The sequence below is a fragment of the Caloenas nicobarica genome, chromosome 2, assembly GCF_036013445.1.
Source record: "Caloenas nicobarica isolate bCalNic1 chromosome 2, bCalNic1.hap1, whole genome shotgun sequence".
Lineage (NCBI taxonomy): Eukaryota > Metazoa > Chordata > Aves > Columbiformes > Columbidae > Caloenas > Caloenas nicobarica.
The window spans coordinates 92,423,655-92,567,833 of NC_088246.1; the positions used below are offsets into that span (position 1 = coordinate 92,423,655).

At 40.5% G+C, this 144,179-nt stretch overlaps 1 protein-coding gene across 2 annotated transcripts; it reads right to left on the reverse strand.

Moving 5' to 3' along the window:
• Nucleotides 1-792: 792 nt before the first annotated feature.
• On the reverse strand, nucleotides 793-120,173 carry LOC135985291 (protein cordon-bleu-like). 2 transcript variants are annotated; one of them, XM_065628431.1, is made up of 11 exons: nucleotides 120,004-120,173; nucleotides 119,660-119,725; nucleotides 76,522-76,728; nucleotides 63,782-63,992; nucleotides 62,795-63,023; nucleotides 60,680-60,724; nucleotides 58,205-58,299; nucleotides 55,083-55,166; nucleotides 31,395-31,589; nucleotides 8,424-8,562; nucleotides 793-1,321 (listed from the first exon to the last, which is right to left on the reverse strand). In XM_065628431.1, exons 2-11 carry the CDS (start codon nucleotides 119,701-119,703, stop codon nucleotides 1,278-1,280), a joined length of 1,293 nt encoding a protein of 430 aa, XP_065484503.1. In that variant the 5' UTR covers nucleotides 119,704-119,725; nucleotides 120,004-120,173; the 3' UTR covers nucleotides 793-1,277. The 2 variants fall into 2 exon arrangements, with proteins under 2 accessions (XP_065484503.1, XP_065484505.1); XM_065628433.1 differs by lacking the exons at nucleotides 55,083-55,166; nucleotides 120,004-120,173 and having other exon boundaries at nucleotides 119,660-119,861.
• Nucleotides 120,174-144,179: the final 24,006 nt, after the last annotated feature.

A 144,179-nucleotide genomic window follows, 5' to 3' on the forward strand; every position in this document is an offset into this window, starting at 1 on the left:
CACTTAAAACTTATTAACTGCATGTCATATTTGTATTAAAAATTGTCAAAACCCTTTTTAGTCATGTCTCACATTATCTGTAGGAATGCTTTGCTTTCTTGTTCTCCATTTTGCCTACCTGGAAGGGATCCAAGATGAGCATGATTATTTGCTTGAGGGTAAAACAATAATTTTTCGTCATTTAAATTAGAGTTATGTATTGCAACTCACTCATTTAAATAACACAAATGTCTTAAATCACTGTACATGTAAGGTCAGAATAGTTCTGGGTGTGTGCACCATTGCAACTCATAAAACCTATGTTCATAGTCCAGAATGATTAAAAATACATGCCTTATGGGCCGTTCACATATAGAACTTTCTTCAGCGCGAAGAAGTTTTTGGTAAGTACAATCCTATAGCTGATATTTTAATTATAACTCACTGAACATTCCTAGTACGACTGTAAAAAGGAGACTTGTGGAACGAGATTTATCTTGAGCAAACAGTGCTTGCATCTTTTGTTACAGAAATAGAACACACACCTTGATTTCCATAGGATCTCTCCAGCATAAAGATAAAATTTCTCATACTAAGCATCAGAATGATAGGCCGAAGTAAAGCCTATGAATCAGTGTATTTGGTACTTGTTCTTATAATTCCTTTTATGACCCTTATAGATCCAACAGATCTTTGTTTCTTTTTTTCTCAGCAGCTTGATTGATAGATAAGATATAGGAAGAATCTTCCACTTCAACTTGACTTGGCCATGCCCAGTTCTAGTTTTGTTCCAAAGGAAGAGAACATACACAATGAAGGAAAAATATAATATATTAGAGAATGTAAAATGTTATACCTAGGATAACAGGAAAAAAAAAAGTTTTCAGGAATTTTTCATTAAATCTTTAGACAGTATTGAAAGTAAGACACCCTGCTCCAAAAACACACTCTTTGAAACACCAAATCAAACTAAGCCATGGATCAAAACAAAGAGAATCTTTTGAAAAAGAACAAACGAATGTATGAATAATCTTTCTGAGGCTGATATATAAATTTATATAACACAGCATTCAGTTCTGGAGCATACATCTCACAAATGAATATGAACCACAGCCAAAAATAATCGATTGTAATTAAAAGAGAATGTGTAAGTTCAAAGAGAAAGGAAGCCAAAATCTCAATCAGAAAAAAAAGGGTTCTTTTCCAGCAGGGGAGGAAGGAAGGCAACAGAAGAATCAGGGCAGCAGAGGCAACAGGAGGTTCAGAGGTATGAAGGTCACAGGAAGAGGCAAAGTCTGTCAGACGCGCTTGGTATATGAAGGGAATGATGCACAACAGTAAACTGTTGGGGGAAAAGAGTAAAAGACAGAATTATAAATACTGTGTAGGTCAGACAGCAGAATGGCTAGCATGCTCGCTGATGTTCAAAATCAGACGCCCAAAGGAGGTGCAGTTACGCGGGCACACGTATTAAAATTCAGAACCCCACATGCTCTGAGACTGACCCCCTGGGTTCGTGTACAAGATAACTCAATTCCAACAGCACAACACCTACTGATATGCAGCATGTCTATGAATTCTGCTTTATTTGGCCTGAATTTTAATTATTCAGAAGGTGCAAGATAGATGATGTTGGAGATTCAACTTCATTCTTTAGCCTCAGATCAGGCCAGATGAGTAAGGAGTGATGGTGGTATAAGCCTCCTAAGTCACACTTGCAACTTTTCTTGCTTTAAAGACCATGTCTGAGAAAGAAAAGGCTGGGTCAGTTGGCAGATGCCCTCTGCGGCAGTGCACTACGACAGGTCAGCAAAATCCCCTACTCAGCAGCCTGCAGTTCTCAATTAATTTAGAATCGCATGTAAGAAAATGTAGTTTCCTCTCTGTGAGCATCTCTACCAATTTTTGCTTGAAGTTAACAAAGTCCTTAGAGACTATCCCTAATGACTGTGAAAGACTAGCTATGGATCTATGGAGACTAAAGAAATATGACCAAATCGCTTGTGAAATTGTCACAGCTTTTGTCAAGTGGCTTATATTACCTGTTACTTTATTAATGATATAATGAAAAACATTAAAACTTTGATATGGAGACAAGGCTCCTTTCTGTTCTCCTTATTCCTTAAGATTAGCCTGGTATTATCCACCGACTAGTAGTTTACATGTCAGCTATACAAAATAACTGGGAAATGCTTACACCCGCTCTTACTTTCAAACTTTTTGGTTAAGTGATGACTGATTATTTTGATCTATAGTTAAAAACAAAGACAGGTTCAAATAATTATTTCAATTCTTTAAAGACAGAACACTTCCCAAAATTTAAAAATCCATCAGTTGTCAAGCCTTAACCCAGTGCAAACCTTGAGTTCACTGGTGCTTTATCCAGTGTCAAGAGCGAAGAATTTAACTTTAGGATTTGACTCTACAGGAAGGCAAATTGTTTACTCTTTTGCAAACAGCTTTTATTTTCTTACTGCATTTTTTAATGATAGCTCATAACAAACCAAATAAAGTGCTAACCATGGAGGTTCACAGAAATATGTCATTTATTCTAAGCAACTACTTGAAAACATTTCCAGAGCGCACATTTTAGCTGCTCGTCTAAGTGCAGCAATTTTTCAATATGCGTATTCTTTACCTGAGGTAAGCAGGACAGAGCTTACTACTGACTCATTTATTGGCACCTTCACAAGCTACATGACACAACCAAACTCCATGCACAAAAGGTGACAATCTCCATTTCTGCATTTCCAAAGTGCAGTCAATCTCAGAATCAGAGGCCATGAACAATCAGATTAGTAAGATAAGGACAGAGAAAGTATCTCAGAAACATATCATTTTAGACATGCACACAACATGCAGCTAAGGGTCTACCAGGCCAAAAGTTAAGAGGAAAGGTCATGTAATGAGAATAAAAAGATTAAAGAGCAAAAACTGTTGGGTACAATTGTACTTGTTTGTGGAAGAGATTCTTACCATTAGAGCCAGAAAAGCCCAAGTATCTCACTAAAGGCCCTATTCATTAATGACTTACACTCCACATAAGTTTGGAAAACTCCATGAAGAGCGATTACCACCATCCTCGATGAAATGGAAATTCCTCAACATGGGTTTCCCAGGGTGCAATGGGACAATTGCCTGCTTGCTGGGAAGGAATGAGAGGTGAGGCATGGTGTCCCACAGACAGTGGCAGATCATAAGGAACAAGAATTTCAACTGCACACGATCACAGAGTTTTAATTTCTGAATGGAAATCTCATCTTGTGAAAGACAAACTGCTGCTAACAGTCACCCACTCAGCAAACAAGACCACAATCCTCAGAGAAAGTTGTTTTGAGAGTGATTTCAGAACAAATATGCCTTTCATCAATAACTGGCATCAGTAGCTTATCCTCCTTCCCACCTTGTTCTATGAGAAAACACATTTACTGAGGTTAGAGTGAGGAAGATTGAAAATTTTGTTCTTTGAATCTACCGCCAAGGTCCTATTTGCACTGCTTGAGGCATTCTCAGGCAATAAAAAACATTGCAAAACTCTGTTCTTAAACTGCTCAATCGGTGCAGTATCTAAGCACCTTTTAGAATGCCATTGGGCAATATAATTAGCATCTGTCATACGTGCTACTTTCTCTCATGGGTACATCTATATACATTTCTCTTGTGTAAGTCTGTGCACGTATCTTTAGGCAGAGCACAGCATAATTATAAAGCTAAACTTGTCCCTCTCCAACACTGATGCTTTAAGTCTAAAATAAGCACCCACTAAGCACTATTCTTTTGCTCTTGGTAAACTAAGGATAATAAAAGCTCATGTTATGTTTCCATGTACAAGCTTAATCAAATCCTTTTGGCTGGGATATTATGTTTGTTTAAGAGCAAATGATCAGACTGATAAAATCAGAGCTGCATTGATTAAAGGGTATTTGATCACCAAGGTAGATCAGGAAAGCATTGCAAAATCATAGTGGTAGAAACTCAAATGAAGCACAAATATTAATGCAAAGAAGGCCACAAGGGATTTTTAATAAAGAAAGCATTGTAGGCAAGCTGATGGTATCTAGGAAAAAAAAAAGGGGGGGGGGGAAGAAAACTGTAAGTATTATATAATTTCTGTGTATATGCTGGTAAAAATGAATTAGGGTTAATTCTCAATAAGATTCAGGATTTATGTAAGTATGGATCTCCTTAATTTCCTTCTCTCCCCCCCAATAAAATTTGTCCATCTATATTTCCTCAGCACATATTTGAAAAATAATGCTTTAGATTTAGCTAGTATCCAAGAGCAAACACACCAACTTTAGTGTATCAGAGCAACAGCTACCTGCAGAATAATGTTGGTAAGAAATTGTCCTGGAAAAAGACCTTTTGTCAAGTTAGCAGCTAATGGAAACATTTCTCTATCACATGGTTAGGAGACATCCTCCTAACCTCCACAGGAAGTGTGTCCATGAGGTGCCATAACATGCAGAGCTTTGATGTCTTTACAGGACCTACATGGGTGTGCAGGGCAAGCCCACAGGCAGCATGATACATGATCAAAGACTTGGATTGTGTACAAAGACGGTCGATGGATAAGCATGAAAAAGTAGCATGAAAACATGCTTTTCACAAATACACAAGGATGTGGAAAATATTGTGTTTCTTTGTCTGCTGTTATGCCACAAGGGGAAGAACACACAAAGGACTATCCAGAGATGTCAAGGAAGATGTACCCATTAGGACAGGAAGGCCCTCAACAACACATGGCTCCTGTAAATGGTTTAATTTTCCTCAGGGAGACACCCTGTAGTTTTCAACTGAGACTGACAGACCTATCGAGTCTCAAAGGAACTCGTCTCTGGAGAGACAGAAAAAAATGTTACTATAGAAAAACAAACATGGAGAATCAATACCAAACAACAGGTTTTTGCTTCCAGCGGCACAAAGGTTTGATGGCTGTTTTTAAATGCTTCCATACGATGGCCAGGTATCGTCTGCAAAACTGTCTCCAAACGAGTGTTTTGTTTACTTTATATTAATCAGTTATACTGCATTGGGCATTTTAAAAGACAACAGGCTGGAAAAAACAGACGCGTATGTTTAAAGAGCAGAGAGGAAAGTCTGGAAAAGCTAACCCTGGGAGTAGCCATCAGAAGAATGGAAATGTAAATACATGTAGTTTCGAACATACGTTTAGGTACCAGCTCTGTTGGTGGTGTAACATCTGCTTCTCTGTAACAGACTGTTGGATCCACAATGTCAGGAGGAGGGTAAGGTGGGGGTGGGGGGATCACTAACTGGGGTGGACCACGAGTGGTGCCTCTAGGAGGCTTTTGTGGCACTTGCCGTCCATCACCTACAGGGGGATCAATCGACTTGTTATTTCATTGCAAGAAAATGATCACTCTGCTTACTGTTATTTTTTAAACACACATTGATTTTCCCTTACCCACACCCAAAGTCTCTCTGGATCTAATTCTGCCCATGTTTACCCCAAAATAATTCAAGAAGAAGGAAAATGTAGGTCTCTCCTAAACCAACAGCAACGGGACCAGAACTGGGCCCAGCACATAAATATATATAACAACTAACAGTTAAAATCACTATTTTGGCAGACAGAAGGAAGGAAAAAAAAAGTTTAATTTAAAAAAAAATGAAAAAAGCTATGCAAGTAAATGTGAAAAATGTGTTTTATTTTTATCTTCTTAAGTGCCAAACTGCCTGAATTTGTTGACCTCTAGAATACTTTACGTGACTATTTTCCTGACTCTCTGAGAGAAAGAGAAAGATGCCTCAGGTCAGTATTTTGAAGTAGGTATCTTGACAGGTTTTTATTTTCTGAGTAGGTTTTTTATTATTTTGACATTATGGAGAAGCAGATGATTAAGTTGTTTTTTGCAAAACAGTGTTTTAAGCTACCAAAGAAAATGCTCGTAACTTTGGCTGGGGGCTTATTTCAATCCCATGTGCAATAGCTAAATAAATACATGTACCTTTGCACTATATACTATTAACCATTTGCAATGTTAAAAAGCTGCTGCCAGTTTGTAGCGTACAAACCTAGAGCTTGGAAAAACCTTCAGACCTTGCAATCTGGAAAGTCCTTAGAGGCTAAAAGTGCACTGAGGAACAATGACTACCTGCTGGTTCGGCACTCAAACCCTGCCTTAAGCATCTGCTGTGCTCATTGCTGAAGACGGGTGCTGGCAGAGATGAACCCTGGTCTGATCTATTCTGATCATTCCCATATTCTTTGTCTCATGCTCTGGTGCTGCTAAAAAGGAAAGTAGCACCAAGAGGGAGGAAAAAAGATTAAACTATTACGATTTTCTTCTTAGAAGTCACTAGCTTCCAGAGATTCGAGACACAATCTAAGGCTGGCAAATGTGCAGACCCTTTGTTACTGTTTTGAGAAAACTGGGCACAATACTTTGGAGTCAGAATAAGTGATTCAGTATTGAGTACTGAAGTGAATTTACCAGTTTGAGAATCTTCTTGATAGGATCTTTTGCTTTGATTCTTGTGGCTAACTTTGGAGATACACAGAATCATAGAAATAGTCTGGGTTGTAAGGGACCTTCAAAGGTCATCTAGTCCAAACCCCCTGCAATGAGCAGGGGCATCTTCAACTAGATCAGGTTGCTCAGAGCCTCGTCCAGCCTGGCCTGGAATGCTTCCAGGGATGGGCATCTACATAGGCGGCTTTAATGTTTTTTCTATCACATGGCTGCCTACTTCTTGCAGTACGTTTTTCCCCTCACTACAGTCTTGCTTTTTTCACAGCTTTTCTCTCTTGCTTTCAGAGCCATCTGTGCTTTCTCATCATTTTCTTGCAAGGGCCCTGAAGAGAGGCTGTTTTACCAACCTTTCTGTAACATTTTTTCTTGTTAATGAACATGTTCATTCAAGAAAGTAGCAGAAAATGAAAAGCACTGAAGATAGGGCTACTGTGGGACGAGTTCTTTGTCAGTGTAAATTAATAAGGCTCCATTAAAGTAAACGACACCACAGAATCCTACATCAGTAGGGTCTGGCCAGCAAGCACTTATGTACACAGTACAGAGCGGCCTAGAAGTGGCTCTGCTCTGCTTTATATCATCTGTAACATTACGAGCACTGATAGAAAATAAAACGAACACTTACAAAAAGTTAAAGCACCAAATGTCATCGATAAGTGACCAGCAGCAGGGCAAAGTATGAGGAGCGACAGACTGTGACACCTGCAATGGTTAAAAGCAAGCCCATTTGCTGAAAACTCCTGTGTTATATGGCACAGCGATAACGTTCCCCTTAGAGGGTTTAAATAAGAAATGTCAATGGAGTCGAACGTGTCACAAGATAATGGACTCCTGCTGCTACATAAATGCTGAGGCATTAAATGTGAAGCATTTACTGAAAATAAATGTTGGAACAAAGCCAAGAGGTTTCTTTCTAAACTGTGAGGCATTTGTAATGTAAGCAATTATGTATGACAGGATGTCATATCTGTATGTCTTAGGCACTTTATGAAACATGAGGTCAAAGGCACGAACTGAAGTGCACTGCGTGCATTATGGCACTTGAAGAATGATTCTCTTAATGTACTCAAAAATGAGTTTCAATATGTGGGGTTATTATCTCATATCTTACCCACCATATTATAAAACCACTTTTTTTGTTAAAAGCGTAATTTTGGGGTCCTCATTCAGGCAAAGCTCCCACTGATCTGAATAAGTGAGTAGTCAGATAACAACAGAGGTCCAGAAGAACATTTTTCAGTCTTTCTGTATGAAAGTAGATGGGGTGCCATACACAGCTGAACGCTGGAGTTGCTTTTGTTGTCTCCAGCTACGTAGGGCATTCCTTTGAGAGCATCAGTCCTTTTCTTCCATTGATTAGCTAAAGACTCAGCAGAGATTGATTTATAATAAAACTGAGGACTGAACTCAAAAGAAAAGCTTAACTGAAACTGGCCAGTTGATGTCACGCTGTTGGAGGACCACAGAAAATGGATTCAGGTTTTAGGAACACAAGGAGATACTGAACCAGCTTGATTGTACTTCAGTTCTAGCAGAACCCCACAGCTACAGATTCATTCAGTATTGCCTGGCCTATCTCCATTTACTAGCATTTCCATTTACTATTTCTGTACTTATATTTACTAGCAAAACCAGCATGACCTTAAAGGCATAGAATAGGCCCAGGGCTAGTGCTTTTGGATATCCATTTTGTAGCAAGCATTAAATCATCTGATGAGTGTTATCTACCTTTTACTACCCTATGTTAGTCTGAATGGTGTCATTAAAAAAAATGAGGTAATATACAAACTTTTCTTTCCAGACTTTCATTCTGCAAAGAAATGCATTTTTTTCGCGGAAGTTACAAAAGTTTTCAAGCTCACAGCATAACAGAATTAAGGAAACTTCAAATAATGAGCACTAAAAGCACATGCATGGGATTACACAGAAGAGAAGAACACCTCTCACCCATTGTGCTCTTCCTCTTGTCTTCCCTCTCTTCTGTCCTGTTTGGCATGGCAGGAGTGGCTGGAGCAGATGCAGCTGGTGGAAGAGGGGCACGCCTCTTCTTTTTGTGTAAATCGTTCAGGGATGCTCCTTGTGAAATCTAGCAAAGTTGAAAAATAGGCACAGTAAACAACATGTTTTGTCAGCGCTGTAAGTTATCAGTAACAAAAAAAAAAAAGTGATTGCCATATGACCTAATTTCTCAGCACAGTATACTTATAATGAGCATTTATAGTGACAACAGGAGATCAAAAAGACAGATCAGAAGAGCTGCAGTAGTATTGCACTCAGAGAAGGAAAGGGACAAGAACTGCAGATGAATGTCACGGCAGAAGTATCAGTCTGGTAGACATTTGATGTTTTTGGCAAAAGAGAACTAGAAAGCCCAACACTCAGCAATGCACAGTACGACACTACATGTATTGTTAAGCTTGAGCCATAGCATGATCTTCTTTTTCCATTGGTTTCTTCAGACCTTTTATTATGGTTAAATACTCCCATCGGTATGTGTAGGGAGTAAACTCACTCTCATTTCTTTGATTTTCCTCTCAAATTCTTGTTTAAGGACTTCTGAGAGAAGAATCAGAGTTAAAAGGTTGCTTGCATGATGATATGAGATTATACTGTACTCTATTGTATTTATGTCTACTAGACTTCACAGGCATACTTTTGAAGATCTGTAACACCTCGGCTTCCAATAATTGCAACATGCTGGTTGGCAAGCCAAGACTTCATTACAGTTTACACTGCTTTTAAAAATATGAAAAAAATTATTACAAGTGACTCGGGTTTCACTGGGTTGCGTAATATTTTCTGTAATTTGTTGGAACTTAGCTGTATTTCCTTTTTCCAGAAAAAAACCTACCCAAACCATTAAAAATAAAAACATGTAGGAAAATATACTGAATTTTTATATTTGAAAAGTACTGACAACACTAGACAGAACCAGGCTTAGCCGAGGCAGAGGGTAATGGGAGCTGCCCACACATGGCATGCTGTTGGCATTCTTCAGTCTTCACATGCATCACTTCACTGCTCTGTCCATCCTCATACTCCCCATAGCTCAAGATATCTAATATACAAAACTGCCTGGTGGTTTTCTAATATTTCAAAGGCCTAAACAATAATAATAATCTCTCCTTTAATCCAGAGGATTAATGAACCCTTAAAATACATTTGTTGTGGGAGATTTCATTAAACAAATAGTAGCTTCGCACTGCTCAAAGCTATTATCAGAGTTCAGAGGAAAGACACTCATTTAGATGCGTCCTTTCTACGTTGAGTGAAAACTCTGAGAATAAATTAATTTTACAAAGAGTAGGACATGAGTAGAGCCTTCTTCACTTAGCCTTCCTTTTTAAAAGCACTCAGGAGGGTCTTAGGTTATAAAAGACGAATGTTCCGTTCCCATCCATCAGACTAATGTTTTAACCACGTGCCACATGACAATTGGACACTCTCCACCCCTTCCTGGTGAACCTGCATACGGAGAAACTTGGTAGTAACTGCACTGGGCATAGAGCATGTTAACCAGGACGAGCTGCAGCTTTCATAGCAAACAGCTTCTATAAGGTGGAGGGGTCAGAGGGTGGGAAAAATATTCTGGTCTTGCTTCCTACTACCATGGATTATTTCTGCATTGCAAACTGAATGTCCACTGGCGACAGCGCACAACTAAAGCCAGTGAGGCCAATCTAGATAAAGTTAGGCATAGTAAATGGGCAAGAATGTTAACAGTAACTAGTGATTTTGCAGACTTCAGTTTTGGTCACCAAACTTCATGGCATTTGAGAAATTAGACTTCTATCAAGAAAAGAGCACCAGGCCAAATGTACAGGCATGGATACAGCAAAATTCTGGAGCGCCTTTGAAAACTTTTGCCCAAGGTTATGATGTTACTCCATATTAAGATGGAGCACCTCTCCTGATGAAAAAAACTGCCTGCCAGTGGTTAGGAATTGACTGCAACTGACTGAAGTTGAATCCCATGCCCCTCAGTTCTTACAGAAACAGAATACCCAATACTGAGCTGGCAACAGTCAAATAGGCACCTGGAAAAAAAATCAAATTCTTCTGCACCGCATTTTAAATAACTAAAGTACATGTGAGCACTTAATACTGTATCTTGATTCTTCAGGATACAAAAAGGAGAAAGTTATCGAAGTGGAGGCTTCGATTAATCTGACTACGAAGTCTCCAAAATTCAGTAGCTTTGGAGAAATCGGATGATCTGGGAGACAGGCAGCATCTGAACTTCCCCAACACTTCACAAGCACAAGTCATGACTTTTGAGGTTACTTAATGGCATTTTGCAGCTTCCATATTCACTCCCGTCTCTCCAGACAGAAAGGTCATTTTACTTGAGGACAAAAAAATGGATGGACTGGTGATTTAAAAGATAAATCTAAGAAATCTTGAGAATCAAGGTAGAAAGTAAATGTGTGTTTCTACTTGAAATAATGAAGATCTATGATCACCCTTCCCCAAGTGCCAGATGAGTGAAGGGTGTCAGTTTGGTATATTTGAATTCCTCAAATATATGTTACTGCTTTACTAAGAAGAAAGGATCCTCGTTAGAAGCCAGCTTATCTTTTCCAGCTCTATGTATTCTTATTTAGTTGAATCTTCTGAAAAACATTAGATAGATGTATGGATGGACACATTGCTACTGCTAAAGAAAAGGGTAGAAAATAGCTAATGCTCAGCTGCAATATACACACACAAAAATGCTTTTATTATACTGTCAGCTAAGTGCAGGATACTTCACAAACACCATAAAGAAGATGAAAAGTTTGTTTAAAGCCAGCCACACTACAATGTATATAAGAAGTGTCTAGTTCAAGAACAGGTCATAAAAATTGTTAAAGTAGGTCTTTAATGCCAACCTCGGTAAACCTATGAGGCTAAACATAAATGGAAAAAACACAAAGAACATTCTGTTTCTTTCTTGCAATTGTATATATCAAAACAATAGAACTTGAAAATAATTAGTTACAGCTGGCTGCTTCTTTTGTAAAGAAATCAAGCCTTAACAACAGTATCTGAAGTAATTTCCCATCCAAACTTTGTTATAGGAGCCTGTCTCTGAGCGTAACAGAATATTTCCTAGTCTTAGCATTTGTGCTTCACCTAAGTATCATTTCTAACCAGAAGAAATGATTACGTCAGCTTCTGTTATGCAACTAATACATAATGTTTCAATATGTTAGTAAGTGTTCTCTGACTAGAATTAGTATCATCAACTGAACCAGAGACAAATAAAGTGGGCCAAAAGGACCTAAGACTGACAACTACTGTCACTTCTGTTCCCATGTTGATGAGACCACATACAATGCAAAAAACCAATTTTCCATTAAATTCATGTCATGGCTCATACCCTGTTTGAAAAAATACTTCCAATATTGCAGACAAAATATCTGAGGAATGTGCTGAATGGGTTTTCTTTTTGTTGCTTCCTTCAATGTCTTCATTAAATTTGAGGACTTCAGATGAGATTTAAGAATATATTTAGAGCATAATAACAACGTCATGAGGAGGTTATGTGTCAAATTTGTGTAGAAAAGAATCCCAAGGCTAATCCTTGAAATTTTCAATCAGTAGCATTTGACAGCCACCTTACTTCCAAAAAGTCTGTGGATACACTAAAAGTGGATGTGTAAATTGAGTTTGAGTTTCCTCATGTGTAAGAGTTCAGTATTTTCTTTGGGTTATGTTGCACTGAATATGAATTCATAAAAAACATTAATGGAGGCCCAAGGAAACAAAGGCCACCACCACTACAAATCCATCAGCATCCAAAGACAAGGAGATTCCTAGATAGATTTCCAACATGAGCTCCACTCCTTGCCTGTCTTCTGCTTAAGGTCAAGACACTCGTTTTGTATTTATCAACCCTTCACTACTAATCTTTCTAACAGAAATGTTTATCTGTGTAAGTACTTGCTAAGTCATCTGGCAAATCCCACCTTTCTTTTATTCACAGACCAAACTAGGCCTAAATTTACTGCAGGTTTACTTCTCCCGAAACTGAGCGTCCTTCTGTAAGCCAGAAACTATATCACTAATTTGTGCTCTCTGTCCCTCTACCGACATTTGCAACCCACTGGATGACACTGACTATGTACCTCAGTCGCCCGAGTCAACTCTGACCAAGAAGGAAATCTCACTCTACTGTCTCCAAAGATAGATTTAAAGACACTACTATAGCATACTTGGAAAGCCACACGTAGCAAGTCTGCTCCGTTAAGGACAGCCTGCACGCTCTTGCCGTAGATGGTAGAGGCGAAGGGCCTGGGCTTAATGCAACCTTGGAAAGTGCACATTGTGCAAACAGCAAAGCACTCTAATGTTGTAATTACTGCAATTATATCTCGACCAGTAAAGAACCCAGCAACTAGCAAGGTGTTCCAATATGGTGATACGGCCAGGTAAAAATCCTTAAGCTAACACTAGAAGCCCAGTTGGATTTTGTGGGCTTGAGGGAAAAATATCACGTAACCTCTAAATTGGACGTCGAAGGCCATTTGAGTGCCTTGTGGCAACTACTGCCTTTCAAGCAACACATTTTGCCCATCCATTGGATAGCTGAGGGGGACTTAATAGTCTTCAACGACTACCGTGTTGGGACACAGAGACCAGGGGAACAAACCACGTCTTCTTCCTTCTCCCAAGACTGATGTCTACGGAGAAGAGCGGACATATGAGAGACACAAACTTTCTGCAGGACTAGGAAGGAACTTGTTTTTTCAAGCTGGGTGATCTCACTTCAGAAGCATAACTAAGAACACAAGCAGGGAAGAACAGCTTAAAAACTGCCATGGAAAGACTTTCTTGGACGTGCACACTAAAAGCAAACGGCACCTTCTTGAGTTACCTGGAACAGATTTTCCCTGAACAACTGCAGGTTTCTGTTGTAGTTGGCATCCACACCTACTGGAGAAAGCCTGGATAACTGACAGACAGATCTAAGCAGCTTTAAATGTGTCTTAATAGAAAACCCCTCAGTGGATGTACTCAATATGTGACTGAGATGTTAAAACTTTGTGTTTTGAAATCCAAACCAAACTTCTTCAATATTTTCATAAACATGACAAGAAACATTTGCCTTACAGAAACATCATAGCTACAGGTAATACACACATATTCTACCAGCAACAGGATTATGTCTGGAATAAGGATTTTTTTTTCAGGGATGTCCCATGGTGGTTTAGCATCTACAAATAAAAAAAAATTGTACAGCATTTGATATAAACTGTGTGAAAAAAGCTCATATACTCTTTTGCTGCTTTCTCCTTTTTATGCAACATTACATGTCAGGATGTTTTATTGTTTTATAGAATGATAGTATTGTTGTGACTTCTGTCTAATTTGTATACAAAATGTCTGTTTGGAGAAACAGTGAGTGATTGTTTGTAGAAATTATTTTTAGAAGTAAATAAAAAGGACTGGAAAAAGAACACATGGATTCAATCACTGGCATGCCCTGACTACAAACTGGTTTCTATCATCCAACACTGACTAGACACACACTCCGATTTAAGCAAGCCAGATTCTGATACACCTGCTGGTGATGATATTTTGTGGGGTCAGAATACCTGTCGAATTAGAAGAGTGTTTAAATATGATCCACAGAAAAATTCACAGCTAGCTTACAACTGAACGAACGACAGGATCACCCCAAACTACATGTGTGACCATCTCAAGCCTCTTCCTTTCACAAAGCATTTTGAGCAATCTTGAACTAATTAAGAGCCATTTTACAAGAAGTACTAGAAGTAAAAAGACACAGATTTTATTAACACTTGATATAACCAGAACTGCACTGATGCTTCTATAGCATTGTGTGAAAGACAAGTGGTAGGTTGGCACGTAAGTTTTATTATTTGGGAGTTTTCAAAAGTATTTTGCTATGATTTTGTGCATGATTTAAACCAGTTGAGAAGAAAACCTTTGGATCCAAGCAGAGCCATTCTAGGAAAATCAGAGATAAATCTTTCAGCTGCAGAAGAGAGACATGAATCTGTCCACTAAACTTGAAGATATAAAAGCTACTCTATCGAGCTGATTCTGCATTTTCACAGGGCAACAGATGCTTCAACATGCCTAGCACTATAAACCACAAGAAGTCCCAACTGAACATTAATGTGTCTTAAAAAACATTTATTCACATGTCTAATATTCCCTGGACAGGTCATACATCATTAGGCTTTTCCCTGGCATACACTGACAAAGGAAAATTCAGGGAGCTCTCAAAGAAACTGGGTGTATGAGCAATTCATGAGGCTGACCACTGTAAGTTACATTCTATTGTCTATTCAGCACTGAACTTTTCTAATTTGTTTCCTTATTAGGTAGCACCCCATTTCATTTGATTAAAAACTGAATGTTTAATCCACAAGTACATTACAAATGACATTCAAAGACAGTAGTCTGATGTTTCCCAAAAACATGTCCTTATGCTGCAGAATGCATTTGTGTGGGTTATTTAAAATGCTTACTAGGATCCCATGCAATGCAACAACACATTACAAAACCAACATACACAGAGATACTAAAAAACTGAGCACATGGAAACAGTTCTAAAGAGGACATTATTTTGAAAACTTGTCCTTTTGATGAAATGCATAGAAATAACTACACTTCAGAAACTAGCAAGCAAGTTTTCTGGGTCAGTCATTTCAGTTCTGTAAATCTTGATTTTCCAGTGTCGGATGTCACAAACCTGACGGTAAAATGAATAATAATAAAGGGAGATTTTAGAATAAGCCATACAAAGTTAAGAAATGCATGCTGTGACAGCAAGACTGACATTTGGACCAGCAAGACCCAACAGCTCATGTTACTCTGAACATGCCGCTCTCACACAGAACAAGTGCAGACGGGAGATTCCAAAGCTACTGACAACATGAGTTCAAGTCCACAACGTGCCACCAATGGCCTCTACGAACAGGACAACCATGTTTGTGCCGTGGCACGATGTCGCTCTGTATCAGCGTGTTTCCTCCTGACTTTGAGGCTCTGCACCAGGCTTCCTTGGCCTGGGTTTGGCCCACGTGATGGTTGCACACAAGCCACGCTCATGGCCTCAGCTTCTGAGCTGCTCTGCTGCTGGAAGTGGTTCAGGCGCTGTCTTAAAGTGGGAAGTCTGGCTTATAACTAGACTGCAAACTGCACTGCTTACCTGAAAACACCCTTACCATTAATATTTTAATCAGATGGCAAAAAACATTGTATTGTTTTGCCTACTTCTATGCTGCTGGATTTCAAATTTTTTTTTCTCATTACATAACTCTGGTATTAAACAGGGTTTTTAAATGAAATTTAGTATTCATTACCAAAAACAAAGCTGTGACTACAAAACCATCTCAGTCTTAGTAAGAGAGAAAAAGCTTAGCAATACTGGATTTTAAAGAAATTGCTGTGCTCTTGTGCTATTTTATTCATACGATGAAGAAGACGAAAGCCAAGGATGTCCTTGAATATTCAGCTGACTGGTGACAGAAAGCTAAATCAGTTGACACAAGAAAGCCACCACAAGGTGAAGGGCCAAGCTCATTTTTCCATCTGTTTTTACTGAACACACCCTTTGTGAAATGTCATGGTCAAGGGCAGTTAAAAATTAATGTCATTCTAATCTTCTTTAAACACTTTAACTTGCTCAGTTAAATGTGTCAGACAGGAAACTATCCATAAACAAATTCGAAATGTTAAATTACTAAGATAGCTGTGATTTCCTTCTTTTGCAAAATCTCATTACTAGCTGCAATATTATTTCCACCCAAGGAAGTCACTCTACAACACCAAATATTTTCACATGCATTGAAACATGTAGACTACACAAGTCTGCGGATGTTTGCTTTGGCATGGAATTGAACTTCCTCTGTTTCTCTGAATACAATGTAATCCTCCTCATTGATGTCTTCATTTAAAGTGGGAAAAAACAAAAACCTTAAAACACTTAAAAATCACATTCTAAACCCACCGGAAACTGATTTTCTACTAAGATTCCTTTCTCTAGAAAAGTTAAACAAAAATGACAAAAGCCACCTCCAAATTTTCATTTAATATTTGTGCTTATCTTTTCAGTTAGAACAATACAATAAATAGAACAAATGAACATTAATATAAGTTTAAAATACATAATAGGACCTCAGCTCAGTATTTTGTCTGACAGCTTTGTCAATGAGTTCGACATGATCAATGTATCTCCTTGAGTCATTGCCTTTGGGAAAGGATTTTATACATCACCTATTCCTCCCCAGTCTCACATCCAGGATCACAGGCTGGCTGACTGGTTGGTCTGCCTTTCTGTCCTTAAAAATCTGAGAGATGTTATGAGCCTTCACTGAAGATGTGCAAAATTTATTTCACATCTTTGTCCAATTTTCTACCAAAAGGGTGGGCTGTGGCCTCAAATCTGTTAGGGTTAGAAAGTGGAAGGCAATCACACAGATGTTTGACCAGTAACAAAGAGAATCATACCCTTTCTACTGCCACTAAGCAACATACCTCCCTGGAGCTTAAGTTTCCCTTCACATTTACAATTTTCTTCTGTAGAGACAGCCAAATTGAATTTCTACTGCGTAGTCTTAAGTCCTAGGCAATCACCTCAGAAGTCTTCTCAATTAAGAGAAAAACATACCTGACTTATTTCAGCCTAGTTCCTTCCAGCACTCACAAAGGGCTGCCGGAAGCCCCGACTTCCACTGTCTTCATAAATCAAGAAGAGGGAGGAATAGCAAAGTGGTACCAGAGTGGCAATTAGATTTATTACTAGAGACTGTAGCATAACATAGACCTACATGAAGCTGCTCCCCACAAGTATATTATTTTTATAATCCAAAATTACAAACAGACTCCGCTGCAAAGACTTGTTAGAGAAACCCACCGTGGCACTTTGCTTGCTATCCATGCCTGGAAGTGTCAGCAACATATGGCTGAGCAAGACTCAGGGGTGTCTGTTTAGCTGTGATGTTCTGATCAAGGTGAGCACACTGCAAACAAAATGAGGTGCCCCTGGGGACCTGCACCATCCATCCTCTAAAGAGCTGAAAAACTGAAGCGATGTGCAGTCAGAGGAACCGGATTTGCACTCCCCTCTCCCCACTTCTACTACTTTTGGGATATAACTGAATTAACTCAAACAAAACATAGTTTTAAGTAGCAGAGAACCGTTTTTACTAGATTGTACTTATTTGTGATGTATTTTCTTGCTTTCTTATTTGGCTAAACAACGACCAGAATGCAATGCCATTGAGCCATTAAATTAAACCTGATCTTCAAAGATGTATTTACTTAGTTATTTTTTCTATTCTATAAATTTTTACCTTTTTCATTTGGGAACTAAGAAATGTGGAGTTACAAGCAAAATCTGAAAAGCAACACAAATCCCGTTTCCAAATTAAGTCCAGTGTTAGGGTAATTTTTCATTGCTTACTGAATGCCAGTTCTTCAGAAGCCTTGCTGCTTAAAATGACCTTTGTCTATTAACTTCCCTTAAATACTTTGCCCAGCAAAGCCTAATAATTACTTGACAAATACTTTCTCTTTAATGAGAGTTAAAGCTTACGATGACATCAGCCTGTCCTATTTGTCTGTGACTTGCAAGCCAGATGAATTTTACTTACTAAATGTTGCAACCCCGCCAAAATTCAAGGCTGCACAGAACAGCATGTTCAGGCCCTGATGTCTTGCCAGTTTTCAATGAAGTGCTTGACAGAGACCACATGTGGAGGTCAAGTGATCTCACCAGATGGTAAGTCGTGGTATTATTCCCAAGACAGGTAGTATAGTCTGTTCAGAAACAGTTGGCAGGTGATCCATGAACTCACAGCCAGAAGCAACTGGATTATTGCAAAAGACCAAGAACATTATTGATGTTAGCAAAAAGACTATTCCAAGAATTTTTCTTGCACTTTATTCAAGTACTCAACTCTCAAGACGTATGTTTTCTTGAAAAAAAAAAGAAAAAAAAAGGGATCTATTTTATTAGCTGCTATCTCAAATCAGAAGTTCCCCAGTCAAAGAAATCTCATACTCTTGCATGATTATTACGTAATGTATGTTAAATGGTAAAATAAAGACACTGCAAGCTCAGTTTACTTTAGTTCTTGTAACATATTAAGGATCACCAGGTCACTCTGACTTTTATGTCAATTCAGAGACTGTATCTACACAGGTTAGAGGGCAGGACTGGACTGCTTTGCAGAGAGCAACAGGAAATCAGACCATGAAGGAACCTTACAAAATTTTGTAGAGTACCTTCCTCACCCCTCTACAGTAACAGCCTATCCAAGTCACAGCGTGGAACACTCAGCACTTCACACAGTCCAGCCTTCAGTTAAAGCAGGTAAAGCAATTTAAATCGCTGGGGAGCTGACATTGCTACTATTTCGTACACAAAATTGCAAAACATAACTATTTCTCCAATGCAATAAAGCCACACAGTGGACTCCTTTTATGCAGCAACAGGTTTTTCCCCAAGCTAAAGCAGCAATAATCCCCCTTCAGAAAAAGACATCATTTTAAAGTAGACTTTAAAATTTCAAGTTCCTCTGGTGCAAAACCTATTAAATGACTGTGAACTTTATCTGAGTAAAGACAGATTCTCAAAGGGCCGGTGTAAAGGCAGTCTGACATCCCCTTGCACTTTTGAGAGCCTGCACCTTCTGGCTAACATCAAAATCTCCAGTGAAATTCTACACTGACATCCTCGTTCATACTTGCCAAACTTCAGAAAAAAAAATATAATCAACTGCACTTGATCACTTCATGACTGAGAAAGCTAAGACTCCTTTTAAATAATTCATCACACAGGGATACATTATTTAAAATTATGAGACAAAATAGTCAGAAAATAAGTATATTAATTACATTTTTTTTAAAAGGGCACGGACACAAAAAGTCCTGGAAAATAAGTTGGTTGCCTAAAAGACATTGCCTAAAGTTATTAAAATGCTTTCTGAAATTTTGTTTTTAAAATGGGACACATGCTGCTAGTAAATAAATGCGTAGCAACACAAAGTTGAGCATCAGGAGTTCTGAAGAGGATGGGTGGCAATTTGGACTGAAACTACGAAATTTCTTTAGATGTATAAAAAAGAGAATTCTGTAATACAATATAATATTAAAACATAAAATATCCTTAACTTACACTCTTTGAAGATACTGAGAAAGTAGCCACTACAGTACCTGTATCTTCTAGCTGTCACCTTTGATAAGCATTGTAAAAGAATTAATGTTTGATTAAATGTGCATATACCAGAATTAATTTTTAGAGCTGTTTTTCTCACAAAAAGAGGTACAAATTACTCCCTTTCACTAGCAGCTTTTTTTGAGCTTTCCTAAATTTGATAATTTACATGGCAGCAAGATAAGCCTTCACCCATCATTGCACTCTTCTCTCTTTTAATTTGGGCCTGCATCATTTATAAAAACTAGAGTGTACTTGTCTGGCTGGATTAAGCATCCAGACTGCACAGTAAACATCTGATGTTCTGTCGACTGGTTTCACGTTTGCCACCTAAGCACTGTTTTGTTAGACATGACAAGAACAAGTCTGGATACTTCTCAATCAGCTAACTGAATGTCATGTCTAAAAGCTCGTTAGGGAAACATTAACAAATCACCTTCAAATTGGAAATTATTGTTCTGTGTTCTAATTTCTCAGTCATTTACTGTGGTATAGGGCATTTTAAGGACCACAGACCTCTTTTAGTACTCACTCTTGTTTCTACTAATTAGTGCCAGTACATCTTGATAATGGACTCTCCAATAGGATAGCACCGGCCAAGGCCAGCTCCAGTGGAAATACTAAATAGATAAAACTTTTCAGGTTTATGACCAGTTACAAAGACCATTGTTTCTATAAAACTTAATATATGTCACCACATAATTTCATGTCTGTGAAGGGCAACAGTTTGCACGTCTTTTTCAACACAGGGCACTTAACTGGAAGTCATTAAGAAAAACTCCACCCTTATATACTTTTCTTAAAGAGATACTGCCCGATCCTTCGGGCAAAACTGGATAGATCCAGGAACGCAGCACACTGTAAGAGATCATTTTGTCCTGCTATCTCCTGAAAGGCAGAAATCATCATTTGCTAAGCCTGATCACTGCACAAGACCTACAATCTAGAGAATATCTGGCATGGACCTGGATCTGATATTGATTCCAAACGGAATGGGATCGAGTCTTTCATGCTGCTTTTTTTTTTTTTGTCAACGGAAGGCACATGTCCAGTGGAGCGCACTGGACACCACCCATACAGCTCCCAGCTGCCTGTGATTTTAGCTACACACCGGCATCTCAAAATACTGAGATGCAGCCCAGGGGGCTGCAAATATGATCCTCAGAGTCTTGTAGGGCTCTTAGATACTGCAGTTACAACACTAAGTTGTAATGCGTATACCAGGCAAGTTGCTTTAGGTTTCATGCTGGAAAATTCTTATTGCTGATATGATTTACTGGCAAAACTTATGGCCTCATTCTGCAAATGCAAATTTTCGCACTTATGAGCACAAAACAAAGAGAGCAATGATTTGGAATAGCAATCAAAGACAGCTGTTTCTGTTTCTAATGAGAGACACGTTGCCTGTTCATCTCATTACCAGTGATAAGAAGACCTAGTGAAGTCACTGAGAATGCTGCCAGTGACTTTCCTGGACTGGTATCAGATCATATGAGGCAAATATTTAGGTAGGAATCTCTTCAATTATTCTCCAAAAATAGCTACACTGGGTTACATCAAGGGTTCTGCTCAGGCTTCTGCATCAGACTGTGGCAAGCACCTAGAGGAGGACAGAAGAAAAGGAAAACTATGTTCAATACTACCTTCTAAGACTTTTGCAGCCACCAACCATCTTCATGTTGGGGACTTCCTGGTGTGGTTTACATTTTAAAATTTGCAATGGATTTTTCATCCTTGCAGAATTTGTTCAGTCTCCCCTTGAGCCCATGTAAACTTTTAGCATTCACATCAACCCTTGGCATATAGTTCACACATCTACTGCTTGCATGGAGAACCATACTCTTTGGTTTTGTGTGGTTTGCCTGTTTCCTACTAGCTTAAAATGTTATTTTAAGGGCTGGCTGAGCAGTCAAATCCCTATCCATAGTCTTCATGCCACTTTTTTCAAGACGAAGAATCACGGTTTATTGAAATTGCACAGTTGTCCCTGTATTAAGCTACTCCACTCTTGATCACCTTTGATGTCCTCCATGAGTCTCTTCCCCTTCCGAAACAAGTGGAACACTACTGTAGTATTTAAGATGGCATAAGAAAGCTCACAATACAGCGGTGTAATAAAGCTGTCTTTTTACCCTCTTTTCCTCTCCTAAATTGTTCTGCATCTGATTTTCTTTTCTCGTTGCTGTTGAGCTTTGAGCTGACTTTTTTCAAAGAACTATGCCTTATGATCCTAAGATCTTCCTAATTGGTTACTGAGAGCTGAGAGACCAGTATTTTACAAGGTATTAGGGAAAATGAAGAGTGGTGTTTTCTCATGCACATAATTTCACACTTGCCTACACAGAATGTTACATGCTTTCACCTGCAAGTGCTTCCAGCACTCAATCTCATAAGGTCTTTCAGCAGTTGTTCTTCATACTTAGCCTTCATCCTTACTATCCAGATGACTCAAGTACCAGCAACAAACTTTGTCACTTTACTGCTTTTTTCCAGATCACTTCTTAATAAGGTGAACATGGATCCCCAAATACTCTACAGCCCTTGCAACATTCCACCACTAGATGAGCAGATCATTTACTCCTAACCTGTGATTCCTCTTTTCTGTACATTATTTAAAAGTAAGGTGACCATCCTGCTTATGGAATGGAGACTTGGTTTCCTTAAGAAATCCCTGGTGAGGGACCTCGGTGAAAGCTCTGCGGAAAGCCAGACAGACTGTTATCAATCGGATCTCAAAGATCCAACTGTTTGCTGAATGTGTCAAGGGCACTCTAAGAGAGTTGTAAGGCAAAGTTTCTGGTTTACTAAAGCTAAATTTACCCTATTCATTATCTTCGTAGAGATATCAATTAATTTAATTCTCTGTTGTATTTCTAGTAATTTTCCCAGTACATATGCCACATTAGGAGGCTTATATTTTTCTTGATTTCCCTCATACTTTCCAAACATCAACTCCATTTCCACCTTTTTTCTCTGAATTTCTTTATGAAAATCCAAAGTGTGCCATCGGTAGCATTCAGCTATAGTATTCAGTAATATTTTCTCTATTTCTTTGTTCCACACAGTAGAAAGAGAATTAATAAAGATACAGTTATTTTACACAATCTTTTCCACTTCAGATAGCGCTGTGGCCTCCGGTGCATCATCTTGAAAATACTTTGCACAGCTACTACTCAGACAAAGGAACTAGAGCGCACTCCTTTGACAAAGGAACTAAAGTGCATTTCTTATCTATGTTATTAGACAAGCTTCATGTTCCTTACCTGCCTATGTGGGCAACCTTAACCTAAGAAAAATGTAAAGCAAAGTAGAACTGTTTAACCATCCTAGGAGAATAGTAGGCAATTCCCCAGCCAAGGAGTAAGGTAGTCTTTATGGCAGCGTGGCAAAATAAATTAATTTTATATGTCTATATGAGAAAAGGAAAAAGATCCCATCTTATCCATAAACTCTCAACATCTAACTCTCAACGTTTTTCTATAGAAATGCATAAATTAAGTAAATAAGCTTTGAAACAAGATTTCAGGCAGAATGGCTGGAATAAAAGCCCCAAAGAGAGATGGATACTAAAAGCCTAATGGAAAGTTTCATAATAACCATATGGTATTTACAGTCTTGTACATCCAAAATAAGCCATTGCTGTATGAATTTGATGTGAAATACAGAGAAATAGATACAATCTCCATTTTAATGGGTTTATCTATTAATAATCTTTTTGTATTAACAAGCAGAGATAGACTCGGCTACTCTCTGACATTATAAAAATACCGCCTTGTGCCACTTGTGTAAAAAGTCCTCAGCCTCTTGATCTGGCATTGTACAGCAGTACAGTGTGCACTCCAGCACATAATATCCAAACTCTAATTAAAAAAATAGGAAGACAGCGTGACTTAACAAGTTTTCTTAGCAGCTCTACTATCCCTCTATTGTCTCAAGAACCCTGGAAATCATTCTTAAATCATGAAAGGACATCTTGTACATTCTTGACTACCTGCTGACTTTTTTTTTTTAAAAAGCAGCTTATAAAATCGGTAAATTTTATGCTTATTTTATGTAAACATAATTCCTTTTCTTTTGCTTATACAACTTGGGCACCTGAACAGTATTCTGGAGAAGGAGCATCTTTAATAAAGATTCCATATCCCTGCCTTCATCACAAAAATGCTGTTGAGAGAAATCACACAATGCCTGAAAGTTCTAACAAGTCTGCCCCCAAAACTGGAGAAGATCATAGCTAACACTCCTCATATCCTCAGTTAATGAAGAATGACAAAGGAACTTTTAAAAACAGCATGCCATGTTCATATTTCAGGCCTTCTCGCACAAAAAGAAAACCAAACCAGAACAAACTAAAAAGGTGCACAAGCCCAGTCATTCATTTCCTTTTAATCAACATTTTGAAAAACTTAAGTCAGTCAAGTGTTCTCCCTCCTCCTTCGGTTCAAATCTTGCTTTCATATCCTCAAGGAACTTATAAAACCCTGAGAAACAACCTAGAAGATGCAATATTTTGCAAAAGCAAAAGACACATTTCATTTTAAAAAACAGTTTTTTCCTACAGCAGAAACCGATTCATTGCATCCTTCCTCAGAACATGAAAAAAGTATCTGTTATTCTCAAAGGAGGCTTCTGGATGCTCCAGATTAAAAAAAAAAAAAAAAAAAAAAGAAGGGCAAACCAAAAACACGGAACACTTCAGGGAGAAAGGAAATGTGTCATAAGAGAAGGGTTGAGAAGACCTCACCCAGAAGACCTCTGAGTCAAAAGAAACCTCCCTTCCTCTCAGAAAGATGGTAAAAAAACATGCACTCATATCTTGTTGACTTCTACTAGACATTTCTGGCTTAGGTGTAACCTGTGAAATGGAGATAACTAATCTGAGTCCATCCACCCTTTCGCTGAATTCTAGGCTCCTTATTAGAACAGAATACAACTGTCAGGTGGTCTCCACCATGAACTTCTCATTTCCTTTCACCTTATGCAGAAGTACAGAAAAAAATATAACGTACAAAGGAAGAAAATACTAACAGCACAAAGCTGTTCTGCTGCAGGATGAGAAACAACCAACTATCCCCCAGTACAACTCTAATAATTTGTACAAAAGTAGCATCAACCAAGTAGGTAAATCTAAAGCAATTTGAAACTCTTCCTCTCACAACACAGGACTGATCAGAGTGGAGTTTTCACAGTAATAAATTGCAGCAGATGCACAAAGGAACAGGTAGAGGACAGTGAACTGGTAAGAGTATGGTGCTTACAGAGGTGGATCAAGCAGATGTTAATCAAGCAGGTTCTAGACACCTGCCTAAGATAAACCTCAGTTCCGTAGGTAATAGTGGTAGACGTTCTCATCCAGTTGTGATATTTTTGCCAGCTGGTATCACGCCTCTCCCATAAAATGATGCTTTTGATAGTCCAAGAAGATTTGTGAGGAAAAAAGTCTGCCATCCACACAAACACAGGTTCTTTCTAAGCACTCAGCTGTTTCTCAGAAGGAAAATCAACTGCAGGAGTATTATTATTTGAAACACCAGATTTGTATGTAATCCTCAGGGACAAAGCAGATTCAAGAAACTCCAAATCACAGGGCACACAGAGCTCTACTGATGGCATCTTTACTGACACAACTGTGCATACAAAGAACATTCCTTACTCTACACTGTTCCACAGGATCTGTATCCATTCCTTTAGGGTCTAATTTGCAGCCAGGGGGAAATAAAATTTTGAAAACCTGAGGAATACCATAGTAACAGTATGACTTCATACCAATCAAGCTTATCCTTGCAGTCAGTTAGCCACAAATCTGTGGCATTGGATTATGAAGAAGTAAGGTAGAAGAGTGGTAATCACTTTGTGCAAACATGTAAGAAAGATATCTGTGCAAAAAACTTGCTATGCTCAGGGGACATCAGTGGAAGAAATGCTTGTTTTGCTCATATTTATATATTAACAATCTCGGTTTAAAGTCCTTTTGCAACAGAAGGTGGCACAGTGAAGAATAATATGATATTAAAATCACAGTGGCCAGATATTGAGTTGCTGAGCAACCAGACGTAGATTCTGACATCTTAAAAGTTCAGAAAACGTCAAGCTACAAACTCAGCTTCCTAATTACAGACAGCTGAGCTAACCATTTCTAAAAATCTTGGCTACTGTTTTAAAATACATTTTATTTCTAAGGAAGATAATGAGTCACATTTCCAAGTGGCATCCAAGTCCATGTCTGTAACATACACCCATACACATGGGAAATTTGAGAACTGCAAATTCAGGGACTGATTCTGGAAATTTGGGTGAATACGTGGTTTAATAACACTTGGAACAAATGTAGTACGTTAGTTATTATTTCAATATAATTTTATCCATACATTTCCTTCACTGCCTGTCCTTTATTTTTCCTACTTGAACATTATCCTGTTGTTCTTGCTGGCAGAAAGAATTACAGGTATGTTTTCAACATACACTGTGCTCATTTGCAATGTCATTTCAAGTATTGCAGGGTTGCCTGCAGATGGGCACAAATTCGATGGCTTTCAGCAGGACGTTTTGCTGGAGTATTTCCCCCTTTTGACATAATCTTAATATGCTCCATCAACCAGAAGGGACCTAAGCTTTCAATCACTGGTGTATTGTGTTCATATTGGTTTCTATATGAAAGGACAGTGAACAGTACTGTAACACAAATTCTGCTGTGAGAAAGGCATCCCTACCAAAAGCATGAAAATGCTATTAAATGGCTAGGATGCCTAGTCCGGTGTCCCGCGAGCTCCACGGAGCGTCTAGTAATGATTGCCAGCAGAATCATAACTCTTTCAAGTGCAATATGTACTGGAACAGGGGAACATATGTCGCAGGAGACTGCTATCTCCAACAGGAGTACAGACACACTTGAAAAGGAGAAAAAAGGAAAGAAAGGAAAGAAAGGAAAGGAAAGGAAAGGAAAGGAAAGGAAAGGAAAGGAAAGGAAAGGAAAGGAAAGGAAAGGAAAGGAAAGGAAAGGAAAGGAAAGGAAAGGAAAGGAAAGGAAAGGAAAGGCAAGGCAAGGCAAGGCAAGGCAAGGCAAGGCAAGGCAAGGCAAGGAAGGAAGGAAGGAAGGAAGGAAGGCAGGAAGGCCCTACATGGTGGTCAGTATTACAAATCACCAACTGAGATGGCAAAAGAAACATCTCCTCTGCATTTCCACATTTTTTATTTCCTTCCATTTAATAAAACATACAGCAAATGCTGAAAGTATCCTCTCTATATAAGCAAGAAATCTGGCAAATTTTTAGTGTGAGTACCTTATTTTCACCAGGAAAGTTATGAAAGTATGACTTATGTTTGCTCATGTTAAAACAATTATCTTAAAAGCTGAACTTCTCTTTCAGGCATAAAACGGGTCGTAATTAAAGTGAGGTAGGGAGAAAGAAACCTGTCAGCAATGATCTGAGTAAGCCTGTGACTCTTTTTGGCTGCAATATTCCTTTTTATTCATGTGAGTAAACTTCTGCAATGAACAAGTTGTTCTTGGTGAGAAAACATCAGCCTTGATAAAACTGAACGCAAGCTGCCTGCTCTAAAGGTGCAGCCTTGACCAAGACCTGGACATCAACAACTGTCCTCAGCAACGCAAGTTTGAGATCCGAGTGGAGAGGAGAGGAATGCAAAATGCAGGGCAAAATCCACTGGATGTCACATACGTTAGTTTGTCTACAGCAACCTCCAGGAAACTATATAAAAAGGGAAATAAACCTGAGAATTGTGTTGGTTTAATACAGAACCTTCTAAAGTGTGAGGCTAGTTCCTCAACCTGCGCCAAAAGCACCAATACAATTTTTATTTAAACCCACTGTCTTGCTGTATGACAACTAAGATTAAAATCTATAAAATAAATGTTAGAATATTGTATCTGTTATATCACCTTATTCTTCTATTAGTACAGGAATTTGACTGGCTAATAACAAATCCCAAATGCCTCCAGTCACGTCTATATATTACATGAAAGTGCTTCTGTTCTGAAAATCACAGCACCTGAAATAGCATATGGCTGCTTTATCACAATCTACAAGCTGCATTTCTTGCTTCTGCAGTTGACATCAGAGCTACTATAGAGATGAAGGCACTGAAGAGCCCTCTTCTAATTCTGATGTTGTCTCCAAAAAGCCCCATGATTTTATTCTGAATAAACTACTCCATTTCATAGAAAAGGCTCTTAGAGAATGTCCGTGAAGCCTTCTTTATCATGTCCCCTAACTCCAATTTCTGTACTTCCCCATACATGCTAAAAAAAAAAAAATAATATTCCCATGAACTAATTTGCTAATTTGCTCTTGACCTCCAAAAGACTAAAATACTCCGTTCTATAGTTCTTCCAAGAAATTACCCAAACACACTTCTTTTTCTTTTAAAGAGAGGTCACTGAATAACCCTCTGAGATGATGTGTTTAATTCTGTCAGGCTTCATGTGCGGCTTTTCTCTGTGTGCTCTACCTACAATGGCATACTCATACAGGTTTTCTCTTGTATAATTTGTCTATATAGTGCCTGTTTTTTGAGATGGGGACTAAGTTTACACTATGCCTACTGTAAGGTGGCCCCAAATTCTGCTAGCACATCATCTAAAGTGCTGTGACAGAGAACAGAGACTGTTTGTAAAGGGGGTGCAGTTGTTGTCCACCCCCTACACTGTTCTGCCCTACACTCTGGATGGTGTGGGCTTCGTGTTGCAACCTAAGATACGAGGGGACCTCCTTATTTCTAAAGCATTCAACCTTCTGGATTTCATACTGGAAATGCTACCATATCCTGGTCTTCTGAAGATTATTTTTTTCAAGTGACTTGTCATCATTCAAAATAACATCACTTGGGAGATGTTTCAAAAAAAACCAGAGAGGCAGTCTCCTTTCTTTGACTCTGCATTCCTTTGCGAACTACTTAGTGCATGTTCAGCACACTCAGAAACATTGCTCGATTGTGCTCTGAATAGAAATGAAAATTTTCTAGAGAAGATTTAAAACCCTTACAGAAGGAACACCACCTTTAAATAGACATGGAAAACTAATGATGCTGCACTAAAAAGTAATTACTGCAGGTGCCTTACCTTCAAGAGGTAAATTGCTGTAAGTCCCACAGAAACAAAAGCTGCAATATGGTGAAATTATATTGCAGTAATCCACCTATCATGAAAAGTCAGTAGAGAAAAGCTAAATCTAACACATAAATTAAAACACCCCAGTCTTTGTACACATGGAAATTTCTCATTGGAACCACTAGGCAGGGAGATGGGACACATATTCCTAAAGAATCATGTGTGCTGTAAAGAAATTTGAATGCCCTGGAGTTTAACAATGGATTAAAAATAATGGGCTTATTGGGTTGGAAAGTCAAACTACAGGTATTCAAAACAGCTACAGTATTCACTTTCCTAAAGAACTTTATGGAACCACACAATTTAAAAAGAAAAAACCTTCTGAAAGTTCAGAACACCACCTTCTTCATTTTCTATTAATGTGCTAGCTTCACTGGAAATAAACATGTTCCCCTTTTGCAGGATCTTCCTGTTAGTAACAGTTGCACATAAATAAAGTCTTCTAAACAAACATCTTATCTTTTTATGGAAGGAAGTCCATTAATAAGGAATTGACGTCCTTCCCTGAAAAAAAAACGATCAGTGCTAATTCTTTCCCATAAACTAAAGAAATAAACTTACACCCTGAGATTTTTTACTCTATTTTCACAGCAAACTGGATAGTCTGCACGTAGATAAAATAGAACTGTTTGGGTTTTCTCATAAACAATATCCCTGTTGCTACCTTGCCACATAATACTGAATAATTAATCTCTTCTCTTGGTTTTCGATCGCTTCATGGAACTTGTACTTCATTTCAGCTGTGCTCCAGACCTTCTTGTTCAAACTCCAGGGCAGCCTGTGAGGAGCTTCCAGCCTGGGAGCTTCAGAGGCACACCATAACTGCTTAATACTTTGACCTATGCAACCATTTTCAGAGTGAGGTCCTTTACCCAACAAATGCAGCCAAACAGATTCTAGCAACTGTGCTCATAATCTATTGTGCTCTTCACTGGCTTTGTCAGCTACACAAGACATTTCTGTTGCCCCAAATTAACTTTGTCATGGAAAATCCTGATGCAACCTTCATCTGTTTCCTTTCTTCAGAATAGCTTTTCCTTTAGACTAAGAGAATCTAAAGTTGACACTGTAATGTATACTACTTGTGATAAATAAAATAAATACTTTTCTCCCAATGGCTTCAGAAAGCCAGCACTTTAATCTATTTACAACAATGCTGAAAATAGAAATGTTAACATGTTTAATGAGAGTTTAGATTTTCAGAGATTTTGTGCAACACAATTTAAAATCTCAATGCCACGTTGCATGGACATAAGCCTAAGAGAATGGAAGAATAATACACTCTGTGATTACTATACTTGCATAAATTTAAGAGTTATAATGCCATAGTATTTTTGTATTAAAAGATTTATCTTAAACAGATTAAATGTTTAACTCTGGGGGACACAGAAATCTCATCAAAATATTTACAGTAGGAATTTCAAAAAGAAATTTTAAAAAACAAAGTGCACCAGATGTTGCATGAAAACCTTGTTTTCTCTTCGGCTGTATCCATAAATGAGTGCTATTTCAAAGGCATCCTACTTCAGTTTTGAAAGATGAAACATTGCTATCTTCCAGCAATCACATTTTTAGATATCCTAAGAATGGGAAAATAAGGTTCCACAATCCTTTCCCAAAGTATGCATCAACTTCGCTTACACAGTGCTTCACTGGAGAAGGCACTTAACGTTACGTCTTAATGAAGATAAACAAAAGAGTGACATGGAGCAAGACTGAGCACTAGAGTCCTCCTTGGCTACTCTGAACTCAAAGACTCCTGACTCCATTTTGCACTAATACAGTTCACTTTCCAAAGACCAGTCTGCTGTAGAGGAGCAGATAGACTCAGTGCACATTACACAACCTTGAAAGTATGGGTCCCTTGCATTCTTATTTAGCATCCATATATAGCTTTACACACTGACTTTTATAGTAATGCCTTTTGTTGATGAGGGAACCAAAAGTCTTAATGTGCTTGCACATGTTTAGTAAAACACATACTTGAATGTCACTATAAAAACAAGAACAATTTCCTTTTCCCTTAACTCTATTATTTGCGAAGGGCTGGGTCCTCAGAAAGCTTTGCCCCCATTTCTGTTTAATTCTCGATAACTTTATTGCAGAATGGTGACCTTTTTTAAAAGCAAAACCAGAGCAGTGCTTTAAAAGGTCACATGGCTCAATTCTGAAAGCAGAGGAATGGTATCCCACAGCAGCACTGGAAATAGGGATGCAGGCAAGTCTGACAAGTGTCTCGGCGAAACAGCAGGCTGAAGATTTTCGTCAGTCATTACAACTATCACCCATTTTCCAGGGCTGCCCTGGCCAATAAGGATACCTAGTTACCATATAGAATTTCCAGCTTTTCTGACTTTTCCTTCATCCTCCTTCTTTTAGCGTAATGCCTCATGACACTTTTCTGATTTAGAAAGATTCTTGACACAGAAGAAACCTTGAGGCAGTCTCAAAAGAAGCTCAGTAAATATGTACAAAACTCCAAGACTTTTGATAATTTTAATTTGTAAGATCGAGAGTTCTGGTGAGCTGTAGTTAACGGCTTCAGCTCTGATGACTGAGCTGATGGCAGCCAGCATGCCAAGCGAAGAAGCCCATTCTGTGGTGTCACTGTTACCTGCGCTGCTGCCTTGTCCTGTCCACCCGTCTCCATGCTCTGCAACGCAGGTGTCGCAACTGGTGGAGGAGGTGCTCTGCGCTTTTTCACTTCTGGGTTTGCCGTCATTCCTGAGATGTTACCAAGCGACAGGGATGGACCCAGGCTACCGGAACGAGAATTCACCGAAGGGGAATTCGGTGCCGTGGAAAAACCCTGCAAATGGATTAACATCTTGAATTAACATAACTTTTTAAAAACAATGGGAAAGAAAGAAGAAAAACAAGATGCATCTGGTTACCGTTTAAACAATGATATAAATAATCATGTATGTTCCTCTGCTAAACTTGCTGAACTGCAAACTTGTAACTTTTGGAAACTTCTAAAGGTCAACTGGAACAAAGCTTACAGGCAACATTAATAAGTCAGGAGGCATGATGAACACCTGCTGCAGTTTAACGGTGCTATTGATGGGAACACTATTGCTGTTTGCTATTTAAAGTATAAGCTTCATCAAGACACATAATTGCTGTTATCCAAATACATTTGCACTTGTATTTAAATCACAATACACATTTCTGAAAGCAAGATTTCCTCTTAAATGACAACACTGTATAAATCACATGCTGCCCATGTCCCAGGCTTGTCTATTTCATTATCAATCTGCCTGATTTACCTGAGTCTTCTCTGCAGATTATTGAAGAGAAACTCTGTTACCGTCAAACTATTTCCAATTTACATGCACAAACAAGCATAATCATTCACAATCTACTGAGAACAACCATTTAACCTGGTCAAAAGAAGTCCTACTGACAGGTACCACTCTGGATTTCAACACGCCTGGATGAAAGGAGAAGCAGGAAGTTTTATTTCAGTAATTCCTTAATGTAAAAAATTATTTTGGTTTTCACTGAAAACTTAATAAAATCAATGGAAAAAGTTTCACTGATTTCAGATCAAGGCTTTAATACATTTTTGTTTTAATACACAAACAGAAATACATGCTGTCAGATAGCAGGAAATCTACAAATAAGAAAGACTGGGAAGCATGATTGCTTGAAACCGTGCATTTTAAATTTAGTTTTGACACTTAAATTCAACAAAATTAATTTTTGAATCTGCTAATAAAGATCTTGCAAAACCTCTTCCCTCAAAACCTGTGAGTCACCTTTTGCTGTTTTTAATTAAGAGAAGCTTCTATAGTAAATTGAAGATTTTACTTGTTAATTAAGTTATGAGACAGTCGCTTCTTCTACGAAACATCTTCTGTGAAACCATCACTGATACCAATCCACCATGAGTTGAGCAGGATACTTATTCTGAGAGGACAGGGTGATGACTGTGGCTGATAAGGCGGTTCTTATCACAACAGAACACGCTACAACACTTCCAAGCTCACCCATTGAGGACATAAAGCTCTCAGGTGGACTTTTGTCCAAGATCGCACAATACATAGGCGCAGGAAATTAAAGGACACCATAAATCCCACCATTTTCCAAATAAAGTTCTTTGAACCTAAATTGTTCACTCTGGAAAGTGCTGGAAAATGTTTTGCCTCAAACATATGGCTGCCTCATCACTGAAGTGGACATCTGGATTTCGTTAGGGCTGTAACAGTTCTCTGAACTCAAGAGCAATGACAGCTTCTTCACCTTTATAGCAAATGAAGAAAAAAGCTCCAAGTGGAAGGTGGGGTTTAAAAGATTAGGTCTAATCTCATAAAGAAATATACTCTATTCTTGGCCCTATAGTTTGGGCAGTGGAAAATAAAATGATCTCATCTGTAACCTGAAGGTTTAAGTCATTCTCCGTGCATAATGTACCTGGTCCTACCAAATAAAGTTTGTTTACTCCTAAAGAAATGACAGCATTCACAGGGTGGAACATAAAGTTGTCTCCTCTTTTCACACACTTATAAAATGACTAAACAGAACAATTTTAAAGTGTACTGTAGAGTTATGCTTTTGTGACTGTTTTAACTCTTTGATTTTCTCTGCTGGACAAAAAGGTTGAGAAATTTTGTTATGAGATTTGGAGATATATATGAACAATAAAAAACCCCTAAAACTTCCCTCCCAGAATTACAAATATATGGTACCAGTAAGAAGACAGGATATATCGGATTTTAAGTATCCTATTCAATTCTACCTCCAGGTCTTGTGGCTGAAGAGCTATCAGAATCCTTTTCAGATCACTGTGAAGGAATACAGTGATGAACAACTAAACATTTTAAAGCTGCTATTTTTTTTTAAGTTTGGATCTCCTAACAGAAGATACAGAAAAAAATGTAATGCTCACATGACACTATAAATAGTTTATAATAAAAAGACTTTAATGAAAGGAAAAAAAAACACCTTGGAAATTCATCAATGCTTTCTTTTCCAAGCCCAACTTTTATATCAAGTCTATTATTTACTGACTAAGCAGTTCAAGAATGCTCATGTTAAGACTCTTCCCCTAAAATAAAAACTCACTACAGCTTCCAGGGGAATAGAATGAGGAAAACTTCAAAGTAGCTTTGAACACCCCATCGTCCAGCAATGAAAGCTCTGTTGAACTAGCGGCAGACCTTCAAGCTCTCCCCTGTGTGTAGAGCTTTTCATTAGCTTTAAGAGAAAAACAAAAACAAAACAAAAAACAAAACAAACAAACAAACAAACAAAAACAAAATAAAAACAAAACCAACTTTGGACACAAACCACTGACACAAGTGTTTTTAGCCTGACCCGTCTTTTGTTTTAAACCTGGTCTAGAGAGACAACACCTTACCCAGCTTTTATATTTTATGTTGTGTTAGATGCATTGCAGCTTCTTTCCAAATCAGTGGATCTTGAAGGTTTGGTTTTTGGGCAGGTTAGCGAGGCAACTATTAAGAGCATACAACACTAATTAAGCGAACTTGCAGGGACCTGATATGTACATGCCATTTACCCAAACCGTCTCTCATTTCTCGTTGTTTTAATTTATCAGTGGACCGATTTCAGTGGAATTACTCAAATTACAGCAGTATAAGTGAGAGGAAAGTCAAGCTTAATTCTTGCAGCCAATGTAGGTGGCAAAAGAAGTCAGCCCTTATCCTTCATTTCATTTGACAAACAGGTTAGCATTAATGTCCTGCTAAGAATCAAAATCAGTTCCTACAATCCATGCGTTTTATTTTTTGGGAAAAAAAAAGGCAGAAAAGGAAAAAAAAATCATATCAGAAAATGAAAATTCATGGCAATTAATTACATAAAGAGCTTTTACAAATGTCTCCCAACTTGTAAAACCATAGTCTTTGATAGACCACTAGTGTTAAAAGAACTTTGCTAGCAGTCCAAACAATAATTAAGTAGTGCAAGCTAGCAAGAAAAAGGAGTTTCCTTCTTTTTTTTTTTTCCTTCCCTGAATTAAGCCAAAACAAACCCAACACAATTACAGATACACCAACATAGGTCGGCAGTCAAGTCAGGCTCTAGTCTCGCACAGGTCTTGAACGTGCACTGAGCCACAACCATGGCCTAAAGCCCAATTCAGTTCCATGAAGTAGATGTCGGAAGGAGGCAAGAAAGAGCTGGAGCACCTACATATCTATATCTGGTGCCATCCGGTTTCATGGATCCATTGTTTTATGTTATACTTGCCAGGTAGTTTTTTCCCTCTCATTGAGCTTCCAAAATCTAAATAACTTCCTTTTTTTTCTAACATACAAGATGGCTTCGTTCAGGTTAGGCAGTTTAATTTTAGGACTTCTTTCCTACTAGCTCTTCTAGTTGAAATGTAGCTTTCAAAGACTTTTTGGAAGGGCAGAGGGGCTGTTAAAAACACAGACGTGTGAAGGCTCTGAGTAACCTGGCGACTTGGGCATTCCAATTCCCTTTTCAAAAGAGGTTGAGAAGTCAGTTTTCTCCAAGACTCCCAAAGCCCACAGCCTGCTGAGCTCAATACAAGCTAGATTAAGAGCCTAAAGCAAAGACCACTCTGCTTTCCAAGGTCATAAATCTAGAGTGTAATTATGAAATGTCTTTTGCAAACTATCCCCTTTTAAGGATGAACAGAAGCTCTGATATTTAGGGATACTTCTGAAAATTTTAATGTTAATATTAATAAAATAATGTAAGATCAATTTATTAAAATGTAACTGTACCACTGTGAAAATTCAGTTTTACAAAAATAGATATGTATAAAAATGGAAGTCAGCTTCTGTTTGTTTTCAAAAGGTATCCCTCATATACAACTCTTACCCAAAGCCCTGTTATTAGCATTTCCTTGATTTTCTGGTGACACTAAGTGGCATTTAAAGGTCAGCAAGGAAGAGACTGCCGTTTGCCTGTGAGAGTGATTTGACTTCCCGTTCCCTGTCCACACCGGTCAATAAAAATTTTTCAAAATGTCAAGTTCCTTTCCTGCAAGGTTGCTACAGCCAGGCCTTTCTTCCGCAGCTCTTTGCCAAAACTCACATATTTGAGCTCCCAGTCTTGTTATGCAACTTCCTTCTGAGAAGTTTTTAAATCAAAAGTAATCAATTGAGCTGTTTTTAAGCACTCAAAGTACCAGATGTATAAGCAAAAAGAGTTTTTATTTTTTTCCAAAACAGAGACAGAAATAAGAATAAAGGAAATTTTTTTTTGCAAGTGTACTGTGGGTAAATATGAAAGGTGAGATTTAGAGCAGGCAGACAAATCCATCTACTCAGTGACAGCAAGAATATTTATGCCTGTTGGACATTTAAGCTCCATTAATGCGAACTTTTATTGATCTGCTGAATGACACCTCAACTGATTACACTTGGCCATTTAAAATGCCAGACAGGCTGGAGGCTGCTTTCCTTCACATGATACTGAAATTCCTTATACCAGCACTAAATGTGACAACACCAGAACTGAATTAATCCAAGCTCCTGTTTCAAAACCAAAGCATAATACTGTGGTCATGATATTGCTTGGAGACATAGTTTAAAACTAAACAAACAAAAACCAAACCAACAAACAAAACAACGACAACAACAAAATTGTTTCAGATTTTCCTTTCTAACCAGCCACACTGAAATGCAGTTTGTGTTTTGCACTCCTTGAAGCTCCTTGTGATTCTGGTACTTGCATTCAGTCTGCAGTCAGATATGAAAAACAAAACAAAACAAACACAACCTTTTCCTACTCTGAACTAAAAATGAAACATATTTTTAATGCAATTTACTTATGTTGCTTTATTATCTCATTGTATTTTGCTGTTGGTAGGAAATTATCTGGTCATCCATCACAGTATTAAAAGAGAATCAACTACTTAATTTCTACAACAGTTACTTGTACAGGCAGTACCACGTCGATTTTATATGTCTGGTGAGTAGGCTTTTGAGGCTTTAAAGTTTTGAGTTATACTTTGAAGTCTGTGCAACGACAGTGTTCTTGTGCTTGTATGAGTCTATTTTAGTATCTAGCTAGGAATTCCACATTTTGTGGTCAGGCCCCATTTGGTGGATGCCAGAAGTTACACAAACAGAATTAGAAATGCCTGAGAATGTTCCTCTGCTGTGCCCCTGCCAGTTCCCCCTCATCATGGGCAACCATGTTCCTCTTGTTTTTGTACAAGGTTTGTTGATCACAAATCCTAGCAGTGCCAGGTACAAGGAAGTCACGTCCTTCACAAAGGCATCTACTTTATCTCCCAGCACTGAAACAGCATGACCAATCTGTCGCTGCGGAGGTTACTAAAACTTTCCTATGACACAAGTCCACACCGTCCACAGTTACGCTATTTTTTTGCTTAACTATCCTTATCGTTAGAATTTTCTTCTTTGTACCTTAAATTTCCCTTCCTATAAGTATACCTGATTACTTCTTGTCCTCCCCTCAGGTAAGGCTGGCCATGTGATGTAAAGAATGTCCGTGTCTCTATAGCTTGGAGCACCACCTTGGGTTCCAGCTCCAAGTGATTTCTGTTCACTTCGCACCTCCTGCGGTGTCCAAACTCTTTCCCAGAAAAGCTGAAAGAACAACCACCCAAGGGAAGAAACTAGAGAAGTGGAAGCCTCAAGGAGAAGAAATTTCAAAAGCAGATCGAGGGGCTTAGATTCACTGTTCGTGAAATAAGTAGGGAACAAGAGTGGGTATTAACTCCAGCCCCGTGCACTACACTGAACACAAAGATGGTGCCCAACCAGAAAGAGCTTCCCAGAATCTTGTTTAGCTTTTGCTGCACTTCTTGTGTGTGAAGCAATATTCAAAACTCCTTTTCCATCAGACAGATATTGAATGGATATGGCAAAAATCACAAATAAGTTGATTACATTTTTTTAGGAACACATATTTTACTTTAATGTTTAGGAGTATAAACTTTTAATTCAAATTATTAGTAGGTTGGAAAACATGGATTGGGAATACATGCACTCCAGCTAAACACAAACACGTCTGTAAATTCTTGAAAATATAAAGAATCAGATGCAGTAAAACCAAGCCTAACTGCTGATGTCGATATCACCTAGTACAACCACCTCCCTCAGTATTCACTCAGCCTAAGATCACAAATTTCATCTGAGTTCTCCAAAAGTGAATAAACTACTATGCCACATATAAAGCAGTGGAATATAGATCGATGAGTTCAATAATGTATATTCAATATGCAAGCAACTCAGAGATTGTCAAATCATTCATACTTTTTTGAGATTTTATGATATATGTAATTCCTCAATGCTTTGAGAATAGAATCTTTTGAGTCACCTCTGGTGATTTAAAATTCTGTGTATTTCCTCTAAATAATTTCTCCTGTTTTCGTGTTTCACTCTTCAGATCTTCCCAAGTCACACTACTCTTCATGCTTAACAAAATCTTTGTCTACTACTGCTACCCAACAACGCCCATGTCAACCTGAGAAGGTCTCCCTGGTAGAATGAAGAAGACAGTCGTAGCATCAAGGGAAATGTGTGCAATGATTTTTTTCCATCACAGTAATAACACAGAGAAAAGGGAAGACAAGCTAACAGAGGGAAAGCAGGCAGGGCCCTGTCTGAACAACTCAGGAGGTGGGAGCAGGCAGCTGCTTGGTGCTAATGAGAAGACTGAAGTGTTTAAATCAGTGTTTAGAAGGCTCACATAAATCATTTGTGTCCTCTCCTGTCAATCTGGACACTGAAGTCATTGTAGTAACCAACAAGCACGTATCCTGTGGACCTTGTTGAGGAACTCGTTAAAGAAGATAAATGTATTTTCTTTGATTCAAAGCTGTTAGCATTAGCAAGTCAGCTTCAACTCAATGCAGGGAAAACAGATTTGCTACAAATCTTTCTAATGCATGATTTGTTTAATTTATGACACTGTGTGTCCTATGAAGGATGAAAAATTGTTTTGCTGAAATATAAAGCTATTTAGCCACAAATAAAAGAAACCTAGGTTGCTAAACCTTCTTTTTCTAAACAAACGTGATCAGCAAAGCAAGTAGTTGTATGTTCAAAAAAACCAAACTTCAGCTCATAACTACACAAGCTGATACATTCTCCACTTAATATTCTGCTTTCCAGCAGATTCTCACTTCGCAGAAATACAGCTAAAAAGTTGTGTAACATAAAATTATTAAATATATTTCAACATCGGTATAAATCCAATTACATCCATGAAACAGCCATAAGCTTCAGCATGTGTATATTACAGGTATTTCTGTACATGGATATACTAAAATCACCATGATTTTTAAAACATCCACGTATGTCCAGTCCCTTAAAATGCCACATTAATGTGACAGACACGTGACAAAGAAATCATAGGCATATATGCAGAAGCTTCCAGAACATGCCAACCTCCTTCCTGCCTTTGTGCTGTGTAACTGAAACCATCAGCCGGAAGGACAGCACACAAAGCATGTGTTGGTTTTTGTTGTTATTGTTGGGTTTTCTGGGTTTTTTTGGTGGTGGTGGTGGTATCTGGTTTTGGTTGGTTGGGTTGGGTTTTTTTGTTTGTTTTAACTTCCTGGGTGACAGATGAGTTTTGAATACCACTAAAGTGTAAATATCCTTGTTTTTGTTACGGATATGTAAACCCCAGTGAGACAGAACCATCATTAACATAGCATAGAAAACATTTCTGCATCGGCTATTTTCTATGCTACTCAGTATTTTAATGGAAACTTCACTGGCCATCACTTGGGTGCGAGGTAGGAGTGCAGGCTGCAGACACAATCTGAAATTAATTCCAAAGTTAAGCTGAACCGTGGGTGATAATCTGGGATGCTTGCATATCCTTAGAATAAGCTTTGTTTGCATTTCATACAACTGTAAAATGATTTATCTTGACTTTCAGAAGTGTGTGGACAACTTTGTGTCTCATTTGCTAGAATGCTGTTTTCTTTTCTTTTTTTTTTTTTTTTAATATAGTTTTGGGAAAATACCAGAATCAGTTTATACATAAAATGCACCCCCTGAGGGCTGATTTACATCTTTCTGGTTACACTGCTAAAAACTTATCTTCCACAAGTATGAGCTTTTTTTTCACAGTGCACTGTCAAAACGTATCAGCCTATAAAAAAAAGGACCATATTTTGAAAACAGATTTTTCATAACTGTCAAAAATACGAATATGCAAAGTCAATATGGAGAGAAAGATTAAATTCAAAATATTCCCAGAAGGGAATGGCTAATAAAAAATAGGCAGTCAGCAAACTCAGCTACTCATGTTACTTGTAATTTTTTTATAGCTATGTGCATATATGTTGAATAAGCATTAAATCACTTGATAGTGCAATAGATAACAAAGAATAACTTTTGTCACATATTATGCCAGACCAAAAAAAAAAAAACCAAACCCACCACCGGAACAGCTAATATATAAAGATTTGATATGAAAAGTCTCATTAAATGGGGACAGAAGATGGACTTGTAACGACAGACATGCAGGGAGTTCGGTGAATTATAAAAGGAAATGTGACAAAATGTGGAAAATATTACAAGCCTCTTTTGGATATTTGTCAGACTGGTACAAAAGCAGAGCAAGAAGTAGGAAAGAACACAGGAAGAAGTGAGGAGAGAAACAAACCCACAGTCATTTCAGGGAAAAATGAAGTGAATAAGTTCACCAGATTTGACCAGAGAGTCCTTGCAGAAATTCAAAGGCAAAGGTCTGGAAAAGAAGAGGAGCAAAGCAAAAGCAGACGACTTCAGCAAATGCGATGATAGAGCACTGGCTCATATCCTGGGGAAGGAACAATAAACTAAGGAGACTGTGCAGGACAGAAACCATATTCTGCAAGAAAATTTAATGATCGCTCACATGTTAACCAAGAAAGATGGTGATTTAATACTCGCTTGTTGACATGAAGACAGCGGGAGAAAAATTACATGAACAGAGCTCAAACTGGTAAAGATTCAGTACTGAAAGGAAAGGGGATTAATACAAAGATTTGTGAATGTGTAATAAATATTTCTGTAGCAGGGATTTAATGAATACAAAACCATGAAATGAGGCAAAGTGGAACAAAATAACCAAAGAAACATCTTCAAATCTACCACGAGAGGTCTAAAAACCAATGACAGACTCTAATGGAAACATGCATTTTAAAGAAATCTGAAGAAGAAAGAATTACAGGGGAAAATTCACATGGACTCCAAAATTCAATTCAATTGACATGTAGAAAGAAGACAGAAATATATCAAGCCAGAAGGAAAACAAGGAAAGAACATTTGAGAAGAGGCCATTTCCACTTGGCCTTCGAAGGCCATTCGTAGATATAGTGAGAGCAATCTTGAAAGAGGATGGAAAAAGCCAAATTTTTGTAAGTCAGAAAAGGCTGGTTTCTCCTTTCACTTAAAATTTTGCACTATGTGAAAAGAGATTAGCTCAATCAAATAGTGTTGAATAACCAAGCCAAAAATCAAAATCTGTCTTCATTAATGGTCTGGCAACAGGCTTCAAGTTCAAAGGTCAAAGACCAACAAGAGCAAAAAAGCCATTTTCATAATTTCCACTGGTGTTAAGCATTCTTCACAAATAACCACAAAAAGGATCAGAGGTCTGGACTTAAACGAATTCATCATTGCAATAAGAGTTTATTTTCTCTAGGTTTACTAAGCCTTTTAAATCAATCGGCCAATGTATTTGGTCCATAGAAGTTGGCAGTTGTTATATTTGTGATATATGTCCTTCCAAAATTGAAAATATTTTTAAAAACTACTGAGAAGAACTTCTGCTGCAATAAATTCTTTTAGTGTATAGGAACTATCAAACCCCTAGTGTTGATCATCTTCAATATATTTTCATTGTAGATATGCCAATTTATATTGGAGTAGGAGATGGAAACTTCACATAAAACATACCATTTAAAAATATCTGCTCTAATGTCTGCATAGCAAATTTTTATGGGGACCAGAATTATGAATGGAATAGTTCCTGGCATGCATTTTTTGGGTGTGTATTTGTTTGGTTTTGAAGAAATAATTTCTGGTTTTTACTGAAAGTATTTTCATGCCAGTTAAATTTAAAAGTGTTTTTTCCCCATTTTGATGAAAGTGTTGTCCTTACGCAAGTTTTCCAGAGACAAGAAACATTAATGATCAATTCTCATTATCTTTCAGTGTCTGCTGAAATTCTGATACACGACTTCTGGCCTCTCAAAATCTCTACTTATTATAGCTGTTGAAGAATGGAGAAAACCTGTACTGAAATTCAAAAGCAAATTTTCACCAAGAACTGCAAAACTTCTCTAAATTCAAAGGAGTTTCTCTGATTTACTCAAGCTCAGGGAACTGAGTTCTAGCTCCAGTCCCTGTAAACCCAATTCCCACACAAATACTTTGTTAATTTAGCAGGAAGTTGTGCAACTACTTTTCCCTTTGAAGTCTATGGTAGCTGTAGGTGTTTAGCTAGAAGGAAACAAAACCATCCAACTGTCATAGCAAATTTTCAAAAAGTAAGCTTTACACTTCTTAATGATAAAACTGCCAAAAATATTCCTGAAAAACAATGCAACCTCTGAGGTTTTTAAAGCTTAAATTAGAAGAACAAATCAGCTTCTGAACTCTGAAATTAGTGCAAATCTTAACACAAATCCTAATTACAGAGTTGCTAAGAGGATTCTAGCAACTTGAATCAGAAGTCAACAGCCAGAAATTTTACTGTTTCAATTAGTTCTTTCAGATGTCTGGATGTACACGTGTGTATGTGCATGTGTACATGTCCTGTGTGTACATACGTGTATCTACATATGAACGCAGGTACGTATACATATACAAAATGTATTACTTCCATTAGCTCTTTCAGACGTCTACACGCATGTTTGTGTGTGTGTGTGTACGTACACTTACACACACTGAGTACAACAGGCTGAGTCTGAAACCCTAAGGGGTGGCCTAAGCAAGTCCCCAGACTGTATCTGCAGCTTGCATGCTGAGAATTTCTAGCAGCAAGTCATGGCACTGAAGCAGACCAGTCCTTTCAGGAGGTCTGACAGCTTGCTGCAGAAGACAAAACCAAAAGGCAACCCTCTCCTGCTGGACAATGCATAGAACACATCCAGGTGCCGTACACATCCATCTTCTGTTTCAGAACACCTACAGATCAATACCTACAGAAATTAAGCTTGTCCCATTAAAGGAGATGTACAATTTGAGTAGAAAATACACGCGCTTATACTCAACACAAGTCACAAGCAAATTTATTTCAGGATCTCAGTCTTGCAAGAGGCTGAAATTCACATCCAAGATGCTTCTCCATCCTGGAGGATTCTCCAAGGCTGTTCTCTTTGGAGAATATCCTGAACACACTGGCAAAAAATCACAGTTCAATAATTGGGTACAGAAGAACGGGTTAAGAATAAAGACACATACCCTCCTCTGAATTGTCTGAGAATTATATTCAAACATTACTTCAAACATCCTTGGCCTTTTATTTTTTTCCTGTTGTGAGCACTCATTATTATCCTTTGACTTCGCCTAGACGAGCTCATCTTCTAAAGAAAAGTGAAGCGATAATATAGGATACTGCAAAGCAACTGGAAGTACTGCTGTGCTGGAGTCCAAGCTGTTTCAGCCTTTTTCCGCTTCACATATATATTCCATATTTTTGTTATCCTTTGCAGTATACTACAGCCAAACCAGTTCCTCCAAGTCTAAAAATTCAGCACTATATCCTTAGAACACCAGAGCCTGACTTGTGAATGTTTGTTATTCCTCAGAAACAATTTTTCCCATTGTGTATAGCCCTGCTTCCTTTGTGAATTCAGTGTGAAATATTAAGTCGTCACAGTGCTCCTGTCTATTTACTCCCACTGAGTGGAGTATTCCAATCCATTGCAGTGTACTCCCCACTGAGAAGCTGTGGCGGAAACTTTTCAATTTCAGTCCCAAATTTAACAGACACTGAAGTTAAAAACCACGGAAATAGATACAACATATACCTACACTTGGACTTTCACTGGCACAATACATCTTAAACTGGGCAAGCAATGCTGAGAATTTTGCTTCCTTCTCTGGGTATACACTTCAGATAACAAAGAAAAAACTCCTTTTGCAACAAATTATTGGTCCATGAAAGCCACTCCTTTTCTTTGCCTCTGTTTGCAATTCATCTTCTACAAGACTTAACATGTCTACTCTGGGGTTTTCTCCGTCCCCAGTGAGAAAATGCTCCATAAATTAAGCAACTTCAATGGGTTTATCTGTGTCAACTGCCTCACAAGAAGGAATGAAGGTCTTACATTTTCAAAGATGATTTCAAAATGGCCTAGCATAGATAATGGCTAACAACTCATCAAGGACATAGTCCAAAGTCTGTTGAAACCAGCAGGAATTTTTCCACTGGCTCTAGTGAGTTCTGCATCGAGTCTTTGATGGTCACTCTAACTTTACGATGCCAGGAGACAGTAATGCTCTAAACTATGCTGCCGCTGTCATTTCTCCAGGAAATCTTTTTCAGTATACTTTCAAACTCAGTAAAAATCATAACAACGCCAGAAGAGAAAGCATAGCTCTGATTTTTTAAACACAAAATTTGGCTCCAGATACCCATACTTTAGTCTCTACAGCTAAAAAAATGAAAAACGTAAAGCATCTCTCACAAGTCACATGTGAATCGGGCCACAACCAAAAGACAAGGAGTTGTTTTAAAAGCGCGATTAAAATGCAAGTTAAAAACCAAAATCCAAAAAACCCAATGCATGATCAGATATCCTGATGTATAGACTGATTGTGTAACTGTTTGGCAGGGGTTTAAAAAAACCAAAATGTACTCCCTAAAATGATGTTAAACAGTATATGAACACACATCTACAAAGCTAACAGACCTCACACTACTTTCACCCTCAGCACGATGCTTTCTGTTGACATGCAATTCGGCCACAGGAAGATAAAAGTAGAACAATATATTAAGACAGTTCACAATCCAAAGGAAAAACATTAAGAAGTCTCAAAGTGCTGCCTTTCCATAGGTAGAGGATAAAGTGGGATTTTTTTGTTTTGGGGTTTTGTTGGTTGGTTGGTTTTTTGTTGTGGTGGTGGTGTTGTTGCTTGTTTGTTTTGTTTTGTTTTTTTTTTTCCTTAATGCAAACAGATTGCATAGAATATTTTCCCTCAAAAACCTTTTTTTTTTTTCTTTATTTTGTGAGGAGGAGGAAGGTGTCACAACTTTGGAAAGGCAAGTGGCTTTTAATTTAATAGTAGTTAATGACTTTGGTAGAATTGCAAGTGTTTTTAGTTGATACTGTCTTTCTGATCTGTAACCCTTAAACTAGAAGGACCTTGTTTAACGTTTGTTAATTTAAGACATCCCCACTATCCACTATTACCCCTCTCCCACCGCTGCTGCACTAATCTCCCAGGCCAGCTGCCCAAATGTTTACATTTGAAGAGCTTTCTCTGTTTGTGCAGAAATGGTCTCTGCACAGTATCTCTCAACTGTACATTTGCCAGAATCAAGGCAAGAAAAGCCTCACTGCTGGAATTCTTGATTCATAAATAGTCCTAAATATTTCTTCTTCCCTTCCTCCCTCTGTCAAATCCATTGCCATTAGATTTTTAGTAGGCAAACCTCCACAGTGCACTTTACTGGCCTGACTCTCGTCCTATGCAAACAACCGTAAATCAGAACAAGCTCCATTTACAGTCAATGAAATCAGACCATCTCTGTGCTGAACTGGGAGAGATCAAAATCAAGATGTGTACCTGAGCATTTCCTGGGATGGAAAGAAGAAAATGTTATAATCAAGGAGGGAGGCGTGGGGGAACCAAACGTTAACAATCATAAATCTAGTGGTAATCTCTCCATCTCTCTAAACTTGAGAGGCTGCCTACACAGCTCATGTCCTAGACATCGGTCACTTCTGGCTCTCTTACCAGGTCACCGAGGTACTGACCCAGCAAAACACTTAGACAGGTGCTTGGTATGACACTGGAAAAGTCACTGGGTCCAGCTCCTACAGCTACTCACCTATTTAAGAACTCTGCGAGGCTACGTCTTGCTATTTGCCTTGATCTGCTTTCTACCCTGGCCTTCCAGCTGACCATTTATAAAACCAGAAATATTTTCCTTAGTTTCCCCGAGTATTCTGAGCTCTGCTCAAAAGTGTAAACGATATAAAAAAATAACTCAAGAAACTGGATCTCCCTGAAGGTACTATTACTTCATGCTGTTGTGAAAGTCTCTAAGAAGACTGACCGCTATTTGTCACACTCTTTCCTCTCTCCAGCTTGCACCCCAAAATGCTGCTGAGAATTCAAATGAAATATTAAACACTGCAGAGGAAGAGAAAAAGTAGTGCCTGAAATTATTTGTAATCATTTCTGCTAATCTCAAAAGAGGAGATCAGTATTGGAGCTGCACATAGAAGACCAATAAAACCTAACTTAACAGTTGTTTATTAAAAAAAGAAGAAAGAATGTGAAACAGCTACAGAGACTACAGGCATAAGGAGGTGTCGTTTTGTAGTGAATGACTGAGCAGCACACACAGTACTGAGTGCTATACAGTCTTTGCTTCACACACAAAACTTCTGGAGTTAAAAGGAGACCTGTAAGGCCTGCTAAGCCTCATGTAGGCTTGACTTTGCATGAGAGAACTAATCCATAGAGTTCACTTAGGAAAACTCCATCAAAGTAAAATGCATTGTGTCCTGTCAGCAAATGCTGTTTTGCAAATCCTCCCTCACCTACCATAAGATGTTATTGAGACATATGGTTTCACATGCTACCAAGCAGCTCAGTTTTGCCAGCGAACAATAATGCATAGAACAAATACGTGTGGAAATCATGAGATCATCTAATTAAAAGAAATGTTATTGTTTGCCACTACTTTTAATGAAATTGAGTCTTCACTGTCCACAGAAGAGGCTGGAAATGAACCAAATCCTATTAGCGCTCATGCCTCAGAAATTGTTTGCAAAGGAAAAGAAATTATACCTTAGCCGGTGTTGAAAATCTTCACTGTATCTAAAATCTGCATATGCTAATAGAACATTTTAGACTAATATAATAAATATACGGTTACATGCGATTCAGATTATGCCACTACAAAAACAGGTGTTACTGTCCGAAAAAAAAATTTCTATTGCATATTAGAAATATGGAGTCGATAAATACACACTAATCCTTTCATTACAGTAGCTACATTTGGAAAGCATTACAAGAAATATTTTGGATATCCGTTATTGAATCAAACAGAAATGTACTTTGCAGTGGAATTAATAATTCCCTGACTCATTCCCAGACCATCCCAAATTTAAACACAAAAAGCATTCTATGTTCACAGAAATAGGTGAAAGACTTTTTTAAGGAACTACATCTCTGCTTATCCAACTACAGAAAAGCCTGATCCTGGGATAAACTTTTCTTTAAAGGTGGTATTTTCCACATCACTGCATGCTTGCCAGTTACACCAAGAACAATATGCTGAATAAATTATGACCGAACATGAATTACAAGGCTATTATACACTATTAAGGGGCTCTGGTAATATTAAATACCAAAGAAGCAAAGCTTGAGTGGTTGAAATGTCACTAGAAAAATCTCAAATGGAATTTAAGTTTGTCTTTGAGTTTTTTTTAATGTCCTTTTATTAATGCAAATTAAAAGCCATTGGTCTTATTAGCTGCCGCTTTATTCTATTTTTTCCAGTGAGTTAACTTCAGAACTTTTCAGTGAAATCAGTAACAGAAGATGAATCAGACATAAAAGGATTTGGGTGGTTAAGGGTGTGCCACCAGGTCTTAATTAAACATCCGAGGGAGATATCTGAGCCAATTTACGCCAGACCGACTGGGTACATCCACAGCATAGAGAACCATGTCATGCAGCCCAGGTCTGGAAGCTGAATTCCCTCACACCAGCCTAACTTACTGTGTCCCTGTTAGGCTGGGCCTCCCTAACTCATGCTGCTTTGTGCTTTCCCTTCAATAAGCCTGACACACACCCTTCTGATGTGCTTACTCCCATTTTGGTGCCCGAATTCTGGGAGTGCTAAACATGAAAACTACTGAGAAACTATGCTTCAGTTTTAAGTTAGTCCTGCCTAAACGCCATCAGAATCCATAAACTGGCAGATCTCTCCATCTTCATCAGCCAAGGGGCTTGATTCAACAGGTGCGCTTAAAGCACAACTAAGAAACCAGGCTCCACAAAAAACGTAACTGCTATAAGAGGCAGCTTCGGCATTTCTCTCCTGCCTCGTCCTCCCCCCTGCCCCAAGTTCAATGATTCAGTAAGAATACAGTAAATCCAGATTCAAAACCTTCTTCTAGTTGAGAAAACACAAACTTCCCCCTCTTGTGAGCAGAGTGAGATTATTCTCTGTTCAAGGACATGAACATGAGTTTAGCTAGAAGGAGACTGAGGTTGGGGCACTCATCTGGGCAGGGAGCAACAGGCATTTGGCTCCTTCAGTTCTAGTTTCAGTGACTAGTTATTTGCTGGATCTAACATCTGATTAGCATAAAACAGAGAAAAACATCTCTGGCGCTGGCTCTGGAACCCAGAGCTACCACCGCACTTAAGTTATTTCGTTACTGGTCTGAATAGTTAAGCTTGCTCTTGCTCCCTCTCTGAGTCACTGAATGTTTGGGTAGTTTCACAAAAGGGTGCTTCCCACATCAAGAATACCTCACAGCTTTGTTCCAGGCAGTCTCCAGCCCAACAAGTATTTTGGTTTTCTTTACAAAGGAGGAAATAATTCTCTCAATAATGGTCCTGAGAGAGATAGAAGATTGGCTGGTATCTCTGAAGGCAGGGAAGAGAAGTGAACTTAGCTCTCACATTTTGGCTAACATTGGTAGGTAGAAAGCTTTCAGAGTAAAAGCTTTAAATACCTAAATCTAGCAGCTGACTCAAGGTTTCAATCTTGACAAGAGACAGGTAGCAGACACAGAGGATGGGCAGAGTTTAACGTGCAACCCCTGCTGTGCAGAGTTCAGTGGCTTCAAAACCTGGGAAATCTGATGCTGAGATGCTCAGATGTAGTGTCCACCATAAACCTGCATTGCCAGGGATTTAAAACAGGCATACCTGTGCCCAGTTCCTTTTGTAGATGTGGCCATACCCAAGTTCTTTCAATCCTACTTGCTCCATTTCTCTCTGTTCATCTCAGAACATTTCTTGAGAATTTTTCCTTCAAAATGTCCTGGAAAAACCACTGCAGGAACTGAAGTTTCCGAGTTGTCTTTTTAAAAGCAACAACTTGAACGTAATGCGTTGCAATGATTTTACTCTGAATCATACAGGTTTACGTAAAGATGTAGGCTCTGGCAACCAATGATGATGTGATAAGCTTTTGTTTTTAATAAAACCTTCATGGTCGCAAAAAAAAAAAAGTTTAGAAATGTGATCTCTACAAACCTAATGCTCAGAATCCAAATGGAGGGAAGTCCACCCTTAATGATTTGTTTTCAAATCTCATGACCTCAAGCCACTTTCGTGTGGTGAGGGCAAGAGCCGACAAGTGATTTTTGAATGCATGAAGCTGGCAATCCTGTGGTAGTACAAGCTAAGCAGCACAGAGAGAACAGGGGTCAGCTGACATGTCTCTTCACCAGATACTGTTTATAATAGCTTGTAACTTTACCATGCTTTAACCATAGATGCTGAGACCTTCCATTCCAGGTGTCTGCCTCAGGCTATTTTTCCTCTTTTTTTTTTTTTTTTTTTTTTTTTTGAGCCAGAGTAGTTCAGCTGGTTCTGAGATGTTAATTTTTTTCTTTACACTAACTCCAAGGACCTTTTCTTTGAAGAGGACTAGTAACACCATGATTTGGAGCAAGAACTTGAAATCTGGTGGAAGGCAGACACCATTTCAAGTACTTGCCTTCTGCTACCCTACCATATACTGTAAGAAAAATCTCAAGATATTATATTATGTAAAAGTATCTATGATTCACATGAACAAAGTTAATAACCTCTAAGTGCACACCACAAAAGGAGGTGGGTACAGCTGCATCTCTTCAGTAGCTATAGCCTGGCTGAAAGGCACCGCCACGGTCTACCTAATCTATCCCTCTGCTCAAAGACAGAATCAATTATGTGTAGCTCGTCCTCTAAACATTTTTTGAGGTTTTACAGATTAGGTGATGACAGGGATTTCACAGACTCTTTAATAACCTGCTCCCTTGTGAAACCTCCATGAAGTCAGATCTTTTTCCCTCTAAGTCAGAGATGTCAAACTCATTCTCACCGGGGGCCAGATTTAGGACTGTATAAATGTAGGAGTAGATACATTTACACAGTCCTAAAATTACATTCAGCCCTTTGAAGGCAACCGTGAGGCTGGTGTGGCCCCCGGCGAAAATGAGTTGGACACCCCTGCTCTAAGTTAAACATTCATTGCTATATATATAAAGCACATTACTCCTTGTTCTGCCCTCAACAGACATGGAGAAAGCAAGTTGATCACTGTCATCTTTGGTACTTACTGGAATTCTCTGAATGCCAGTCACGAGCCATTTGGCTCTGGAAAACCTTTTTTCTTACCAAGGGAAGTTAACAAGAATATTTTTTTTTTCTGAGAGTACCACAGGAGATCAAAATAAATTTAACCCGACTGTGATGGTGAACCTCATCCAGAGATATCTGGGATTTAATAAATCTATTTTTCTTCTAATCATGTAAACAGTGGCACAAATGAAAACATTTACAACTATATTATATCCTACCTAGTGTCATCCTGTGGAATCTAACTACCGGCTTACAGTCACCCTGTAACCTCAGACTGGGGAGAACAGACCAGTCCACCGTAGTATTTAGACAACTCTCTATACTCAGTTTGTTGAGTTTTCTGTTTCGCAAACAAAACCACACTAAGCAAAATTGTTTCAAGGCCAGATCACAACCTATGCCTTTGACAGTGTCCACAGATAGCTCTAACTGCAGAAAATGCAACAGAACTATCCCAGGATTTGACTCTGGTAGTACAAATAAACACATGTAATCAACATCATCCTAAGCACTGCCAGGAGACCAAGGAGCAAGAACATGAAAACAGAAATTTTAAGTGAATGTGACTGTCACACACAAGGGAATATTAAAAGTAGATGGCTGTTAACTTTCATTTAGATGACATGCGCAGTATTCTCATTCCTAATTCCCTAAACAGTACCTGGCCACGTGAGGTGAAATCCTTGACAGCAGACGGTATTAACTGATGACCTGGGACCTGACATGGTTTAAGAGAAATCACATTTCCAATCACTTCCGCATGACTGTACTTGATCCTTCTTTCTAACCATTTCTGAACTGCGAAAGCGTATCATGAACGATGTAACTCCTGCCATCAATGAGGGCATAAAAGTTAGAGTACATTAACAGCAAACAAGGCCCTGAAAAGGTAAATAATATGTATTTTTTAAAGCCTTTATAGGGAAAATAACTGTTCCCATCATTTAAGAAGCGACTGCCAAGGTTACTAATGCACCAGAAGCCTTCATGACTTTTTTCAAACTTAAGTTCTGTATTTTTCTTCTGGAACCTCTTGCAATTATACAGGTACTATGAAATAAAAACCAGCCATACACTTATCATAAATGTATCTGATAAATGTTTGGAATTCAAAATGACATTGTTTTTTCCCTGATAATTTTGTCCATTAACATATATAATAATAGCCATGACAGATTCATTAAGCAGGGAACTACTGGACTATCTGCTTCATTTAGGTTCATTGATTCTGTTCGAGTAACACTTACATTCAGACATACACTGAAGACACGATTTTTTAAAAATGGTCCCAATGAAAATCCTCTAACATTGCTCTGCTGAAGCCCTGTTTGAACTAGAGAAACCTTGTGTGATAAGACTTTGTGCTGAAGCTTCAAATCCTCTGATAAGTGTCCCTGGCTGTACTTCTAAATATTTTTTCCAAAGCTGATTTATTACATAAACAAATTCCACATCAGAGCTCCACCTCGTTCAGCACTTGGGATGTGTTTTTTCGCTTTTGATTTATGAAAACACGAAGGCCCCAAAAATAAAACCAGCTAATTTTAGCACTGCATTGCAAATATCGGGTTTCATCTTGATCAACTGTTTATTTGAGGACAGTGACACCAAGTGGCAGAGATGACTTAAACTCCTTTTTTTTCCCCAGCAGTTGTAAATTCCAGCTCTGTCCACCTTTGGCATAGAAAAAGCAGAATATAGTTAACTGTGCTGCAACTTCCAACTGCTTTATTTGTATGTTGTATTTATACACCAGTGTATTTCAATAGCATTTGGGTTGTGAAAAATCAGCCCGGATACAAAGCTCATCTGCTTAGCACAAAACTGGAACAGATTAAGGGCAAAGATTTCTGCTTAATTTACGATACACCATTAGATTTCAGATCCTTTACTGACGTGGTATAATGAACTGCTGCAGTCTGAGGATTGTCATGGCAAATTCTTTTCTTGCATTTTTATACTCTCTCAGGTTTTAACACGTTCTTCTTTTTCCACCTTTATTTTTGCTGATACTGTGAACAAATGTCCTTTCACCTCAAGCGTAAGTGTTGACTTTCCCATTTTGACTTTGAAAATCTGCTTCCTCATCAACAATCCAAAGTATTTTTAGAGGCATTAATAATTCCAATAATAATTAGATAAATATGACACTGAGAATGGTTTGGTGGTTAAAAAGCAAATATAACTTGTGCTTAAATAAATACTAAGGATCTCTTCTTTCTTACACATTTATTCCATTCCTTGATATTGCACAGTTTGGGTTGGTTTGTTAGTTTGTTTGTTTAAATAAATCAATACTCAGAATAGAATTATTATTTTTTCTACAATTCAGTGCACATTGACACCACATAATAGAGAAAAGGATTTAAACTAAGCATACCCTGACCTCAGTTGTACCTCATGAGTTGCCTATTTCTTTCTAAGCAAGACAAATTTTCCTGATCCAGCCAATGTATCTCCTGGCACTATGCTGAAGGCAACGGCAAACTATTTTCCTTTCAGAAATAAATCTGCAATTTTGGCTTTGATTACTGCACAGCACATGCAAAATACTTTCAGATGACCCAAACCAGACACATAAAGTAGACCTGAGAAAGCTGCAAAACAGGAAGCCTTTACTGGGTGACATTTTGCCAAAAGTCCTATCTTAGCTCAATGAAACTTCTATATAATGAGCTCTAAATGTGTATTTCGTATATATGGTTATGTAAGATACCACTTACTTTGAATAAGGATACTCAGCTCTGCTGAAGTAAAAATCTGAGGAGATATTTTGAGCAAATGGAATAAGGAATTACTCAGAATGACTGAGAGTCTCAAAGTCTAGCCCATAAGGAACTAAGCTGAACTTTTAAAATTATAAAGTGCTGTTGTTGTTTTTATTTTAAGTTAATACAAGTTATCTATGCCAACTATTTATGCCAAGTTTAAAGTACTTCAGAATTTGTCACCTGAGACGTCACAATCGTTGACTTTTTTCTTGGAGCCCATCTAGCGCATTCAAAGGATGGACCTTCTGTACTGCTGAGTGGATCTGTTAGACTTATATTATACATCTTCTGCAAGCTTTAACAGAATAGTACCAAATTGAATGGAACTATGTCAATACATTCATTTAAGTATGTACTTCTGTCTTAGCAGGATGAGTGCTCATATAATATGAGTGTCAAGCCAGAAGTGAAAGACAAACACTGAACAATGGCTACATTGTTCTTGAAGATTAATTGTTCTTAAGACAAAACGGAAAAAAAAAATAAACCCCTTACAGATTCATGTAACTGAATAAAAATAAAAATTTTTAGCTCTTCAAGATACCTTTGCTCCCTATCACCTGTGCCTTTAGAAGGCTGTTACATGTCCAAGACAGTTTTGAAAACTTTTTTTTTAAATGTCAAAAGAAAAAGAAGATCTTCATTTATGATTTGCACTATAAGATTCCCTAAAAGAATAAACTGAGAGACATCTCTCTTCTGAGGAAAGCACCACACACTAGTGCAAAAGACTGTTCAGAGTTATCTGAACTACCTTCATATCGTCACTTGGAATCACTCCTCTTCTTCCTCGTCCTCTTCTAGTATTTGGGTATCAAGATATTGAGAGTAATTCATAATGGCAACGAATAAAACCCACAAGATTAATTTATTTTGGCAGAGCTTGTGATGTTTTTTCTATATTTTTACCTAGTATATTTCAATTACCCACGTCACCCTCTACTAGGTCTTTATATTAATGGAGCTCTCTCACTAAAACATTCATCTTCATCCAAATTTTTAGCATCAGAAGCAGCTTTCCCATTTCGGTACCCTTCCATTATGAAGTCTTCATAGATTTGTAGAGTTAGGGGTTTTTTGAACCTCACAGACAATCACTTCTCTATCTATTTCCCCTTTTTGACTTCTTCTATATTATCCTTTTTATCTGGGATTTGATCTCTCACTCCTCAGTTTTTTTCCACAATTTTCTGTCATCGTTCTCTGTGGCTACTGAGCTGTACAGTTTGCGGATCAGCATTCCTTTTCTAAGTATCTGTTCATGAAAGGGGGATTCAGAGCTGAACTTCACATTTCAGGATTCTATCACGTCATCAGAGTCTTCTCCAGGTTTTGAAAATATGGTAACAAAAACCCAGCAATTAAAAAAGCAACAAAAAGACACGCCACTTATAATAATTCCTAATCCAATCCACCAGAACAGCCTAACAAAAATATGGAGGGTTCACACTTCCTAATTAAATTCCTAAATCCTCATAATTTAGTAACCTGTCAGGCACTTAAAAACATTTCTAAATGTGGTCCATAGGATTTTAGTACCCCAAAACCTACTGAAGTACTTAACAAAAATCCCTTCTGCTATTTCCAGTGTTTAAAACAAAGTAGTCTCCACTCTCAAAGCTACTTATGAAATGAATGGAATGCTGTCATGCTGCAGAAGACATGTGAAAGGATAAAAATGAGAGGTGTGGTTTTATAATAAAAAAGCCCCCTCTAAATGTCACTGATAAGGCAAACATACTCTTGCATCATGCAGTACTGTCACTTTTTTACAGTCACAACACCTACGTCCTTGGTTAAACTGCTTTTTTTCTCACAACTGCTTAGAATTTAACTTGGAAAGAAACTTTATTTATAGTGAAGCTAGCAAATCTTATTTGAAGACAGTATATTGTATTTTAACTTCATCAAGATACACAGACTGTGCACTCATGTAACTAAGTCTGCTAAGAAGTAAGCTATTGCTACTCCTACTTCGCTAAGCATCAGGAATAGCAGAGGTTTCTGGTTATTGAAACTGCAGGATCCAACAGGAACGAAGCAGCATCTACAAGCCATGTTAGTACTTACATCCAAGCTTCCTTCACTTGTAGATGCAGAACTAAAAACATCCTCCTCACCCCAATCTCTGCTCATCCTCAAGTGTTCTTCTGTCTGCAACACAAACAGCAGCAGCAAAGGAAACAAAGCAGCAAAAACATGCCCGAGCAAAGCATCAAACCTCACCAAAGAACCAAGACAAACTGTCTCAGTAGCACTGGACCTGATTGCTGAGAAACTCCGAAGTGTGTACTGCAGTTCCGTGTCAGTGCTAAAATGTGGGAATTGTTTTAGGCTTCAGCATTCTAGCCTGCAACAGTACATGAGAATACTTCAATTATAACTGTGACCTTGTATTATTTGCTAGCTACCGAGTTATCTTTTTATATTTGTTGTATTTCCAAGTATTTTCTCCTGACTGCTGTGTGTTGAAGAATATGGTCTTCAAACATGGGATTAACAGATGAAATGTTTCATGTAGATGAGGTTCTTAGGGACATGGTTTAGAGGGGGACATGGCAGTGTTAGGTTAATGGTCGGACTTGACCTTAAAGATCTTTTCCAACCAAAACAATTCCATGATTCTACAAAATTTCACTGAGGTAGGCTAGGCTCCAAGAAATTCATTAGCAGAAAGGTTTAATAACAAGAATATAAAGAAACAGAACAATTCCTGGGCAAGGAGTTAAACAGGTAGTAAGCAACTCCTGTAGCACCAGGGACCAGACTGCAAATCTCTGCGATATGCAGACAGAGGGGAACAAGCAGAGAACTTCTTCCCTGTCACTTGCCAATGACGGGACTGTTTCCGTGCAGTAGCACATACCCTACCTAAGCCCAGGTTCCAATGATTATCTGCACAGGACCTCTACTCTACTGGATCGCTTGGCAGTGTCAATTTGATCTGGATTTAGCCTCAGGCACGTCACTAATTTCACATCAAAAACATAAGGAGTTCACACCACCTTTATGGTTTTTTGTGTCAGCTGCAAGAGAACAGAGGGTAACTGATCCAGCACAAAATTAGAATGGAGAGAACAAGATGATACCTGATCTGGCATTAAGCCTGCCAGCACAAAGTTAACCAAAGAAACACTTTCAACAAATTTGTATCAGCCATAAGAACAGGACTCTGCTTTCAGTCTATGTCACAGTGGTTTTAATACAGCAGAAAGTTTTTTCAAAAAGTTAGACCTTGTGTATTGTCATATCCCGATTATTGCTCTCAGTGACCTATCTGAGAAAGAAAGCACGTGTGTGGGCATGGGAACCTGAGCGTGGGCCTGTGGCGTGCAGTGACACCTGATCCAGGGCAGTTTGCAGCACAGGCTAATACTCTTCTTCCCTTGCAAAAGAAATTGCCTTCCCCCTGTAATTCTGCAGTGCTACTGCTGTGCAAGACTTTGGACAACTCTTGCTATTAAACGGTTCTAAAATACAGACTATGCATGGCCACATATATGTGCATACACACACAGCATCAATGCTAATCATAATGCAAGCAAGGAAAAAAATAAAAACCATAAGCAGAACCAACTTAAATCTTGTGGAGGAGTAAAAATGTAAGAATAACTGTAAAGAGCAGAGTTGAGGAACTCTGGCCCTTTGATTCCAGTTCCCTGAAATCGCAGGGCATCCCATCATATAATCCATTCATAAACCTACCCAATCCTTTCTTAAAATAATTAATGTGCCCTCATTCTGCTAAGTCTGTTCTGCAGTTTTCCTGTGGTTTTGGCTAGAAATTTTCCACAATACCAAGCCAGATGTATTATGGCTATTTAACACCTGCTTGCTCCTGTGTGCTGCACTATTCTTCAGTTTTCTGTAATTCTTCCATCTACCTGAGTTCAAACTCCTACAGGTTTGTACTGGAAAGGCAACGATGACTTCCTTGCTGTACTAAACTAAGTGATTGATTTAGTTAATTTTCCAGGAGAGTGTCATTTATGAGTCCAATAAAAAAAATGACCAAGTCAATTAACTTGTCAGAACCAGCAGCAAGAAAGACTTACACCTTTACCTCAGAGTTAGAAATTGTTTCTCATACTTGTTTGCATAGTTCCTTCTTTTTCACAGGTCAACTTGTTAAGTGATCCTCAGTATCCTTAGCATCTACTAAAATTTGTCCATAAAGGAAGCTATTCCCCAGCAAAAGCCCTCCAAATTTGATCATAATCAAAAGGGCAGAGAACTAATAAAGATTTTGGAAAGCTTTCACCATTTTAAAAACATGACTGAGAAGACTGGAAGGGTAAGTGAAACACCAGTCCATTAACAAGCATATATTTCTTAGTACTAGTTAACCAGACACAAATGTCTTGGAAGGCTTTTTAAACTAGACAAAAGAAAATTCCATTTTTACTCTGACATCTTAGAGTATTAAATACTTTACAGTCAAAATCAGTTGACACCGATATTTGTAGCGAAGGATGCAAGAAGTATGGAGTTCAAAGGCCAGTATTTTTTTTATGTTCTTGAGTTAGAAAGCTTTTCTGTATTTAATTTCTGTGATGAATGACAATTTTTTCATTAAGACACCTCAACAGAAGAAAACTATTTTATATGAAATGACTTTTAAAAAATTTTCCAACACAAGATTAATAACAAAGTTAAAAATGCCTAACATGCACCCAGCAGATACTGATCCTTCAGTTTAGCACTGCAAATTATTTCTTCTGTACCTGATTTACTGGTTTTACACACTTGGAGATGGCAATAGGATGACTGTACAGAGATTCCTAAAGATATATATGATTTAAAAGAGTTTATCACCCATGCACAAAAGATTTAAGACGACACTTCTACTTGATATCTTAATTGTTCTGTATTTTCTGGTCTGAGTACTACTAAAAAGTAAACAGAAGTTGGTTGAAACTGCTCCTGTTTGTTAACATCTTCTGAACCCACAGCATTTAAAAAAAAAAAGAGTAATTGGTTAACATGCCTGACTCATTCAATAAGCAGCTGATATCTCCATCAGGCTGCACTGATTAAACATAGTTTATGCACCTGCTGATTACTCCTTGGAAGAAAAGGAAGAAAGGAAGAAAGGACAAGATCCTTCAATCAAACGCCATCACCTACAGACATAATACATCTGGAAAGCAAACCATTGTCTTTAGTAAGATAGTATATGGCTGAACACTTACCTTGCTGCTTCTTCTATCGGCTTTAAACAATCCCAGAAGTCTCGTCTTTTCTTTTTCTATTGCATCATTGCTTACTGAAACTTTTCGACTTGGTTCTGAAACAATTATAATGGAATATTTTTTACATTTCTGAAATAGAGATTCAAAGATCAGTATTTTAAAACATCATGGACTAATGGTGTATTTTTTATGAGCTGGAGATGTTATGAAATGAATTATCTAAGTAACTGCCAGATCCTGCACTTTTCACCAAATTTTTATTTGCTCCGAGTTTGTTCCAAAATCTAAATGAGGCAAATAGAATAATTTAATAAACTGCAATATTTTCAATCGTAATTTAGCAATCCTTATTAAAAGGCAAAACATGAGCAAGTTGTTTAGTCTTCAGAATTCCTTGTTAGAAGCCTCACTTAAAACTTGTGGAGTACTGTAATACTAAAAAAAAAGTTTAAAAAAATATGATGCTGACTAGCTTTAAGGATTCACAGGCCTGACTTAACACAGTGACGTTAATGGAAAGACTCTCAATGTGGATTTGGATAAAGCTCCATGAAGAGGAAAGAGACCTTTCCCTTGGAAAAGGGAAAACAACTTAAACCCGCTGGTTGTGCTCATCTTTTCTCATCTTGGTTTTTTTACTTCAGGAGGGAAAAGAGGCAAGTTTATAGGCATTTCAGGCTGTAAGAGCTCAAACATGCGTGTGCTCCTTGGACCAGCTAAGGAACTGCATGAATACTCAGATGATTCAGGCTCCCTTTTATGTCCCCCACATCGGCTAAGCTGGATGAACAAAATGATAAGGTCATGAATTACAGGGAACGACCACTGGTTTGACATTCAGTATAAAGACTATAAAGCTCTCCCACTTTTTTAATAGACACCGCACAATGCTATAAAGATTTCTCCCTGGTTCCAAACACATCAGAGTATCCCACTACCACACAGAAAGTTTAACATAGAGAGAAAAAATGTTTTATCTTTTAAATATTTCCTATATTTGTTTAATAACAATTAAGAATAACATGCAAAACTACTTGTTTGTTGACACAAAACAAAGGTTTACTTCACAAAACCCTCATCCCAGAACTTCTGTAAACTGATTTGCACTTCACACAAAGCACATGATTTTCACGCAGATCACTTTTGCATATCAACAATGTTAGGGGTTAGAAGGTGTTAAGAACATACAATATTTCTTGGCACAGTAGAAAAGATGATGAACCAGATGAAAACAGGGAGAAACTATCCCCAAGAAAGGCTGCAACTCCACTGCAAGAACTCCCAGTAATAAATTAACACCTTCCTCAAATATTAAGTTCTGCCTGTGCTCATTCATCCGAAACTGCTGTTTTTCTGCTCTGGGCTGGGCTCAATTAAATGTGGATCATGATTCCCTTACCCACATAGTCTTCAACTATGACAATGAAAGGCTGGCACAAGGTATTTCAGTGACAGCTGATCATCAGCGTTACCACTAAACATTGTATAACACCAATAAATTGGGATTTTAAACACAGCATATCATCTCAAAAAAGCAAGGAATCTTTACAGAGCTGTATAATTTTTTCTTAAATAAATACAGTAGGTATTCTCTCTAGTATTACGCTCTGTATAAGAGGAAGTCACAGCAAGTAATGACCGAGGATTAAGGGGGAAAAGCGCCGGCATTAGTGAAGCCAAGAGGCAATAGGCCATGAGCTAAGATTAGCTCAATGGCTGTCAGATACCTTCCTTCCTTCAAAATTTAAGTAAGTTATCCACAGTTTTATTTTGGCTATGTTGTGTTTACTAGTAATGCAAAGAAGCAAAGCCCCGTAGAAATGAACCATACCTTTCCTGAGGATAATTAATTTAAGGAATGTATTGTAACAGACTCAGTGGGGGAAAAGGATACAGTAAATATACACTTTTTCTGTTTAACTAGAAGCAGAAGCACCAACGTAGTCTAATCAAACCCCACTTGCCACAGCAATGCAGAAGTCAGCATCTATCCAGAGTTACACAACATGTCTGCATAGGTTTGAAATTAAAATGCTTTGTTGAATGTAAATTGGAATCAGTGAAGATCTCATAGATCTCAAAATATTCTGTCTTTGCTACTAAATAAATTGTGAACCCAAGAGACAACTGAAATGCTAGTATTTCTGAAATTCAACTAATCATGCTTTAGGTAACCTGAAAAAGCTCGGAATGTTGTTAGAAACACACCATACCACAGAACAGTTAAATGACAGGATTTGTTAATTGCTGGCATTTTAATGGCAATTACTGAAGAAGCAGTATGCACAGACGTGTGTTTGTTCCGACCAAAAGCACAGACACATTATCAACACTTTGCAAAGGACAACACATATCGTAATTAGCTAGTTTCTCTACAGCATTTTACACGACATTCTTAAAGATCCATCTACCAAACCCACATTAAACATAGTGTGAAGGGAAAGATAGTTTTCCCTCAGCAGGATTGTACAGTACCTCTATAGTTCAGAGAAGGCTCAGACTGAGTTTTTGATGGAGGAACTGGAGAAGGCAGGCGATGAAAGGACAAGAGAAGACACATTAAAGTTCTAATATTGCCTCGTAAGTTACAATATCCATTGATTACTCCTAATAAAGTTTTCCTAAGCATTACAGAAAAAAAACGTTGACCGACAACAGATATGCAGAGCTCCTACTAGAAGCAGTTTAGCTGTCTTTGTATTAATACCCGATTCACTCATGGAGCTGCTTCAACTGCTAAATCAAATTGAGCAAGCAGGTGGCAGCAGAGCTTGTCTTTTAATAGTCCTTCAGCACTTGGTATTTCTGTTTCACGTAAGGAGAGAATGACGAGCACAAAGTTTTTCTAGAACCTGCTCTTACAAGCACAGCCTACGCTGTCAGCACCTATGATGCCTTGCTCATTAGTGGGAACGTGTTTTAAAAATCCATCTGTTCTGATAACTAAACAGACTGGACATCTACTCAATGCACAAATCATAGACCAACTGCTACTGAAACCGATGGGATTACTCCTCTTGGAGATTACAAATGAGAACACAGGAAGAAAGAATTTGCTGGAACAAAGGAAACCGTTTGTAAATTGCATGTGTATTTACTGGTTTTCTCATCGGACACCATGGTGGAGAGTAAGAGGAAGGCAGAAAAGTCTGCAGTACGCTCAGGTTCATGGGGATTTTATCATAATGAAAGGTATACTGAAAGGTTAAAAAAGAATAAAATATAAAGAAAAATTCTGATGCAGAGAGCAGCACATTATGAAGTGTTATATAACTTGCTGCTATAAACCCAGCCCTGAAGTAAAGTCTTGGTTTTGACTCCCCAGGCTACAACCAGATTCAAGGACGAACATTGCACCAGTATATACACCATCACTTTCATTTTAAAGGAAAAGACTTCAAGGAAGATTTAGGCTAATTGGTCTATAAGTTGTCCCTGAAGTATGCTGAATGAATCCTGTTGAATACTCTGCATGTTCAATACGTTGCTCCAAAATGGTTGGCTTAATTACTGTAAACATGTCTCAAAAAACCAAACATGCAATTGAATTATGATATGTTGTCAGCCACTTTTTTTGAGCATCCTAACAATTCAAAGGAAAAGGAGATATTTAGTTTACTTAAAAGTCTAAACTCACTGAAATTTGACTCACACAGAGGTAGAACTGTCACTTACCAAAGCAGTTTGAAAGAAGAGACAGAACGTCAACATAAATAAATAACTATATAAATAAAAAATAAGCCTCCTGCTCAGCACCTACAAGACTGACATTATCTAAACAATAAAAAAGGACATTTACCGTGCTAGAAGTGATACCGATTGAGACAAACTGTAGGAGACAATTTTAATGAATATCGCTTTCTGACCTCAAAGGAAGTAGCGCTTGTCAATGTGTATTTTTAAGGCAGGTACTTCAAAGCACATCGCATAATTATGCTATTTGAATACACAATCAGGCTGGAAAAAACTTAAGCCCAAGAAGCTGCCACTTACAATACCGTCTATGAGAACAGAGAGTGAATAAATAAAAGAACAAAATTTTAAATACAAATACCTCTTAGCTCCTCTTCACTAAACCATCAATAACTTCTCTCTTTGGAGGGACTGCCTCTGAACCTATCCACAGTTTGTTTCGCATAAGCCCTGGTCTGTCACCTCTGCCTCTCTGCTTTCGCAGCTGCCATGGCTATGGCATGTCTTCTTTCTTCCTCTCCAAACCACAGCACAGGTGTGTGACAGGCTCTGCCCGGATGAGGCCCCTGTGTTACGCACACCTGTACTGACAGCAGCTCCAGGAGGTAGCAAAGCTCCTCCTTTGGCCTTGCCCCAGGCCAGCCTGTGCCCGCCAGGAGCCAGCGCAGCCTGGCAGGGCGCCCAAGAGCGGCTGGGGATGGCTGGGCACGCTGCCGTCCTGGCTGCCGCTCTGGGCACAGCTCTCTGAACAAACCCGCGCTGCTCTCCAGACTGAGATGTCACTCTGCTTTTCCAGCTGGGCCCCAAAGGAAAGAGAGCACAAGTGCTTTTAAGCTGCCTGTAATTTTGTTGGCATGTAATCTAACCCTGCAGCGACCACCTTCAGTCTCAGCTCACCTCTTTTTCTGTCCCAGGCATACAGCTCCTTGATCCCGAGCTCCTCCAAGGACTTGGTAAGCTCCAGCTCCTCCCCAGTGATGCCATCTCGGAGAAGAACAATGTGCTCTTGACTGACTTCACACTTCTCACAAATAGCTGGGATAATGCTGTGGAGAGGCACCTCTGGACTAACTCGAACCACAGCCTTCTGCGTCTTCAGGTAGTTCACAACCAGCCTCACAGATTTCTGCAAAAACAAACACAAACTCTCAGCCCTCCCCCCATGATAGCTAGTCTCTCTTACAATGAAAAAGGCACTGGGGACTTCTATATTATCTTTACTCCTCCCAGGCAAACTTACCTGACATGCATACTATTGCAAAAAATATTATTAAAAAAAAAAATTTAAAACCTCAGAATTCCCTTCTCACTAAGGACACACAAGAACAGGCAAATATGGAGAAGGAATCAGAAGCAGATGTAATTTGTGAATGTCTACAGGTACCAATCTGAAAGGCGTGACAGTATAATTAGCTGTAGTGATTAAAAAAAAAAAAAATCAGCAAACATATTTGGAAAATGGCTACCTCTGAATCTTGTCAATACTGTGAAACACTGTTATTAACTATCAGTCTTCTCCCACATCTTCAATAAAGATGGTAAACCAAATACCACCAAAACCCTACCTACCTCCACACAATCCCACAACCCTAATTTCAGCCACTACAGCAAATTTCTGTCACCTTGGCCTTCAATCAAGGATTCTTTATAAGATCAGATTTCCATCTATCCAACCACATGCAACATAACATTTTGTCTAAATGCCGGAGTCCAGACCGGCACCCGCCAGTCTGCATGCAAATCAGATAAGCTGGTAAAGCAGGTTATAGTCAATCTCAAGCCTTTCCCATCTGGTTTCAAGATGCAAAGATTGGAAGAACTGCTTGAAATCATAGGAACACAATGATGCTTCATGGCATCATTTTAGCCCTACAGAGTACCAACCTCAGGGGCCCTTGGCAAAGGTCGCTTTGTCTTCTCTTCGGGAACCTTCTCTTTCAGAAGTACTGTCTGTACGTCCAGTGCTCCTATCAAAGTGTTTGGCTTGTAACTCAGAGGTTGTTGGGTTCCTGAAGACTTCAGTTCAAGACTGTGTTGGGATGGATTTAAGCGATACTGGCTGCATAAATCAACCAACAGATCCATCACAGCTTTACTGCAAGGAAGAAGACATTCACCATTAGCATGAGAAAAAACAGTTGCTAATAAATTTACCTCACTTTTAACATGGGGAAAAAAAAGACAGTACAAGTTGTGGATGTGTCATTAGTTAACCGTCTTTGGGAGGGAACAGTGCTAATGCTTTGAAATGCCAAACAGATCAGATAAAAAGTTAGGAATTAAATATATTCTCACTTCAGTGTGTGTTGATGAGCTGGAAATTAACTATTCACTATGAGGCAGACAACAGTGCCAATAATCATAGAATCATAGAATCGTTTTGGTTGGAAGAGACCCTCAGGATCATCAAGTCCAACCATAACCTAACCTAACTCTGGTACTAAACCATGTCCCTAAGAACCTCGTCTAAATACCTTTTAAACACCTCCAGGGATGGTGACTCTACCACTTCCCTGGGCAACCTGTTCCAATGCCTGACAACCCTTTCCCTGAAGAATTTTTCCTAATATCCAATCTAAACCTCCCCTGTCGCAACCTGAGACCATTTCCTCTTGTCCTATCGCTTGCTACTTGGGAGAAGAGACCAACACCCTCTATGCTACAACCTCCTTTCAGGTAGTCATAGACAGGGATAAGGTCTCCCCTCAGCCTCCTTTTCTCCAGGCTAAACAGCCCCAGTTCCCTCAGCTGCTCCTCATCAGACTTGTGCTCCAGGCCCCTCATCAGCTTTGTCACCCTCCTCTGCACTCTCTCCAGCAGCTCAATGTCTTTCCTGTAGTGAGGGGCCCAAAACTGAACACAGGATTTGAGCTGCGGCCTCACCAGCACTGAGTACAGTGGCACAGTCACTTCTCTAGTCCTGCTGGCCACACTATTCCTGATACAAGCCAGGATGCTGTTGGCCTTTTTGGCCACCTGGGCACACTGCTGGCTCATGTTCAGCCAGCTGTCAATCAACACTCCCAGATCCAGATAGCACTAAGAAACATAAGCCAAGAACAGACAAAGTGCATCCTGTCTGTTAAATCCATACATTAAATTCTCAAATTCATTCTCTGTTTTTTAACACAAAGACAAGATATAAATAAATGATGCACTCATGGTACGATTTAAAACATCACCTAGTGCAACTAAAGATGGAGCATTTAAATCTGGAACAAAAGGTAGATGGGAATATTTTTTCCAGCTTACAACTTCAAGTTTCCCCCCTTCTATCCATTTGACATCAGCAATATTTCCAAGTACAAGAGATCCCTTGCTTTGCTTTTTTTTATTTTTGGTGAGGATACTAAGCCTGTATAAAAACATCTGGTCTTGAGTATTTGCATTATCAAGAACTCTTACTGCAGATGTGATTCTTAAACCGTGAGGTTAAAAGAATCAGTCACTACGCCTCTTATTCCACACCTCTGCATGGATGTACTCTGTTTTGTGCCAATAACTCAACATGCACTAGAGCTTGATACTGCCAGACACAGCAGATACAAACTGTGTTCCTCCACACCCCAGAAATTCTCTTCAACCAAGGTATTGAGGAGCTCTTTGTTTTCAACGTTCCTCCCTAAAATTCCATCCAGGATCAGAGAAAACAAGTTTATAAAAACTGGTTACTTTTCTGAAAAGTTTTGGGTTTATAAACCAGTATCTACCATCAACGAAACAACATAAGTTGAAAAAAATAACCATCAATACCTGAAACTTGTAATATACATGGAATATTTTTCTTCTAGCAGAAGTGAAAGCAAGTGCATAGAACATGTATTTGCCAAAGGAACTGGCATCTCTTCTAATATGTAAACTGGAAAAACTGTATACGGATTCAAAATGCAAGCAAACTCAAATAAAACAAAATCCTTCAAAGGTTATTAGCGACCAGCATTACATCCATAGCTCAAGAACTGCTCTTCAACTGCAAGCTGTCAGCACCTGAGAAACAATTGTGTGGCGGGATGACCATCTTCTATGTATACATTGTTGGCCAACAATTGGAAAACATACATAGGTGACAGCTCTTCCCACACAAGAGAGTAGAAAGGACCTTCTTTACAGTAACCTATTTCAAGTTTAACCGAGTTACGCAGCATGAACTGAAAAAGTGGCAAATGTGGAAAATTTGAAAGAGGTGATTGCGTCAAAAAGAGAAGAACGCAGTGAGAAGGTGATGACTGGAGATCAAACAAGGAAAACAGATGTCATTAATATGTATTGGAGGCTTCAGAAAAATAGAGCACTGTGGTAACTGCTAACCTAGAGAGAATCTAAATAGAATTGTGTAGTATCTAAAACTGAAACTGTATCAGGTCATTTCATCATGACTTATTCTGGCACTGTGCCCAAGTTGCAAAGGTCTGTTTTTCATAACCAGGTTGAATTTACATGTAACATGCCACAAACCAACAGAAACATTTACATCTACTAAGTCCAAACTACGGGAGAACCCCAGCTACAGTGATATTTACATGAATATTCATTATGCTGTGCAGCAGCAAGCATTTAAGGAAGCGTCAGTCTGCCTGATACAGATCTCAGCTTGTCTGTTTACAGACATAGTTCTTTTAAACGGAAATTTGCATGTGTTTTTTTCCCTCAACCTTATTACTATTGTTTCAGAGAAAAGCAAATAACCTGGCAGAACCTCAGTAGATGTTGTTCTAGGTGCTAGACATTTCTCTTTAAAGTAGAACAGTAACATATTTCCATAGTGCATAATATTGTTATAATTCATTCCAATTTGGACAGTTATCTTACCTCACGTAAACTATTTCATTAAAAACACTTAAAAAACCCCAGCACTGTAAAAGGATTATTTTTAATGACATAGTTCGTCAAAAGAACAGTTTGTGGTTCTGTGCACCTTCCCCTGAAATTATGAAATATGTTCAGCAAGCAACAGCACCACCATTGCAACAAGAATCCACACCAGCCATCTGAGAAAACAGGTTGCAGACAATCATGCAAGTTAAACGAATTTGTCTGGACAATGAACAACTTAAAAATCTGGCCAAATTTGAGGTTTCATCTTACTGTTGATAACAGAGCAGGTACGTGTTCAATGTAACACTTAAGTAAGTCTGCAGCATCCCATCCTGAGTCATGCTGCTCAGAATACACAATTGTTCCATGAAAAGCATCCCCAGGCTCCATCTGTACCATTTAAGAGTACAAATTAAGCAATCTGTCCAAAGTTTTTGAAACAACTTCAAAGTGAATAGTATGCTCTTCCCAAACCTAAATTTGGGAAAATAATCTCCACAAAACTTAAAAAGGATTAAAAAAAAAAAAAAAAGAAGAAGAATTCTGAGATGAATTCTACAAACAAAATTCAAAATTCATGTGTTTCCAGAGAAGAAAAAGAGCTGGGAAGTCCTTGCAATGAAGTTACTCTTGCATCAGATTTCAATTTCACAAACTTGAAAAGCTTTCCTTCGAAACTGTAATAAAGTTCAGCCTTACTTTAAATGGGAGTTTTATTTCAAGTAACACCATGTATATGCCACACAGAGAAGAAAGCCACTAAACACAGCAACAGAATGGTATTGAGCCACCTACTAATCTAGACCAACTTTTCTTTCTTACCTTGGGCTGAATATGGCTCTAGGATGATACAAAGAGTCAGCCCTTCCTTTGCTTCCATCTCATTCCAGACATATCTGCACTTTATTTTAACCTGATTTTGAGACCTGGTAGAGAGCATAATCTACTTTCAAATTCAGGCAGGTTTGATCACAAAGGATTAAATCTAAAGCTGAAATGAAGTGAAATGTCTCCCGCCTTTCTGACTACTCAGCCAAGAAACACATTGCTTTCTTACTTTAATAAGATGTTGCTGAAATTTTGGGTGGAGAGACCAAACACTACATGACAGATGCCAAACATTGGCGACTGATAAACAAATACTACACCCAGAAATAAAACTGGAGGATGAACGCAATCTAACATTCAGAGAAGATGGTCCAGACAACTATCCTTAGCAAAGGAGAGTACTTAGCTCTGCCCTGATACTCTTATTACTAAGCTGCTTGACATTTAACACCAATTCTGAAGAGTAAAAAATAACTACTTTGTCAGCAATATTTATCAGGCTGAAGTCCTGATCAAGTTTGAGTGTGTCAGACCACTTGCGTCCTGCTGTTCACCAGTAAAATGCAGCAAAGGCATCTATAGTTTAAGAGGCAGAAAACAACTGAGTTGATTTGTGTGTGGCTGGCCTCATCTTCTTGGATCACACAGAGAAATCCATTTTAAACCACAGCCTTGTGCATCTAGGAAATAAATGTGTAGCATAAAATTGTACTCTATCAAATGGCATTGACTTGACTACTACCTTCTAATTCATGCTATAAATGCACATAAAAAAATCTCAAACTGGAGGAAAGAATCTTCTTTATTTAGACCAATGCCAAACACACATTAGGAATCTAAAGCAACAACTGATTGGAAAAGAAAAGCAGTAGTGTAAAGAGGGTGACCTCAAGTCCTCTGACACTTCGACCATCTGCATTTAAAAACAGAAAGCAGCACTAATGATTATTATTTTCTTATTTTCTTACTTCTCTGAAGTATAGCAAGCATTTTATGAAAATACTAGTTTTCCTACACAACCAGAAATGTATACACTAAATAGCAAGCTGCATCCAAAGAAGCACAGGAAGCATGATAAACAGATATTCATAAATGCTTTCTATTTCTTTCCTTATTTTGCTAATGTATATTTGGCTCTTTATTTCCATAATTGAGCAAGTCCACAGAAGGAACATCAAGATGACACACAAGAAAAGGCAGAGGATTGGGTTTGTTGAACCTTAAGATGAGAAGCGTGAAGGGAGATTTGTTGCTGTCTGTAAGTACCAACCTGCAGGGTTAAAGAGCCAGACTCTTCTTGGTGGTGAACAGCAAGAGGACAAGAGCCAAGTGCCAACATAGGAAATTCCATTTAGGTACAAGGAAACATTTTTTTTCACCATGAGGATGGTCAAGCCCTGGAACTGAGAGGTTTGGAAACCTCCTCCCTGGAGGTATTCAAACTTGGCTGGAGACAGCCCTGAGCAACCTGCTCTTGTGAGGCCTGCTCGGAGCAGAGAGTTAAAGCAGGAAATTACAGTGGCCCCTCTCCAACATAAATTATTCCGTAAATTATTCTAGTAATTTTTCTTTTTTTTAAAGCCTACAATGAACTACTGTAGTCTTGACCTGACCCCTATTTAGTAAAGCTCATTTTTAAACCCTTCTGCTAAATGTGCCCTGTTCATCTTCTAACAACACCTCTCTCATGTTTTACCAACCTGGTCTAATTTCACACCTTCAGTCTTTCTTGAGACACTGTTTTGTAAGTTGAGCTACAAGCCCACAATTAATATCACTTAAGAGTCTTCTACTGAGAATTATGGCATGACATTAGCTTTATGCTCTGCACTGAGCTCTGTTCTCCAGTATTTGCAGAACATGACTACAGCTTCAGCTAGTTTATTATTTGTTCTAGTATCCTGCTCTTTGTGCATCACCTGGATGAGAGAACTTGTTAACATGTAATTCTTCACGGAAAAGGTTGTCAGGCCTTGGAACAGGCTGCCCAGGGAAGTGGTGGAGTCACCATCCCTGAAGGTGTTTAAAAGGTGTTTAGACGAGGTTCTTAGGGACGTGGTTTAGTGCCAGAGTTAGGTTAGGTTATCGTTGGACTCGATGATCCTGAGGGTCTCTTCCAACTGAAATGATTCTATGATTCCATGTAAGATAACAGCAGGAGTAACTACTGTTCAGTGTACTCTTCTGCATTTTGGTCATCCATGTGCTGACAACTCCAAACTAAATATCACTTTAGCTTCAAACATCCCAGTTTTTCTGCAATGTATTTCAAATACTACTGACTTCTCAAGCTGCTCACACTAAATGTCTGTATCTTTGTTAATCAGGAAATCTTCCTCAGTGTCACTCAGTGTGAATGGAGACAGAGGTACAATCCGTTTATTTACAGGTTACCCACTGAAAGTATTACCTGTGAGAATCACAAAGAGAAAAGGTTTCTGGTAACTCCTGTGAGCTTTTCCACTTATTTTCTTTTCAAACTTCTAGACATCGCCTCTATCAGACCTGCTAACAGTTTGTGTGGATCTGCTACAGATCTATATGCATCAAATATGTAAGTGGCCAATGCTCTGCCCATCCTTTCAGCATATCAGTTAGTGCTCGTACAACAGTAGAAATATAAATTAGTTGTGGGATATTTTATAATCCTTTTCAGGGGGAAGAAGGCTAACAGTTTTTCATGAACACTTTCACATGTTTTACAGTAGGAAAGAAAACAGTTTTCTAATACTATTCTATTGCTGCACATACTTCTTAAGGACTCAACTTTGTCCGACAATCTGCACTACATATTTTAAAAATCTCAGATAAATTGTGTGTTACAAGATGGCAATAAACTCTTTAAGAGGTTGTCATCTTGAGTTAATTTCTATTAATAAATCTACTTTAGAATTCCAGATTCCAATAAAATAATTTGAAATAGCACACACTTTCTTTTTTTCCTTAAACTATCTTTCAAGAAAATGAAAATTTTCTGCCCTCTTGATGATATTTATAGGTACTTTCTATAAAGAGAACAAAGTAAAATTAACAACATGCTGTTTTGCTTACATACAGTGAACAAATTGAACAAGATAATTTTGGCTTTTAACTTGCTTCATTTATAATAACCTTAAATGATACCAATTAACTACAATAGTTGTATTTTCAAACATCCTCTAGTGTACTTCACTGCACTGTGAAATGCAGAAATTGCAGAATTATTTTTCATTATGATGATGCCCTGGGCAAGGTTTGGCAAATTTTTCTGCAAGAGAAAAGCTATATCGCCAGGGTACCCAAAAGCAGATTTTGCAGAACGCAGTTTTAAGATCGCAACGAAAACACTGAAGATTTATAGCAGTATAAACAACAGCAGAATTTTTCTGAAATGTCTTTCCATTTTATCACCATAGATAAAAAGAGTGAACAGGGAAAAGAATTTATTATCTGCACTGGCTCCCATACTTCCTTCAAACTAAAAGAAACACATTTGTTTTAAATCCAGTATCTTCACCATTAAATGTTTACCTCTGCGTATCATTGTACCTCGCAGCTGTCCAGTTTACAATGTCAAAACAATGCAAAAAGATGAAGAAGTTTGGGCTTTCACCCAAACCCGGAGACTTAAGACAATTCATCCCCTAAAACTTTCCACTGCTCTTGACTTTTTTTTTTTTTTAATTCCACATCCTTAAAAATGTAACCAGTATTAATGTCCAGAAAATTTCACCTTCCAGTGGTTAGAAAGAACATCAGCACATGCAAGGTCTGTTCACAGACTGATGCCACTGTAACGCAGGGCACATTACAGGGTATCCTTTTCTTATTTCATAACTTGTTAGGATTATTTACTCCCTTCAGTTTCCATAATCTTCCACTTCCCACAACTGGCCACCTACAACCTCTGCGCTGACAACTGTTCAAGATTTTAAATGTACTTGAACTAAAGGTCACAGTGGAAGCAAAATAATTGGCAGTGCAGAGGCAAGCCTATTTGGACTGCCCCACTGTGGCAGGACATTGCTGCTCGGCTAGAGAACCTGACTGTAGAAGTATGTCATGTAGACGCTCATGTGCCTAAAAGGAGCGAAATTTGGAACAACCAGCAAGCAGATCAGGCTGCTAAGATTAAAGTAGCTGAGGTGGATTTGGACTGGCAACATAAAGGTGAACTTTTCCTAGCTCGGTGGGCTCATGATGCTTCAGGCCATCAAGGAGAGGATGCAACATATAAATGGGCTCATGACTGAGGAGTGGACTTAACCATGAACACGGTGCCTGACGTTTGTCACTAACTCTCCACCCCAAGCGTTCAAGATAGCGCTGAGGGAGAACACCTACTACGTGGGTTAGGCACTGGTGATACTCAGATTAGCACAAGCAGGAATTTAATCGCTGCCTAAATCTGGGGCCTAGACCTGTCATGCAGTCAATAGAGAAAACTGGGCACCTTCACAGAACAGTGACAAGAACATATTGGTTGCGTAGAGTGCTTAATATAGATGATATAAATAACCCCACAGAAATGTCTAAGGTTTAATTTTCGACATTTCTTTCAGGTTTTAGTCCACAAACTAAAGACTCTAATAAAATACTCAGGCTCAGTGTATGTGAAAGCAATGGTAGTGATAATAAACATCTGTGTGAGAGACAGGATGTTTATTGTACAGGGATCTTCCATTTGTTCTCTGCTCCTGTAGCTTGTACATTCTGCAAAAGGTCACATTAAAACACCACTCTTGTAGTACTCTTGGAGTGTTTAGTTTGGTGGGTTTTTTAAAATTTTTTTGTTTGGTTAGTTTGTTTTGTTTTTTGGGTTTTTGGAGGGTTTTTTTGTTGTGGGTGGGGTTTTTTTTGGGGTTTGTTTGGTTTTGTTCTGGTTTTGGAGGGAAAATATTTTCTAACTATATGGCAATTATGTACCTCTCTATACAAAATGCTACCTGAAGATTAGCCTCTTGTCAGCTCCCAGGTGGCTTGTGTTTGCCACTGAAATATCACCTTTCTTTGAGACCTAATGACCAACGAGTTTCATATCCTGTTCTATTTTCCAGGCCTGTTCTCTTCCATCTCTCATTAAGTCCAAATTTCCTCATAAAAACTCGATCACTAAATATATAACTTGAGAGCTCCGACAAGCACTGCTTTCCTTTAAAACCTTTAACATCACTTTGGCTTTGGGGTTGACCCACACAAGTTGCACTCGTCTCCTGACAGTGGCTAAGAGAACATCAATTTCTACAAGAAAGGTAGGGGGAAGAATGAAGCACCAGACACTACACACTGCTGTACACGTCCTCCTCAGCCATCAAAATACACAGTCAAAATAGACTTAATATATCAGACCAAGAAGAGTGGTTCTACAGGAATGCAGGCTAACTACTGCAAACCTCAAATGCAAAATAAGCAGAGGCCCTGACTTATCAACAGGCATCTACGTATCTTCCTGATCTGGTATTATCACTTTCTATGGTTTCTTGACCACTACTGATCACAACATTGTTTCCTACAGTTTCATCATACTATTGATTGTATTTTAAAACTCTTCCAAAATCTTTCTTAAAGTAAAGTCTTCCTCTTTCAAAACAGTTCCCATAGATGAAGAGCAGGAAAAGCTCCCATGGTGAAGAAAATAATCTCAAAACTGCCTTACCAGTACAATTTGCCCTTGATTGTACCCAGTGACAAGGACAACCTCGCTTCTCGTGGCAAAAAACAATACACATTCACATAGAAAAGGCTTCCTAAATACTAGCAGATGCTTTGCTCTCTACACAATAGCAATATACTTATCCAGACAAGTTCTCTGAATCATAGAATCATAGAATAGTTTGGGTTGGAAGGGGCCTTCAAAGGTCATCTAGTCCAACGCACCTGCAATGAGCAGGGACATCTTCAACTGGATCAGGTTGCTCAGAGCCCCATCCAGCCTGGCCTTGAACATTTCCACAGATGGGGCATCTACCACCTCTCTGGGAAGCCTGTTCCAGTATTTTACCACTCTCATTGTAATACGATTCTTCCTCTTGTCTAGTCTGAAACTCCCCTTCTTTAGTTTAACACCATTACTCCTTGTCCTCTCGTAAGAGGCCCTGCTAAAAAGTCTGTCCCCATCTTTCTTATAGACCCCTTTTAAGTACTGAAAGGCCACAATAAGGTCTCCCCAGAGCCTTCTCTTCTCCAGGCTGAAAAACCCCAACTCTCTCAGCCTGTCCTCATAGGAGAGCTGTTCCAGCCCTCTCATCATTTTTGTGGCCTCCTCTGGACCCTCTCCAACAGGTTCATGTCTTTCTTGTACTGAGGGCTCCAGAGCTGGACACAAGACTCCAGGTGGGGTCTCACCAGAACAGAGCAGAGGGGCAGAATCACCTCCCTTGACATGCTGGCCACGCTTCTTTGATGCAGCCCAAGATACAACTGGCCTTCTGGGCTGCAATCGCACATTGCCAGCTCATGTCCAATCTTTCATCCACCAGTACTCCTAAGTCCTTCTCCACAGGGCTGCTCTCAATCCTTTCATCCCCCAGCCTCTATTGATACCAGGGGTTTCCCCAGCCCACGTGCAGGACCTTGCACTTGGCCTTGTTGAATGAACCTCATGAGGTTTCATGGCTCCACTTCTCGAGCTTGTCCAGGTCCCTCTGGATGGCACTCCGTCCTTCAGGCATATGAACTGTACTACTCAGCTTGGTGCCATCCACAAACTTGCTGCAGGTGTACACAATCCCACTGTCTATTTCATTGATGATACTAAACAGTACTGGTCCCAGTATGGACCCCTGAGGGACACCACTTGTCACCGGTGTCTATCCAGACATTGTGCCATTGACCACCACTATCTGGGTGCGACCATCCAGCCAGTTCCTCATCCACCAAAAAGTCCACCCATTGAATCCATACCTCTCCAATTTAGAGAGAAAGATGTTGTGGGGGACCATGTTCAAGACTACAGAAGTCCAGATAGACAACACCCATAGCGCTTCCTTTGTCCACTGATATAGTTACTCCACCGTAGAAGGCCACCAGTTTGGTCAGGCAGGACTTGCCCTTGGTCAAACCATGCTGCCTGTCTCAAATCACCTCTCTGCCCTCCATGTGCCTTAGCAGAGCTTCTGGGAGGATCTGTTCCATGACCTGCCCAGGCACAGAGGTGAAACTGACAGCTCAGTAGTTCCCAGGGTCCTCCTTTCTACCATTTTTAAAAATGTTTGTGATGTTTCCCTTTTCCCAGTCACCAGGGAGTTCACTTGACTGCCATGACTTCTCAAATACCACGGAGACTGGCTTGGCAACTACAGCAGCCTGTTACCTTGGGACTCTGGGATGCATCTCATGACATCCCATGGACTTATATACGTTCAGGTTCCTTAAGCAGTCATGAACCTGATCCTCACAGTCAGAGGGACTTTGCTCCCCAGTCCTGTTCTTGCAATTTATTTTCCACTCAAGAGGTGTGGGAAGAGAGCTTGCCTGTGAAGACTGAGGCAAAGAAGTTTTTGAGTACCTCAGCCTTCTGCTCATCCCTTGTTACCAGTCTTGGTCATCAGGGGGGGTTACGCTTCCTTTTCTGGTTGACACACCTGTAGAAGCCCTTCTTGTTATTCTTTGTGTCCCTTGCCAAGTTCAGCTCCAGCTGCACCTTGGCCTTCCTGACCCCATCTCCGCACAACCAGGCAGTGTCCCAGTGCTCTTCCCAGGATACCTGTCCCTGCTTCCACCACCTGTGCATTTCCTTCTTGCTCTTCAGTTTGACCAGCAGGTCTTCATTCAGCCATGATGGTCTCTTGCCCTCCTTACCTGATTTCTTACACCTGTGGATTGACAGCTTTTGTGCTTGATGGAAAGCATCCTTAAAGATCTACCAGCTCTGTTCTGCTTCCTTGTCCCTGAGGGCAGTATCCCAGGGGGTCCTGTTGACTAATTCCTTGAAGAGCTGGAAGTTGGCTTTCCTAAAATTCAGGGTCCTGACTTTACTCTTTACCTATCCTACATGCCTCAGGACTGCAAACTCCACAAGCATGTGACCACTGCAGCCCAAGCTGCCTCCATTAGATGTCAACAATTGGCTCACTTGCATTGGTGACCATCAGCTCCAGTATCACATCTCCTCTGGTAGGGCTGTCTATTACCTGTCTGAGGAAGTTACCCTCAATGCACTCCAGGAGTCTCCTAGATTGCCTACAGTTCACCATGCTACTTTTCCAGCATATGTTGGGGTGGCTGAAGTCCCCCAGCAGGACAACATCCTGTGAGGGAGATGCCTCCTGCAGCTGGAGTAAGAAGGCTTCATCAATAGCTTCCCCCTGACTGGGCAGCCTGCAGCAGTCATCAACCACAAGGTTTCCTTTGTTGCCTTGGTCTCTGATTCTTACCCATAAGCTTTCAACCTGCTCACGGCTATTCAGAGACAGCTCTTCACAGTCTATCCATTTCTCGATGTAGAGGGCAACCCCTCCACCCTCCCTTCCTTGCCTGTTCCCTTCTTAACAGCCTGCAGCCACCAATCACTGCACTCCAGTCAGAGGATCTGTCCCACCAGGTTTCAGTAATGGCCACAAGGTAGTAGCCTTTTAGCAGCAAATGTGAAGAATCATTCATCTTCTGAGCTTGCTTCTCGGTATGACCCCAGACAGGCATATTGTCAGGATTGCTGTTTGCCAGCAGCACCTACTTCCCTTGCACCAAAACCCCTGTGTATTATGAGATAAGATACAACCTGAGATTAGCCCAGTGGCACTACATGGAAAAGATGGATCCATACACATGCTGAGGGTGATCCATAGGGAAAAGAGTGACACAATAGCTGCTAAATCCTTCTTGCCCCAGCAGAGAGGGTCCTTTACACGTCTCTTGGGACTCTCTGGCACAACAGCTCACTAAAATACAGAGAGAAGCATGGCAGAGGAACCGCATCAGCTAAGAAAGGAGGACATTAATATAAGCAAGCATCCCACTGGGAACAGAGGGCTCCAGAAAGCGGGAGCTAATCAAAGCCTTACCTTCCTTGTACTGTGCTCTTCTGCTCCACCCCGCTGGGTAAAATGACTGTGAAGTCCACCGATCTGTTTATCATGTTCTCTTTCATGCTCACAAGGTTCTGATCAGAAATTACAGCTGTCTCTGCAGGTGACTTGTGCTCACTGTGAATTCTACTTGCTGCAGAAGGCTGATTTGGTGGAGGAGGAGCACGAGCTTTCATTCTTCTCCTTGAGAAATAAAAGCAAGAAGAAAATTAATAATTTCTCACAAGCAAAGTATAAACCTGTTAACAAGAAATTATGTTCTTTCAGCCATAATCTCAGATTGTTTTAAAACATTCCCCTAATGCAAGTAATTTTCCTTTACCATGAAACTTTTCAATGGAGTTGCATTTTATTTTTACCTCCTCTCTCAAAATACACTAATTTTTTAATGATGCTCTCACTCCTACTGTTTGCTTTCCATGCCCCAAGGGATGAATCAGTTCCATAATTAGGATGTGAAATAATCATTATTCTGCCGAGTATGAAGCATGCTCCTAAGAAGACAGAAACAGAAATGCTGGGTCCAGTCCAGACCTGACTCAAGAAAAGAGTTGTATTTACATAAATGAATGTTTCCTCCAAGTCCTAACAGCAGGAGTGGAGGCAGGCTGAGGTTTCATTGAGCTATATTTGGGTTCCACAGTATTATTCTACTTGAAATATTGCCTCTTCCTCTGCTGTGAGTAACTAGTATTAAATTTGGCTCATCGTACTTCATAGGGAAGCACCATGCAAAGGTCAACCATGAATGATATCACTTCTTACCAAGCAACACTATGAGACTATAGCTCTTTGAAAGCACCCTGAAGAGAACTCATTCTTCAGTAGCAGGCTGTGCTCCATAGCCAACATACAGAAAACCTACATCAGCTTGCACCTAACAAGCAGTGTACTTTACAGAGATATGAAACCATCATGAAGTTTTCTTCATTGGCAAACTGCCAGACAGATAAGTAACATATGTGCACTGTTCAACTTCTGAATAGCTGGCCTCACACCAAGCACATGTCTAAAAGGATTAATTCTGATGATTAATAACCCAGTGACCTCTTCTGACTAGATTTATGCGTAGCTTAAGTCAGATTTTAGTGTAACAGATGGAAAAAGCAGTAAAATATTTGCAGAGAAATTATTACCCAGGCTTACTGCCTGCAGTTTTTAATCTGCCTGTTTTTAGGGTTCAGGAAGGATTATGATTCTGCACATCATTTTCACCCTGCAAACAACATAAACAGAGGTCCAGAAAAGAAGAGTACAGAAAAAGCACTCTAACCCTCAAAAGCCTGCAAAGCTTAGTGGCTGACTCAGCCAGGGGCAAAACTGCATTCAGGGGAAAAAGAAAAAAATATTTTAAAACTGAACAAGATTAATATCAAACCAAATTCTTCTTTAATTAGAGACAAACCGTATTCTCACAAATGAAAAGACTAAATATACAGTTTGGATTACCAATGTAAGCTCCTAGCAGAGAAAAAAAGAGCTACATCACAAAAAAAAAAAAAAAAAAAAAGAGTTCAGAGGCAATCCAAATGCTTTTTAATCAATATTTGCATTTGACCAACAATTTCTATAACGTGTCTCAATGTGCAAAAAATCACTACATTGCCCTGAAAATGCACATTTCACTGAGAACTCAGCAGGACACTGTAAAATCAGTGGCGATGCAGATACTTCCTTTCATTTCCTGTGTGCATAACAAATGGCATTCTCTACAAATATGCAGTGAGAGGTACCGCTGTATTTACTAGTATACAGCAACTTCTCTTCCATGGGAAATTTTCTCTGAACATTCGATTTTTATCCTACATACAGCCCATGAGTCATTCAGTCATCAGTCACTAACTTGCAGCTCCTATGCTCCTCCCCATGGAGGTGATGATAAGTTCAAAGCTTTATTGTTTGTCTTAACTACCTTGGCTTTCTATATGTCTGTGAATCAAACTTTTAATTTATTTCACTGTTTATAAAAGAAAAACAAAGAAATGGCGATTCATCTTCTGCTCAGATCCCTTTATGTTTGGCTACAGTTGTTATTTGTAAGCAGGTAGTGAGAGATATGGGAGTTTTTAATAAATCCAGATCATGCCAACCTTGCTTTATAATCATGTGGAGCAACATTTAAGGACTTTGGGTCAATTTACAAATGATGTAATTCTTGCCCTACGTAACATCAACTGCATCAATGTAAGCAGCTACAGAGATTCACATCAGCTTGTTTCTTAATAGCAGCTTTTCTTTTTTGGTTTTAAAGCTTGTCCTATAATGTTGGGGACAATTCCAACACAGTGCTTCTGACAAAGTACCAAAGGCAGCGGGAAGGAAAGAAGCAGGTAAGTGTCCTGAGCCTGGCAGAACTAGTTTTTTTTAAACTAAGATTTACCTGGATTTGCAAATCCCCGATCTCACAGTGAACAGAGAGAAAATAAAGCAATGCTAAGAAAATAAGCACGAAACTGAAACCAGCTGAAACTGAATAGACTTGAAACTTCAGGAGAGAAGTGAGGAACGACTAAGTTTTAAAGCTGATGACAGAGCTGGAAGTAAATTTGGAATATGCTGTAACACACAGGTGTTTGTTCCCTAGCAATACCATAAGCTGCATCTGGGTTTCTGAAGGAATAGACAAACGAGGTCAGACACCTTAATACCAATTTATAGCTGTGAAACGGGAGTGCGATTTTTATTTGGCCACTTTTTAAGTACCCTTACATCCAATTCTGCAGTTACAGACCTTGTACAACACTGCTTGGGGCTGGGGTGGGGAGCACAGTATTAGGAAATCAGGTGTCATACCACCAAAAGCATCAGCTATACATCGACCAGTGATGTCCACTTTACCTCCATAAAATATGTAACAATGCATATTATTTTTTGGCATTACAGTCAGGGCCTTTTAGACACTACAATCCCTCCTTTTCTTTTGTGCAGAAAGGACAGTGCAGGTCTGTTTCCTTCAGAGACATCAAAGAAAGGAAAAGGGAAAACATTCCCACTACAGTTTCCCTAACCCAGCAACAGTTCAGGTGACCGCGTAAGAACTTTTCCACAGTAGTGACTACACATTCTCTTGAAACACTGTGATTGCTTTAAATGCCTGGTTTTTAACATTTTCCAAATGACAGATCTCAAACTATTTCAGTGGAAGCAGACCCCTTTTAAGGTCACATTTCCAGAGTGATTCGTGGCACAGATCTGCATTTCCTACCTAACTTTCTGAAACATCTCAGCTGCAGAAAGTAACTCAGTGAACCACGGACTGAAACCCACAGCTCGAGCTCTACCTTGAGCCTGCAGGAGCAGCTGTTTTCTGATGGGCCCCAGCAACTGCAGCCAGAAGGTGCAGAGAAGCCTGTTAATGCTGTTCAATGCGAGTCAGAAAAAGAATTCAGCTTTCTCTGTCAGAGCTACAATGGTTGTAAAGAACAGTACGAAAGCACTCCATAATAAAAGCCATTTTGTTCCTCCACTAAAATAATGCACAGAGAAAGTGTGTGACTTCAAAGCCTGTTTTAAGCATGGGTACTTACCACACTATGAACACAACATACTATTAAAAAGTTGCATAGCATTCTTCAGTGTGAGCTAAATTCAAACTAAATTTAGCTTAACAGCATTTTTTTCTCCACAAACATCTTTCAGTGTGCTCAGTAATGAGGTACTTGTTAGGCTCCCCCCCAGCTGCTATCAGTCTGCGGATGAGGTTGCAAGCGTGAACACTTCAAACCTGTGATTCACCCACGATTGCACAAATGCTTCAATCCAGCCCTTGATAAGGAGACAGAGTCAAAACGAGTCGCTGATTCTAATACACAAATATACAATGCCTTTTACCAAGGTTCGAAATAGTTCATCTCACTTTACTGTAAGCTGAAACAATGCATATAGCAATTAAATAATTAGGCAGAATACATAAATAACCTACCAGCGCTGTTCTCAGTAACAGCATCAGGCTTCTCAAAACGGAAAAGGAAAAAACGACAAGCAAACTGACCACCACAACCAGTGTTTCTGTAGTACAGCACATAGAAGAAATGCAACAGAAATGAAGAAAAGCTTCACCAGATTAAGAACTTCAAGACAAAGTAACACAAGCCCTTTGGACCTACACTTTATTAATATATAACCACCAAGCAACAGGACGCAACCTGGACTTTACAATTCCATGCTGAAAAGACATGATCTCTATCTCAAGCAGAAGCGGTCCTGGGAATTCCACCCTCGTGGCAATGCTACGCAGAGATTGTCTTTCTTCAGATAAGGTCTAACACACACACACACAACAGAAAAAAAAAGGCGGGGTGGGAGAGGGGGACGGGAATAATGAAGTGATCCTACACATTTCCACCATGTTGGAATCAGGAATCCTCTCTGCCCTGTAAGGCAAAGGCAACTTAACAGGTACAAGGGCAGACTTCATCCCACAGATGTCAGCAGGAGTTTGACAAGAACTCCATACTACACTCACTTGTAGAATCCAGTCCTTTCTATGCCAATTCTCTCTCTAATCATGCATTTCAAAATAAAAAAAAGAGCAACCAAACAAAACAAACACCCCCCCAAAAAAAACCAAACGACAAACAAAAAACGAAAACAAAACCAACCAACCCTCAACATAGCAGAAATATGGGCAACATTCATTTCTGATATAGTGAATAACTAGCACTGGACCTACAAAACAGTCAAGTCAGTTCGCAATCTTGTCAATGCACAAGGCTGGAACAGCTGCAGAGGGTTCCTCCGTGACATTCGTGTACAGCCCATCTCATAATTAGGAGGAACAAATCAACCTGAGAGTGCTCAGTGATGAGCACACGACACAGTGTCACTTGGGTGGAAAACAAGAAACAGTGAAGTAAACTTTCTCTGCTTTCAGGTGATTGCACTCCTGCAGTCTTTTGAGGGGAAATCTATGCACATTGCTGTTTGAGGAAAAAAGAAAAAGGAGTGCCTACACTCACTCTCTCTCTGGCAACTTACACAGCAAAGCTAGAAACTCAGCCCTGAGGCACAGCTCAGAGTCCAAACCATCAAGACACAGACAGCATGGTAGAAGTCACTCCTGCATAGCGATCTAGTCTGTGAAGCAGATATCCTTCAGAGAACACTGATTTTTTCGCTCTTCGTTGTTTATAGCAAAGCAAGAAATCTCAGATCACAGGCTGGGAAAAAGACACCCACTACATCAGAATTAACAGTATGCCAAGGTCCCTCTTTGTAAGTAAAATCCTTTCAGTTTCTAGATACGGCAGTTCAGAAAAATTACAACGCAACACAAATGGAAAGGAAATACAAACATATTGGCACCAACATAAAGCCACCTCAAGAATTTTGAAAATGAAAAACAAAAGTTAAACAAATCACACAAGGCTGGAGAACAGAAACCAGGAGAGTGTGACTGTGTCCACAACTGCTGAAGAGGCAGGAGTTCCTCCAGACAACCCTACATCATAAACTAGATCTCCATTCCACCTTGCCATCTGTAACACTTGCATTAACCAATTACACTGAGCTTTTGGGTTGCTCTTTATTTGGGGGCGGGGGGAGAGGTGGAGGCAGGGGAAAGAATTAAAAAAAATTCCAAGAACATTCTCAAGTTTACTTAGTCTATCACAGGCAAAATACACTGATTCATTACAAGTATGTGCAATACAGGTAACTTACGCCTTTAAATGTCTCTAAGAGTAAGTAAATTACAGATCTAAAATACTACTATTGTAACTTTTTTTCCAGTATAATTTTACAACATTTTGTAACGTTCATAATGTACAAAAATTTTACACTTTCTAAACACCTGAAATCTTCAGCAGACACTAAGATCTAATGAACTGGATTACTCTCGTATTGTTATGGTTCAGGAAACAATTAGGGTTCCTTAAGTGACTTTATTTTTTTAAATAAGATTTTCTTTTTTTTTTAAACAGACTTTACTCTAAATTTCCTGGGTGTTATAGTACATAATTATTTTACACTTTTTCCAAACTTTTGTTTGAATATCATGTTACTTTTAACAGATCATTCAGTTTCTAAGGCAAGATCAGACTGACAGACATGATGAAAATGATTCCCTTGCAGGCATGATAAAGTCGCCCAAAATAGACAAGAAAAAATCATTTGTTTTTGGCAAAGAAATTAAAGTTATTTAATTATATTTTTGATCCTCCATTTGACTCTACTGATGAGTAACCCTACAGCTTTATGTATTTTAAAAATAAAGTTTAAATGCCAGGGAAAAAAAAAGACAAGAAGCAAACTGAAAGAGAGCATTTGTAGAAGAGGAAGCAGAGATGGAAGTGCATGACCGTGCTTGCCCAAGGGTGAAATTAAAGAAAAATAAACAAAAGTCAAGGTGAGATGATATAGTCTAATGGAAGTAGTTCCTAATGATAGATCTCTAATTTCAAACCTTTCACAAACTTAACCAATCGATCATTTAGAAGTGCTATGCTGCAGTTTCCCGGTCTCAAATGTACGAGTGAATAAACTCATTGTTATAAAAACTGCAACCAGGGACATATCCCCAGAGCTGACCCATTTCAGGACAGGCTGAGATGTCCCAACACGTGGCAGAGACCTGGCTGCTCTGCTGGTTGTGAAGCATCGCACAGCTGCCAAACAAGAGAAAAACAGCTGTACCTGGCCAGGACTCAGAGTCCTGCACTGACGCTATGCAGCTGAACTACTGAGAGCTCATCCTCTGGTGGAAATGCCAAATGATTTGTTAGCCTATGGCTGGTATCGCCAAATACAGGGGTTTTTATATATCACCCAGACTTTTGTTTGAGAGTGTGTTATCTTCCAATAAAAGCCTAATACTCATTCCAGTCACTGAAGCATTCCCTCAAGATCCAGTTCATAGAATCATAGAATCATGTTGGTTGGAAGAGACCCTCAGGATCATCGAGTCCAACCATAACCTAACCTAACTCTAGCACTAAACCACGCCCCTAAGAACCTCATCTAAACGCCTTTTAAACACCTCCAGAGATGGTGACTCCACCGCTTCCCTGGGCAGCCTGTTCCAATGCCTGACAACCCTTTCCATGAAGAATTTTTTCCTAATATCCAATCTAAATGTCCCCTGCTGCAACCTGAGGAAAAAGCAGTTCGCATATCAGTTTCGTGACAGTCATTTTTCAGGGCCAGAAGCCATAAGCTCGCCGATCCAATCTCCCGTAGTGCAGGGTCTGTGCAATTCACCCCATTGCTACTTTAGAGAGCCCTCACTTGAGAGTGCAAGCGAGGATGGAGCTGTACATGGGATGGGTTTCAACTGATCGAGGAACAACACTGCAGCCTACAAATGCTTTGCATCTGCTAACCATAGTCACACTAGGGAGCCTAACAGATCTACCTGTATCAGTTCCCAAAACAAAATAAAATACAAACCTTAGAGGAAATCTTTTAAAAAGCAGCCAAATCCCAGGATTTGGGTAGACACCTGCTACAGTTAATGAAAACACAGCCTGAGTAAGCACTGCAAGGTCTGGCCTAATAGCTGTATCACAGGACTTTTGAGATACCACCCACACATTCGGTGTGTGGCAAAGACCACACTACCAGCCGGTGCCATCATGTGCAGCTCCATCAAGCTGCGCATCAGTAAAGAGGAATGAAACAGGAGAGCAGCTAACATTATGTAATTATTTGCCTCATCTGCTGAAACAGGTGATAAACAGAAGTTTATCGTGCTTAGAGGCAAGAAAGCACAGATGAGTTGCTCTATATTGGAACGTTAATTTCCTGCAATCTAAACTGCAGTACTATCGCTTCTCTGAGTCAGAGATACATCAATAGTTTTAACTCTTTAGTTTGGGAGATATGATCAAAACAAAACCCCACTAACAATTCATACCGGAGGCTGGGTAATAAGCCTCCCCTTCAAAAATATTTGGTCTAGAAAAGCAAAAGTAGAAAATCAGTACACTAGGCAGGGATGGTGAAAGCTTGCTCTTGTCACAATGACATCTGCCAGAGGAGAAGACTCAGATGAACCAAAACGCAGATAAAAGCAATAGACATTTAGGTTTTAGGATGTAAATATGTTTAGCCACCAGCATCTGAGCTAGAACTACCTGCCAGTTTCACACTGACCAAAATCAAAAGATTGCCATGCAATGGCTCTTACAGTAACTTGCAAAGGAACCAGCAATGCATTAGTGCAAAGCCTTCAGTGACCAGCCATCCAGTCCTATTCCCACTAGTATTTTTGACTTCTTCCTCCGTTATCTACACACTGACATTGCTTTTTCTCCATTTATCAAGTACTGAGCTATCAGTCTCATTCCATTCTGAGCAAAAATAATGATGATTATGATAATAATAATTATAATAATACTTTAAGGTAAACATCACATTGCTCATGTTCATCTGAAATGTTACCCAGTTTGACACCCCTACTCTAGAGGCTTGAAGACTCTGTAGATTAGGGCCCTACTGCAGTAAAGTGCTTTCTTTATTGTCTGTTTACAAGGGACACAAAGAGGGAATCATTCTGAAATAATCAGAGAAAAACAAAATACATAACTAGCGAAATTCTGATGCCATTTACTGTGCTAATTCCTGGTTTTATAATACACTTACAAGCTAGTGGGCACTTCAGTGGAAAAACGCTGACATTACTATAAATTAATACCACCAATACCCGTTTCAACTACGAACAGCCTTAAATCAGTGTCCATCTGATGTGCAGATGGGGCAGAATTATGTTTAGAATGATTACTTACTTAAATAAATACACCTATCACAAACATTAACACATGTAACTGTGAGCTGACAGATCATCATTTCTTATTTAACGAGAATGCTCTAGGAGTATGCTACCGAAGTTCATTTCACCTATTGACCTTATACAACAGATCCCACAAAAACAGGCAGGCAGTGGCACTTGAGGGAGAATTTCCAGAATTAAACCTAGGTTATTCCATCTACCTCCACGATGCAGGTTTTAAATGTTTAAAGGTGGCAAGATCACAACTATTTCAGAAAACCTACACGCTCTAACGTACCAAGGAGGAGGGCACAGACAGAAAGTTAAAGGGTGTGGACCAGAGTAAAGAGGCATCTTGGCTCAGTACCAGAGCACCCCTTAGATCCCACAGGGCTTCCCAAAATATTAGAAATTATGTTTCTAGGTGGAATTTAAATTAATCACTAGCAACTAACTCTATGTCTTTCCAGGCTGCATGCCAGAAGGTCTCAGGCAGGAGACACACAGAGCAGGGCAGACAGGCCTACTGAAGCCATTTATTTTCCAGCAGCACTGAGCTCTCCTAGAAGGGGGAAGGCCTCTGTGCTTCCTCTTCCTTGGAGAAGCGCTCGTGATCTTGTCATGGCTGACCTCACACCAAATTTCTTGGGGTGGGGAGGGGAAGGCTGCATCCAAGTCCAATGCCCACTGTTCCTATGTATTCATAAGTCCGGATCTGCTGACACACTGGAGGATAAACAAGGAGACACAATTTACTTACTTTGGATTGCCAGATCTACAAAGACGCGAATCTACCCTCTTTTTTCATCTACAGCTGTTCTGTAAATTCTGAATCTGTAGAAAACTATGTGTCACAGAGGAAGCCAGCACCAGAGCTACAGGGCTAACAAGCTTCTCTTTAGAGGTAGGAAAAAAATCCCCTAAATGATCTAATAATGTATTTTGTGAGATACAGTCTACATTCACTTCCAGAGAAATAGCAGAGATGCCAGGACATTCCTTACTCTCTTAATCATCTCCTTAATTATCATTAATAATTTGGTTTTAATTCATACTCCATCACACAGTAAGAAATCACATACATCAGCATATTAAAAAGGTTAATGAAGCAAATATGTGGTGTCAATGAGATAAAGAAATACTCAACTTCAACACAAGTTTAAACTGTTGTCAGACCCCCATATTTATGGGATGCCACTGGTGCTTTATCAGGAAATCCCACTGATTCAGCTGATTTTCTATGTATCTTCCTGATGCTGATTTGCTTAATAAAATTTCTTAGGAGAACCACATGTATTTTGCTTTCACTTCTAAGATATACTCTTCTTTCTAAAGGACACAGGAATCAAGTACTTGGTAGTTTAAATTTAAATTTGAGTATTTTGATTTATTAAAAACAAACCATAAACTTAATTGTAAAGTACTAAATCCTACTCCAACTCTACACTGGAGTTAAGAGACCTACATTAACATAAAACCAGAAAGTCTGATGAAAATGAAAGCTACACATTAACACAGATAAATACACTTGAAACACCAAACAGCTGATTAGCAGGACTCTGAAGTTTGATCTTGATTTATCAAGTAAGAACAGAAATGTTTTAAAGATTTTTGAATGAGAGCAAAAAACATTTGTTTAGTTAGTTTCCATTTAAAATTCTGTTTAATGTATCCTGTAGGCACATGTGGTACTCATTTTAAATCTTGCCAAACAAAAAAGAATGTAGTACCAACTGAGCATTTAACAGCCCCCTGCAATGCAAAGTATAGCACACTGTGAAGAAAATCTTGATAAATCAGGCATGTCAACACACCCAGACAGTATCAAATGGGAGAGGAAGCAGCCAAATACCCTCCCTCTTTATCACACACATTCAAATCAGGAATGATTATTCCGGGCGTTTTACTGATGTGTGGCACTGGCACAGGGCAAGAGCCTGGGCCACTTTGGACTTTACAGAGTACAACAAAGACCTTGCATCATCCCTACCAGCAGACTGGAAGCCATGGGAATGGTGCTACGTGTTATAAATGAGAAAACATTACCAAGAGAGAGAAGGTATCTACTACCTGGGAGGTTTAAATGCTACTCAGAGATAACCCAGTGCAAACATGCTTGAGGCTGCTCTCTAAGTATTGATGGGGCATCACAGCAGTGGCAGAAAGATTGTGTAAACACGCCTGAGCTGGCTGCAAACTCAGCCGAGCCTCCAAAACCCACACAAGAAACAGAGTATATGAGACTACCTTGTAACATGAACTGCCGTACTTACACTAGAAATGGTAAAAGGCTCGCATACCTCAAATGCAAGCACCAAAAAACATTATAATTTAGAGTGAGTCTTTTAACCAAAAGGTTTCCATCTCCTCGACAAAAAAAAAAAAAGAAAAAGAAAGGGAAAAAAGAGGAAAAAAACTCAGCAGTATTAATGCCATCTGATTTCCTTCAGCTTCCTTGTCGGGACTGATTTTGATATCAAAAAAGGTTAGAAGTCTCACTGAAGCTTTTCTCAGTTCTGGAGCACTTAATGACTGTCTTCAACTCTGGATCTTATCCTGCAGCTATTATCCGAATGGGGTGGTTACAAGGCCTCTCTACCAGCCACCAACTTCCCAGAGACTTATAAAAAGTTATTATATCATGCTTATCTTTCCTTCTGTCAATTAAACTGAAATCAAACCAATGGCTGAAAGAAAAAAAAAAAATCAAGAAAATACAGGCAAAGAACATCATCAAATACACTTCATCTTATAAGAAAATCATGTTAAACTCTGGCATTACATGGCTTCACAACCTGTTGGCAGACTTTGCTGAAACAAGAGTTTCCCATCTGAAAGCTGCCACCTGGGAACACTGAATGAAAACAGAAGAGTTCGGAAGGGTTTAGCAATAAAAATCAAAACAAAGAAATCCTGGACTCAGTGACATCAATAGGAGATTTGCCACTGACCTTGCAGAATGCCAAGTTTTCAGCCTGGCAGAACCTCATCAGAGCTCACTTTCATCTCTGTGTTGACAGCCCCACTTGCTTGCTTCCCCAGCTTGAACACAACTTTCAAGCACCAGGACAAAGCTGATCACCAGCAGCACGGCACCTAGAGAAGCACTGGGATGCTGAGAGCGACTGCGTGGTACTACCCTAGATATCCAAACAGCTGTCTTTTATACCTGCAAAGGCACAGCTCTCTCATGTTCTTACTGTATCTCATTGAAAACTGAAACTATCAAATATAACTAATATATTTAAAAAAAAGAAAAAACAAAAATACCGAGATTAAAAAAAAATTCAAAAGCAAGCAAGCCTATCTTCATGTATTACCACCCTGTATCACTTCCGATTCTAAAATCGGTCAGAGAGGTCAAGGAAATCTGAGGACACAAGATAAAGTTGGAACTGCCACACCACAACATCTTTGGTCACCTCCTCTGAAATAGGAAAGTCGGTGGCATAGTGATAATTGGTGAAATTACCAGCATACAGAGAGCAGGCCCTGAGCCAGGGCCTAACAGCTGCTCACTTGACATGTGCTGGCACCATTTTTCCCAAAGAGAGACGAGGACACTCCACCGATAGCAGATCTAGCATCCTCTCCGATGTTTATCAGACTTTCCTGGCCAGGAAAATCCTGGATGCAGATAACAGAGCAAGGTTCCTTCACACTCTCCTACTAAGCCCAACACAAACTGCACCCAAGCAAAGCAGCAACACAGGAGAAACACAGGAGTGAAATCTACCAAAACAAAAGTGAAAGGGTCTCACTTCCCCAGCTGAGTCATGGGTTTTCCACACTGAATACAGAAGCATAGATAGCAAAAAGGGAGCTGATAGATTTAAACACAGCATTTCAAGTTGCTGAAAGTCAACAAAAAATACAGAGCTGATAGATCCTCCAGAAAAAATGCTGCCTTTTATTTTGGAACTAAACAAAAAAAAAAAAAAAAAGCTTATTTTTCCCCACTTCCTGAAGCAAAAGTAATAACCTCCAGTGTATGATCTCGTTTATAATGTTTGATTGTCACGTTTGAAATATAGGCCAAAGCAAAGGCATATATAAAAGGTTTTTCTCCTCTCGCACCCCCTTTTATAGTACAAATTGCAGCAAAAACAATTACTGGTTTATATAAATAAAACATTTTTTTCCCTAAAAAATTCTACCTTCAAAAGGTAGACTACTCAAGAGGTCGGGTTAGTTAAAATCCACGTCATTACAAGGGCTCTATTTCAAGATTCTGGCAGTCCTCTTCATCTTACTACAGGAGACCATGTAAAAGTCTTACATACAGTGGGCTACCACAGGCCCATTACATATCCCAAAACAGTACTGCTGTGCGGCTCATACATTGACAGAACTAAACAAAAGCATCGGTAACTTTCTTTACTCAAACCTAAATTTGGGTTTTTTTTGTTTCTTACCAGCAACAAACCCCAAAATCTCCTCTGCAGGCTACCCAGTTAACTCAGGTGTGCCAGAGTACATGTGCCTAATCCCACTCACATCTGCCTACAATGAATCGTTACCACCCAGTCCTCGAGCAGGAAGGTAAGCAGCCACCAGCCTTAGCTATGTGGACCATTCATCCGTCTGCGCTGCTGAATGAATGCTGAACCCAATGCAAAAGTAGAGCGTAACCAAAACCAGAGCAGGCAGAGGAATCGGGAGGAATTTTGACTAACACAGGCACTAGGACTACCAGGCTTCTTCCCACAGGCCACCACCCACCACTGAACCTTGTGTTTGAAGTCTAATTGTAATCTCAAAGAAATGACCGTGATGTCATCTGAGTTACTCCTGCAAGCTCACCCAGCCCCTGCCCTGCAGGATAAATGCTGCTGAATTGAGTATGGGCTGTTCACACCAGTGCAGGAAGGGTGTAATGTTTTCTTGCATCCCACACTCGTGGCTGCTGCATACTGTAACTGATAAGAGCACAGGCGTCTTCTCACCTTCACAGGACACAGACCACGTAAATGCTGCTTTCCCCTTACCCAAACAATACCATGCATATGTATTTGATGTAGACAGAATGCTACCAGGCTACATGCCATTGTTTCTGCCAGGGGTGATAGATGAGAAGTAGGACTAACTACTACATAAATTGCATTCCTTATTTATATTCAGCTACTTCTGTGCAGCATCACTATATTTTCTATGCAACTTCTGATACAATACTCCTCTACAGTTCTTTCAATAAAGAATTATTAGAGACATCTACTGACACAGGCACGGGCAAAGCAGGCTGATCACTCCTTGTTGCTCTATGTGAGGACGTCACCGAGTGCAAGGCACCGAGTGCAAGGCAAAGCAAGGATGTTTCCAACCCAGACTGCAGCCACCCCAGGCCTTCCAGCAGGCTAAATTCCATTCCACAGCACCAGGGAATAGGATCAGCCAGCGAGGGAGGGATGTGCTTAGGAAACTGCATGAGAGGTCCCTAACCATCAGTGTGTCATCACCGCCCACATTCAGAGCTATGGAAAGAGACACTGGAGGCATTTATGCACCGTGGAGTCATTTGTTGACTACACTGTCAATGTCAAATCCTCACAGGAGCATGAGCTGGTTTTGACAGAGCAGTTGGTCTGCTAGGTCCATAAGCACGATAAAAGAATACACCAAAGCTTTTACCTGGCCTGCGAGTGTCAAAAGCTGTGTTCCTGCTACCAAACATCATGTATTCTCGGTCTTTTTAATGAGGCAGCAAATGAAAGCCTGGAAGCAGATGCCTCCTAACATAAACCTGACAGAAGCAGCAACACAGAACATCCACCCCAAGTGAATCAAACACCTATCACACACACACATACAGAGATTAGCCAAAATACTATTTGCAAGCAGTTCCATTTGCCTGACAATATCCAAAGACTTATTAATGCATCAACTTTATTCCAATTGTCCTGACCACGCTGCTGTTAAAAGCAAGCTATGCTTTATCACAGATTAGGATTAGGTCCAAAGAGATGGAGTAGGAAGAGTGAGAATTTCATTTCACCACTGCTGCTTCTCTCAAAGTAAATAATAAATTAAAAGTTGAATCTTTCACTGAATATCTGGCATGTTGATAGTCTTGGCAAATGACAACTAAATTAAACATATACAAATGGTGTCACGTAACAAGTCTAACCACTTATTTTTAAACTTGGAAGAGCCTGAACAATTGAAAATATCTGGGTTTGGCTTACAAAGTAATTCTGCACACCCTTTTCAAGCACTCAGTCTGCATAGTTGGTAGCAGTAGATGGCACTGAAGAGAGAAGAAATCTAAAACAGAAAGACAAAAAAGGAAATACTCCCTATACTCATATTATTAATGAGAAAATAGTATGTAGTATAACATTGGTTTTAATTTCTGCTGCAGAAAAGGATGGGACAGGCTAAGGATGGGAAAAAAAACCTCGGTGTATGATATTAATATTAAAGAAACACTTTGTAAAAAAAAATAGCCTAACCTTAACCTCACTTAGCAGTCTTTCCCTTAAATCAGCAAACTTACACCCAAGAGAAATTGATGTCTAGTAGAAAAGCAATGTGCACTTGCATTTTAATTATGCATATACACACAAAAAGGGAATTTCTGTCAATCCTCTTCACTGTTGAAAGAAGAAACAACTAACGTTAACAGGAATCTTAATTCTGGCTTCATTCGGCATTATTTAACAAGCAACTTCTACAGCTAATTAATTCAACTGCTTTGCAGTTTTTACTTCAGCCAGTCTGAAGAAAAGCCACAGACATACGAAGCCCAAACACGGCTACGTATTTCCAAGTATTTTCCTAAATGTTTTCTTGAAAAAAAACTGACAAAGCGGAAGGGCATTTAAAAGACACGTGTACAGGCCTGTACATCTAACTAGAAAGGCGAATCTTCCTGCCAGTGCCCGACCGACAGTAACCAGCTGGGTTGATGCCGGTCCCTCAGGTGAGGCGAGGGCAGTGCAGGGGCCATTTCTTCCCGCCGCCCCTTCCTCCTCACTCTAGCCTTCCTCCTCACCCACCTCCTCCATGGGCTGCAGTCCCTTCAGGACGCTACCAGCTCAGTCACGGTGCCTCTTGCAGCACTGGCCTCACTGCTCCCTCATCTCGGCTTTTTCTGCCCTTTCTCACCCAGGCTTTCCCTGAGGCGCCCGCCCGTAGCTGAGGGGCTCAGCCTGTGGTGGGGCCCAGCCTGTGGTGGGGCCATTGGAGCCGGCTGGAGTTGGCTGTGTCCGGCACGGGGCAGCTCCAGCCCCTCCTCGCAGGGGCTGCCCCGGCAGCCCCCACCCCAACACCTTGCCAGTTACCCACAGTACAGTTAATAATTAGCACCACTGGCTAAAACAAAGCGGCACAAAGTTTCACTTTCCATTTGGCTTCTCCAGTCGCAGAAAGGTGCCCAGGAATCTGCAGCTGAGGCACAAGTATAGGCTGCGGGACAGGGAGGTCCCATCCATTTCTCTGCGGCAGGCAGATCCCTCCAGCTCTCCCAGCTCATCCAGTTTCTCCTTCTCTGGCAACACACGTATTACAGCAAAGTGCTCAGACACTGTGAAAGTGGAGAGCTAATAGAGATGAAAAAAGTCCAACAGCACCCTGGCGTGCATCTACAATAGTGTGGCCAGCAAAACTAGGGAACAGATCATCCCAGTGTATTCGGCACTGGTGAGGCTGCACCCCAAATCCTGTGTTCAGTTTTGGGCCCCTCACTACAGGAAAGACATTGAGGTGCTGGAGAGAGTTCAGAGAAGGGCAACAATGCTGGTGAGGGGTCTGGAGGACAAGTCTGATGAGGAGCGGCTGAGGGAACTGGGGCTGTTCAGCCTGGAGAAAAGGAGGCTGAGGGGAGACCTGATCGCTGTCTACAACTACCTGAAAGGAGGTTGTAGCATGGAGGGTGTTGGTCTCTTCTCCAAAGTAACAAGTGATAGGACAAGAAGAAATGGTCTCAAGTTGCACCAGGGAAGGTTCAGGTTAGATATTCCTCATGGCAAGGGGTGCCGAGCACTAGAACAGGCTGCCCGGGGAAGTGGTTGAGTCACCATCCCTGGAGGTGTTTAAAAGATGCATAGATGAGGTTCTTAGGGACACAGTTTAGTGCTGGAGTTAAGTTATAGCTGGACTTGATGATCTTGAGGGTCTCTTCCAACCAAAATGATTCTATGAAGAGAGAAATGAGGTTTGCTGATGCCCAGTGATCAACTAACAGGCCAACTTACAGCACCTGGGCTGCCAGAGACCCACAAGAGATTTAAGTGCCAGGCTGAGTGCAAGGAGCCTTCTGTGAGACATTTCAGTCTCTGGCTACAGAAGAACAAAAACCAACAGTGGCAGCTGAAGCCAACACAAGCAGATCCCACTAAAACCCAGGTTCACACTGAGCCCAAGAAGGCTACACAGTAAAAACAAGGCAAAACTCTCGAGGCCAATTCATCTCTCTCCCTGAGCCACCCAGTTCACCTTCACTCCACGCTGAATGTGGTATGTGCTTTATGAAACTACAGAAGAAAACTATGAAGGCCAACAAGAAGCTTCACCTGCGGCACAGGGATGGCAGAATTCCTTGTTCTAGGCTGCCACCAGGGGATCACACACTGCCTCAGGATTTTGGCAAGAGGACTTCAGTCTTACCTGTGTCCTGCAACTTTGCCTGGCGGTACACCTACACAGGCACTATCAACACAGAACCTTCAGTTATTTCAAGAAAAATGAAGTTACATTTAACTTTTGCCCTCATTTTCCTCCCACTCATTCAAATCTAGCTAGTGCTACAGAAATGTGTTACTCATAAGTGATCAGTTATGAATACTTTTAGACAAACTTTTATCAAATTTCCAAAGTCTACCATTCAAACAAGCTAGACTCCATCTTTAATTAAAAGGAACTTACAAAACTTTATTGAATACAGAGGTAAAATAAACCACCCAAGCATCCAGTAAAATCAAACACATAAAGCAGCGTATAAACAGCAGTTTCTTAAAGCCAACTCAGGGAATGCTCCTTCAATGCCAAACGCTGAAGAAAGGCAACTGCAGCTTCCTCGCACAGTAACACAGCACAGGGATGCAGCAACACGTCTGGATGGTGGCACACAGGCTCTGCATACTGTCCAAACTACAAAACCCCATCCCTGCACTTTTACTTCAGGTTTTCAACCACCTTGTTACTGAACACATGCCAGTAAACCAAGGATCGCGAGCGTTAGAATACTAATTTCTCACACAGTTTAAGTTGGCAGCAACGGCCTTAAAAACAGAGCCAAATTCTGATATTCATACTAAACTCAGGATCTTCAAAAACGTGACACCGTTTAAAAAAAGCAACTCCCGACATAAAGGTACCTGTCACTGTTAGTAAGGCACCTGTACTCCTGCAGACACCCTTCCGCTCACACCCTTTTTCTCAGTCAAAAGAGAACTACAGCGGCTCCAGCACAGCTTTCTAAATTCAAGAGAGTTTCCCGATCATTTGCTGTGGCCACCTAATGGTAAAAATCCTCATCAAAGAGTATGCGTCTATTTAAATGCCTCGCATGTATAGCATTGCTTCAATTTTCAGAGCTTTAAAGCCTGTTATGTTTTTCTTGGGAGGGGAGAAAAGGCAGGGGGAGGGCGAGGAAGGTATTTATTCATATTGATACTGAATACATGTCTCTCAATGCTGGTGAGTATTTTTAAGGACTGGACAATTCGGCCAGGTGTCTGACCACAGCTTGAAGCGCGCACGGGCACAGGTGCCACCCGGGGGAGCTCTGTCACCCCAGCCCAGGCCCGGGAGCAGCGGGGCCTCCCCCGGCCTGAATTTAAACTCCAGCTCTGCCAGCCTGGCAGCAGCTGCTCGTACCCTGTGCTATTCCAGTGTTTCAGAGGGGACGCTAAAAGTCCCGTTCTTCTAAACGCTATTTTTAGCTACCGCGCTCTTATTGTTCGCGATGAAAAACAAATGCGAGAGCCAAAAGAGAAATCCCCTTTCCTTTGGCAAAACTATGCTAATCACACCATCATTAGGGAACGAATTTACTTGAATCACAAAAGGCAAACAGGCATCTCAGCTAACTATATTGGCCCGAGGCGGGGGAGGAACAACAGTCTGGCTGATTTTGTAACAACCCTTACAGAAATAAAATTGATAAATGGTTAATTCCCTTGGTGTGTGCATTAGCACAGTCCATTACATTAATAAAACAACCCTAACTTAACCAATGAAACAATCTGCTCCTGGGATCTCTTTAGCACACACACACTTCCTATTACTAAGCAAAATGTCTCTGTGTCAAATTAACAGTGAGACTGAGAGTTTTCCTTTTTTCATATTCAAAGAAAAAGAATCATACAGAATTTATTAAAGGAAACAATGCACAAGGCATGAAGATTTTAAGCTGTTTCCAGTTGCCGTTACACCAGCAGAACTAAAAATGTATATGATTAAAAAAATGTAAGTGAATATGTATGAAACACATCTATGATATTTTATTATTACTTAGAGAATGGGAAACCAGTGGTTGATTTTTAATGACCATTTCCTGATTGTACAGCAAGCCCAAGATACAGTAACAGCGTTACCCTTCTAAAATCTAGTGGGACAAAACAGTAGTACATGAATCGTGTTTGGGATACAACACATCAGGAGAAAAAGAAAGAATATGAAAGCTGTATTTATACAAACTGGAAAAAGAAGAAAAAATAACCTGCAGGAACAAAGACAATAAAAATTAAAGGAAGACACAGACAGAAATAGAAGGAAGATACAGACATTTGGCCTGCCAGATCAATCCTCTCATCAACTGCTGCTAAGAACAGTAGAGTACTACCAAGCTGAAAAACTGATAAAAGGATGAAAAAGCCAAAATCCAGCTAGGAAACAAGGAAGATGAAATATGTCCCTTCTGAAAATGTTCATTATTTTATATTATACGTTACTACTGAACCACTCACTCCCATCACACACTACTTCTATTAATTACCTGTGTCCCAATAAGGAGTCACATTTCACATTTTCAGCAAAATCTGTAGCCATTAATAACAGGTAGGCAAGCTATGCATTTTTGTAAGATGGAAATTGAGAAAAAGAGTGGGGAGTAAGGCACCGCCTCACTCCAAAAATCAACAGCAGGGCTGCCAGAATAATTCGATGCATGAACGACTAGATTTCGCTGCTTTGCGCACACAAGGGGATTAAGAGTTGGGGTTTTTCTAAACCTAACCTCCTACAAATGTTTTCATTAGCTAATACTAAGAAATCTGTCGTTCTGCAACTTGGCCCTCAGTTTAAAACACGCACTTTTATGTTTTAAATTATTAAAATTTTAAGAATGGAAGTGACACTCTATACGGACTTAACCAAAGGCCATTTAAAGTGCCATGCTTTCCAGCTGAAAAGAGTCTGCAGAGAAACCTAGTACTGCCAGATATCCAGTGTATCTGTTCTTTTTTTTTCAGTAATCTGCTGAAAGCTAATCTTCAGTATCACAAGTAAGGCATTGTGTGCAAAAAAAAAGACCACTGTCTCTACTCCTGTTGCATATACAATAACTATTCTACAGTACCCCATTTTGGAGCCAGAAAGAAAAGCGGAAGCAGGGTTGTTAGTTTTTTTTTTACAGTCAATATAATGGGATTGTGCATCATGGGACACATCCATTTCACCTTGTTGAGGATAAGAAATTGATGACTTTTAAAAAAAGTTTCTTTAAGCGTATTCGACTTCTTGACTGTTTATTAGTGTTTTTGTGGAAAGTGCTCACCAAAAGAAAAATGCTTAATATTGCATCAGTCATACTTATTCTACAGTTAGATCCAGATCCTGAATCAGTGGTTGTCCATTTTTCCTCACATCAATTTACTCATCTCTGGTTTAATTCTTGACTTGATATCATTAACACATTTTCTATTCTGTTCCAGACAGTAGGACATCCTGGCAGTGCCAGTGGTTGAAATGAAGTAAACCAGCATCATAATTCATGATTTCTCTTGATCTCTGCCAACTACTATCAGAGAAAACTAGCAGAATACTCAACTTTAAACATGAGCTTCGAAGGAGAGTAAAAAACCCATGCAGATTAATACTTTCTGCACTTAGGGACACCCTAGAACAAACTGCTCTTTCCCAGTCTACTGTTAGAACTGACATGTAACAAAACTTTTAAGAACTGCACTAGCAGACAAGCTGAAAGATGGACATACAGAAGGAAAGAGATCTGACATCTGTCCAAGATTAGAAATAAGGTTGTTACCAGCTACAGCAGCAATGCAGGTCAGTTTCTGATACACTCAAATGCAAAATTAATTTAGTTTGAGTCAGATCCGCAGCTTGAAAACTGAAGAACCCTGTTGGCATGTTGCAGTATTAGTTCAAAAAGGCAGCAATTGTTTTTTAACAGTAACAGCCAGACTTCTTGTAGCTATTGGATTGCAAGTTCACCAAGAAAGCACATCGCAGTTGAAGAACATGCAAGTCCCCAAGAACATCATCTGCTGAAACAAGGATTCCCAGATCACAATGAGGTAATGAGTGAGCTATCACTGAGAGACAAAAAGGAATACCACTAATACATTTTTAATATATTTTATATCATGATAAATTTATTCTAGAAAAGCCACTGATATTCTGCTATAGGCAGAGCAACCTTGGTCCTATAAGCTTGATTTAATTCCTGGAAGTGAGCTCCACATTCCCTCCCATTACCAGTCTGGTCTCAGACTAAATACAGAACACTAGCGCTTTAGAAATGTTCCCAAAGTTTGTGTCTCTACATGAAGTTTATACTCCCCAGCTGTCATAACCTCCAAGATAATCTGTACTGCTTCTGTATTTTATGATGAAAAGTTGACATTAAGAGAGGACAGACAACTCAATATCATACATTATTAAACAGCTGTCACACAAAACACGTGTATTTTGTTTTCTCAAACTGAAAAAAAATCATGCCTAAAAATGTTAACGAAACGGTATTTGTTTATGTTCATAAGAAGATTCAACATCAAAGAATAAAATCCCTATCTTTTCATAGCAGCGTCACCAAGAGACACTGGACAAAAATTATCCCTTCTGTTTCATGGTAGCGGATGGTCTCCTGTGGTAACTATCCATGTGCTTCCACCTCTGGTCAAATCAAGACTGGCAAATGCCACCTTCTGTAAAGTCTCTGCTTTCAACTGCCCTTTCCAGGCAAATGCAAATCCTTCCTACTTTGAGGATCTAAAATTTACAAAACATACGAGTAATTATTATATTATTATAAACAGCAGCTTGCTGCTTTCGAACATCTCCCTTTGTGCCTTCACCACTGTATTTCAGCACAAACCTACAAGTTGGCATCTGCACCTTCCTGCCTGCTAGAGGAACTCCTACAGTAAGTGGTATGAATCTCAAAGTTGAAAATCACAACTGAATTGTGGGTGGAAAAGTAGGACAGACTTCCTTCTCATGTTATCTCAGGCGTATCGCTGCACATCTTCCTTCAAATATAAAATCCAGATAGTTATGTCACCTTTCTTTTCTAAAATGACCCATATGAGATCATATATTTATGCCACTTTCTCTATTGTGGTATTTTTATTTTCAGGTAGATACAGCACGCCATGTGATCTACCTAGAGAGAGTTTTGCCTGAAATCACTCCAAACAGCAGCTTAATTCAAACTGCTGAAGTATCACGCCTCCTTCATTCATCCTCCCGGGGCAATGAAAGAGAAACCATTTCCTCAGCAGGACTGGAGCCCCACTTTGTTTTTCTTGATCTTGGATTTATATTCGTAGCTGATCATCACCGAGTCTTTGGTAGCTAAATCACAACAGCTCCTCTGTCTGCAGTCAGCAAGGATATGAAAGGGAAATAACCACTCTCCTCCCACCCCGAAAAGGAATTAAAAAAAAAAAAAAAGAAAGAAAAAAAGGAACCCCCTCTCAGAGCCAAACCTCAGTTTACACAGCATGAAGTAATCTCTCCACCAGCTGACTTCTCTTCTGGGCAGGTTTCATGGGATCGCAGTGCCACAGAAATGCACAGGATCTGCCTTGTTCATGCCCTGTTCTTTTCGAAGCCTGTTCGCACCCTGCCCTCTGAAGTGGGTTTATACATGGCAGCACCCGTGTTGTCTTAGAAACACTTTGGCCAAGAATAATCCTGCACACAGGAGCAGGCTCTTTTTACACCTGCCTGCTGAGCACAGAGGGGCACATAACCTGGCTGAGTGGTTTGCAGTCGGAATCAATGGGTTTTCCTATAAAGCAATTGAGTCAAAGCAGTAACCTGGCAGCGTGTGACGTGCCAGAGACTCAGCCCAGCAAAAAAGCGAGATGGAGGCTTGAGAGGTCGGTGTAGCCAGCAGGAGAAACATGATGGACAAGGCAGACTTGAAAGGGTACAAAATGTATTGGGAGGAGCAGGAAGGGAGGAGAAATGCTATTATACATCATACTGAATCTGTGTTAAAATATGCAGTGAAATGGGTACACCACTGCAATGCCTTCAGGGAGAAGCTCTCATACTAATCAGAGGCTTAAGACAGCTTTTAATGAGCATTTCTTAATACCCTTCCTCCTCACCAAAGGCTGCCAGGCCTCCTTGCTCTTTGACCTATGCCACGGAAACCCAAAAAGAACTCAACTTAGAAGTGGCATAAAACCTCAAATTTTACTTCAGTCTTCAGCACTTCTATTCACACAAGTTAAAAAACCACACGGATTTTGTCTGAATACTTAAATCATATTTCCCAACAGCTGGATCTGTTGGAAGAATCCACTGCAATTTCCAACAGCAAAAAACACCACCTTTGCTCATCTGTCACAAATGCCAACTGCATGCTCAAGGTCCAGGACAATACTATAACCGAAAGTCAGGCAATGTGAACAACTGTTCCTCCTTTCTGACGGCAGTGGCAGACTGGACTGAATTCCGCTCGTTATCGTTGTATTCTAAGTTAACCTTCCAGTCCCAGAGTTGTGTAATAAAACCGCCCCATCCACAACCAACAAGATGCCACACGGGTGCAGGAACAGGTTCTCTGTGCAGCACCTGGGTTCACACAGTCAGTGTGAACAGTTCAACAGTGCCCGTGTTTGTAGAATTTACCTGTCCTGAGGACACCAACTGACTCCATTTCTGAGTCTAGCCTTTGTGTGGCAATTCTAACTAGCAAAGAAGTTTCACAAAAATATGGTAGGCTGTACACTAAGGGAAACTATTTCTCACTGCAAAGCCAACATAAAGGGTTTGCTGAAAAAAAATGATTGGCATATACAACGTTTGGATGTACAAATATGGTTTTTCAAGGGGCTGCTCTAATTTGTACCTGAGGTATTTTAGCTTCTGCAGTAGCTCAGGAATTAGAATAAGGATAAAAGAGGCATCAAACCACACATTCGCTGTGATTTTTTTGCTGCTTCTCTCCCAGAAGATGCAGTGCTGAAGCACCCCCCGGGTCTTTACATAAAACTCCACAGAGAGACTTGACTTCTATCAGCCATTTCCAAGGACAAGTTTGTTTTAACCACAATTTCAAAGGATATAAGATTTGACAGAATATGGACGCATACACCTGGGTAAACAGTTTAATCCCAAATGCTGTTTGGGCTCATGCCTGCGTGATCTTAAAAGGCCTGTTCAGCAGACTCCATAACTGCCCTCACTGGCCCTTGTACACAGCCCAAGCTCAGGGGTGAAGACTAAAGCGTCAGACTGAAGAGCTAAACCTTCCAGGCTAGCTCCCGCAATTCCCAGAGATGTTTAATTACGATAAATGATAAACATTTTCCCTGCATTACTAGTGCTTTTTTAAATGACTATATAAATTATATTAAAATGTTGTATTAATAGTAAAGGTTCACATCACTTAAAAAAATGTGACTACTGTCTCTGAAATCACCAATTTAGACCGAAACGCTCCTCATTTACACTTATCTAAATTAGGAAAGAGAGAAACTTATGGCTGGTTCCTTCCCTGTACGTGCAATGGGCAGCACTCTGCTGCAAAATTACATGGGGGTCATCTGGAGCTCCACAGATCACTCATGATGTTGTTATCACAGATCACCCATGAAATCAGGAAGCACCAGAAAATGACACACACTGATACAAACAAGTTGAGCAGAATTTGACGAAATAGGTCCTGAATATCTAAGTCCTGTTTACGAAGAAAACATAATTGTTCAAGAACTGTTAAGGTACATTGGAGATGAGCTGCCTTCAGGAAAGCGAGCAGAATCAAATTAATACAGAGAGTCTCACATGCAGAGACCATGCAGTGCGCTCTCATATTTAGACTTGACATTAAGCACTGAAATGAAGAAAACCAGACGCTATCCAAAGCTTTGAAATTAACATGCCAGGTATAACACAGCTGATACAAATCAATGCAGCAATGAGTATTCAGATAACTACATGATTTATTTGGTTTAAAGCATCAAAGTGTATATATAAGAAAATTTCATGGAACTGTCTTTTAGAAAAATACTGTAAGATGAAAGTATCCAGAGTGCACCTCTGTACACAGAAATAGCCTGACTGTTCTCCAAGCATTAGCGTCACCCTGAAGAATCTTCTTCGCTAGTGACAAAGGCTCACAAGTAAACTGCTGTATGGGAGAGACACACATTTCTTTTAAAAAAAGTATTATATTTCTAAAAACCAAAAATCCCAAACACCGAACTTGTAGCTGCTCTTGGCCTGGCGATCACAAAGAACTGCCTAACTCTCTCCCTTTTCCACCCCACCTGCTTCACAACAGAGAGCAGCCTCATCCAGCACATCAGCTGTGCAGCAGAACATTTCCAATTCCCACTAGAATGGGGTGAATTGTCTGGAAGATTTACCCCAAGCTACTCTGTTTTTCCATTAACACTAAATTACAGTCATGCGTACAAAGATGGAAAAGCAATTCCCCGCCAAAAGGCAACTAAAGAATTATGCTCCTTAATTTCCCTTACAAAAGCTACCAGAGAGTAACCTTTTTGTCTGCCCTCCCAAGATAAAACCACCCCCATGCATGTACTTGGAACTGTGTAACACTATATGGTCTTCACTTATACGCCCTATTCTACCATAGACATTAACATGTTAATTAAAACTTGATAATGTTACATGCGTATGCACATCGCAAAAAAACAAGCAGTATCTCCACCTTTTTCTGACAAGTTATATTAACTCAACATTCTTCTATATTTAGATTTAGGCTAATAAAAATAGCCACTACACAATCAAAAACTGGTTACACTTTTTTTTTTTTCCTTGGACTTCTGTACTCCCACAGAAACCCACTGACTTCAACTCATTCATTCCCTTTCACACAGATGCTTAATTCTTCAGGCAAGGGGAGGGAAGACCTAGTCTAGTTGCTGGGTTGTTTAGCAGAAAAAGATTTTCAAATAAAAAGAGTTGTTTGAAAGTTTCTTCTTCATCTTCTCCAGAACAGAAAAGTATTGAGCTGGAGATCCAGCTTGTGCATCTCTCACTGAAACAGCCGAGAGGCTTGCATCTAGAAGGGGGCTCCTATCAGAATCATCTTTACAACCTGCGGAGCCTTTCCTGACATCTTAAACCGAAAACTTCACTGCCAGCCCCAAAGCCTTAACTTTCGCCTGACCTTCAGTCAGCTCCTGGCACTGGGGAGGAAATACCAGCGGAGGGGAACTGAACAGGACACAGCACCTTTAAATGTTAAATCACTGTTGTGTGGGTGTCCAGACACGAGTTTGGAGTGGATTCATTTTGAGGCTTTTTTGGTTCACTTTCAGGGGTTTTAAATCACTGTCACTGTCTCGGAACACCACAAACTCACTTTGTTGGGTATAACGCTGCCGACCACAAGGCTGTCACTGGTGGAGTCACACTAGTCAGCTGGAAGGCTTTTTTCCCCTCCACAACAAGGCTTTTTTCTCAGATTAACGAAGAAATCACAAAACCTTTTTGAACACTAAGTGAACACTTAGGGTCATGGTTTGCTTGTACCATTTTTCTACCTGTCTGTATCATTTTTGTACCTGTTTATACTAGAAAATTAAATCGTTTTCTACCAAATTGATACATTCAACAAAAACCCAAACGCCTTCTTCAATGTGCAATAACGGTGACTTGTAGATGCACACAAATATATAATCATTGGTTTAAGGAATAAAGAAATATATTAGCTTTCAATGTAAAGCCAGACCGATACTCCTTGTCGTAGCTGAGTCGACAGTATTGCAGTGGGAAAGGTGTGCTGGGGCTGGGGGGCACGAAGGAGCAGACTGCAGGCAAACTGCACTGAATATTTGCATAGATTTCAAAGTACGTTATTAGCAAGAGACTTAGACAAACTAAAGTTTTGTCTCCCAGATAAACAGCACTTTTCTGACAACTCTCCTAAGTTTGTTGTTTGGTTTGGTTTGTTTTCCCTGCCGATAGTTTATTTATTCGGATTCTCCTGCTTTACTACCACTTAATACACTTACTAGTCACCGCTATTCAATCACAATTCAGGGTCTCATCCAGTCACGATCTCATCTATTTCTGGCTGCAGTCAATGGTCGATACCTATTTATGTTAAAGGTGGAAACAGAACATAACCCTACGATTACTAATGATGCCCTTATAATATTATTGGCTTTTCCACAGGTTTTTTTAGTTTTTTACTTAACTCTGTAACTAAAACACTTCTAGTAATCTCCTTGCACATGCAGTCACTTTCCAACTTCATGTCTTAATAAAAAATGCTGCACAACAATAACGATTTATAAATCCAGCCTCCACTTTCAATGAAAACAAGTCGCCAGTCACTCCACAAATAAAACTCCTCATGGCTCCATGACTTGCCTTTGAGTCATGAGTAAAGAGCAACTAGATGCTACTAACTCTGAATAACCCACACACCCACGCTACATGCGGCCAAAGAAGATCATTTCCCAGCAGACATTTGTGGGCTCGTTACTAACGATCCAGCTGCTAATTTAGCATCTGCTCTTGTTCTCAGGTTACCAGCAGGTCCCTCCCTACCCCACAACCCTGCTCTGAATGGGTCGTACTCACGCACGGCTTTGCTTCTTTAAAATACATGGGTATATTTAGCAACAGTAAGCGACTTTACACGATAAGGAGGAGGCATGGTTCAGATTAAGTAGGTAAATCAAACTCTGTCAAATTAATCAAAAGCAGGCTTCACAGAACAAAAGTCTCTTTGATTTGGTCATTTCAGGAAATATTTGAAAGAGGAAAAAAATATTAAAACTTAATCTAGAAGAAAAAAAAATTATGCAATTTTCCCCCTCCTCTTTCTCTAAAAGACAACTTGCTGCAGGTTATTTAAACTAGAATTTCTTTACTACAAAATCAAAACATGCAAGATATGCCATGTATTTTTATTGTATAAAATGAAAAATCTCATATTTTCACAAGTGTAGATTTTTTAAAATGGGATTCGGACATTAAAACATTACTTTCAGATTTACTAGAAAATGAAACTGCCACCAGTAAAGTTCTGAACTTTCACTAAGTTGGCTCTATAGATGAAAAGGTCTCTGCTCTTTATATATTACATTTAATTTCATTACTAAAACAGAAGGTCATGACTTATATAATGGTATCACAAAGTTACACAACATTCACTTGTTTTGACTGTTAAGAAGTTTTTAGATGGGGTGAAAAAAGTAATGTACTGAAGTACTAAATCAATATAACTCCATCTACTGAATATGTACATGCCAATTGAGCCACTTTGTGACAAAAATAATCTAAGGCAATGAGTATTAAATGCTATTTAAAAGGAAAAACTTTTTCTGTGTAAAAAAATAAGTGCATTATCAGTTCTCTCACTGAAGTGTTCATTGAAATACTGTTCTATTAGAATACATTTATTTATGCAAACTGTAATAAAGACGGCTCATTATGAATTACAGACTGATTTAAGCACAGAGACGCACTCAGACATAATAAGTGATTTGATGCCAATATTTAGATCTGTAACCAGAGGTCATATGGCTTGCTAGCAATTTTACGTAATTACAAATGCGTGAATCAGAATACAGTCATATTGTCTAAGTTTGGAAAGAGCTGAAATCAGACAAAGCGAGAAAAAGAAGTAGTTCTACTCTTACCTAAATCCTACCTAGAAGCCTAAATCAAGGGTTTTTAAGTGTTTGTAAACACAATCATCGTAAAATTTAAATCTAATAACGTAAAACTTTATGATTATTATCACACCTCCACAAGTTAACTTGTTCTTTCGTCAACACATTTTTCCCCTCTGCTTTCTGCAGAGAGAACCGAAAGGTGCCAGGGGAAAAAAAACAACAAGAAAAAGACAAGCAGCTTAAGGAAAGCGATTTACATCGCTGTGCACTTCTAAACCTCCCCTTTATCATATGCCCAGCCGTGTCTTTACACACGCTCTCTGGGGCTGCTGGGTTCTGGACCTTATGGGCTGGTACCAGCATTCAGGACACCATTAGAGACACCAAAGCGCTGCTGAAGCCACCTGGGCAGTCACAGCTCTGCCAAGACCAGGCCTGGAAGGACCAAAGAGCAGGAGACCGAGCAGAGCGCGGCCGTCAGACACCAACCCTGGCAGAGGGAGCTCCTTCCAACGCTTTTATAACGCAGCCTCCGAGCAGCGATAACTTTACTCCAGATACAAATTCAAATGCACGATTGTCCTGTCATGTCACAAAATTAGAAGCTTGCGAGAGAGAATTAACATAAGGCCAGGAGGAATAAACTTCATTATCAAGGGGCAGTTTCATTTTTTCCAGTGTTTTCTCTATTTACTCTGAGCTCCCAGGGACATACATGTACTTTCAGAGAATTTTAATAAAACCACGAAGATCCGAATGCCATCACTTGTGAAATCAGCAGGCACCATTGCCAAACCACAGAAATACTCTGATCGTGTCTCGTAAGCACCAAGCTGTAAAGCCAGTACAGAATTTCAGGTAATTTTGAGTCTGCATCAGATGTCAACATGGCCGCACCCTACCACGCAGCAATAAAAACTGATATCCCTCACTCCTCATCTTCCACATGCTTTCTGAAGAACACAAGCCACCTCCCAAATTTTGTTTCAACTCACAGTACCACCCCCATAAATAAGGAATGTTTCATCGAGGAGCGCTCAGTTTCCCTGTGTACAGCAAGTTTTATAAGCTATAAGCTTGCATGGTCTGTCAGATCATTATCCTCATAAATCCAACCATGACTGCAACATTTGCTCAATGTAAATAGGTTGCAGAACAATCCTGGAAGGAACGGCACAGCTGTATGACACAGTGGACACGCTGACTCCAAAAGCAAGGTCCCAAGCAGTAGCTCTTATTTTCAATATTACTCAACACACGTTGCCCAAAGCACTGCTTTTAATCTTCCATCTGCAACTCCGTGTGAAATACAAAGACATTAATTCAGACCTAGGCTGCAATTTTCAAAGAATCCTAAAATAGTCACACGTTTGCTTTCAAATGCCGAGAGAGACAAGCAAACCAGTACGATCAAAGAAAAATCTACTTCATTCTACGGGCAGTAAATGGATCAGTGCCACGCACTCATTCTTCCTTGTGCTACCGATTGGTACAAAGGCTGGATACTGAGACTACCTGTAGGCAAGGGCTAAAGCTGTGTGTGAAGCATCGGTGTCCTAAACCTCCCCTGCACAGCTCCCAAGCAGTTGCACTCAGCAATATCACACAAAGCAGCATCCCAAACAGCTCCTGTGTGGACCTCTCTATGCCTATATAATTTAATTCCGAAGAACTGAGGTGTCTTCTGCAATAAGCACCATGGGAACAAATCACAGGCACCTCAGAAGGCACAAAAAGAACATGAAGTCTCCAATCCATTCAGTTCTCCAAATTTCACAAGAAAATTTGTCTGGTTGCTGGAAGATAAGACAGTACTATTTTCAGTCTCTTAACTGCATCACTGTAGTACACTTAAATGCCACCAAACTTACCGCTTTTCTTTCTGTACGTGGTGACGGTATCCTCGGTAAAAGAAAAAAGCAGCACAGAAAATTGAGAAAAGCCTTTCCAGGGAGTTTTAAGGTTTTAACCTTAAATAAGGCTTGGTGAAAGCAATTTAATGCAGGAAAACCCCTGCTGCTGACTTGGGGTTTTGTCTTCAAATAAACAATGCTTATGAAAGATTTATAAATATTTGAATGCTCTTGCCCAGGAATAGCCAGGTGCTCAACAGGGCATGAGGGGTTTCTTTGCAATCTGAGCTTTTCCATCACATTTTCCCAAGTAAACCTGCCTACTCCCTTCTTGGCCGAGCCAGGAAGAGAAAATTCAGTCTCCATGCTAATGACATGTTCATTACCATCTGCTCGGGGATAAAAAGAAACAGCATAGGCTAGATTATTTTTCCGAGATTAATCAAAAGCCTGAAGAACAAAAGATAACCTACAAAAGAGAAGCAAGAGAATATATTTCCCTTTTCAGCTATTGGGATCATTCACTTGAAGGGCTGATCTGTACCAGAGGATGACATGCACATCCTCCCTAGCGATGGCAGAGCAGAGCTCTGCCCCCAGTCATTGTACGTGGCCTCCTATTCAAATTTGGCTTTGCGCACAGAGACTACTTACATGAAGACAGCTTAATATTTTACATATTGTCCTGTAACAATACAGCTGAGTGGGAATTTACATTAAAAAACAATGACTGAGAACTGTTTACACATACACCATTTTTTTTTAAAAGGTTAATTCTCACTGATCCCCCCCAATCCAAAAAAAAAGAAAAAAATCAGTGTTGCCAGGTTTTTTCCAGGTAAATTTAAACTAAACTGTAAAATATGAAGTAGTTTAAGACTTTTTTCCCCTCCTATCACTTCAATACTAAACTGAATATTAAAATCTGAAATTATTCTCAGGTAGCAAATTAGTACATAAATAATTGGCAATGCACCGCAAGCAATATTTCTTTCCAAGTAACTCCATATGAAAATGAAGCAGCATGGGAAATTTACGGTGCTTTTCATGGCAAGAAACCCACAGTATCTGTATAAACAGGTTTTATACTTCAGGCACTTTTATATTTGTAAAATATTTTCCACTAGACCTGGATCTTGATTTTAATAGGAAAAAGTATGGCATTTAACCACTTGAATGCAAAGAGATTTCATTCCAAAATAACTATGGCTAATTTGAGAATACACAATAATAAACAATTATATAGATGAGCAGTATTCTTAAATAAGGCAGGCATAACAGCAGGAGAAGTTGTGGGCTTTTCAAAAAAATATTAGGACTATCTGGTCTTGCAAAAAGAACAAGTGAGAACAGAAACAAGTGACCTCCTTAACCAGTATGAACAATACATTGTTAGTGTCCAAGAGGTCTTTAGCTGTAAAGTACTAGTAGAAAGATGGCACTTTGAAGTTTACCGTCATGTAAACAAAGAAAAGCAACCAGAGGTGGAGAATACAGGGGAATCCAGGCACTGAACTCACCTATCTTTACCTAAACACACAAACCCACCGGTGTCTTTTATAATGGGATACTCAATTTTTGTTACTTCAAGATAAAATATAAACCAGAACCCCAGTGAAGAGACAAGGGCAGTGTGCACCCACAACTATTTCACTGTTCTGCCCAAGCGAAGCCCGTGCTGGTCCCTCTCCCACCTGTTCCCCGCAGGAGCAGACCCGGAGATTTCAGCCAAGCTGCGCGGGATCTGCACACCTCGACCGGCAAGTGAAACAGAGCAGAACCCAACTCCACAGGCCCTTCGGCTCTAAAACAGAATATTAAGGCAATGGGAGTGCAGCCATGCCTGCTCTCCTCCATGCTAAACGGGTCATATAAATTCAAGCTGCTTCGGAGCAGCTGACCAAAGCCCCATTTCTAATATTGCGTTAAACAATGAACCAGTGATTTTGCTGCTCTTCACTCTCTGGCAAGTGCAAGCAAACTCTCCCTCTCCGTCCCAACAGAGTCCAATAAACCATGCGAACAGACAGACTCTGAGTCTGCCCAGCAATAATGTACAATACTGTACAATACTACACTAACATCCTTAAAAAAATTTTTTTTTTAAAAGTATGCTTCTCAGAAAAAAAAAAAAAAAATCAAATCCCTGGCTTGCCTTATATGAGGCTGAAGGAAAATAAACCTTAAAAAAAATTTGAAAGAAACAACATGGCTGAGCCAAGCAAGGGATGACCCTGTATTGTGATCCTGGCATCAAGTGATAAAACCCACCAAGACACTGTTTTCTGATTGCAAAATAGAACTACTAAAAACAAAGAAATAAAATAACAGCTCACACCCATTGATATTCGATTATCTCCAAAATTCAGAATTCGTTTTCTTCAGAAAGAAAAATTCTTCACCAAAAGTATAATCCATGTTGTTTAGAAAAGTGCTTCCTGATACCTGTGAGGTTGAAAACTGGGTAAATACTAGTTGCAGGATAACTAACTGCTCTTTCAGGAAGGTATTCTGTTCTTACAAATCCATGCAGCAGTTGGAATGGGAATTTAATTATCTTGTATTTGCTTAGAAATTCGGAAGAAAAGCAACTTTACTTTTGTAATGAAATGGTTTAATCATCAACATATAGTTCTAGGACTATGCTTAGATAGTCCTTCTAGATAGTTTTACAAAGTTGGTACAATCTACAGGACTTGAAATGAAGAGACAATTCAATTTATTACTTAAAACTACAGTATAACTTTTTATCCTTGTACTAAATACACAGTAACTTGAAAAATCCAGAAATCTCCGATTTTAAGATAAAATACTTTTCTGTAACTAGCCACATAAAAGGTGAGACATAGCTGTTGTCCTTTTTTTATTTCTTAAGTTTGATCCTGGACTCTCTGTCCATCACACACGGATACATCTGTCTCTGTCTCACAATGGAAGAGCCAGGTTTAGTAAGAAGAAAGTAATTCTGCATTTACACATATTCAAGAATAACAGACCTGATCTGAAGACAGCAATCCTCGACTTAGTAATGTAGGTGAGAGAGTAGAGCTATCTTCTGGTTTATAAAAGCCCTGATGGATTTTGGGGAGGATGCCCTGGCACGCTCTGGTTTCTCCCCAGCATCCCCATGCCGGGCTGACCTCAGGCACATCCACTATGGCCCACAGACCAGAGCTGGAGGATCCGCAGCGTCCCTGGGTACACAAAGGGTTTGGGACCCACTGAGGACAGAAACTGGTCCCAGTCTGTCCCCCTCTGGACAAGGCACTACCCGGGGAATGAAGCTGCACAGCAGACCTTAAGGAGCCAGAAAACAAGACAGTAAGAAGACTGTATGTCTCGAAAAGCATAAGTTTATGCACATCTGATGCTGTAACATTATTTGAGCATGTGATGCTCCTCTGAGTTGCTATGAGATGACCAAGTGACTCTTCAGTTCAGCACAGGCAGAGAAACACAGGTAATTAAAAGCAAGCAAAATACATAATCATGTTAATTACAACACTGGCAGTTCAGCAACATGATCTGACCTATTTGTTGCTGTGTTTAATGAATCGGTAGAGTCAGTCTTACGAGCACCTGAAGGTGTCACAGTACCAAGATTTTAATCATGGCAGGAGCCGAAGGCTGGTCTCCTTCCCAAGGAGAAAGCCCTGTCCCCTCAGGGACAGACCAGAGCATTCGGCAGAGCGACCGCGAGCAACACCGTGAACCCCGTCAGGGCAGAGAAAGCTGTGCTGACACTGAAACATGAGCCGTACCCCCAAGGAACCCAGGAGTAATTTATTCGGTATCCATGAAAGTACCATGAGAAGTTACTCAAAGGAAAAAAAAAAAAAAAAAAAAAAGGCAAGCAGGAATCTGGACTTGCACCAAGATATTCATTCCCGCATCAACACCCAGAACCATTGCTGCACCGTTCAGAAATAAAGCTCTGCCAGAGGAGGAAAGATCGAAGAAAAGCACAGAAAACAGTTTTTTCTTCCAATTTGGCTGAAACTGTTTACTGATGTCAGAAATGCCCCTTGTGGCACTCTCAGACAAAAAACAGAAGGGAAAACACATATCCCATGCACTTTAAGATCAGACATACTGCCCTTGTTGTATTTACGTAGGTGGTTAATTTTGCTGCACATGCACAATACTCACCTCAAACAGAAAAGAAAAATACAGAAAGAAAAGCCATCTAGGCACCGAATTATGAATAAAAATTAAATATGTTTTATTATAAACTAACTTGGAGCTTTTATTATCTTTTTGGAACCTGCTAAAGCAGGAAAAAAATAATGCTTATTATACCCTCAAATAATCCTACACAATAGAGAAAAAAAAAAAAAAAAACCTTGCTATTTAAAAGGTCTTGAAAAGAGTTCACTACTTTATTTTCTCTTACACCAGAAAGCCACTGCCATAGCTCCTACCAGACCTGCGGGGTGAGCACAGGAGAATGCCCACTGTGGGATGTGTGGGGTGGGAAGGAAGGCGCAGGCTTTTAAATCAAATGTCATCTAGATAATCTAAAACAGAGCTCTTTGCAGCTTTCCTCTGGTGTCACTGGAGAGGTCGGCTTTGACCCAGCTGATTCTGCCTCTGGTGTCTCTTATATACCACGCAGCACAAAGACCTCCATGCAGCCTTGGAGGACAAACTCCTGCTCACATCACCATCACACCATCTCCTGACACCACGTAACTCAAGTACCAAGGAGAAGCCCAGCAGTCTCACCCCAAAAAGACAAACTGCCTTTTCAGAGGAGAAGCAGACTAACAGGAGTGACCATCAGACCTGGGAGGTGGTGGCAACTGATCATCAATAGTGCATTTGTATGGAGGCCCTTGAATTTTATTCTTCTCTAGTTGAATTAAACTAGAATTAAACCATCAAAAAATTATTAACAAAAAAGTACTAATATGAAGATGTTTTATATCATCTTACTATGAATGGTAACACATATGTTTATTAAAACGATGTTTGCAAATTCAGAAAGCATCTCATCAACCATCAGTGACACCCATCTTAAACCTCTATGCATTTGTGTGGTCTTCAAAAAATAAGAAAAAGAAGTGATTAACCCTTGATACCCAAAAAATTAGAGCTCTACCCTTCTAGCTCAACTTCACAATAAAACATCAGTAACAGTCGATCGGCTCAGCATGCATTAATATAAATAAAACCCAACACACAGTGAAGGAAAACAGGTATGGCAGACAGAGAATCATACTGCTTGTTAGTCACTCTTGCTGAAAACATAAAGTAACACCTATGTGATTAAGTACTTCTGGATTGGTACCTTACAATACAACTATATTTAGAACGCTGATAACATAAAATCTAGTTATCTTCCTCAAGCTCCACTTCTGTGTCTTATCTGTTTATTTTATTGAGTAAAGGAATTGAGTAAAGGAAAGGTGCTGTTAGCACCACAAAACGCAGATGGCTCAGAAAGTCTGTATTTTCTTCTAGCCTTTGGGAAACTGCGAGAGCTCGCTATGGAAACATTGACTGCAACACAACAGCTTCAGGAATAGCGAGGTTTGCATTTATCTGGCTTCTTGCTCGAAGAAAAAGTGAGGACTTCAGGCTGTCAGGTGGTCTCGGCAATTTGAGGTAGTAAAAGCTACCTCAGGTTTAATCCTCAGCCCCTTCTGTGCCAAGCAGGTCCTTGAGAGTGGGTTTTCTGTAAGCAAGCTCCCTAATTACCTGGCTGCTGATTACTTAGGTGAGGGACTCTCCATCACACCTTCCTGAGCCGTTTCTCTTTGCATATGCCACAGTAACATGGAAAGAGAGCAACTCACAGACCAACCTTCTAACTATTGCACAGGCCAACCACCTTTAATAAAAATAAGACACTGAAGGTCGCAGAACCAAACCTGAAAACACGGTCTGTCTACTGCCATCTCTGCAAGTACCGCGGGCCCGACCCACACCACGTTCTCACTTCAATTACACCTCTCCTACCTGTTTCAATGATGCTCACAGCCTTTAAAAAAAAAAAAAAAAAAAAGAGTATACCAGGGTCGTATTGGTTTTTGACTACCAGAGAAAGCTTAGTATCTCCCATTTCATCACTGAAACTACTGAAACTGTCAGAGGAGACTCGAGACTCACGACTCTCTTCCATACAACACATCCCAAGGAACACACAAAATACAGCTTAACATGCAAATATCGGGTTGAGTTTACAGCGTCAGCAGTAGGAAATTAATTTTTTTGTTCCATGGACACTCTCTATCTGGAAGCTAGAGTAAGAACAAAGGAACAGAAAAAAAATAAACATTCTCAGTCCATTTTCTTTCCCATTTCTCTGATTGCAGTGACTACTCTGCACAAATGCACAGCATCTTAGTCTGCTCATTAGCTGGAGGAACAACAAAACTGAAGAGACATTTCTAGTGCGAGGGGACTAAAGGGGGCACGAAATGCTGTGTGTTAGTGCTACTGCAGTGTGGCCCTGCCACGCAATCCTTGTGACTCACTCCTTGGCATGGGTTAAGTCCCTGGCTCATCACTGACACTCTCATGCTGAAACTATGACAACAATATACTATTCCCAGCATCACTTATTGAATGATAAGCAGCCTGGCTCACTGGGTGACTAACAGCTCTGGAAACACTCTATACATTAAGAAGATTAATATGTTAATAAAGGTTTTAATTTCCATTAGCTGGAAATGCGGCTGCTTTTAAAAGATCTTTAAATCACAATTTTAGCTGAAAACAGATTTTAAGCCTTTCCCATTCTCAAAGTCTAACGCAAGAACTGGCTTAAGCCGCTACAGAAAAATAAATTTCTACAGACCCCCTCATCTCTTAGAAGCAGCATTAAAGTGTGAAAGCTGTCAATTTTCATGGAAATCACAATGCCAGGGCAACACAAAAAGCTGCAGTATACTGAACATAGTCGTTGCCAGAAAATCAAGTGCTTGCTGATGCTAACAGAGTAGTAGCTAAAGGCCAGACACAGGGGAACACTTGTTAAGGCTCCAAATTGTGATTCAGAGGAAGCGAGGTATTTCCCTAACTTTGCCACAGGCCTCCCATCTGCTTTCAGAGCTGGTCAAATAAATGTGCTCACACTTTTACCTATATAAATAAAATGGTGTCTCCTACATGTATTTCTTTAACGTAAAGTAATATCATTAGGAAGCCCTCATCAACGCTTGCAAGATAACCGAAGTCTGTGACAATAGGAGTCTTAACTAATATTTATAACACCACAGATGTTTAAGAATATATACGCATGTACAAGAAACTCTCATTCCCTTGAAGGCAAAAAAAATACCTTCATTCTGGCCCTAATCAGTTGTACTGTGATCTGAATTACTCAGCAAAAAATAATAAACAACTTCTCTAGCAAGGTTAACTATGCACAAAGCAGCCAGGTATTTACTGAACTGAATTCAAAATAAATATTTAAGAAGTTGCTTTCCTTAATGGTCGGCATAATCTAAAACTTAACCCATGTGAATGCTCTAAACTGTAGCTAACCCTTCCTTTCCTCAACTTTATCTAGTGCAGCATCCTGGAAAATTCACTGTAATTGGTGCAGCTTGCCCAGATGGGGTGGCAAGCGAAATCTGTCCCATCGAAATGTAGCGCTACCTCCTGCTGAGCAGCAAAGCACTTTCATAAAGACAAGCAATTTGACTAAGATGTGAACTTACAGGAGCAAAACCTGCAGAAAAAATGAAGCAGGAATTACAAGGGAAAGACATGAAGAACAAATGAGACAGGCAACAACAGGAAAGAGAAGGCTCAATTTCATCTAACAGTGGCAGGAGCCGTAAAAAAAAAAAAAAAAAAAGACTAAAAAAACATAAAATATATCTATGGGAAAGAAAATTATGAGAGATGATTGGGAGAGTGAAAACAAATCCTGAACCTTCTAGACAGCCAAGAAATAGAAGAGACTTCAAGAAGCTATCTATTTCATCCTCTATTCTGGTACAAGACTAACAAATTTCTGCAAGAAAGGAAAAAGAAAAAAAAGGGGGAAAGTAAGACAAGAGAAACAGGAAAATGGAATTCAGAAAGAACAGCTGTCAGGACTGGATTGCATTGTGTTTTTCTCACAATTTAGCTTATTCTTACAATTAGTTGTCTTCAGCGATCCTGAGATATTAGTCATGACTGAAAACACAAATGTCTTCCAGTATATTAGGTCAACAGTTATATTCAAATAGAGATGCAAAACACAGTAAAAATTGCCTTGTTTTATTTTATGCAATAGCAAGCATAGTTCTTTCACCATTACCAGACCTTTATTTAAGGTGACATACCTCCACTGCCACAAAAATAAATACTTTGGACCCACAGTAGCTGTGAGAGGATGACAGGGCTAATGTTGCTTGTGGTACCAGAAAAATATATTACAGAGAAGTCCCTCGTCTCAGTTGTGCACATAAGAAGCACCATTCGAACTCTGCGGGAGCAGTGCACATACAAACTGAGCCACAACATGAAGGATAAAGCCAAAAGCACAAGTGTCACTCTTGCAGTGGGCCCAGGCAACAACCTTCGAAGCAGGTACCACGTGGCTGTTCACATTTCTAATTACAGTCACCGTTCTTTGCAATTCAGTACTATGCACATTACACTGAAATCTCATATAAATACAAAGCAAGGGAGACTTACACTAATTGCCCAGTTTTCCAATTTTGATTTACAGATTACTTATTTAGCTCTTCCTGTGTACCCTAAATCTTGTAACATCTGAAGGTGAGATAGAGATAGATGTTCTGCAGACAACAGTTCCCTCCAGGCTTTACAGGACAAGGTTTACAAACAATATGCTAAACATAAGCATGATAACAGCTTTTTTCTCCCCGCCCCCCCCTTTTTTTTTTTTTTAAGCTGGATGTGCAGTTTCACAAAGTAACCCGCTTAACTACGTGGCATAAAATAAAAGGAAAAAGTTTCAAGAAGCTGAGATACACAACTTCAAGAAGTTGAGATCCACAACTTGCCCTGTACCTGGGGGTTTGCTTTTCCAGGTTCTGCATGTAAGCATTACTGATGTTTCACAGCCTTTATCTGACTCCAGGGTCACTTCAACCCAGGAGATGAGTCCCTCCAAAGTCAGTGTGTTAGGTGTACCTGTATGTATCAGTACTAGAAGGCCCTGTGAGACAGGGAAGGAAGCTGCAGCACAGAAAATAAAGGTTCTACTTAAAGAAAGCACTCATATATCTTGTTTAACACAGAGGCTTTCCTCACATTTCATTAAGATTCCAGAGGAAGCTTTTCTGTGCTCAGATGTAAAGGCGTGAAGAAGGACCCAGGAACCGCTGGTTCCCATGGGCGGTGGAGATGCTTCCAGTGACAGGGGAAGATGCTCTGCACTCTGTGGAGCTCCTAATGGAGCGGAAAAGAACTGATCCTGTAAGTCTCATTTTTGACTTGAGCCTCCTATGCCACTTACGACCAAGGTAGGTCAATGACAGCACACTATGGTCAAAAAAGTCAGCAACCAAGACACCCACGGAGGCCTATTGCTGCTTTCCCTAATGAAGAGCATATGCAGCCACCAAAGCAGTAGGTTTTAAACTACTGTATTTCTCTCTTCTAGCACCTGTTGCGTGACCACAGAATAATAAATCCTAATTTCTGCTTCTGCTACTGATTGTCTAAGTTCATCTTCATAAACTAAAATAAATGTTAATTAAATAAAGCATTATGGACTTGGTAAAGCTTTACAAAACTAGCAGTTTTGCTAGCAGTCTAGCAGTTAGTAATAATAAAATTCTTCGTACTGAAGTCTACAATTATTTTTGAAACTGAGAAATGGGAAAAACCTTGCAACACCAGCACAAACTGCATTTTTCCTTTGCCATTTAAAACAAAACAAAAACAGTACCCCGCTTTCAAATGTGCAGTTCTTAAGTGGCTGTGCCATGAAACACATGTGGTTAATTTATCTGTGTAAAGCACACAGCAGAGCTGCTCTACCCTGTACCAAACGATACATTTTTTCACTGTTTAACAAGGGAAACTCGTAAAGTTGCATTAATGATTTACAGAGACAAAATAGCTCTGCCCAAATTTTGTTAAAAACTGTGAAGCTGCAGTCATTTTAACCTCTTGCTTTCATAACTGCAAGTTAACCCACTCAATTAGCTGGAAATGTGTACAGCATTTCTGCCATGCAAGGAAGGTATCTCTGTCACAGTGGCCTTAAAAGCTGGCGTTCCCGCTCCATAGACGCAGCTCAGCTCTGAATTCGCACGGGAACCAAGAACAGATTAAGCTGTCTTCTTGCTGCATTTTCCTGGCCCTACTGGACTTCCTCACTGAACGAGTAAAACCTGATTACGGACCAGATATCCACTGGTTGCCAGTACGGACGTTAGCAACTTGGGAATTACGAACTGTTCAGTGAAACCCACTGCTGACAGCACGGGCACGTGGAATCACAGAATGGTTTGGGCTGGAAGGGACCTTGAAGATCACCTAGTTCCAACCCCATTGCCACAGGCAGTGACGCTTTCCACTAGACCAGGCTGCTCAGGGGTTCCAGGCTGGGAACCTCTGACTTGCAAGAAAAGACAACGAGCAGTATTTCAAGGCTGAAATCAGCTCAGAGGAAACAGACAGGCAGTCTCCATCGGTGCACACAGCGTTCCCACCAGCTTCCACGGGAGCGGATTAGCACCCACGTGCTTTGCTATACAATATCACAAACGCATCTTCACCTTAGGACTGGATAAGCCTCTTTGAGCTGTATCAGGAGTGATCTGACTGAAGTTAATGCAGTTTCTGTAATTTCTGCTCATATATGTGATAGCTTAGTTTACACAGATGAAACTGGCTACGTGGGATTGAGGAGGTTTGTTCAGAAATGCCCTCAGACTCCAGTGCTCATCTCTGAGATGTACTAACACCACACTTTCTCGTTCCAAATTCAAACTCTTTAATGAATCTTTGGATACCTAGCAATCAAGACAAATTTTTAATCAGCACTGCATCTGAGAAATGCTAGTTCAAAGCACACATGTAAATTGGCATCCTAGATCTTATCTTCGTCAGAATTTTAGAAAGCAGCTACGCTATTACTCTCTAAATAGAGAGGGGAGGCACATTATATCCACTGTTTTTATAAAGGTTAGCTTAAACGTCATGATCAAACAGGCTCATTTTCAACTCGAATTAAGCATTTTATTTACAGAGTAGCAAGCTATGTCATGCTCTGCAAATCAAAGCAACATTGCAGCATACGGTTTCATTACTATGGCTCTGTAATGGCATCTTCACTCATACCTCCCTGTTCTACTTTCTGAGTTAGGCACTACCAGACTTCCTATCAAACACAGAAACTAAGGAAATAAAACCTAACAAAACTACAGTAGCCCACTAGCACCTACTTAGAGCTGTCATCTATTTAGTTGAAAATTAATTTAGGACATAAACGTTAGAACTAAAATAGCTGCTGAAGCAATCACAGTCTTTTTCAGCCCGTGCAGACAGTGTGAAGTAGAGCAGTAAATTGCACCAAGCAGACAGCACAGCTCTTAAAACTTGCCCAGCTTCTGCTCTGACAAAAGAGATCACTTAGGACTTCCTCTTGCTGCTGCTCTCATCGTTTAATTAATGGACTAATGAATTCACTGGTGGCACATTCTGTATTTATTTATTCTCTTGAAAAAACCCGAATCCACCTGTGTTTTACGCTAGGGCTGGTCGCTGTTTACCATTACTGCTGCCAGAGCGGTGCCTGTCACCAAAGGCAGCAGGCACCGGGAGCTGCAGCCGCCCAGCGCCCGCCCGGGGCCCGGCCGGCACCGCGGTCACCGACCCCCCCCCGGCAATTTTCGGCATTTTTAATCCCAGATTGGCAGCGCTTTTCTTTCCTCTGCTGCGGCCGCGCGGTAAGGCTGAGGGACCCACGGCTGGGACAACTCAATAAACCTTTCAAAGGCTTCTGGCAGCTACTCGCACACACGCAGACGGGCACACAGGGCGAGAAGCGACGCCGGCGCCCGCGGGCTTCCCCAAAACCCGCAGCGCCCGCCTCCCCTGACCGCTCCGAACCGCGGTGGCCCGGGACGGGAGCGGCAAGCGGCGGCTGCTTGCCGCCCCGCAGGGCCGGAGCGCGCCCGGCCGGCCCGAACAACCCTCTGCAAGAAACCAACCCCAAACGCAAACCCCGCTCTCCAACTTCTCCGGTCTTGCAGACGGAGCGGCAGCGACGGCAGCGGGGTCCGCACGCCCCTACCAAAGCGGAAAGGCGAAGCAGACACCTTTTCCCGCTCTTGACCTTTCCTCATCCCAGCTCGCCCCGCCGCCCCGCTCCCCGGCCGTGCCCCCTCACTCCACCCGCCGCCAGCCCAGCGCCCCCCGGGCGGGCTGCCCCCGGCATGGCGGGCGCAGACACCTGTGCGCCGGCTCCGACCTCGGCGGCTCGCCGCCCCGACAGAGGGAAGGAGGGAGGGAAGGCGCTGAGGCCGGCCGGCCAGCGGCTGCTGCCGGTGCCCGGAGTCGCTCCTGCCCGCGGAAGCGAGCGACGGCCGGCCCGTCCCCGGTCGCGGCGGGTGGCTTACCCGCTAGGAGGCTTGCTGGCCCCGGGGCGTACGAGGGTCTCCATGGCCGGGCTTCCCTCGCCGCTTCTTAAGGGACACGCCGGTCCGGACGCGGTCCCGCAGAGGGGCAGCAGCGAAGGTCGGCGGCGGGGTTGGGTCGAGAGGGAGGGAGGGAGGAGAGGAGTGAGAGCCGGCCTCGCCCCCTCCCTCACCCCCACCTCCCCCGCCCGGCCGCGCTCCCCGCACCGCCGCCGGGTGGCACAGCCCAGGGGCGCCGCCGCCTCCCGCTCCCCAGCCGGCCGCGGGCGGGGATGCCCCGCCGAGCCGGCACACGGCGGCCCTTCGCCGCCCCCCGCCCGCCTTACCGGGCCGGCAGGGAATCCACGCCGCGCCGCGGGTACTGACAGCTCGGCTGTGCCTGCCGAGGAAGGGGCAGGGCGGGGAGGGGGGCGGCGGGGCGGGCTGCGCCCGGGGGCGAGCGGCTCGGCTCGGCTCGCCTCTCCGCGGCTCGGCTTGGCCGCTGCCCGCTCGGCGGCCCGGGCGGCCCGGGAGTGCGGGCGGGGGCGGGGGCGCTGCAAACCCGTTTCCATGTGACTGGCCGGGACAAATGCAAACACGGCGGCTGCCCCCGCGGGCACTGCCGGGGCGGCCGCCCACGCCGCGGCGGGGGAGAGGAGGGGATGGGGAAACCCTGGAGAGAGGAGCCACAAACCCCGCGGCCAGCACCGGCTCAGCAAACCGTCCTGCACCTCTCTTGCCGTAAACTTGGAGAAGCCAGAGCTTGGCAGGCGGCTGTCCCCCGAGGCTGAGTCCCGGGGGGAACGAAGGCTTTTCGGGAGCCACACACCCTGCCCAGCACCTAGCGTTGCCGCGTGTGCCTTGCTTCTTGTTGCCTTTATTTTCTTGGAGGCCACGCAGACAACTTAGTAGTGTCTTTGGTCAGAAAGGGGCTGAAGGGCCGTGATGGGGCAGGCACGGCAAGGCAGGCTTCTGTGGGGTGTTTCAAGGCAGCGGTGCGAGCCCATCACTGGGGCAGGCAGCGCGGGGCCCCCTGCACCCTCAGCCTTGCACCCCGAGTGGTGCGACGGGCCTGGCGGCACAGCCTTGGGGGCGATGCAGGTGGCATGTTAAAATCCCAGTGTGCTGCTTCGGAAACATTCCCCTCGCGCCGTTTTCCCCAGGAGAGCAACTGTTAGGCTTGCGTGTGAAAGGAGAACCAAGCTAGAGGCTGGGGAGCCTGGCTTATGTTACTGCAGTGTGTGCCTGCTCTGCGTTGGCCACCCCGGCCTCTCTTGGACGTTTCAGGAGTTTCTCTGCTCCCCTCTGACCCTCTCCGTTTGCTTCACCTTGCTTTTCTGGTCGTGGTTTGTGGGATGCAAAGACTGCAGACGGGTCAAGCCGCCAGCCAAAGCAGGGACAGAGAGACAGGAGCGATCAGGCTAAGCAAAGTGACAGTGAGAAACTCTGACAAGAGACTGCAAGGGGAAAGGGAGATGCTGCCAGACTCGCCTATCACCTGTTTGCCTCAGTGACAGTTCCCTAGGTTCCAGTTAATGGTCACCTCTTTCCCCAAACCCTTCTCTCCTGTCAGGCTTGAGCTCATGTCTTTGCATATTCTGCCTATCAGAAAGTGTCTTGCCCAGCTCAGTGACCAGGGTAAATGCAATCAGCTTCTCTGGCCCCAGAAGTGAGAGTTTTTTCCTCAGCAACCAAGACTTAGCAAATCTGGGTCAGAAGGTGAATGCAAGCAATGACATTGCTATCTGCAAGAAACTCCCATCCCAGGCAGATTGTAAATATTTGGGAACATTCAGACATTGGATTAATTTGCCAGTAACAGAAAGGAAAAGGACACATTCATCTTTTCTGTATGACATGAATGGAAGATTACCATAAACATTCACTTTTGTTTTGTACCGAGGCTTTTGCATTATGATCAAAATACCTGTTTCAATGCATTCACCCCAATGTATAACAGAACATTTATTGTAGTGTAGTCATCCTTAATTTTGTCTTCTCTCACTTTGACAGCCTGAAGTCTCCCCTTAATTCCCATCTCCTCAGTACGTGCTTCTTTCTAGTCCTCCGTCCCTGATGTATACAGACAGCATAAGGGCAAGGGAGGCAGCTGACTGTCCTAACCATACGTAGAGAAACAAAAATTCCAATTTGCAGAAGCAAAACATTGGTCTGTAATGTCCCTGTTACCATGGGTAGAAGTTGAATGAATTGCCACAGTTCAATAATTACCCCGGTCATCTGAGCCACATGCCACGGTAATGAGCCATATGCATGTTCCTAATTTGTGCCTTTATGAAAATAAATAGGCTAGCTTACATACTTTATTTTTTAAGTGGATTGATTCAGAGCCTGCACACTGTCAGTTACCATAGCTCCAGAAATGAATGGTGGTCTTTTAAATCACAGGAACTTGATTTCGTAGCTCTATTCGTCATCTATTCCATCATTTTTTCGTCTCGCTTTCTTGCTCCTAGATCTAAATGAACTCTTCCCGATCTTCAAATAGATGCTAAAGCTGCACAAGCACAAAACCTAATATTCCCCTATGCACATCATTAGCAAACTACACCACTCCAGTTACTTCAAGAACCTGAATTAACTTGCCTTGCCTCAGCTGTAACTTCTGCCCTGCTGTGAAGCACCCGAGCAGGGACGTGCTCAGCCTGCGTCCCTCCTGCTCCTGCCTTTCCCACCCCTGCCTCTCGCACCCACCGGTGGGCCCTGTGATGCTCTCACTGCTACTGACCCCTTCCTTCAGCTCTTCTTTCATGAAGAAACCACCTCAGTATCTTCTCTGCACATTCATGGTCCTGCTGCTGTTCCATTTTCACTCATCCTCTCCTAGTGACTTCACTATTGCAAGTTAGCTTGCTCTCTAGCAGCATTGCACACATGTTCGCTGTTTGATAGCATCTTCTTTTCTAAGTCCTACAGAACACCATTCTGGGGTTACATAAAGGCTGTCATAACAAAGCATGAAACAACAAAATCACATTTGCTTTTTATGTTCACTTCTTTTTATATAGCACAGCAAAAGAGCAAAAGCCTATTAATCACTGAAATCATCATCTTAATACATCTTCAGAGCGCTAGGAGTGGCACCACTTGTTGCCCACAGCCCCAGTTCTTCAGTCCCATTTAGCTGATGGAAAAGCCGAGTGAAATGTGGAGAATACACTCCGCGATATGGCATGGGAATCTGCCTTTCTCCAGCATCCTTGGCACTGGGCCCAGCTCTCAAAAAAAGGGCAAAGGGGGCATTTCTAGTGTGCATTGTAATCCCCACAATCGGGGTGCTATGCTCGGTTTTTAGGCAAAGGGCATTAGTTCAGAGAGGGGCTGCATGTATTTGCCAATCTCATCAAATGTCTGTGAGACTGAGCATGTTCAGTCCCCCACAAGACAGGTTTTTAACCCTTTCCTGTCTGTATAGCTGTATCTCCATTTAGATGGGCCTCCTCAATATATTTCCTAATATTAAGTCATTTAGATGACAAAATCCTTGCTGCAGAATGGTTTAGGCCTTCAAAAATAAAATTTAAAAAAACCTAATCACTAGTGCGATTTCACATTTCAGTCTTCAAAACATTATTCCTGCTTTTCCTCACCTTCACTGCTAGTAGTATGACTGAATCAAACCTTTAAGACTACATTCTTCTGCTCAAACTGGCCTGCAATGTTTCAGGAATTTGAATGTATAGTATAAACTTAGCTGAACCTGTAAGGAATCTAGTAAGACAAGTTTAATACCAAAGAATTTGTTTCTAATTTAGCAAAAAGAGGTTAAAATTAGCTCAGCATTAGCTAACATGCACCATTTTACTGAGCCTTTTTTCTAGTCTAGCACTTATCTCTTCCTATGATTTAGCTGTTTAAGAACCATCCTAGAATTGGAAAACAGATTTGAGCTTAAAAATAAGGAAAAAATACAACAAACCTGAATTTATAGCAGGAAAAGATTGTGAATGGAAGTTAGTTAATGTGGTTAGGTTTAGTTAATAGCAAACACATTTGTAACCACATAAATCCTTTTCCCATTCTAAGCAACCTAGAAATTGCAATTTAAGCATTAGTCCCTGAAAGAAATTTGATTTAATGTACAATTGCAAAATTCCTGGCTATGCAATTATAAGAATTAGAGCTGTGTAGCCCCAAGCTCACAAATTCTTTTATTTTGCTATCCACAGACACACACACACACACATACAAAAAATAAAGGAAATGAGATTTTCAGGGCTTGATAGATCATCCTCTTGAGTCCCAGAGCCACCCTTCTTCAGAAAGTTGTTTTGGGATTTAGCCCTACAGGTCCTATTTTTATTAGGAATCTGAAATAATTGTGAGCAAACAACATCGATTTTAGAGGAACATGTCAAAATAAGGAATAAAAAGGATGAGTAGTTTTGAACAAATACGAAGTCATTGCTGGTCTATATGTGACTAACGTAACATTATCAAATGCCACTGAAGAGGCAATTTGCTTTAGAAGGGTGCCGGGGAAACAAGGATATTGTGCTTGGCTGTGCCCGTAGTCAGACACTAAATCACTGAGAAGATTCTAGTTCATCTGTTGTTTGTCTTACTTATCTTGTGTCATACAGAGAGCCTTCTTTGTGATTCAGTACCAGACTGTACTTGTTCAGCATCTAGAAGGCAGCAAGGACAGTTTCTGCCCTGGACAACCTGGGGTTTTGGAACAGAGATTTTAGTTTTCGTCATGGTTTTAGAGACTCGGTGTAAGATGTCTGGGATGTCAGTTGAGGCTCCCATGGAAAGAACCAAAAGAGATAATAAATCTCAAAAAACATGACGAAGAAGCCATCTGAAAGCGCACGTGGATATAGATAAAGGTTTATGTAGCTTCAGCTGAGATAGTTAATATTATTTCTGAGCTATAAGGTAATTAGCTCCTGCATATGTAGAAATACTGTAACTTGCCCTTTGTCTTTTTATCTCAGAACCTGTTCTGTTTTGAAAGATAGATCCCTTCAGAGACTTTTTTCCTTTTATCTCCCAAAACTTACTGAAGCCCATGGAGAGTTTGTAGGGTGTTTGGCCTTATTACACCTAGAAAAAGGAATTGGGAGTGTGATGGAGAAATCTAGAGACTCTTTCCCAGCTTCTGCATGGAAAAGGCTGTTGAGGAAACCCCTGCTTGACTGTTCACTCCTGCCTCCAAACCTCAGCGTGATCTGGAAAGCAGCGAGGTGGAGAGGGGGACGGCACAGCAGAGCAGACAAGCAGGTGCGTGATGCAGTGCCAGCCCAACGCTGCTGCAGGGCAGGTTGAGCACTGTCACGCCAGGTAAAAATATTCTGGAAAGGGAGGTTGCTTTTGCCTTGGAGAGTATTTCAGAGCACGCACACAGGGCGGGGAACGTGATGCATATGAACAGAGATGGGGAAATGGTTTTAAACCACGATGTAAATAGAATAAGAGGAATTTCTGTGGATGACGCAGCCATCAGGAAATTAAAAACGGGTTATTTTAAATGTGGCTAAAAGTGGACATAGCAGACATCAGCATAACCCAGACTGAAGCTGATATGTCTCTGTAATATGCTGACACAGTCTTGAATCTAAGAACTGTAGACCTTCGGGGATTTTATTTTAAAAGTTGCGTATTCATTACATGCTTATTCTTCCATTCTTCTTTTTTTTCCCCAACAGTTTTATAGTCTGTTGCTTTCCCCTAACATTTCATTCTATATATTTTGGACAAGTAGCCTTCTATATCCTCTCTTTTCTACCATTCCTTTTACGAGAACTTTTTTGAGGAGTTGAAACCCCAGGCCTAGTCTGCAATTAAACTGACATTAATGAAAGGATATTTACCTGGATGGACTACTGGCCTCACCAGCTGGATCAGAGCTCATGTTCTTGGGCTCAGCTGTGGTGAGAACCTTCCTAGGCAAGATGGTAATGTAAGATATTTCCCCAAATCAAAGAACTGCATGACTCATACTCACCTGAGAACAGTGTCAGAGAAGACAATACTATTATCCAGGGAAAATGTAAAATTAGTCTTTAAGACCATGTCATAACATATGACAGGAAAAAGCATCTGGGCAGCCTCGACCAGCTTGCAAACCAAATCAGAATCAAAACATTAACTAATTTATGTAAATGTTATCTTCACTGTACGGGGCTGCGCAATCCCGCTCAGCGTGCTGGTCAGGGTGACCCAGCTACAGCCATTCCTCACTGTGAGGTTTTTGCTCTTTGTTTGCCTTGCCAAGGAGAGTATGAGGTTGTCAAAGCAGCATTTCAGAGAAGTGACTCACGGCCTTCCAAATACTGGTGCCACCAAAAGTCCCTTCATCCTTACTGCTTTCTGTAATTAAACCACGTTGTTCTATGCTTACGGTTACCTTCTATCTCAGTGTTTTTGTGGCAGAGCCCTTGGACCTCTCAGCCTAGCAGGACTAGTAGAAAGGGAAACTTAACGAGGCTGCTGCCTAAATAACTTTCCACAGGTCTGAAAACAGTTCGCTTAGAAGTGGCATGAAGTCATAGCAGAGCACTTTACTTTGGCATGACGCTTTTCCAGTCATTCGGGTATAGGCAGGTCAGGCCTTCATAATGCCGGGCAGGACCGACAAGGAGATGGCAGAAGGGACATTCCACACGTGATCGAGGGCAGCGATGAGGAAAACAGAAAGCTCTCGCTCTCTCTGTAAGCTACGGACACGGCACGTTCCCAGTCCTGCTGACGGTGCGCGCGGCCTACGCAGCATCTCGGGGCTCCACCGCTGCAGCCAGGCCGCGCCTCTCCCTGCATGGCGCCCAGCTCTCCTCCCAGCCACACGGCTGGGGCCGCAGGCAGTGGCAGCGAGGAGAGCCCGCCGCCTTCAAAACACGGGCTTTCGTCTGGGGCTGCAGCTACTAACTGCCGAGGTCACTCTCGAGATAAATTAGTCACCAAATGCCCTTAGAAAACCATTTGCAAATGGGCTGTGTCTGTACTGAATACTCAATACCAGGGTTTCAATTTCAAGAAGGCTATTTCTATTTTCCTTTATATAACGTAGCCAAACTACAATCAGAATTATATCCACTCACAGTCCTCTCTATAAATATTTAACACTGTCTGAGATAAGCTTTTTTTTAACAATGTTCACAACTATATTTAGCTCACAGACTGGGTTAAAACTTCTACCACTTTAAAAGAGATTTTTTCGATACAGTCTTTCGCTGAAATTTAGAAAGTTCCCATGGTTCAGAGGTAGTGGTATCTTAAGGTTTCATTTTCAAGTTTCGGGGTGGATAAATAACAACATACATTTTGTAGAATTTCATAGTTACTTATGTAATTCTAATTTCACACTTGCATCACCTGATGCACCTTTCATTTAAAGCAGTTACTACTGATTGATAGCAACATAAATGAAAAGAGGACTTGGTTGTGTACTTAAATAAAAATTAATATGCTATAGATAAAGACAGGTGCAAGTGTACTCATGCAAAACCAGAAAAGTAGCAGACTTGGTGCTGCTGCGGTTTCTATTGAGTTACTTAATTTGTGATTGCCTTAGTTGAATGACGTCTTGAAGCACAGAAAGTATTACATACATGTGAAAGCTTGCCAGTATTACACTTAAATTATATTCTTCGGTTGTTTAGAAAAAAATGAGACCCTTTGACATATTATCTCTGGAATTCTTCATGAACTGAACATAGCTGCATGCTGTTAAATTACTACATGCACCCCCAAAGGCATACATTTTATTCATTCCCATCCGAAATGTAGACTTCATGAACCTGCTGAAATCACTGAATTATATTAATATGAGACTTATATCCCTGAAGGGTAGAGCATCAATGAATGCTATTGTCAGGAAAGCATCTGAAGAAGGCAGATGAAGTCTGAAGACTGATGTACATAAAGTCGTGTAAACAATTCAGACCCAGGCTACAAATGTGAGGAGGTAAATAATTAAATAACTTACCGTAGAGGAATTCTCTCTGGGCATACTTGCATCGACGTCATGTACGATGCATTTTTTTCTAGCCGTCAGCATGTCATGACACAATCACTGGTGTGGAGGATGGTTTCCCCACCACCTGCCCTTCTGAGGCCAGCAAAGATTTCTTACCTCTCCCTTCATACATTTCAGAAGTTTTACACCTTAATATCAATAAGTGATGAGACAGTAATAATTTTCTCTCTGTTTGCTAACATACCTTGAGACCAATCCTTCTGGTTATCTCTTTTCCAGAAAATACAGGTTAGCTGAGTACGGCAAAGGAAGAGGAATGGAGGTCTTCCAAAGATGTCCCGTGGTACTAATCCAGGAGAACTTGTGCTGAGACGAAATACATGGTTGGTTCACCACTGTGTCATTGGACAGATGTGGTCACGCAGGCACAAGATAGGGTAACGCTCCTCTCTTTAGAAAGGGTTGCAGTTGCCTTCCTCACTCTGTGCCTGTAAGCAAGACATAATTAGAAACAAGAAAAACTCTCCTTGAATTAACAAGGAAGGGATTGGATAAACTGGCCAGCAAAGAGGGGTGGAGGAAATATGGATTATCTGGAGAACATCACTGGCCTGATCCAAAGCCTACTGATATTAATGAGAGGTTTTCTACTGGCTCCAACTGGTTTTTCCAAGTCTTTCACATCACTTACAAACACGGGCAGTAATGACTGGGTGTTTTAGACAACCGTTCTTCTCTCATTTCCTCCCTACTTCTTCTTCTTGAACATGTGGTTAATTGCATCTTAACCCTATCTCTAGCCACTTGTACTGGTGCTACATGAAGCTTCACAGGAACCTGCTGTTTACTGGCCCCTAAAAGACAACATGAAGGAAAAAGTCTGTCACATGTTTTAAATGCCATGTGCCTGACATGAGGTGGTTGATTAACCTTTGGAACCTTTTAATCTCTCGGTCTTCTCCTGGCTTGCCAGATCTCCTCACCCTGATATCTCAGTCAAGGGGAGTGGTATAAATGCTGATATAATTAAAATGAAACAACACTCCCTTTCTTCAGGTGAGTCATCTGCAGGTATCCAGAAAATGCACAGTGTGAAAATTACCTCCGGTTCAAGGCATTAAGAATACAAAGTAGCTCCTTAGAGTTCCTTCGGAAAAGTAAATACGGAGCACCTCTAACTTATAAATAAAGAAAACCAATTTCCTACTGTTTGCAGTCGCAGGCTAGAATAACCATATTGCAAAGCTTCCTGTGAATTTGCTATGTGGGGTGGCGCCCTGCTGCCTTGCCTCAGGGACAGCCCAGAAAGCAAACTCTGATGCAAAGGGCAGCGCGTGGTTCCTTCTCTGTCCCCCATGGCAAGAGCCCTCCCGGCGGCAGCTGGTGCCCGGCACCGCGCTCGTGTCCCAGCCGCTTGGCACAACGCTGGTTCCCAGCAGAGCCAGCGGCCAGCCAGGGCCACACTGTGTCTCCACCTTCTCCTCTCTCGACACACAGGTGGCTGACAAGGGAGGAAAACAATGGTCCTCCAGACACCCGTCTTTTCACATGATGTAAGTATCGCAGAAATGCCTTCCTGGCTGTGAAGCGGACCACAATCTCTTTAGTAAACAGGCAAGTTTCTGCAGAGATTTAAAGCAATACATTGATTTGTTTGATTTTTATATTAATAACCTGATGAAATAGTCAAGAAACTCACAAATTACCTACTTTTTTTTTCTTTTAATGGAAGGTGACAAGTGAAAGTGTAAATCCTCCTAAAATGCATTAGATTAATGCCTGCCATAACTGTGGAGGTGCTTTCACAGTACTGGTTGCTGTTTTAAAAGCCACATTGACTTAAGTGAGCACTACCGAACAAAAATGCACACGGAAATCTTTGGAGACTTTCACTCAAAACATGTTTTGAGAACTGTCTACAGCTTCCTTGTAGCTCCCGAGAGAAAATGAAAGGCCAGAGAACGACATTTCAATTGTTCACGTGTACTTTGCATATGACATGCCACAACACCCCAATGGTTATGAAGCAAGGGCCCGCTGAAGCACACTCCATAGGTATGCACAAGAGTAACCAGCTGTGGGTCTTGCAGCAACCTATATGCCCTAAATCATCACTTCTGCAGAGATTTCTCAGGGTGCTCAGTGCAAGGAGCCTTCTGCTTGTCCTCCTTCTTGCACCCGCAAAAGATGATCTTGGGTCCTACCCTGGTGCAGGAGCGTGGTGGGTTCCCACCTGCAGATGTTTGTGCATGCTGCAAACTCAAAGATTACCGTGCCCTCCCCTAGCGCAGCCTCGCCCCGCTGCTACTGAAACCCTTCTCTGTCGGGTTGCCCAATTCCGGCTGAACCATTGCCAAGATCACAGTGTACCTCAAACAACAGGTAGGCCTCCAATGCACCGTCACCCCAGTGCAGGTATAACCTTCCCCTCCTGTGAGATTTTAATGCCATAGCATAGGAGAATATCCATGCAACAAATGTCGTAGCATGAGAGGATATTTGTGCAACTTGAGGTGTGGCATTTTTAACTGTTTGGAAAAGAAAGATATTTGCAAGAGTGTCACTGCAAATTCACAGCAAATTGCTCCCTTATTTTCAGTTTTAAGGTGGTTCCCTAGAAAATGATAAAATGCAGTTCATTTAAACATAACAGTTGCATTTCCAAACTGTTGTCTAATACTGATCTTGAAAATCACATTTGTTACCTTACTGCTTTATGAATGCCTCATTCCTTCCTAATGAATAAAGACTAAGCATGGGTAAACTAGAATGTAATAGACTGTAAAATGTGTATATTTATGCATACATATATAATTTTATGATTCTAGAATGTTGTTTTCTTTGGGGTGTTGGTTTTTTTTTTTTTTTCATAATGACTTACTTGGAAAATCCAAATGCCTGTGGCTTCTCGCAAGATCCCACCTGGAGTACTGCATCCAGCTCTGGTGTCCTAAACATAAGAGGGACATGGACCTGTTGGAGTAGGTCCAAAGGAGGGCCACAAAAATGATCAGAGAGCTGGAGCACCTCCCCTATGAAGACAGGCTGAGAGTTGGGGTTGTTGAGCTTGGAGAAGAGGAGGCTCTGGAGAGACCTCATAGCAGCCTTCCAGTGCCTAAAGGGGGCTTATAAAAAAAATTGAGAGAGACTTCTTAACAGGACCTATAGTAATAGGTTGAGGGGTAATGGGTAATGGTTTTAAACCAAAAGAGGGTAGATTTAGATTAAATGTAAGAGACAAATTCTTTATGATGAGTGGGGTGAGACCCTGGAACAGGTTGCCCAGAGAAGTTGTGGATGCCTCATTCCTGGAAACATACAAGGCCAGGCTGGACAGGGCTTTGAGCAACCTGGCCTAGTGAAAGATGTACCTGCCCATGGCATGGGGGTTGGACTAGGTGACCTTTAAAGGCCCCTTCCAGCCCAAACTGTTCTGTGATTCTTGAATGCCCAACCGAGGATTTGGGTATCCATGTTAGTGCACCCAAGTCAGAATATTAGATTCATCATTGGCAAACTGAGGATATTTGAGGTCTACTCATAACTGAACCGCAGGGTTCAGATCCCGTATTCCTAAATTGAGGTTTTTCAAGGGAAACAGAATACAGTCCAGCAGCTGAACCAACAAAATAGGTAGGAACTCATCCCTTGTTTAAATTTTGTCGTGGAATCTCAAAATGAAATCAGTGGTTCTGCAGTGGTATCGTAAGCAAGAGTATGATCAGAAAACAGGCTGTGGAAAACTCAGGGAAGGAAATTTTAATGAGCATGATTTCTTCAACAGTCTTGTGACAATCTGTAACAGGAAGATGGCCAATGAAAGTCTTAATAGCTTTTCAACTATTGGATTAAAGCTTGGGAAGGACTAGTGATTGAGAAAGGGAACAGAGAAATCAGCACGAAAACAAAACCAAACCAAAACAACAACAATTCCCCATGGTCTTATTACACAATTAGGCTTTAAAATGTTTGTATCCAGCACCCCTCCACTGGGAGGCCTCTGTCACTGCTCCCTGGGGACGTGGGGCCCATGGTCCCCATCAGCAGCTCTGGGAAGAAGGGTAAACTCCTTTCCCAAGGTGGCAAAGTAGGATGTCACTACCTCCTGGAAAAGAGAACGGGCTGTTTTTATTTTAATCATGCTACCTGCATTTGTAATCCCCAGCTAGACTCTAAGCAAAGCCGAACAGCTTTTAGATTTTACTTCAAATGGGAACAAAATTCATGGGCATGAAGAGGATGCCCTGGGGAGGCAAATGATGAAAGATCCTGGTAACAGCACCATAAAAGCAAAGCTCCAGCAGGAAACTGAAAGGGCACCCTGGGTAGATTTGTTATTGGAGCTTCCAGTTTTGATAAGAGAGAGGTGCAAAAATAAACCAGAGATAATTTTTTATTTCCTGATCTCATGGCTGCTTTGATGAACTGAAGTTGCTAGGTTGAACTCACTGGCAGTCAGAGGTTTCACCTGTCTCATCAGCAGGACAATGATTTCAGCTGCTTGTGAAAGACTTGTATTTTGTATGCCCAGGCACCCAATGTTAAAAAAAAAAAAAAAAAAGGGAAACACTTAAATCCTTAATTCAGTCCCTTTGAGTCTTGAACCTGATGGCTGGGCTCAAAAATAAAAGACACACCACCCTCAGACATCTCTGAACCCCAGAGGGGAGGGAAGCCCCAACAGAGAAGGGCTCTTTTGCCATCCAGTGGGGTGAAGGAGAGGCAAACAGAAAGCCCCAGTAGACATGTCCTAAATATTTCTTTTGTACGTTGTGTTACTACACTTGAGAGGCATTGCTGAGAAATAGAGTTTACAAACTGGGGAAAAGTTTGCAGCTATAACCATAATATTTATAGTTTTGTAATTTATTTGTAGCATTGTGAAATGTATCTGGGTAAATGGCTGTCCCAGCCTAAGGCAATAACTAACGTCCAGCAGCGGGTGCAAGGTTAGCAGTTACGCTTAGCTAGCTTGGAGAGGGTCACAGGATTTTTGTGCTGCAGACTATATAAGCATAGGAGGCAGAAAAAAACCCAATTTCCCCACCTCCTGGAAGGTCTATGTCCAGTTCCCCACACAGTTCAGTTCAGCTGGTGGCTGTGGGTAGTTCTCAGCATGAAAACACTGTAGGAGAAGTCCCGAAGCCTGTTAGCCACCCTGCAGGAGTCACGCACGTGGCTGCGCTGGGTCAGGAGCAGCCGGCCAGGAGCGGAGGTGCTGGTGGCAGAGCTGCTGGGACCCATGGCGATGGAGCAGCTGGAGGCAGGACCAAGCAGCTAGCAGAGCATCGCTTTACATGGCAGTTTATCACCCAACAAAGCTTTCACATACTGCACATGGTGGGAAAAGCTCTAGCCTAGAAATTACTTCCTTAGAGGAGAAGACTATGAGCTGTTATAGTTAAAGAATAACTATCACAGTCAGTTACTATCACTCTGTTTATCTATCTGGTCAGATTTTTGTTCTCTCTTAGAAGAAAAAAAAAACCACACCAAAACAAACAAAAAAACCCCCAACCAACCAACCAACAACCCCACTGTTGTTAATTGTTTGATTCACGTTTGCCAATAGGAAAAATTAGGTAGTTCAGTATGATTTTCCCAGTTGTCTAGGTGTGGCCTCAAAGTCACCGCTTTCGGAGCAGCTCCTTTCGATTTGAACGCAGACCTTGTTGCTGCCAGTGGTGTCCTGGCGGGAGAACTACCTCTAAAGAACAGGAGCAGTGTTTCAATGTAATGACTGCACTCTTCTTTTTCCAGAGGATCCCTGCTACCACTGGTATGTGGGATGGAGGATATGTAGTCTGAGGATACACTAAGGCAGCGTAGCCTATCTCATTAGTTAGAAAAGGAAGAGAACAAATACATTCTAGGAAGAAAAAAGGGCAATGTATTAAAATAACTAAATACCATCCCAGACTCCAGCAGACTCCTCAGGCCTGAGCAATTATGAATAATGCTGGGTACATAGGATGAAACTTAATTTAGACTGCAGTTTCATAGACAGTTCAGGCTAATCTAAGTTGGCACCGTTTAGGAAAGAAGCACTTACCTGCCTGTCTGTCCCCAGCAAAACTATTCCCTGCTTTTCTTCCCCATTCCCTACATGCAGAGCAGCTTTAAGTTTCTCTGCATGGCACGCAGTGGGGCAGGCGGTTCACCCAGAGGGACAACCCTGCTGCTCCCAAACACGCTTACGGACTCCCCGTGCCCTCTGCCAGGTTACAGCTCTCCTGTTAACAACAGGGAAAAAAAGCCATAAGCAGCAGAGAAGGGCTTTGCTAACCCAGATAGGTTTTCTGATTTGGAGGGTGGTGCAGTGACATCTTCAAGCAGTGATGACAGTACCACAACATACCCCAAGTACTGGGAAAGAGGGGAGCAGTTAGGACACTTGGACTTGGAACACCCTGGAGTTGGCACTAATTCCAGCATCTGCTAGCTGAACGCTGGTTTATGTTATTGCTGTGTAACATATTAACTTCTAGAGGTCACAGCTCATTAGCCCTGATCCGGTGATGAATTGTCTGAATACAGGCAAGGAAAATACTATTTATTGCAGCTGTGGAAGAAAAAAAAAAAACCAAGGTGCTTTTGTTTTCATATATATACTATTTTCTTTTCTTTTAATTGTTTGGCCCACTAAGATATTGACACCCTTCCACCCCTGTGCTCATCTTTGGACTCAATATTATACTGGGACATTGGCCTCAGTGTTTTGGAGTTGTTAATCCTGTGTCAGGGAGCCCAAGATGAACTCAAAAAACACAGGCAAAGTATGTGTCCATGTGCATACACCTAAGTCTACTTTTCCTGAAGTTTATATGTATTTTCATGTGTGCAAGCTCAATCTCAGAGCTGAGCATCTATGCTTGTTTTAAGGTAATTGTACAAGAAAAAAATATGACTAAAATGCAGCAGCCTTATTTAGGATACTTAAAAATAAATTACAAATAAAAAAGTGGTGAACAAAAAGTCCCCAGGATCATTTCTGTGGTCACATGCTCATTTTGTAGGAAGCCGGCTTTCTCTTGCATTAGAAGAACTGTAAGCATAACTTAGGTGTAAATTTTATTGAGACATGCTCTTCACTGCCAGAAATATGCAGAGTTCCCATATAAACAAGCACTGTTTACAGATATCTTCCCAGTAGTGGCACTCCATTGTTAAACATTAATTCTTAGGAATGTGTATGTTGTGCAACCTTTTTATGTGCTATTTGGATCTGTTTGCAATTTGGAAGAACGTTTTTGATAATTTAGGATCAAAGCACAGGTTTGGGAGAAAGTCACCTACACAATGTGCAGGAATGCACACATTAAAGAGCACACTTGTTTTTTTTTCAGTAAAGGTGTCCTGAAGTTTGTGTTGCAACCATTGAATTATTAGGAGAGCAAAAAAAGCCTTGATAATCGCTCCCATCTGGTATATTTGCATTCTACCAACGGAGGAGAACATACACACAAGTGGTAAAAAGCAAGTTGGCAAAAAAGGTTAGGGAAATAATGTAAAGATTTAGGATCATTTCTGGGGAGACAAGCAAGTGTACTATTTTTAATGCAAGTTTCCTGTTGAGAGCAGCACAGGCGAGAGGCCTCTGCTCCACCTGTTGGTGAGAGGGCTAAGGGAAATTCTCCATAGAGAACCACAGAGGGTGAACACACATGTTTTCTTGTGTCTCCCAGGGAGTGTCTAGGAATAGTAGTGCATGAGCTGAGGTTTTTTGGTCTCTTTGGAGAAGATTAAATGAATCAGAAACTCCCTAAGAGACTTAAGGAGGAAAAAAGGAGGAGTTACCTTCTGGCCAGCAAGCAACCCCGCCTGGCCTATGGTTAGAAGTTGAGAGGGATGCTCAGACAAATGCACTTCACTGTCCAAACCACACAGTTTGGTGTTTTTTGGTTTTTACTTTTTTTTTTTTTTTTTTGGGGGGGGGGGGGGGGGCGGGGGGATGGGGGGTGTTTGTTTGGGGTTTTTTTGTTTTGTTTTGGGGTTTTTTTGGTGGTGGTGGTTTTTTTGGTGGGGTGTGGGGGGGTGATTTTCTGTTTTTGTCCAGTTCTGTAACTTTGGAGTGCTTTGGCCATTGGCTATGAAGCAAGTCAACGAGACTGTCAGCAGGGTATCACATCCTTTAGCAACTGTGAGGACTTACTGTTCACTGTTTTATGGTGTGTTGTGCTTTTTGTTTAACCCCAGGTTGGTAGATACTAAGAGAAACTTCCAATTTACAGAGTCTTCAGCTGTATCAGTGTTTTCCTGGGTTGATCTGCTCCGTATCTAGAGGCTTCCGGGAAAAGAAGCTGGTAGAGTTGCCCGTCAATAAATATTACATCTGGTATTCCTATGAGGACAGGCTGAGGGAGTTGGGGTTGTCCTGTTGCAATAGGACAAGGGGTAATGGTTTAAAGGACGGAAGATTCAGGCTAGACATGAGGAAGAAATTTTTTACAATGAGGGTGGTAAAACACTGGCACAGGTTGCCCAGAGAGTTGGTAGATGCCCCATCCCTGGAGACATTCCAAGCCAGGCTGGACGGGGCTCTGAGCAACCTGATCTAGTTGAAGATGTCCCTGCTAACTACAGGGGGTTGGACTAGATGACCTTTGAAGGTCCCTTCCAACCCAAACTATTCTATGATTATTACTTCTTGGCAAAAGTCTTAGTTTGGCCTGGGACAGTGGGGATACACTTAGATCTTGTCTGTGGGAAATCAGTGACCATGAAGAAAAACACACACACACTGCATAAATGGCAACATGTGTTAAAACACTTGTAAGGATATTCAGACTGACCCTAGCAGGCAGAGGTATCTAGAATATGCACTTAGAACGAGTATCTCATTCAGTGAAGCACAAATGCGTCCCAGTGTCAGAGCTGGTCTGTATTTTTAGACTCTATAACCTCAGCGTGTGCCTGAACAACGATGCCCTTTCAGTATTTCTGAGAGCCTGATTCTCACTGGGGACATTTTTCAAAATGCCCATAGTAGGGAGAACTTGCCCACCTACATCTGAAGTCAGGAAAAATTCCTCCAGGAATCGCAGTGACTCAGGAGCAGCCAAAGCCTGCCAAACTGGAAGAAGTTCAGAGGCAGCACTGCCTATGATCAATTCATTACATAAACCTCACATAAGGGAGTGGCATGAAACTTTCCTGCCACCAACCATGAAAAACAGTTACGGGGAAACACAGCAGCCTCCGCCTGAGCTTTTAACAATCTACTCAATCTCAGTAGCACAGGGGTCCCAAAGGGCCTGGTGGTAAATACAGACAAAATCAAAACCAGAGATTAAGCGGCTGTGCTGAGACGTAATGTCATTTCTTTTAGTATCTCCAGGCACAGACAGCAGCTGCAGTTAAGAAGATAGCCTTAGGAAATAACTTCTTAGTACAAGAAAGAAGGAGAAAAGTAATCTTTCCTCACATTCTTTTTGCAGCATGTGTTGATCAAGTTACAAAACTGCTATGAAACGTAAGAATAAGAGACAACCCTGTGTAGCGAGGACCAATAGAAGCTATAATACTATAACTGCATCCGAAGCAATGTCCCACATAGTTCTCCCTGAACTGACGAGTTTCTTTGAGCATCAAACCACTGGTGACACATGTAGGATCCTACTGCCTCAGGGCTGGTAAAGTCTCTGAGCACAGGTGGCAGCAGAAACTAAATGCAAACCAAAGTTTGAAGCTATATTTTATACTAAATCTGTCATAGTTCAGTACTTGATCTCATCTAAATGGCCAGGACCTGTGCAACAGTAATTCTACATGCTGTGCAAGAAGAAAAGCTGTCAAAATGCATGGGAGAGAAGGAAACAGCTTATGGTCACAGTTTAAGCACAGGTCCTGCAACACTTCAGCACGTCGTGGAGAATGCCTGGTTGGAGGAATCAGCCAGAAGTGTTATTTGTTCAAATGAGTTCACATTTGAAAAAGCTATACTACATACCAAAAGGGTCCTAAAAAAATTAAGAACAGCCAGGAACATGAGAAATCATAAAAAATGAGAAAACATTAAAAATGTGACACCTGTCTCGATGAATAAGGGAAGCAGGGGGCAAATAATCACAAAATCACAAAAATGCCCAAGCAGATGCCTTCATAAAACACTTAAGTTATGCCGCTGCTTTTGAAATACTAGAGTCTGAAACTTCCTGAGGATTTAGTGGGAACTTCAGGAATTTCTCCAGAATTAAGCTATAGTTGCAAAGCTAATGAAAAGTAATTTGAGAACATCCCCAAAGTCTTAAACCTTCCAAAGAGAAACTTTAACCTCTCTTAGGAATTAATAGAAGAGGTTGGACTGGAGCCATTTCTCTCTCTGAGATTGTTCTGGGCATGGAAAATGACAAGGACGTTTCGATCCTTTTTGTCTAGGGGCTGTGTTGCACAGAGCAACACACCCAGCTCTGGGCAGGAGAGCTTTCTAGGAAAGCTGTACCCAGTAGCTTCCCAAGAGGCCAGAGTGGCACCGCATTAAATCCGGGACTATCCTGTTTAGCAACTCAGTAAAAGGAGAATGAAAGCTTTCGTTACTATTTGAGTAAAACTTAAACCTTATGGGTACTCTTCTCTCGTATGAAAATGCCTTTTATGACTTGATTTCAAGTCTTTCTCACATGTCTCATGAGATGCACTTCTTGCTAAGCCGCCTAGGAAGACTCACCCTGAGCCAGACCCACTTGCACAGTGGAAATGGACATTCATTCAGTGACTGCAGTGAGATAAATGTATTGATCTCACTGTCCTAGCTCATCCTGAAGGAAAAGAAATTTTCTGTGCAAACAGAACCTAAAGAGGATCTTCCTTAAGAGGCTGGGTGAGAAATCTGAATAACCAGCAAAACATTTCTTCATGGACAAAACATATTACACGCAGGAGAAAAGAACCCCAAACTATTTCCCATGTTATCCTGGTAGTTTTCCTTCATGTATGACAATATGTCTCTGCAATTTTTTATCATCATCACATTAGAGGTCAAACTTGGCACTTGAAGACTGCAAAACATACTAAAGCTTCATCATAAGTCTCAATTGGGTACAAAATACCTTAAAAAGCAAATTCCTTAACCACGGTTCCTCTCTGTAGTTAAGAGTGGAGGACTCTCACATGCCCTAGAAATTGTCAACCTGGCAATGTCTTTATTCTGTCTTTGCGCTTCCCTCACAGCCAGGTTCAGGCCAGGACAACAGACAGGGCTTAACCTGACACAGAGTTCTCCAGCTAAGTGCCCTGAGTCAGAGCTGAACACCAACAACAAATACATGTATACACATATTATATACATATTTATCAAAAAACAACCCAAAGACCCAAGCAAACAAAAAACCCCAAACATACTACGAAAAGGAAACGAAAACCCAAACACCACAACTTTTTAGGCACAGCCAGATTAGCTTAGACTAAAAATCCACCTTTCTCACTGTCCTCCCTCTGAAAGAGGCCCCCAACAGTGAGCATCTGGGGAAGGGAGTAAGACCAGGACAAAAGTAAAATGATAATTTCAGGTGCTTTAATAATCGTTCAGCTAGATAATGTTTCATTTGTTTTTAGTTGAAGTCTACAGTCTTTATAGTTGCATGATTTTTCTTAAAGTGAAGGAATAAGGAGAGAGGAGGAAGTTTAGCAACACGATAATTAACTACTTAGGGTAAATCCTCCCATCAGATTCATGAGACAGATTTCAGATAAGCAGCTCAAATGAAGGATTATCTTGCTAGCAATGCGGAAATGTTGATCAGCTTGATATTTCCATTCTGCAGACCAGTTCATGCTGGCTGCTTCCTATTTTCTGCAAGGAGGTAAATCTCCACAAAGGTAGCAGGTCTGATCCAGAGAGGATTTTTTTAAAACCCCTGCACATGACCGTCTTGTACTTGTCTGTTTTCAGGCAGAAATGAGATTTGAATATAAATGATGCTCAGTTACCCCATTCGAGAAGGGTTACTAGACAGATGGATGCCCTGATGGTATGATGGATGGGATGAAGCACATCACATATGTGCTAATATGGTGTCTTAACACAAACATTAGCACTTGAGAGCATCACAGAGTACTCAAGAATTCTGCAAATATTAAGTTCAATTAAAAAAATATAATCTATAACTGATAATGCTCTCAGCATATGTTTCATGGCATTTAAAGACAAATGGAACCCATCTAGCCAGTACATTTAAATTTCAAGGAAAAGAGTCCTGTCCATCATCAGGAGTACACTGGAAAAAGTATACAAAATATACAAAACTGGAGCCTTCTCACATGCATAACAGTCTTGCATACACCACTCTTGTATGGTGTCTGGACAACCAATGTGCCTGAACAAGTGAGATACTCCATTTCCAATGGAAAGGACGGATAACATTTTGTGGTATCTCATGCCAATCTCTTAGCCCACTTGATTTCACTATGCCCCTTTCAGTCCTTTTGCCTCATTCAGAAGTTGCAGGGTGGCTTGAACAAAACCCTAATTTCAGTTTCAGGATCTAAAAGCAGTTTGCTGGATGGAGCTCAAGGGTCTCTATCTCTTTATTCCCTACACGGTAGCAAAACACATACACACACTTTAGGTACTTATGTTTTTAGTAAGAAAGAGAGGATCCAGAAGCATTTTGGGGGAAAAAAAATACAAAAGAGTTGCTATTACTGCATGCACAGAAGTGCTACCACTCTTCTCAGATTTTGTTACTTGAATATTGACCAGAGCAGATACGAGATATTCTGTATCTCCAGGGAATATATTTCCTACAAACAGGTTGCACATCTTGCCTGTGGGTAAAAGAAAATGTTGTCCATCATGAGAAAAGGTGCTGTAGTCATGCCACACAAATTCCCCATGTCTTGGGTGTCCATAAGGTAAGTATCAATGTTTTCTAATGGGCATCAGATTTCTTCAGAGATGCAGGTGTTCATTTATACATTTTTTAGCTGCATTTCCCTGTATTTTGTAATAAGTAGAATTAATCTGTTACAATATTAAAAAGTCTGTTTGAAGCTTGGAACCTAGCCATCTCCCATCCTTAGTCAGATAAAATCCCCCCCAGACAAAAATAATTTTTGCTGAATGCATACCTAAGCAGATGAACCTCACAGCAAGATTTCCAACAAGTACTCAGGAAACTTAGGTATCAAATTCCCACCAACTGAAAAAAATCCCCCTTTCTCTCCAAGACCATTGAGATAAGATCATGTGCAGACATCACATCATACTCAGCTCATGTCTGCACGTTTAGCTCTGAAGTGCTCTTATCATTCCTGAAGATGTTCATCCTTGGGCTTCCAGGCGTATTAGCTGAGTCTGAGAGTCACGCTCTCTTGGCAATTGCCATTTCTCCCTCAGTTTTTTTCTACACTGGCAAGCACCTAAGGTACCATGACTGATCTCCAGAACATCAGTGGGGCACCTCACTAGTAAGTGGGGAGGATGCTCATACTGCCCAGACGAAACCACTTGGAGCCCTACAAAGCAAACCCAGCACTGTCATCTCCACACAGGCAGCGGCTGCCTGTCAGGGAAGAACACCATGTGTTTCACAGAGAACAAGACAGCTATTTTTTATTTTGTTCTTTTTAGTTTTGCTAGCTCTGGTTTCAGAGCTGATAGAGCGTAGATCCATTTCATATATATCTGAAAACGCCTTTGCGTGGCAGTTAGGAGACTCATACTGGGGAAAACAGTCGAACACCGCAAAAAAATAAATCCAGTTCTCTGTAACAGAAACAATGATAACTTGTATGCTTCCAGGCATGCTATCACTTAGTGAACGTGGAAGCCAAACAAACAGGTAAACTGTTGATCGAACCTCAGAGTCACTAGATAGGATCATTCATATTATCACCTTTAACCTCTTTATTAACAATTAATCCATGCACCTTGTTGATAACATGCACCCTTCACGGGTCCTCAACTTTCTTTACTGGATAATAAGAAAAATGGCAACTTCTCAAACATAATTCCATCTTTCTTCTTACAGTCTTTCCAGCATGCATACACAGTTGCTGAAAGGTGGGAGCAGCTGTGCACAAAAGCCAGTGTGCATAAATCCCACAGGCTCCCTCTGGATTGCCCAAGCAAGGGCGTCAGGAACAGCCCTGCCTGCAGGAGAGGACCGCAGCCTCCATGACCCAAATTACAATAGCTGAAAAGGATTTTTGGTAAGCACCCAATGGCAGAATAAAGCCCAGTGTATCACTTTTAGACAAGAGTTACTCCTTAAAGAAAATGCTTTTCTCATGGGAATAATTCTCATTTAAGGTTCACTACAGCTACAAAATACTGTTTTCATTTTCCTACACTACGTCTACTCTTTCAGGTAGCCTGCAAGGCTCAGCTTTGTAGCAGTAACAGCATGGCATGGCATATAATCCCATTTTATCCCCGTTCCTCCTACAGACAGCTCATAAGATGTAAGAAAATTATCCTTTAGATGCTTATGTGTAAGGTGAAATTTATGGTGGACATTCAGAACACTTTTAAACACTGTGGTCTGTGGCTCACTTTAAATCCACTAGACTGTGTAGGATCCTTGCAAAAAGTCTTTCCACAGCTACTGCCTATGAGAGAGAAGAGAGCAGCAGAGGAAAGCGATGCCCTCACTGACCTTGCCCTATAACAGAGCTTGTGGCTTGACAGTGACTGCAAAGCTGATATTCAGTTACATTGGTCTTTGCAGTAATTCTAGTTCAGGTTGTTCTTGTGAAATAAGTTGTAAAACCCACAGGAAAAAGAAAATAGCTGTAAAGTGCAAGTGCTCCGAAAGTAAGTCTTGTTCGCTGTAGGGTAGTTGCTGGTTATCTCGGTTATTCAATAGCAGATGGAGCTCTCAAAGACCCGAGTACTACTTACACACTAATTAACAGTCTCAGCTCTTACTGAGGTTAGTGGTATCATGGATTGCAACCTTCAGGCATTTAACTCAGGCAAGGAAGCTCACTCTCTCTTACTTCAGACGTTGCCTTCAGGAGATGGAACTGAGTTCAGAGCACTCCAGTTTCTCCATTTGTAGAGAAAGATGAATCCCTCTTTCTTTCTCCATTAAGTATAAAGGGAGATTATAAATCTGGTAGCTGAGGAAGTATACATTAGACGGAGTGGAAACCTGCATCAGGACGTCTTCGTAGCTGATAAATAAGATTTAGTCCAGATAATACTGACGTAGAGTGACAACGGCAGAGAGAAGATCTTGGCAAGTCACTTGCCTAAAAACCAGCAATGCCTTTTCTAATGTCCTTGGACTTTCAGTCATATCAAATGGCAAAGAGGATATTCCAAATAAGGTGCAAAATAAATGAAAGCCAAAAGATTTTTTTAGGGCATAAAAAGGGAAAGAAGTTCATTTAAGCCTACAGCCTGAATGCTGTAGCCCTTTACCTCAGCTTCTCATCTTTCAACTCATTCTATTCCTTGTTGTTATATTGTATTTTTCCTTGGCAAAAGACAGTCTTTGTCAGCTTACCTGATTTGCAAATAAATCACATTTATGAACATGAAAATCATATTTGAAAAGACCCCAAAATAATTGAAGCCATTTATTAACCAAATCTGCTGTTTAGCAAACACCAGTTCTCTAACAAATTCAAGTGCTAATTCAAGAATGTCTATCGGAAGTGATGGTATTAAAAAAAAAGAATGTCACAACATAAATTTGTACCTCTCTATAAAGTGATTCAGTTAGGATTCATGAAACATCAGACCTATCTCATTGGGCACCTATTCAAATAATATGAAAGGGGAAACTTCTGTAGAACAACTACTAAGAACGTAAACAAACGGGAAAAAAAAAATAAAAATTAAATTGAATAAAAACAGCTTCCCAATGCAAACTCAGGTAGAGCTTCTAGCCAAAAGATATTCACTAACCATATCCCAGATACACATTTCAGGAAATGGCACCAAACTCCCAAAACTTCGTGCTACTTTCAAGCCAATTCTTACGAAGTTTGAATATTAAATACGTACATAGGGTTTATTGTTATTTACATAATGAAGTGGATTAATTTTCAGCCAGCTGTCATAACACAACAGCTAGGAGATGGACACCTGTCCTACAGATCTAGGATCCTCAGTTCTAAGGAATGATGGGCATATAATGTATACGTTACACATTAACGCTGTTCAAATTTTACCTATGGCATATATGAAATGAGATGGATGTTTCCAGCTGCATATCTTTCTGATAAACTGTGACGCTTCAGATCAAAAGCTAAAGGGCATTAAAGAACTCATGATATTTGAACGGAATCATTGCTCTAGCCCCTCCTTCTCAGAATCACAATGGACTTGATTTCAGTGCGGTGCTGGTTTGACTGAAAATGAGTTCATTTTCTTCGTGCAGTTAGAAACTTTTCTTTTCTGTAGCTAGCATGGTCATTATTTGGACTTAGTTTGAGAACAAGAAGATAGCACCCCAGGACAGAGTTAATGTTTTTAATCGCTCTGGTCTGAGAGCCAAGGACGTTCTGAGCGCTCTGCCCACAGGTGTGAGGCAGCGGGGAAGGGGAGCATGGATGGGGCAGAGCTTGACTGACATCCAGACTGATCAATAAGAGTATTCCATCCTATTAGCATCATGCTTCGTATTTAAG

What these genes read in the sequence shown, in the direction of transcription:
- LOC135985291 (XM_065628431.1), bottom strand. Translation starts at nt 119,703, where the DNA reads ATGGAGACCCTCGTACGCCCCGGGGCCAGCAAGCCTCCTAGCGG. An exon ending in GCCTTCTCTGAACTATAGAG is followed by an intron (nt 58,300 to 60,679) that starts GTACTGTACAAT and finishes TAATTGTTTCAG; the next exon opens with AACCAAGTCGAAAAGTTTCA. An exon ending in AGGACAAGGCAGCAGCGCAG is followed by an intron (nt 8,563 to 31,394) that starts GTAACAGTGACA and finishes CAACTTTGCTAG; the next exon opens with ATTTCACAAGGAGCATCCCT.